At 32.5% G+C, this 144,179-nt stretch overlaps 12 protein-coding genes, 1 non-coding gene and 3 pseudogenes across 22 annotated transcripts in view; 10 read left to right on the top strand and 6 right to left on the bottom strand.

The window, feature by feature from the left end:
* LOC100306130 (uncharacterized) overlaps positions 1 to 5,005 on the top strand; it is a 5,479-nt gene extending 474 nt beyond the window's left edge. Inside the window, exons 1-9 of one of the 4 annotated variants that reach the window (XM_006584422.4) lie at positions 1 to 141; positions 361 to 446; positions 683 to 1,360; positions 1,497 to 1,913; positions 2,020 to 2,084; positions 2,899 to 2,995; positions 3,124 to 3,195; positions 3,382 to 3,468; positions 4,679 to 4,998. The exon at positions 1 to 141 is cut by the window's left edge and continues 295 nt beyond it. In XM_006584422.4, the coding sequence (XP_006584485.1) occupies positions 683 to 1,360; positions 1,497 to 1,913; positions 2,020 to 2,084; positions 2,899 to 2,995; positions 3,124 to 3,195; positions 3,382 to 3,468; positions 4,679 to 4,708 (1,446 nt within the window). In that variant the 5' untranslated portion in view covers positions 1 to 141; positions 361 to 446 and the 3' untranslated portion in view covers positions 4,709 to 4,998. Of the gene's footprint in view, positions 142 to 360; positions 447 to 682; positions 1,361 to 1,496; positions 1,914 to 2,019; positions 2,085 to 2,898; positions 2,996 to 3,123; positions 3,196 to 3,381; positions 3,469 to 4,678 lie in introns of all 4 variants that reach the window. The other 3 variants (NM_001251107.2, XM_014778323.3, XM_006584421.4) reach the window with 3 other exon arrangements.
* Positions 5,006 to 5,560: 555 nt separating this feature from the next.
* Positions 5,561 to 8,940, bottom strand: LOC100783219 (formin-like protein 8). The gene is made up of 2 exons (XM_003530616.5): positions 7,324 to 8,940; positions 5,561 to 7,221 (listed from the first exon to the last, which is right to left on the bottom strand). The coding sequence occupies exons 1-2, from the start codon at positions 8,475 to 8,477 to the stop codon at positions 6,003 to 6,005; spliced, it is 2,373 nt and encodes a 790-aa protein (XP_003530664.1). The 5' UTR covers positions 8,478 to 8,940; the 3' UTR covers positions 5,561 to 6,002.
* A 22,727-nt stretch (positions 8,941 to 31,667) lies between these two features.
* On the bottom strand, positions 31,668 to 33,169 carry LOC100305926 (uncharacterized). The gene is made up of 5 exons (NM_001248113.2): positions 32,917 to 33,169; positions 32,689 to 32,777; positions 32,480 to 32,557; positions 32,303 to 32,373; positions 31,668 to 32,053 (listed from the first exon to the last, which is right to left on the bottom strand). The coding sequence occupies exons 1-5, from the start codon at positions 33,077 to 33,079 to the stop codon at positions 31,783 to 31,785; spliced, it is 672 nt and encodes a 223-aa protein (NP_001235042.2). The 5' UTR covers positions 33,080 to 33,169; the 3' UTR covers positions 31,668 to 31,782.
* A 10,202-nt stretch (positions 33,170 to 43,371) lies between these two features.
* Positions 43,372 to 46,223, top strand: LOC102660726 (protein MAIN-LIKE 1-like). The gene is made up of 5 exons (XM_006586493.1): positions 43,372 to 43,404; positions 44,888 to 45,097; positions 45,143 to 45,259; positions 45,373 to 46,032; positions 46,140 to 46,223. The coding sequence occupies exons 1-5, from the start codon at positions 43,372 to 43,374 to the stop codon at positions 46,221 to 46,223; spliced, it is 1,104 nt and encodes a 367-aa protein (XP_006586556.1).
* Positions 46,224 to 53,364: 7,141 nt separating this feature from the next.
* Positions 53,365 to 53,700, top strand: LOC102660601 (uncharacterized). Its single transcript, XM_006586492.2, has one exon. The coding sequence runs from the start codon at positions 53,365 to 53,367 to the stop codon at positions 53,698 to 53,700; it is 336 nt and encodes a 111-aa protein (XP_006586555.2).
* A 13,739-nt stretch (positions 53,701 to 67,439) lies between these two features.
* Positions 67,440 to 69,353, top strand: LOC100782143 (metalloendoproteinase 2-MMP). The gene has a single exon (XM_003530615.4). The coding sequence runs from the start codon at positions 68,081 to 68,083 to the stop codon at positions 69,191 to 69,193; it is 1,113 nt and encodes a 370-aa protein (XP_003530663.1). The 5' UTR covers positions 67,440 to 68,080; the 3' UTR covers positions 69,194 to 69,353.
* Positions 69,354 to 70,511: 1,158 nt separating this feature from the next.
* On the top strand, positions 70,512 to 72,352 carry LOC102660470 (uncharacterized). Its single transcript, XM_006586491.1, has 2 exons — positions 70,512 to 70,575; positions 71,958 to 72,352. The coding sequence occupies exons 1-2, from the start codon at positions 70,512 to 70,514 to the stop codon at positions 72,350 to 72,352; spliced, it is 459 nt and encodes a 152-aa protein (XP_006586554.1).
* A 241-nt stretch (positions 72,353 to 72,593) lies between these two features.
* On the top strand, positions 72,594 to 73,868 carry LOC100781608 (uncharacterized; annotated as a pseudogene).
* Positions 73,869 to 80,332: 6,464 nt separating this feature from the next.
* Positions 80,333 to 81,555, bottom strand: LOC100781063 (peroxidase 31). The gene has a single exon (XM_003530614.4). It carries the CDS (start codon positions 81,394 to 81,396, stop codon positions 80,404 to 80,406), a length of 993 nt encoding a protein of 330 aa, XP_003530662.1. The 5' UTR covers positions 81,397 to 81,555; the 3' UTR covers positions 80,333 to 80,403.
* A 6,545-nt stretch (positions 81,556 to 88,100) lies between these two features.
* On the top strand, positions 88,101 to 91,738 carry LOC100780711 (IAA-amino acid hydrolase ILR1-like 4). The gene is made up of 5 exons (XM_003531989.5): positions 88,101 to 88,527; positions 89,810 to 89,935; positions 90,027 to 90,341; positions 90,487 to 90,615; positions 91,170 to 91,738. Exons 1-5 carry the CDS (start codon positions 88,147 to 88,149, stop codon positions 91,548 to 91,550), a joined length of 1,332 nt encoding a protein of 443 aa, XP_003532037.1. The 5' UTR covers positions 88,101 to 88,146; the 3' UTR covers positions 91,551 to 91,738.
* Positions 91,739 to 101,588: 9,850 nt separating this feature from the next.
* On the top strand, positions 101,589 to 103,721 carry GASA12 (gibberellin-regulated protein 12). The gene is made up of 4 exons (NM_001248729.2): positions 101,589 to 101,735; positions 101,835 to 101,891; positions 101,996 to 102,035; positions 103,321 to 103,721. The coding sequence occupies exons 1-4, from the start codon at positions 101,667 to 101,669 to the stop codon at positions 103,503 to 103,505; spliced, it is 351 nt and encodes a 116-aa protein (NP_001235658.1). The 5' UTR covers positions 101,589 to 101,666; the 3' UTR covers positions 103,506 to 103,721.
* Positions 103,722 to 106,598: 2,877 nt separating this feature from the next.
* Positions 106,599 to 106,671, top strand: TRNAR-ACG (transfer RNA arginine (anticodon ACG)). The gene has a single exon. It is a non-coding gene; the product is annotated as a tRNA-Arg (tRNA).
* A 237-nt stretch (positions 106,672 to 106,908) lies between these two features.
* Positions 106,909 to 128,165, bottom strand: LOC100780518 (DEAD-box ATP-dependent RNA helicase 22). 5 transcript variants are annotated; one of them, XM_041018515.1, is made up of 9 exons: positions 127,601 to 128,150; positions 126,648 to 126,935; positions 126,451 to 126,564; positions 125,923 to 126,356; positions 118,163 to 118,490; positions 117,167 to 117,319; positions 108,484 to 108,535; positions 108,088 to 108,265; positions 106,909 to 107,638 (listed from the first exon to the last, which is right to left on the bottom strand). In XM_041018515.1, exons 1-8 carry the CDS (start codon positions 127,910 to 127,912, stop codon positions 108,213 to 108,215), a joined length of 1,734 nt encoding a protein of 577 aa, XP_040874449.1. In that variant the 5' UTR covers positions 127,913 to 128,150; the 3' UTR covers positions 106,909 to 107,638; positions 108,088 to 108,212. The 5 variants fall into 5 exon arrangements, with proteins under 5 accessions (XP_040874449.1, XP_003530661.1, XP_006585977.2 ...); XM_006585914.4 differs by lacking the exon at positions 106,909 to 107,638 and adding an exon at positions 114,626 to 114,813 and having other exon boundaries at positions 108,181 to 108,265; positions 114,916 to 117,319; positions 127,601 to 128,165; XM_003530613.5 differs by lacking the exon at positions 106,909 to 107,638 and having other exon boundaries at positions 107,731 to 108,265; positions 127,601 to 128,149.
* A 959-nt stretch (positions 128,166 to 129,124) lies between these two features.
* Positions 129,125 to 130,296, bottom strand: LOC100779996 (autophagy-related protein 16-like; annotated as a pseudogene).
* On the bottom strand, positions 131,866 to 134,431 carry LOC100779454 (pentatricopeptide repeat-containing protein-like; annotated as a pseudogene).
* The window catches only part of LOC100779640 (probable inactive purple acid phosphatase 1), a 6,764-nt gene continuing 6,242 nt past the window's right edge, over positions 143,658 to 144,179 (top strand). The window contains exons 1-2 of one of the 3 annotated variants that reach the window (XM_006585909.4): positions 143,658 to 143,768; positions 144,019 to 144,157. Coding sequence is in view for 1 of the 3 variants with exons in the window: in XM_041018514.1 (XP_040874448.1) it covers positions 144,160 to 144,179 (20 nt within the window). In the remaining 2 variants the exon portion in view is untranslated. The other 2 variants (XM_003531987.5, XM_041018514.1) reach the window with 2 other exon arrangements.

Below are 144,179 nucleotides of genomic sequence, written 5' to 3'. Positions count from 1 at the left end.
TCTATCTATCTACAACCCCTGGACTTTTTATCACTCTTGTTTTCTTGCTTTGTCTTTTGATGATTGGGGGTTATCATTTAGGACTTAGGAGTTTGCACAAAGTACAAAAAGCAGATAAATGATGCCCCTTACTGCGGAAAGGTGAGTGGGGTGGGAACTGAAGTTAAGGAGAGAATCTGAGAATGAGTGCTCTCTCACTCTCACACCACATGCACATGTCCCTCTTATACCTTTACTCATCATTTGCTGCAATTTTTTACAAGTCTTCTTTTTGTCCCATTGTGGCCTTTTTTTACTCCTCTTTCCATTTCCATTGAGATCCACAGAATGATTGTTTTTCCCACTGCTGCTTCTTTCCAGGGCATGCCTGTGTATCTTTGGGGGTTATATAGGGTTTTTGGCTGAGCAGCAATTTGTTGTTGTTGTAATCAATTTTTGAAGAAAAGGTAAACCCATTTGTCCTTTAGGTTGTTTGAGAGTAAAGATTGATTCTTTTTATTGTTATTATTGTTTTTCTTTCAAATCTATCTGATTTATTGTTTCCCCAATTTATGCTTGTTAAAATCCTGTGTTTTGGGTGTTGTTGTGAATTGTCTTTATGTTGGCTCCTTTTATTTATGCACCCAATTTTTTGTTCTTGCCTTTTTATTGTTTTTTCCTTTTGTCTCTGCTGTGTAAGCAGATGGGGAAGACAGCAGCTTCCAATCCTGCTTTGCAAGTGTCTGTTTCATTTGGTAGATTTGAGAATGATTCCTTGTCTTGGGAGAAATGGTCTGCTTTCTCCCCAAATAAGTACTTGGAAGAAGTTGAGAAGTGTGCCACTCCTGGATCAGTTGCTCAGAAGAAAGCTTACTTTGAAGCTCATTACAAGAACATTGCGGCTCGGAAAGCCGAATTGCTGGCACAAGCGAAACAGATGGAGAAAGATTCTCCTAGATCACAACGTCAAAATGGTGAAGATCTGAGTTGTAACACTTGTGGGACTGATGCAGAATGTGATATGTCCTCTACTCAGGGTTCTAGTGAAGGGGTTAAGCAAGAAACCAATTCAATTGGTGAGATTGTTAGGACTGATGTGAGTAATTTAATGGAGGATGTTGCAGTTTCAATAGATTATCAAGGTTCATCAGTTGAGGGAGAGAAAGAGAATGAAGAACTGGAAAGCAGATTAGGTAGTTCCCAGATAGATAAACATGAAGAAGTTGTCTGCGTTGAACAAGGAGGAAGTAAAGAAGAAAGTCCTAACACTGAAGCTGAAGATGTGAAGGAAATTTCACACAATGTGAACAATGAGCCTGCAAAGACTTCAGAAAATGAAGCAAAATATGTGACATTGGATCATCCAAAGGTATCTAAGAAGGTATGCATTAATTCCTGTATTCAATTCAACAAGTTTATGATCATTGGAAAATTTTAGTGGTTAAATCATTAACACCACTTAAAATTTGGTTATTTTGCTTCCCATCATTCTATTTTTCACCATCTACTTTGGACAGGTTACCCCTGTGAACAGAGAAAGCAATGCAACAAAGGCGAAGAAGAAATCGATGCTATCTACTTCTAAGCCTAAGGCATCCCAATTTTCCACCCCTAGAAGTTCAAAGCCTACATCAACTCCCACCAAGACATTGGCATCTGCCTCTTCAACTAAAAGGGGAATTTCTCCATCCATATCTGGGAGGAAAATTAATTCCACTTCAGAGAACAGAAAAGTTCCAAATAAATCTTTGCACATGTCCCTTAGCTTGGCTCCAAGCCAACCTGATCCTGCTTCGCATACTACAATGAGGAAATCTTTGATTATGGAGAAAATGGGGGATAAGGACATAGTCAAACGAGCATTCAAGACTTTCCAGAACAATTTCAATCAGCCAAAAACTTCTGGTGAAAACAAATCTTTGGTAAAAGAAAAGGTATTTGGAAAAGCATGGATAACTGTTTATTGTTGATAAATGGCTATGTGTACCACTAGAAAATGACTTTCATTTGAGAATATTTGCTTATATTTTTCTGGTGCAGGTTCCTTCAAAGGTGACAGAGTCAAGGAATCCAACATCTATAACCTTGAGAAAGGAAGATGGACAGTAAGATTTCGAATCTGCATTATTAATTTGTTTCTTATTTGCATCAATTTCATTTCCTCCGTGTAATTTGGGTACTTTGTTTTTAATTTCTTTCATACTGATAATGAATCTCTACATGATCTTGAATATGGTTGCATGCTTAAAATAATCATCTGATTAGCGACCAATTTTTTGTTGGTTTTCGGTGAGAGAATGTTAATGATGGAAACAGTAAATACATGTGAATAAATGAGGAAGCACGAATAGTTAATCATCATATGAGAAGTTGAACCCACTATGTGAGTGTTGTTGGAACATGTGACCTTCAGGTCACAAGGCAACAATTCCAACCATTATGCCACGGCTCCCCTTCCACCATTCTTCATAGCATAATTTATATTGTTGAAGTAAAATATGTTTTTTTTTTTTTAAAATTTTTCGGTCTAAATGAGGGTCCACAAAGATGGGTCCAGGGGAATCCTGCTAGAGGCCCCACAAGTAAGGGGGTGTGGACTGTGGACTGCATTGCTTAGTTTGAACCTATGCACTCTTCGGACTATTTAAGTAAAACTTTGAGTCTTTGATAATGTAGTAAAAATATGGAACAAATTAAACCTTGGTTGGAGAATTGTTAGTGGGGAAGGGAGAGAATTGGTTTATGTGATTGAGAGAACATGAAAATCATCAACCATACTCATTCAAGAAGGCCATTGATTGTCACCCACCCACCCTCCTTCCTTCCTTATCAGAACATTTACCATAAACTATATTTTGATGAATTTATAAGGAGTTCAATTGCCTGTAAGCTGATGCTGTTGACGTTATTATTAAATAGGTCACCTAAGGTTGACAGTATGGATAGAAGAAGTGTGAATGCTGTTCGAACTGCTTTCGGCCTAAAAGGTGACGTTAAAGCAGAGAAAGGAAAAGAGGTGTGGCTTGACTCTTGCTGCATGTCTATACAATCCAGCACCTGATATCTAGGGTTCTCATAGATTTTGAAACTACTGTTTTATTTTTACTGACCAAAATATGCTTTCTTTCTTTGTATTTTAATCAGTTTCCGAGAAAAATAGATGAAAAATTTAATTCAAAAGAGGTAGAAAGAACGCATCTTCAACTGAAATCAAAGGTACTCTTTCCTTCTCTTGCCATTGCTTAAGTGTGTCTGAATATATTTTATAGTGCATTTAGATATAATTGTTTAAAGATAACCAAATGATAACTCTATAGAATGGGTGTTATCATAAGTTATGAGCTCTTTGATGCTATATAACATACGTAAGCGGCATGTCTTAACATTGTTTTCTTGACACAGGGGGAAAAGATAAAACATATTTCCAAAGCCACACACTTGCCAGCTTTTCACTGGGGTCAGAAAGCATCAAAAAGTCATCCAGAAAAGGTATGCTACTGTGCACTGTAAATTTTCTCATTACCAGGTTAAAAGGTAGGGTGAAGACCAAGTGTAGTGAATTTTTCATATATGAATATTAGTTTGTTAAACTTTATCTGGGAATTTTTTCTTTATGCTTAATACTTCAATTTTATTTGAAGTCAACTTGTGTTCTACAACTTAATAGTCTGGTGATTGTAGGAAAGTAAGGGAGCAACAGTGTAATCTGGCTGTCTTATTTTGCTCTAAAAAGCAAACCTATTTTTCTGCCAAATGAGCATAGTGATCAGTAGTTGGTGGTGGGTCTCACAAGAGATAATGATGAAAGTTCATATGGTCCACGTTCCACATTTTAATATCATTTCAAGGACTACACCTGTAGAATATTAATGTTTTGTTTGGTAATATGTTTTACCTTCTCATCAAGTTGTCTAATAATACCATTATATTTTCTTAAATTCAGTACAGCAAAAATTGTCTTTTCCCCCTAGGTGGGTCAGATACTTAAATTAAACTATGCCATTGTGTGACAAATGGCAAATCTAAAATCTAATGGAGTATCTGGGAGGCATTGGAGTTATTTTCCATTCAGATTAAATTTCCCTTGATATAAGTCATTTAGACTACAGCCTATTTTCCATTCTAAAATCGTATTTATTATGCTCCATTACATGAGCTGCGAAACCTAACATAATATCCATGTTTCTTTGGGGATGTTTTGTGTCGATTCCTCTAGAGCCCCTTGAATTAAATTAATTAGGAGAGTTTCAAAATATCACTACAGTAACTAGAGGATATATCATATCAAATGAAGATATCTTATGAGAGTGAAATGATTAAATATGGACCGTATAACCAAATATGGACGGTCAAAATTTAATGTCATATGATCATTTAAAAAGTCATGTGAGTTTTAGACATTAAATCTTAACACTCCATGAATGGTTATATGGTCTAGATTTAATTCTCTTACTCTTATATAAGATGTTTCCTCTCATAAAATATGCCCTCATTGTAACTATATTAATAATTAATAATTATATTCAAATATACCTACCAGTAAAAATAAGTGAAAAAAAACAGCATAAAGCTTGGCAAAGGAAGCATTTTCTCAATAATTCAAATTGTAGTTCACCAACCATATCGTGTTAAATCTTTTCATACTCTGGAGAAAGTCTCTGCTAAAATAACTGCTATTCTGTCTTGTCTACTTGTGCAGGGGGATGTTAAGATTGAGAAATGGAGGTAGCCTAAAATCAAGAGATGGGATTGAATACATCAGTGGGCGTCTAAGATCTATATGTTCAGAGGAAATGCTTATGGCTACAACTCAAGTCACACTATGATGATATTTTAGTTTAGACTCTAGTCTGCAACAGGGGAAAAATTATCTAGTTATATAAGACTATAGGAGCATATGAACAATGTGAGGAGGAGGAGGAAGGACTAAAGCTTCAGTTATTCATAATAAATTTCTTGTGAGAAATAATATTGTATAACTATAATGTCTAATATGAGAAATGTATGCATTTCTAATAATTAATTGCATCATTTACATTCTATGAGATCTTTGTATTTATTTTGGGTGGGATCAAGGGAGAAACTCTTGGGACCCAAGAGGGGGAACACAAAATGGGGATTACCTACACAAGAAATAACTTTTACACTTCACAATTCTCACATTGGTTCCATCTGAGTTTAGTTTCAGGTGTTTTTGTTTTCTTGATTGTTTTTATGGATAAACTTAAAAGAGAAAATCTACAGCGTGGACTTATGAGTGTGCAGGTGTGTAGGATTGCTGGATGTACTAAAATGCAATTATGAATTAGAATTTATTTTATGAATATATAGGAGATGTGGGTGGTTATTCCAAATTTACTGTTTCATATAGAGGAGTTGTTGACAGCAAATCTGATTTGGTGAGGTTGGTAGCAATCTGATTCAATTTCCTGGTGCAAAAAGTAAAATAACATTGTTTATGACATGATTTTCGTTGGCTCATGAAGTCAACTTTTTGTTTTGCACTAGACTTGTTCTCTTGTGACCTGTGATCTATGTGAAGTCAACTTTGGAATCTTATCTGGAAAAAAATTAAATAAAATCTCGTTTATCGAAAATTACAAATTACATAGAGTATATACAGCAGGAAATGGTAGAAGAATACGACCAAGTTCTAGTTCATGCTAAAGGAATCCAACAATGATATACATCAGATTTGAAATTTACTTAGAACTATTGACACGTACATTTGGACGTTTAATTAATACTGGAAAAATGTTAAAGCCATAAAGATGGTTTCAGCTTTTGAATTGTAAAAGCATAGCCTGCTTGCTTTGCTTCCACAATATTTCTGAACATCCAATGTTTAGGAACACTAGACTTGAGTTGAAGCCCATTCTTTTAACTCTTCAGACTTTGAATGATGAAACAACAAATCTCCAATTCTCAGAAATCTGATTTAAGGGACTTTAGCCCCCTATTCCAATTGCATAAGTTGAATAATTTTTGGAGTTATCTGATGTGATATGTTCCAGTGATGATGACTATCTAAAAAGTGCCTTGGGAGGCTTCCTCTTCTGCATGTCACGTGCAATCTCAATGCAAGTTTGATCAACCATTCCCAGAAAATCCTTCACTATGACAAACAATTGAAGATTGTTTTCTGCAGTCTCTTTTGAAGATCCTCCTTGATAGTACTGTGCTGTTTTCTTGATAAGCTGAAACACACTTGTTTGCTTCTCCCTCACTAATTTCAACTCTTCCTCAGCATTTCCAAGAAAATGATCCATTTCTTTCACAAAATTTCCTCCTTCACCATTTCCACACGAGGAAACAAGTTGTTGAATTTCAACTAACTGGGTTGAGAGGGCTGAGATTGAACCAACTAAGTTGTTATGATCTATTTGTGCTGCTTTCTTAACATTGGATAACTCAGAACTGATCCCTCCTACAATTGGCAATCCTAGTGTTACATATTCCCTTTCTACCAGTTCATTTGAAGCAATGTTGTTCTCATAGTTTCCATTGCTGTTGCTGCTGCTCCTACTGCTGCTACTGCTCAGGCTGCCATTGCGGTTAAGAGCAACCCGTTTTCCCTCCAAACGGACTACCTCTTCAACCACAAAGTGAAGTAATGTCGTTCTTCCGTTGGTGCTCTTGACATCAGAGAGCTTCCTTAGAGAAGCCAAATTGAAAGCTTGAGCATTACCTCTTGCAGTTCCTGCATTCATTCGATTTCCTGCCTTAAGAACTGCTTCAAGAAGCTTCAAAAAGAGTCCTTTGCTTTTAAGCTCGTTACACCCCAGTTCAATGGTCTGCAGAGATTCCTTGATTTCTTGAATCTCCGAGTTATAATTCAACCTGAATAGCATGGCATTCAAGTGCTTGAAAGCCGACGGAACAGCTTTAAGGATGCTAAAGAGGAATGATTCAGCTGCTGCAAGTCTTGCTGGATCTCCTTTGTATTGAAGGATAAGAGATTGCTCTTCTTCTGTTGGGGAAACTCTAGCAAGCTTTTCAAGGGTATCTGCATTGAGGCCCTTACCGTCAGTGAGTGCATCGAGAATTTCGCCTTGTGAGACTGCAAGAGATTTCAAAACAATAGCAATGTTCTGTGATTTTCTAGGGTCAAGAAGGAAATTAGTTTTTGCTGATTGAGCTGAAGCATCCTTGCTAGGAATGGCTGAGTGACTCTTTCCTTTGGGAGATCTTCGGTTGGTCGCAACATAACCGAAGAGAGCTTCCATAAGATCTTGATCAACTCTGAAACATTATATTCAAAAGCTTGGGATGATCAGTAAAATCTAAACTTGAATGATCAAAACATATACATTTATTTTACAAAATTTAACACATGAGGATTACCTGAAAGAGCCGCGATCAACTTTATCCCAAACCATGGAGTGATCAGCATTATTAGTATTCACCTTATCCCAATGCAAAGGCTTCAGTTTCACTTGATCATTGCTAGTTTCCAGCATGCCTTTTCCTGAAGAGTTTCTTTGCTTAATAGCTTGCATTTCAATGGGAGCAGGCGGTGGCTTTGACGATGGCGGAGGAGGAGGAGGTGTTGGATTCCTTCTAGCTGGGATCGGAGGAGGGGGAGGCGACGGCGCAGGAATATTCGTTTTTGGAACCGCTGCAAAAGAAGTAGAGGATGATGGTGTTGATGGTGAAACTGGAGGAGGTGGAGTTGATGGTTGAGTTGGAGAATCTGGTTTCTGAGCACCCTTGATAACAATTCCGACTGATGCAGGAACACTGGAAGAATTAGGAGCAGAAACAGAAGCAGAAGGAGGAGGAGAAGGAAGTGGCGAAAATCTATAAGGCTCATCCTCTTCTGGAGATACATTCAAGTGAGAAGTTGAAGATTTCCCTCTAAGAAGAGGAACCTCTTGGATATACTTTGATTTCTTCACTTGATTTTCATCATGACCATGTTTTTCATCTTCTTTTTCGTTGTTTCTAGAACTCCTCACAACCTCCTTATGCAGAAGATCCTTGTTAGAGTTCTTCCCTTCAAGCTTTCTCCAATAAATCACATCCAAACCATCCTCATCAACAATCAACCCTCTCACATTCCCATCAATTCTCTCAAACAAATTTCCCTGAGGCACAACTCGGGTATCTCCACCACCACCACCACCACCAGCAGTGTTACTTCTTATCTCCTCTCTCCTTCTCCTTCTCTTCCTCAAGCACCTTTGAACCACAAAGAAAATTAAACCACAAACAACTATGGTGCTAGCTGCAGTCGCAGCCACTGCCGTGGCTATGTTACGGTTCGATGAACCGCGGCTAGGCGCTATGTTACCGGTTGGTACTGGTGGTGGTGGTTGTTGTGTTGCTGGAGCTGTGGCTGAAGTTCCATTTGGATAGAAAGTTTCAATGTTTTGAGTAGGAGAATTGGTGCTGGTTTGGCAATGACAGGTTGGTGTTATTGACAAACTGTGCAAAAGTAAAACAAAAACAAGGCTCATAAAAGGCCATGATTGAAGTATCATCGTATTCAAAGCCATGAGGCATGTAGAACAAACGAGGATTCTGAAAACAAATATGCTCTTCTGCTTTTTCTGTTCATTGAAAAGTGTTAACTGCAAGTTTTTTTTTTGTTCTTCTACTTTGTCTTAAGCTACTTGGTTTTGTTTGTTCGCTGACGGTTTCAAAACAGTGGAAGAAGCGGTTAATTCTTGTTGGTTGGCCTTCCCAGAATTGCAGTTGAGGGTTGTTTTTTTTTATTTGTGGAAATTGAAGACAATGTCAGGAGATTTACAATAATTTATGCTGACAGTTTCAACCAACTCATTTTAGGGTTGATTTGGAACTTTCATTTGAAGAGTCGGTGTTGGTGTTGTGAGTCATAATAAATGGGACATGCAATGCAGCTGGGTCGAAAGGGAAAGGTTTTACTCTGTCAAACGTGAAGTGCAACAACAACAACAACTCACACGTATGAAGTGGTGCTATCATTGATTCAATGCGTTTTGTTTTAGCCAAGAATTTGTCGTACAGTCTTCACCATTTTGACTTGGTTGTGATGTGTAGCTTAAGAACTAACAACTCCTATTAAACTATAGACTATGAGGGGGTTTAAAATAAGGAGAATGGGAACCAATTCCATTATAGGGACTTTTTGGAACAAAAAAATGGTTGTGATTTTTTATAGTCCTTGTGGAGCCATGGAGAGTATTTAATGTTGAGAATTGAGTAAAGTGGCTCACCAAATTGGCTTTTAGTTGGGACAATGCAATGGCCTTAACGAAAAGGCATTTTCCTCCCATTTCTTTTTTGCTTTTGATTAAAAGTTTGCCTTGGATTCTGTTCTTTTTCCTTGCTTGGAGGGTCATGAGATGAGGATTGTTATATCGATCCTAATTGCCTGTTGATTTTCAGAACTTTACAAGGTCTCACGCTTTCTTAGTTTGTACTCCAAGTCCAAGGTCAAATTTATCCCCCACGTACTGTTCTGTTTGTTTATTTCATTGTTTGTAATTTTCTTGAATGAAGAAGTAACATTTTGCATTAAAATGTCTTTAACCTAACTAACAAAATGAATATTTAGTAGTCACTCAGTCTTATCATGGTTATATATATTCCTAAAAAAGCTCCAATTACAGCATTCATATATATATATATATATATATATATATATATATATATATATATATATATATATATATATATATATATATCGTTGGAATGAATGAAATTATGTTCGGATTCTCTAAACAAGATATTAAATTAGAGTTTTGTAAATGAAAAAAACTTAATTAGAAAGAATTTTTTTATTATAAGTGGTCAACTGAGTTTTTTAGTAAAAATTCATCATTGACTACGCTGATAATATTTTACATCTATAACATCAAAATCCAAAATAATATATATTATCACTTTCTGATTTATCTCATTTCTTCACTTATTGTATTAAAAAAATTATGTGATGTAAAATTTATTTTGTAAACATTAGAATCTTTCCCTAAGCATCATATATAAGTTAAGTTATGTTTGACAAAACATTTCAATTAATTTTTATTATTTTTTATCGGTAGAAAACATGTTTGACTATTTAGTAAATAAGTTTTTTTAATAGATTCTAACTTGTTACTTATAAAATGTTAACTTTTATTTTCTAAATTTTTATATTTTTTTATTTTTATCTTTAATATATTTATCTAATTTACTTATTATCCTTTTTTAATAAATTATAATTTTTTTATTATTTTATATTTTTCACTTTAACAGTTAATTTTACCACACACTTATAATTTAATAAATTAATTTTTTAAATTTTCACCGCCTTTTCCATTAGTTTTATCAAATATAGTCATTAGGTAAAGAAGATATCAAGAATTCTTCATAAAGACTCCGTAACTTTGGCAACTTCTTAAATATTTTATTTATGTACGGCAATGATCTAAGATTAAACAGTTAAAAATAAAGAATTTTAATCATTTCTCTTTTTATATATCCATTCTCTCTTTCTAGTTTTCTTCCTTTTTAATTACATGGGGAGTACTCTGCTTTTGGAGTGAGAAACATTAGAAATACATATTCTAACATTCTGTTTCATTTATAGAAATTCATGTAAGTCTCATTGATTATATGAATAGTACATTCTTTGTTTGATGAGTTTTATTTTCAAAGTAGTGAATCTTATGTGAACTTCAACAGATAAAAGAGTGTACTAAAAAAAATCAAAGAACGTGCTAACATTATTCCTTTTTGTTACAGTATTAGTCACACATTTCTAACTCTCTTTTCTTTGTTTTTCTATTTTTTTTTCTGAGCACGTCTCAATTCTCAAGTCTGGTGTGAGAAAATCATAAATCGCAAAAATAAACAAAAAAAAAAAAGAAGAGTATCTTACTTTGTCCGTTAAAATGCACGATTCGTTCATATTTTGTAACAAGTTGAGTTATATGGAAGTGAAGAAACATACAAATTCAAACAAGATATACGTGTCTATGTCGCGTAAAATCTGTTGTTAACGGACATCGTCAAATTCAGACTAGCCCTATCATATGTGAATGGAAAACCTCATTGGGTAAAGGAAAAGCCACATCCATTAACCATTATCTATGGCCATAAGCTTTGACTTTGAAAAGGTTTAATTGAAGAAAAAGATAATGCCACTAGAATGTTTGGACATAAAATAATAGGATGATTTTGTCAAAAAGATGATTGGTCATTGGTGTCTGAATTAGAAATTTTATTTTTAAGTGTATTATACACAAATTTTGAAAGGGGTTCGTAGATTTATTTTTCATGGGATCGGAGCTACTCAAAGATTTATGTGTAATATACATATATAATAATTCGATGACTCTAGCTAGCTAGTTCTTTATTTATTTGTGTGCGCTAGTATGGTTCATAATTGAAATGAAGTTGAATTTTTATTCTCACATAAAATTAAAAGGGACAATCAATTGTTACCATAAGATTAATTCCTATCAGTATGGTTAAGAAATTTAGTTATTTATCAACTGTGTTGGATTTTTGTTAATTGTTGGTGACTAAAGAATTAATATATATAGCATGTGATGTGTTTTACAAATAATTATATTATTTAAGGTCTGTTTTTTTACGTGATAAAAAGGCATATATGATTTAGCAATAGGAAGGAAGGGAAATAATGAAAATTTAGATTTTATCTCATTTTTTTTATTCAGGATATTTATATTATTTTACACGTATTCTCTTTTTCTTTTTCTTTTACTTTCTCTCATATCAATCAACTTAAAAACATTATCTTATTTTCCATTTTTTTATTTTCTAAATTAAGCATACCATTAAGCATAGGATTTTATCCTCAATTCTATATGAAAGAATATTTGTTAGGAGAGATTGACCTTTTAAATAAATTTTAATGTTTTGAAAAAGTTGTATCTAACTTTTTATTCAGAAATAGCTAAGGCACCTTTACTTTAAGAAAATATTTTTTTCATTTTTATTTTTTGTTTTAGCTTTAAATAACAAAATTGTTATACTTTGTTTTTAATTTGTTTCTTGTACGTTCTCAAACATCTGTTTTCTCTATTTCATAGACAAATCTTTAAAAACAGATACTGAAAACAATGCCAATTTTGTAATTAGAAGTGAAAATATAAAAAAATGAAAATAGAAGAATACTGCCCCTAAGGTTAAAAAAAATGCACTGACGAAGCTAGACTAATATATATATATATATATATATATATATATATATATATATATATATATATATATATATATATATATATATAGAAACTTAATTTAATGGCCACACTCTTTACTTTTCCAATATAGATCTTATGAAGGCCCCGCAAGGAGTACGACCCCATTGCGTAGTGAAATTATAAGAATAGTAGTTTGTAGGATGGCAGATATATGTATGGAAATTGAAAAGGACAAATATTAGATACATTATTTTGGATAGTATTATTATTATTATTATTTAATTAAAATCGATATGTCGTCGTAATAATCGAATGAAAGTAATTAAGACTTGTAGACTTTAGTGTACTCTCCACAACTTTTGAAGTTTAAAATGACTACGTTTTAAAAGTCAGTCATCTTGTGAGTCTTCGAAGTTTTCTTTTGCTTCATTTTGTTGGGTTTTTTATAACTGAAAGAGTTGATATCTTTGAACTTTGTATTTTTCATTACTGTAGTTAAAATCTAATATTTCTATTTAGAATAAATTTGTAAATCACAAATTATGGGTTTCTGAAATCCAGGAGTTACGAAATTATGTTGCTAACCTAGCTAGCTAGCAAACTCCCCGGAGAGTATCGTGTTAAAAATGATACGTTAGATAGGAACATAAAGATCAACATAATATTTAATTCTATTCTTTATAATCTTTCTCTTTATCACTAAACATGTAGATCAATTAAGCGAGATTATTTTAGTTTAGTTAATCAGAAGTTTCAAATTCAAGTTCCATGATGATTCTACCCAACTTAAATATAATTATTTTTATTAGAAGATACATGTGATTTTTTTTTAAAAAAAAGACAATCTTGGTCTTTAAAATTAGCTTTTACTATCAAGTCCATTCATAATATGATATAAGAATTTATCTAGAGTTACTTGCACACTTTACACTTTTTAGATCTTCCTAGGATAGCTAGAAATATAACTAAAATACTCAAACTTTTGGACAATCCTCCTCTCCTAAGTTAATTTTTGAATCAGACTAAAGTTAGAAATAGAATATTGTGTTGCTTGTGAAATGAGGCACTCAAGGATTTCGGCATCTTCTGGAATCCGTGACTTTTACTATATCAATATCCTCATATCACGCCTTTATTATTGCTTTTACCCTATACATTCACTACCAAAAATTAAAGAATTAGTCACAAAATTTAGCGATGGAAATTATTATAATGTTTTTTCATTAATATTGAGCTACAAAATTTAGTAACATTTTTTTCTTAAATTACATATAAAGTTTTTTGCCACTAATTTTATTTTTTCTTGAAATAATTGTAGTATTTTCTCTTTCTCTATTTTGTTTTTTTCCTTTAAATGATAGAATAAAAGGGCTCTGGATTTACAGAAAGGGGTTGTTCTGTTTAGTATTGCGTATGCTGATGGAAAGCTGAGACTTTTGAGTGTATATATATTGATTGTATTTGGGTGGTTTTATTCTTAGAATTGAGACTTTGACTGCTCTTAAGAATTTAGCTCATCACAGTCTTTTTCTTATATACTAACCCCACTCATTCATGTCTGTGTTTTCCCATTCATAAGAAAAAAAAACCCACTCATTCCCAAATTTGCAATAATTTATTAATGATGTTGAATATTGGTTTTAGAAAAGAAAACGACTGAGATGGAATTTTCTTGTTCCGATTTTAACATTCCAATGCTTTTTCTTAAAAAATAAGCATTCCAATGCCTTTTGATTTTGAGAAGAATTATGAATGCATCCTTTAACTGAATTAAATGAATGGCATCATAAATTTGACAATTATTGAGTAAGACAGAAAGCAACCTATATGTCTTATAGAGAAATAGAGATAGAGTATAGGATAACGCGGTAAACTGTGGTTTATCTTCTCCTTTTCTAATTTGGACTTTGTTGTTGTTGAAGAAAAGTCTTGAATCAACTCAGCCGAAAAATGTCCTCATTATTAGTTTATTTTGTCAATTTTATCGGTGCCCGAGAAAAGTCAACGAAACACGTTGATATTTCTATATGTATGTCCATTGTGTAATTAAGAATTAATGGAAATTCGCCAAATGGCGATGGTTTACAATTTTTGAGTTTCTTACTTTCTAAATAAGTAAAGAGGAAAAATAAAGTTATAAATTCACATAAATTTTTTTTGCACAATTATCAATCATAATTACATATGATAAATTTGTTAACTTTTTAAATAATTATTTTAAAATAATTTAAATGATAATTTGTTATTAGATGATAATGTAAAATTGCTTTTTAGACCATGCATAAACATTAAAGTAAATATAAAGAATAAGTTTACTTAATTTATTTGATATAGGTATTTTATAAAGTTTAGAGCAAATTAAAGAAATCTTTCCTCATATTTGTTCTATTTACACATGCCTTCATTCCTTTTAAGATATCATTGCATTGAATTTTAATTCAGAGAAATTTTTGTCTTATGATACTGCGTTAGGTTGTCTTCTCTTCACAACCAAAGATGGAGTTGTGCATTCCTTGTTTGTCGTCATCACCTTGTCTTTCTCTTCACATTCGTGGTGGTGATTTCTCATCTACATTCATCTTCGCCTATGCGATGGCACTAGGTGTGTTCCCGTTTGTCGCATTTCTCCCCCACCTTGTGTTCTTCTTTGTGGTGGTGCTAGGCACATTCCCATTCATTGTGTGTTTAAAGCTATTATATATGTATTCTTTGAGGTTTTCAAAATGATACACATGTACCCTTGAGGTTTTCAAAATGTTGTGCACATACCCCTAGTCTTTTACAAATAATACATGTATCCTCCTCTGTTTCACAAAAATTATACTCAATACCCCTCTTCCCTCTCACTTGTTGGAATGTAAAAAAATACACAAGAACAGTCAAGCATCATCAAAAACGAAAAACAAAATCAACACCATGAACATTAACCGATGAAAACAAACTAGCATCAGCTTCACTGCACTCAACAACAACAGTGATTCGTAAAGATTCAACAATGGTGTGTCAAAGATAGGGTTTTAAACGAAGGAAAAAGATGAGATTAATTTTAGGATTAAAATTTTAAGAAAAGTTAAGTGTCTGCCACGCGATCTAAAAAATAAATGGAGTTAACATTGTTAATGATGGAGGGGATACAAGTGTAATAGGATTACAAAAGTTGGAGGGTTTTGTGTGTCAAAAAAGAAAAACAGACATGTGTAAATAGTACATACTTTAAAAGGTTGTTGTAATTTACTCTAAAGTTTCATATGATATTTTAAAAAGTCCATTCCAAATATTTGCCCACTCGATTGATCAAACTAGCCATGTACAATGGATGGCTCCACCTAAAGGCTTCTTCAAATGCAATAACGAGGCTGCATTTCAAAAACAATGTGCTACAACTAGTTGGGGTGCTTGTTGTAGAGATGACACAAGGGCTTTTGTCTTAACTCTTACTAAATGGGGGAACCCTGTATGGAGGGTGAAGGCATGGGGTTGTTAAAAGCTATATCACATGGATGTCCTAATAATGCATGAGTCATGTGATTTTTGAATCGAACTGTAAATTGGTTGCGGATAAATTAAAATCAACATTTTTGTCAAGATTATTTTTTTTGAAGTAGGATCAATTATTTTTCAATGTAGAAACTCGTGCAAAAACCAAAGTACAAAGTTTGGTTTATCAAGAGATAAGAAAATGTTGTTGTTCATTCAATTTTGTGATTGTAGCAACAACTCATACTAGGCGGCTCAAAGTTTTTAGTATATTCCCTCTTATACTCATTAATGAAAAAGCCTTGATTCAATTTCTATAAAAAAAGAGGCCAATCTAGCTTGGTCAAAAATCTATTTAAGGATATATTTTATAATAAGACTTATTAAATGAAATTATATATTTTTATAATAAGTATTTAATTTCAAAATATTATAATAAAAATAGGCTTAAATATATATGTTTTGAATTCCTATAAAATACACATGTTTTGATTTTAGTTCTTACAAATATTTTCTTTGTTTTCCATCTCTATAAAATTTAAAATTATTTTTTACTTTCTATAAAATGAAGCAATTTTGGATTTGATCATTGTAAATAATTTGGTCTTAATCCCTTCATAAAATTCAAAATTACTATTTTTTCCCTAAAGTTCATTTTAAAGAAGATAAACAACATTTATTTTAGAGATCTAGAAGAAAAGTTGAGGGTAACATGTGCTAACATTGTATCACAAACACTAGCAAGTATTATTATTGTTGTTGTTGTTGTTCTTGTAGTTGTAGTTGTTGTTGTTGTTGTTCAACTAATCCACAAAACAAACATCAACAACTAAAGAAGAACGGATAATACAAACTTTTCTTTTAAGAAAAACAACAACCAACATATGGATTATATAAAGTAAAAGTATGAGTACCCAAATTTATCACGCATCAGAACAATGATTTCATCAGTAAATCTTGATTTAGTTGATTTGTGCAACAGGACAAGAATTTCATCTAAAGATCGGCCAAATGTTGCATTCAACTTAATCAGACCCTTGCTACTAAATTCTGAAAAGATGAAAAACATTTTTCTCACATCATTGTCGCATTTAACCTTCATACACTCGTATTTAACAAATCCATTACCTACATAAATAGATTGACGCTAAAAAAGGTAAAGTAAAATTTTGTTACCTTCGATGACGTCCATAATTATTTTCCTTACAACATCAAGTGGCATATCCCCACTTATTGTGACAGTTTTAGGACCATTGTGACATTAAAAGAATGCTCCTTTAGATGATGAAATGATCTCACCGTCACAGTACACAACACTATATGCACTTATTGTGACAACTTTCAGTAATATGGTAAATATCAACCAAATGTGTTGAGTTGCATCAAACTCCTACTACTATTTATATTAAATGATTTATTATTTCCTTGTGAGACACGATAACTCACACCAACAAAATAAACGATTTAGATTGTCTCTATATTTAATATAGTTGACATGTGTATCAGAAAAAACTAGTGTTAAGTCAATACATATCATAAAAAGTAGTGTTTAGTCAATAAAAAATATCAATTGTATTTTTTTATTTTTTTCACCCCAAATAGTGCAATGAAATCATAATTTTTTGGTATTAAGAGGGTGCAAAAAAAAAACAACAAAATTTTGATTTCGTTGTTATGTCTTGGGTGGCAAAAAAAATATACAAGGGAATCATGATTTCTTTGTATAGTTGTGAGACCCTAATTTTGTCCGGACAAATTTTTCAAAAAAGACAAAAAAAAGAAAAATAAATAAAAAAAGGAAAGAAAGAATAGAAAAAGAAAAAAAAATGAAAAAAGGAAAGAAAGAAAACAAAAAAAAAAGAAAGTAAAAAAAGAGGAAAGAAAAAGAAAACAGAAAAAGGAAAGAAAGAACAAGAAAAAGAAAAAAAGGAAAGAAAGAAAATAAGGAAAATAAAAAAACGAAAAAAGGAAAGGAAAATCCAAAATAAAACATGAAAAAATAATAAAAAAAAGGGAAAGAATTATAAAGGATGAAAGGAGAAAAACACTATAAAAAGAGGAGGTCTGAGCATCACAATTACACACTCAATTAGATAGAAGAAAATAATCACACAAAAACACATAGAGAACATGCAAAAAATAAGAAGAGACACGAATTTTGAGGAGGCGAAAGAAACTCACTGCATCGCGTCGCTTGACACTGTACTTAGGAAAGGAGGAGGGACCTCCAAGTATCTCTTTATTCCTTTCATCTCATTTCTTTCTTTTTTTTCTCTTTTCTTTTTCATTCATTCACTCTTCGTTCCCTCCTTTCTCCTTTTTCTTTTAGTCTCATGCTTGATTTGTTTCAACTCATTGGTGAATCCTTGGCCCCTGGTAAGACTCTTAGAAATTTGTTTTTGTAAATATTTGTTGTCCATCTTTTAAAAAAAAAAAATTGCTATTAACATTACCTTTTTCACATATACATATTTTTCTTTCATTTTGGGTTTTGATAACTGCTAAATAATTGTATTTTGATAGTAGAAAATTACTCAAATATTGGCCTGAAATTAATTATTTAGCAGTTATTTGTGATTAAAAGTTAGAAAATTAATTAAATTGAATTTTTGGTTGCAGATATAAAAATTGGAGGTGTAACAAGCAAAAAGGGCAGAAAAATTGAAGAAAAGAAGAAAATTTGAAGAAGGCCCAGCCCAATACTTGCGCTCAGCCCGCGTCACGGGCTAAGCGGGCCAGGAAGTACACGCACTAAGCGCGGGTGTCGCGCTAAGCGCGCTTACGAAGGCCCAAAGCCCACTTCAGCAGCTATAAATAGAGAGTCAGTCCAAGGGACATGGACACCACAACAGAACCCCCCTCCTGGGGGTTTCATTTACTCCCTTTCTTTCACCCCCTTCTCTCATTGTAAAGCCCTCATGACTATGAGTGGCTAATCCCCTAACTAGGGCCTGGCAGGCCTAAAAAGCCAATGATGTATGGAACATTTCAAGAGTTATCAATAAAAAGAGGAATCCCCTCCAAGTTCTTTTATTTATTTACCGTTCTTTCTTTTTACATCTTATATCTCGGAACTTACTTTCTGTTAGGGTTTAGTCCACTCGGGAGAGGGTAAAGCCTAATTAGGGGTAAGGAATGAATACTTGAATCTTTTTTAAGGGTTAGGCCACTCGGGAGAGGGTAACGCTTAATAGAACATTAAAAGGAAGAAATTATCGGGTTATCTTTTAGAGGGTTTTCCTTCCAGGTTCTTTTATCTGCTTTTCTTTCTTAATTATTCTGCATCTCAGACTTTATTTTCTGTTAGTCTTTAGGCCTCTCGGGAGAGGGTAAACCTAATTAGGGATAAGGAATGAATGCGTGAATCGGTTTTAAGGGTTAGACCACTCGGGAGAGGGTAACGCTTAATAGAATAATAAAAGAAAGAAATCATTGGGTTAGCATGACTTAATGCCCCAATGCCCATGCTTTAGCAAACATCTAGAATGTAATCTTAATGCATCTCAGTTATTGAGTCTTCGCAAAGGGCATTTGGAAGATAGGTAATTAAGGTAGGGCATTTTTGTTATTCCTTATTTTACTGTTGGATTTTAGGAGTAAGTATTTAGGCTTAGTAGATTTAGATTTTATTTATTTGAATTTTGTAGAAGTAGTTATCTTTATCACAATTTAAATATTTTATCTTCTATTTTGATCTTTCAATCTTTTATCTTTTTATTTTATCTTCTAATTTTATCTTTAAATATCTTATCTTTTCTTTACCTTATCTTCTATCTTTCTTTATCTTTTATTTTAAATTCTTATCTCTTGCTTTTAAATTGGGTTTGCATTAATCTAAGTACAAACAAAGTCCCTGTGAATTCGACACTCAGACTTCCGAGAACTTTACTACTTATGACGATTTGGTACACTTGCAAACGAGTTAACAGGCTTGACCCATTTTTTTCAAAAAAATAATTGTACATAAAATAAATACCCCTAGTCACACCTCCATTTACATGTACACCCAACTCCTTTTGGGCATAACCAAATAAAGTAAAAACTGTTATTTACACTATTTTGTTTCCTGTTTGGCTTTATTGTTCTTTTTATTTATCATTGTTTGGTTAGTTCGTAGTGTATTGTAAATATTCCATCACTTATTTATTTTTCCCATGTTTTAACCCCGCACCCTTAATTACTAAGTTTATTCTCCGTTTCTATTCTATCACTTTCTATTCCCATTAGATTTATTTGTGTGTGTCTCGTTACTTAACGCCACGTTAATCATTCTAAAATTCTATGTTTGTACTCTTTAGTACACGCTTACATTTTGTGCACTCCATGTCGGGTCTCCGACTTGCTTGGCGGTGTTTAAATAAACATGTGGGAAATTTAGTGAATGTCATGTTGGGTTTCCGACTTGCTCGACTCCGCAAAGTTTATCACAAACACGAAATCTTTTTTCACATTCCGTGCACTCCGTGCTAGGTCTCTAACTTACTTGATAGTGTTTCAATAACGTGTGAGTAAAATTTGGTGAAACCCAAGCTCAGTCTCTGACTTACTTGACTTTACAAAGTATACTTGAGGTTCTTCCTTTTCTCAACAAACAAATAATCACTCAATTCTCCCTTTTCTCCACAAAAATTACACATTACTCGAGATCGCTTCAAGGTCTCAATTACTCTCTTCTTACAATTTCTAGGGTTTAAAAACTCTCACAAATTGTAAAGCAGTCACTACAAATATTGCAACGTTAAAATACTTTAAAAAAAAGACTTAATGTCATTTTGGTCCATTATGTTTGGTAGTTATGTTGTTTTGATACATTAATTTTTAAAAGTTTCATTTTAGTCCTTTATGTTTTCGAAATATATCATTTTAGTCTTTTTTTTCTTCAATTTATTGTTAGAAACCTTAGTGTTCTATTAAGTTTTAAATTTTAAAATGGTTTAATGTTACTTTTGGTCCATAATATTTTGCAATTGTTTCACTTTGGTACATTATGTATTAAAAGTTTCATTTTTTATCTTTTATGTTTTCGAAATGTACCATTTTGGTTTTTTTTTTCAAATTTTTGTAAGAAACATTAGTGTTTTAAATTTTAAAATAGTTAAGTTAACATAATAGCAGCTAAAAATGGTCACTATATTTTTTATTTAAAAATTAAAATTCACTAAGCAAATGAAGAAAAGATGGATTTGAAACCACAAATAACAACAACCTTCACTTTCATACTATTATTATTATTATTATTATTATTATTATTCAATTTAATCATTTAATAACGATAATAATTTCATTCACTAATTATTCTCAATCATCATGGGTAAGGACCCTTTCTTCAACCATCGCTTTACCTCTCACTGTCGATCCAAAAAGATTGTTGTCATGCCTCCGCTTTCGTCTCCACCAACACCTCCCTACACGACTAGAATTGTCGCCTCACCTAACGACAACAACTGTCTCGTCGTCACCCCTCTTTGCATTGCTTGTCTTCGTTTGACTCGGTTGTAGATGTCAAATGGGAAATCCTCTACTTGCTTGATCCAACCGTGCGCGACAATGAAGGTCTTGTTCACAAACCTCACAAGGAGCCACATTGTTGCAAACCTCACAAGGATCCAATTGTGCATTAATTGACAAGTTAGGATCATATTTTTTTGTTTTTTGTGGAAGAAAGAATTTTTGCTCCAATCTCTCGTGCTTCTTTTATTTCCAATAGCATAGATGTATGAAAGGTTTTAGTTTTCAAGTAAGGAGTATAAGAATTTTGTGGTTCCATGTGTTGACGTCATTCAGTTTGTGTGGTGTTACATTTTTTTATCTTTTCACATCTGAAAGAGATTAGAGGAGATAATGAAATTTTTTAGTTGTTTATTTTTTATAAAAAAAATAAAGATAATGATGATTTTTAGTTGCCAGTAAAGTTAATTATTTTAAAAAAATTAATATTAATTTTGATCCATTATATTTCATTTTCACACATTAAATTTTAAAAGTTTTATTTCGATTCTTTATATTTTCGAGATGCATCATTTTGATTTTCTTTTCAAAATTTAAAGTTAACATAATAATAACATTTTTGAAAAAAATTAAAAATATGACCAAAAAAATATATTTTAAAAACATAAAAATTCAAAATAATTTTTTTAAAAATTAATATATTAAAATAAAATAATTATGAAACATAATAAATTAAAAATAACATTAAACCTTAAAAAAATTACCTTAAGTTTTGTTGTTTGAGAAATACCTACACTACACTCCTCTGTCGAGCATAGAAGACATTGTCGGGATGAGGAGGTTTCTGGTTGGTCATTCAAACGACGTCGGATCCGACGACACGTAGCAGAAATACTAATTCCGTAAGTAACAAAGGTCTTCCCGAGAAAGAGAGAGAGACGGAGACCATGAGAACCAACTTCGACTTCATGAATTCCAAAGGATTCGGTAACTTTGGTTCCGATAATGAGTCAGTCCGAGCCTGAGGCGCTTCCAAATTCCGAAGTTCATGTTGGGTGGCGACATTGCAGGAGTCGGAAGGTGTTGGAGACAAAGAAGGTGCTTCCAGTTGCAGTGTTATACCACATGCACCATAATAAGCCACTCGTTGTTAGTGTATATTAATAAAGGATTGAATGTGAAATAATTTAATTATTATTGGTTAAGTTTTTATGATTGCTCTCGTGTTGTTTATATAACTGCTAATTACAATTGATTTGCCAAGTTCGACAGCATCACTTATGCACGCAGGGTGTTCGACTATATGCCCCAATCAATTATACTACTCAGGATGTGTTATTCACATTATATATTAATTGATCAACACTAAAGCTTTTTTCTTTTTGTTACTATTTGTCAATTTCATGATGAAGGAGCGTAAAATAAATTTGAAAATTTGCGGCATTTTTTTTTTCAATTTGTGTGGATTTTTAACCCCAAAAATTGTAAGAAAATAACTAATAATTGAATCAATAAGAGAATGATAAATGTGTATGAAAATCTACTAAGCCTAATTCCAATAAAAAAGTAGTATATTTAATTTTACAAGAACGAAAAACAAATTTTCTTTTACAAGAATGAAATTCATACTTTGATGATTTTATCCTGATTTTACATGAACAAAAAATCATATTTTAACCTTGTAAATGTTACTACCTATAATAAACACCTTGTCATATGAAGCGTCAATTATAGCTCGATAGTCAAGAGCAAAACATGATGAGATATTGTCCCTTTTTGCCAACCAAGTGGTCTCCAAAACTCCATAGGGTGAATTGAGTTACTCTGAAAATCGCTTCGCACCCATCCTTTAATCCTCATTAAGCTCAGCCATCACTGGGAACAACAATCCTATTATTTCTAGATGCACCCATAGAGGGATTTCTACGATCACTAGAACAACCCGTTTAGTCGCGACCAGAGGGTAACTTTGCAGTAGACTTTCCTGAAGACATCTTGGATAACAAGAAAACCCAAATGCGAAATAAAAAACAATACTAGGAGGATAGAAAGAAGAGTGATAAAAGTAAAAGTAATGGCGAAAAGTACCTGCAAAAAAGCGAGATTTTCGCACGAGAAATGAAGTTGTGGGAAGATAGAGCACTTCAAGCGACAGAAACACAAGCAACAGAAAATGCGAAAATAAAACCTAAAAATTTAAGACAAAGTAATTTTTAAATGCCTGCAGAGAAGCAGTTATGCAGCTTAAAATTTCAAGAATTTGAACCATTGTGGCTAGGCACACAGTTACCTAAAATGTCACGCTGAAACGTGAACGAGAGAAGTGCAATGGTTGCAACAATAGAAAAGCAATGCGTGGCATAGCAATTGCATCATAAGGCAGATAATTGTAAAGCTCAGATTACTTCTATAAAGTAATATCGACTTGGGACAACTATTTCGAGATTAATCTTTATTCCACTTGTAAAGTTGATATTACTTCTACAAAGAAATATCAACTTCAGGTTAATTGTTTTTGGATAAATCTTTATTCCACTTGTCTAAGTCGGTATTACTTCTATAAAAAAAAAAAACATAGACTCAAAGAGAATTGTTTAGGGTTACTAAACCCATAAAGGTCATTCTAAGACAGAAATCTAAATAAGACTGGACTTAAGGCGTGCAACCCTTAAGATGATAAAATCAACATTGGGACTCGACTAGAAGGATAAGAATCTCAATGCAAATAAAGGGACAATGAAAATCCGACACGTTACAAGAGGGACCCTATTAGTAACTGCTATAAATATAGGAGCCCATAACTGAATATAATCAACTTCACTCATTCAAATACAATCACAATAGATTTTCTTTAATTCTCTCCCTCAATACTACTCTTGATTCTCTCATTACTCCATATTGAATCTCATATCTTTGGTACCTTGTGATCAACACGGTAACAATATTAAATTTCAACGATCCAACCGTCGAATATATTGATATATCATCTCAATTATCATGCATACCAAATTTTAGAAGAATTATAACTGGTTAATTTTACTAGTCAACATTTACTAATAATTTAGAAAAGCATATTATACACTAGTTTGAATTCATTTAATGAAGTATCAAATAGCTTTCAAACTTAATAAAAAAAATTTTTTTGCTTTTGCTTGAGGGAAGAAGATGGTTATCATATTTTTGCTTTTGCTCCTGATTTTATTATGCCTGCGTTAAGAGCTGATACGGCTCAAGTTTATTTTCCTAGAAGCTTCTTCTAGTCCTCTTGTTCTTGATGTATTTCACACACAAAAAAAAAATAGCTTTCAAACTTAATAAGAACTAATAGACTTTATCTACTCACTAATATCTTGTAATTTAAAGTTGGATAGGTTGAAATTTAATATATACCGAGAGTTATTGAGAGAAGAATTTTTTTTATCAATAAATTTTAGTTGTTAGTTATTGCTAGTGAGAGATTTAAACATTGTGTTTTCACTTCACCACTTATTGAGTGAACTTAGAGGATGGACATAACACTTTCTCCCAAGATGAAATTGTCCTTGCTTTTGTGAATCACTTTAGGAATTTGTTTAGTGCTCATGAGCTGACCCAAACTCCTTCCATTTCAATCTGCAACAGGGGTCTTAAGATTCCCACCGATTACTTTGAGGCCTTACTTTGTCCTACTTCTAAGCAAGAGGTTTGGAACGTTATTTTTGTGATGGATAACAATAACGCTCCAAGGCCAGATGGTTTCAATGTTTTATTCTTCAAGAAGGCTTGGAATATCATTGGTGATGATATCTTTGAGGCGGTTAATGAATTCTTTACAACTAGAAAAATTTTAAAGCAGATCAACCATGCTATTATTGCGTTTATTCCTAAGCATGATCAGGCCTCCCAGGTTAACCATTTTAGACCCATATCTTGTTGTAATTTGTTATACAAGATTGTGTCTAAAATTCTAGCCAACCGCATAGCCCCAGTGCTTGAGACTATTATTGGGAAAACTCAAACTGCCTTCATTAAGCATAGAAAGATGATGAACAACATCTTCCTAGTTCAAGAGATTTTGCACAAATATGCACGAAAAAGATCATCTCCAAGATGCCTCCTGAAAATTGACTTGCATAAAGCTTATGATTTCATTTCTTGGGAATTCTTGGATTGGATGGTTAAGTCAATTGGCTTCCCAACCCAGTTCTGTACTTGGATCATGGAATGTGTTTCTTCCACTTCCTTTAGTGTGGCAGTCAATGGATCCATTTATGGCCACTTCAAAGGGCAGCGGGGTCTTAGACAAGGGGATCCTCTCTCCCCTTATCTGTTTGTGCTTTGTTTGGAGTACTTTTCCAGAGATATAAGCAACCTCAAGGATGATGCCAATTTTAAATTTCATCACAACTGTGCAGGTATTCAGCTATCTCATTTGGCTTTTGCAGATGATATTATGCTTCTATCTAGAGGAGATATCCCTTCTGTGTCAACTATGTTTGCCAAGCTTCAACACTTTTGTAGGGTTTCAGGGTTTTCCATCAGCTCTAATAAATATGCCATATACTCAGCCGGTATTAGGCCTCATGAGCTTTCTCATATTCAGCAGCTTACTGGATTTAGCTTGGGTGTTCCCCTTTTATCATCTAGATTAAATGTATGTCACTATGCTCTCTTTCTTTCCAAGATTACTGGCCTGATTCAGGGTTGGAGCAGGAAGTCTTTATCTTATGCAGGTAAGCTAGAGTTTATCAGAGCAGTTATTCAAGGAATTGTGAATTTCTAGATGGAGATTTTTCCTTTGCCTCAATCTGTTTTGGACTGGATCAACGCTTTGTGCCGTAATTTTCTGTGGGGCAAAGTGGATATTGGAAAAAACAAGCCCTTGGTTGCTTGGTCAGTAGTTTGTTCTCCGAAAAAAAAATGGGGTTTAGGCCTTTTTAATCTCAAGGATTGGAACCTTGCGCTTCTTTCCCGTATCCTGTGGGACTTTCATTGTAAGAAAGATTCTCTATGGGTTCGGTGGGTTCACCATTACTATTTCAAAGGGAGCGATGCGTGGAATTACAATACTTCTTCATCAGATTCAGTTTTGATAAAGAAAATCATTCAAATAAGGGACTTTATTATCTCCAAAAAGCTAAGTACAAAAGAGGCCAAAAAGAGGATTCAATCTTGGAGCACCAATGAACAATTGCTTGATGGCAAAGTCTATGAATACATTAGAGGTGTCAAGCCTACTATTAGTTGGTGTTCTGTTATATGAAAACCAGCAACCCCCCTAAGATGTCTTTCATTCTATGGCTTGCTAAAAGGAACCGGTTGCTTACTCTTGACAAAGCTACTTTTTTGAACAAGGGTTCCCTCTGCCTTTTATGTTCAAATTAGACTGAGTCAAATGCTCATTTGTTCTTTTCTTGCAGGAAATCTCTCCAAGTTTAGGCTCACATTCGTGATTTGGCTCCTTTTTGCAAGCGTTTCACTTCTTTGCAGCGCATTACGAACTCTTTAATTAGGGGCAGATGCACATTAGGTGTTCAAGGAAAATTTTGTTGTCTGGCTATAATAATTACAATCTACTGCATCTGGCTGTCTAGGAACAAACTGATTTTTGAAGATTATCAATTTTCTGTAATAGAAGTTATTAGCAAGATTAAGTTTCTTATGTATAGACAAGCGCACCTGTTGCATTTGTTTTAGCATCTTGATATAGGCCTTCTTGTATTAAGGAGGCTTTTGATTTTCTCCGGTTATGGGATATATCCCGTTTATGATTGTATCATTTTGGATTTAATATAATTTCTATTTTTCCAAAAAAAAAAACTATACATGTGAATGCCTGTAGATTTTAAAATATAAGTATGTGCATGTATAAGAATATAAAAAAATATGGCTATAAGATGAGTTAGATAATTGAGAGAGAAGGGAATGAAAAAAAAATTATAGATTTGATCCCCTCTACTAATAAAAAACAACATACTAACAAATTAATATTTATTGATAAAAAATTATTTATTGATCAAGTTTTCTAATGAATATTAATGATTGTCAAATTGGATAAATATCACCTATAACATGGTAAAGAAATATATTACATACTACAGTTTTTTGTAATAATTTTTATGAAGTGTGACTCAACCTGACGTACTTTAGCCATGCAAGTAATAGGTGAATCCAGAATGATTGTGATGAATATTTTGATTAGGCAACTTGATCACGATTACTCCTGTTTTGCATCTTAGCAAACCTATTTAAGGCAACGGGAAATGCTTTTAGAAACGAAAAGGACAAGAGAATCTATACATGATCCATTGGTAAACTTTCGTCTACAATCATGACAAATTGACAACAAATATTAAATGGACCAGATGTCCCATAATAGCGCAATCAAACAAAACATAGCAGATTTTACGTATCATGATTTTGCCAACCATGAGGGACATAATTAAATTTAAAATTTGCAGCAAGACAATTTAAAGGGCACTGTATTATGGGACCGGCCTTCGGATACAACATTGATGGCCAGCAGAAAGGTTGTTATTTCTTCTATTATACCTGGCATTTTGGGTTTCATGGCCCCCAAATAAGAATGCAATCTTCGCTCCTAATTGCATAGGCCCAACCCACGTACTGAAATAGATCATGTTCAGTTCCATATCATTCTTTCATATGCTCCTATTTATTACTGGAAAAGAATCCATTTCATTGCTTTAATTTATGTATATGTTCAAATTAGAGATTACCTAACCTGATAGATGTACTTTAGTTGATAATATAGGCTAAATTTATCAAAAAAAAGATTTGAGTTCGATCTCACAGAATATTATAACCTCAGAAAAAAATAATAAGAAATTTTAAGTATGATTAAATTTCGGATTAAAAATTAGTCTTTTAACTAGATCAAATGATAGAATTTTGTTGAAATACCTTGAATCTCACCCTCAAGTCAAAGTTCATAATTACCGTATTAACCAAAAAAAAAAATTAAAAGTTACCAATTGCAACTAAGTTTTTAATAGGAAAATATTGATTCTGATGTATTTGAAAAAAGTCGTATGCTATCGTCTAATACTGTGTGATGTCATTTAATGAGCTTCACATCTTATATAATATGTCGACACATGCAGCATTAAATTACAACGTGAAATTATTTTGAGGTAATAGCGCGTCAAAATTAAACATGCACTATGCCTTATAAAATTGTGTAAGTTATACTTTACTTTTAAATACACGAAAGTGACGAAACATTGTCAATTTTTTATTTTTTTTTAACAATGATAGTAGTGAGGTTTGAATTTGTGACATCATACATAGATCCTAATGGATTAAAAAAAAACTTTCATAAATCAAAATGTTTGATTTTTTTTCAGTTGGATGCATCATTTAACTTTTTTTAATTCCATTTTATCAGTTATAATTTTGGATGTTCAATTCAGGAATTACGCGAGCCAACATGCAAAAATTTCTCAACCACATTAATTTTAAGATTGAATTAGGATAGCATTATTTGACAGATGTTGAAGGTGTGTGATAAGAATCATATATATGATCACGCCTCAATTTGGTCAAGAGAGCGCACCTGGTAATTATAGGAATCTTGACTATTGTTAATAAGGCTATTAGCTTCGTGAGAATGGAATAGACCGAAAAAGACATAATCTAATGTAGGGCTAGCAGGGAAGAGAGATAAAACCAAAACAAACTCAGCAGTAGACACATCGACAACTGTCCATGCATGCGAGTGTCACACTTAGTTGAGTAACTTCTCTTGAATGTTTCATGAACCAATGTTTTTTTGTTTTGAATAGTTTTGATTTGATGTCAATGTTCTGTGGTAAATCATAGAAAGATAAAAATACAAAATTTGTTTAATGTGTAATTCAGCGAATTATCTTTGAATGCATAATTTGCTAATAAATATGTTTCTCAAAGATGAAAGTACAAAATTTTGTTTCCGAAAGTGTAAAAACTGTGACAAATATATCCAAATGTTAATTTTCATTCGTCACCGTTAATAAAATAACCTACATGACACAGAAGGACAAATTTATCACTGAAATTATTGATAACATGATCATATCTAATTGTCAACATGGGGACATGCATATTTGTCATATAATATTTTTTTTTTACTTTTCGTTTTCCCATTACGTTGACAAATGCGTCCCTGAAAGATATAAAATTTAGTTTCCGAAAGTATAAAAAGTGCGACAAATATATCTAAAGGTTAATAATATATTGTGACTAATTATTATAATTTAAAAAAATTTATAATGATTGCGACAATTTTTTTTAACAAACTCGTAAATTAAATTGAGTTTAAAAGAAAAAAGAATACTCGTTTTATAAACTATAAATAATTTTTTTACACTCTCATGCTTGATGAAAGGTTTAAGTAAAAAAAATGTTTATTATAAAGCATTATAATTAAATTAAATCCATGAATAATTTTTATTAAAAATTACAATTGCAATGACACTTTTAATTTATAAAAAACACTCACCTCCTTTGGAATGATTTTTTTTAAGGTTATGATTTTTTAAATGATCAGTCAATAAAAAATAATTATGTATCATTTAAAAAAAAATTAAAAATCAATAAACTTTTATTATAATTTGTAATTTGATGTCATTGTGTATACTAATAGACATTCATATTTTATTATAAAAAATTTATTAAAAGACAATTAAATAAATAGTGTTTGATTAAACAGAAATAATGATTTTCCTATCGTTTTACAGTAAAAAAATTTTCTGTGTTGATGATATTTATTCAAGAGTTAACAACCAAAGGATTTTTTTTTTGTACTTGAAGAAAAGTAAGAAGAATTTGCCAAAGCAATAAAAATTCGTTTCGATTGGTAATATTTTATGCATGTCTCAACCATTGATAAAGTTTAAAAATTATACAACGGAAACAAACACTTACCGTGTGATATAACTCTCTCAAAAAATTTTTGCAATCATTATAAAATTTTCAAAATTATAATAATTAGTCACAATCTATTATTAACATCCGGATATATTTTTCACACTTTTTTATACTTTGGGGACTAAATTTTGCATGTTCATCTTTCAGGGACATATTTGTCAACGAAGTGGAAAGACGAAAAATAAAAAAAAAATATTACATGAAAAATATGTCTCTATGTTGGCAATTAGAGATAATCACGTTGACAATTATTTTAGTGACAAATTTATCCATCTGTATCACGTAAGCTATTTTATTAACGGTGACGGACGAAAGTTAATAGTCAGATATATTTGTCGCACTTTTTTTATATTTTCGAGAACTAAATTTTATATTTTCATCTTTTAGGAACACATTTGTTAGCAAGTTACACATTCATGGACAAAAGTTACTATTTATCCTTTATTTTATTTAGTATCACTATAATTATGTTCTTAAATTTTCGTGATACTCTAAAGTATTCTCACAAGCTATGAAACTAATCATTAATTGAAACTCAGGTGATTATGTGCTGGAGTGAATTCAAATTCTTATTTGCAAACTCATGTATTATCAATCAGTTACACTTGAGTAATTTTGCATGTGTTTGATAAAGAGATGCCTAAAAGGGGTGAGGGGTTAAAATTTGAGATAGGGAAAACATTAAAATTAAAGAACCAAACGTACAAGAGGGTTTGAGTGTCCCCTACTCACTTTAGGTCACCCTGGTCCAGCACCAATGACCAAATATTCCAATTCCACATGGGAAAAGGTTTGGTGATATAGCATAGTAAACAGTTTAAGGCGGAGAACCCTCCTCCATTGGAGACAACTAGACAAATATTGAAGCCCCAAAGACCCCACTACACTTTCCTACCCTTCTTCGTTACAGAGACACTTCAAAAACATATCCAATTCACATCCCTATTCTTGGGTCATTCTTCATAGAAACAAGATCTTGCACACTTATATTCCATCCCAGTCATGTTATCTGGTATCAAATAATTGACATGATACCCCGTGTACAACTGTTTTTATCTCCTTTATTTTTTATTTTATCATTCTCCAAAATTAATGGAAATAAATTTTATTTATTTATTTACATAGACCGCCTATACAGATATCTTATATCATAAATAATTTTGAAAAGAAATTATCCTCAAATTAGATAAAGTCACTTTGAGTAACAAAGTTCTTCCACGATTTAACTTAATTATAAGTCTATGACTCAAATTTAAAGTTAGAAATTAGAATAATAGACAAGTTGATTTACGAGCTTTATGGTAAAAAAATATATTCTATTGTGAGCATTTTGTGTTACACAAACTTTTTCCTATTCCATCCGTTTCACATAATTTCCAATCCTAAATCCATTGCTCTTGTCCAACCAACATTACTTTATTTCCTTTTTCCCTTTTTACACTTCTTCCCCGTCAATTTTGATTACCAATTCATGCAAACTCTCAAAAGAGCTTAATCTTTTGGCTCAATTTTACTTTTAGCCTTTTGGAAAAAACGAAAAAACAGTAACTTAATCAGTCAATCATTTTCAGTAATAAGTGAACAACATTATTAGCCAATTAACCTTCATATAAACAATTAAAATAACTTAGATAATTAAGAAGAGGGAAGCGCAACAAAAACCGTTACAATTAACGGTTTGCAATTTCAACCCTAAAAGAGTAAAACAACAAATCCAAAGAAGAAGAAAAAAACACTACTATTTATAATTATAAAGATAGACATTGCAGGCTTGCAGCTGTAGTGCCTACAGGAATGAGAAAATTAAGGAAAACAGCAAATTAATTGCTAGAGAATATCAATCAGTGCCGGTCATTTTAAGCCGTCTGATTGGAGAATCAATCACTGAGCTGGGTGACGATGGGAGTGGTGATGAGGAAATGGACGGTGGTGATGATGGCGACACATCAGAGGTGTCTAATAGCTTCCTCTTGTTGATCCCTTCCCTTTCTTCTTGGCTTAATTCACCCCTTATAACCTCCTTTGTTGTCATGAAATCCTTCAAACGCTTCACATCTGATAACTTCACTGGCTTCACTATGAAATCCTCTGCACCCTCCTCCAAACATCTGCAAAATTTCCAAAAATTCCAAATCTTATTATTCACTATTTAAAAAATATAAAAAAAAAACTCATAAAAAAAGATAGACAATTGATAGGATAAGAAACATAATACAATGATATATAAAATTGGTTCGATAATTGAAGAAGGAAAAAGGAAAGAAAAAAAGATTGTAGGTTCAAATCCTCTAAATAATATTTTTAATAAAATTAATAAACTAGCATTCCCGATATAAAAAAAAACACTAAAATGATACCTGTCTATGCGTGGCAAAACATTTTCGGAGGACATAATCACCACAGGAGTTTCCTTGAAACTGGAGGATTCCTGTTTCAATTGTTAACTAACCCTTTTAAAAAAACCTGTTCTGATTTTATGGTAAGATTATTATATAATGTGGAAAAATGAAGGAACATTGTTTTAATTTTCTAACCTTAATTTTCTTGAGTAATTCATAACCGGTCATTCCGGGCATACAATAGTCTGTGATGATTAGATCCACCTTTAAACCCTGTTAGGGAAAAACAACACAGCCCAAATTAAAGCACTATATGGTTTCATTCTGATGAGAAATTTTCATTGTCAGGGAAAATGAAATTTAATTAATTAATTAATTAATTAATTCCCTATGATAATACATACCCCAAAACCATTAGTTTCAGAGGGGATTTTCTGCTCGTCCAATAGTCCAAGCAATTGCAGTGCTCTCAGCCCACTATCCACAGCAGTAACTGCAATTTATTAAAAAAAAGGGTGTTTTTAAAAATCTTCAATCTTCAACAAGCATAAAAAAAATGAAAATTTTAATCAAGTAAACTAAAAGGGTGTTTTTTTTTATAAAAAAAAGAAAAGTTGTTTGAGAGCACTAACCTTTACAAGCTAAGACTTTGAGCAAGTGTTCGATGACTTTGCGATCAACGATACTGTCATCAACGGCTAAAACATGAACCTCTTCGGATTGTTTCTGTTTGATACCGAAACCGTCGATGTTTTCCGGCAACCTCGGCCAAGAAACGACGCTGTTAGAGTCCATTTCTTGCTTCGAGGATAGAAAAAGAGAAGAGAGAGAAAGGGGAGAGAGAGAGAGAGTAAGAAAGACAGAGACAGAGACGAAGGAATCCTCAACGTAACTTGGGTGCTTAGATCTTAAATACAGCTTATTGTAATATAATAATGTAACATGATATGTTCTTCTATCAATCTATCAATTATCATGTCACGTCGTCATTTTTCTTTCACTTTTTTGTGAAACACATTTATGGGAAACTTTGACAAGGGAAATAAAATATTTTCATACTTGTTAGAAAAAGATCATAAAAAGTTTAAATTAACAATTGAAAAATTGAGAGGGAAAAATGTTTACTAAAAGTGTAATATTTGATGTTATAAATCATAAATATGCCTTTATTAAGATTTTAAACGAAGTTATTACTTAATTTTACTTTTCATTTTTCATTTTTTGGGAATGACCGTTTACTTATAGATACCAAAATTGTAAGAATTTTTTTTCTAAATATAAGAGATTTTTATAATAATATAAATTATTGAATTTTATAATAATTACATATTTAAGAATACTTTTTAATCAATTTATGGTAAAACATAATTCATAATGATTAAAAACTTAAAAAAAATATATCGTAATCATCAATATAGTTTTTTTGTTGAAAATAATTAACTATATATATTATGTTTAAAATAAATTAACAATAATTAAAGAAATTAAATTTTTTTTTAAAAAAAATCTTATTTTAAAAAATAATTGAATTATGAATGAAAAATTTTCTATACCATATATCAATTAATATCTTTCTATAATATAAAGTCCCTTTCGCAAAAGCAAATCTCCACTGTCCCTATTTCTTCTTGTTATTAATTTTTTAATGTTCAGACATGGAGCTGAGATTCTGAAATCCACTTCGAACAATGATCTCTCCGTATCACCGAAACTTTTTATAATATTTTTGTGATGAGGAATGATATATGGCGTGTGATTGACGAGATTTTGGTCAATTTTTGGGATGTGCGAAGAGATGACATGTCACACAGTGATTGGTCGGATTGGTTGACCCAAAGTCAATGCTTTGCAAAACCGCGCCGTCAAATCCCGTGCCGGTCCATGCAACTCCTTCGACTGGAATGGAAGCATCATAAACAACCCCTTTTTCCGGCGACACTATTGCTTCTCTGATTTTCTTTCTTTCGCGGACAAGATAATTGGTGACAAAACGAGTGTGTTTTCTTCTTTTGAAAATTTCTTTAAAAGGTGTGATTTAAACAAGTTGTTTATCAGTGTGTTAGGAGTGTGGTTTGATGTGGTTTTTATTTAAAATTAATATGAATCAAATAGGCAACTTAAGTATGTTGTGATTTGATTTGATATTTACAAATTTAACAATTTTGTTAGTAAAGATTAAAAAATGTTTAAAAATTTTGTTATTAATTGAATAAAATTTGAATAATAATTAATTCAAAAATTAACTGAATAAATAAATAATAAAAGATTCAACAATTCAATTTTGAATAAAACTAATTATTTTTAAGTTGAAAAATACTTAATAATAATCATTCAACTTAAATAATAATTCAGCTTTTTTTAAGACTATACTATAAATATATTTATATACAATTATTATATATAGATGTTATAAAATTTGATGATTTCTAGTTATTAGGGTAAAATATGTTTTTAGTTTTCGAACTTTCATGTCAAATAATTTAGTTCCTAACTTTATAAAAAAAATGTATTTTTAGTCCTTTTTATAACTTGAGGTTAAAAAAATACAAAACTTGAGGAGTAATTTAAAGACTAAAATTACTTTTTTTTTATAAATTTTAGGAATTAAATTATACGATAGTCGGAGACTAAAAACAAGATTAATCAAAGTATAAAGAACTAAACACATATTTTATCCTACTTATTATTATATCTTTTATATCTAATGAGTTTGTTCCTTTTTTATGAAATTATTGTTTGTTTGATTACTATTGTACTTGTGACACCAAAAAGTTTTTCAAAATTTGAAACAAAAAAAATTATGAATTATTTCCTTCTTGTATCATTTGGAATAAAAACCAATTTTAGTTTTACTTGTAAAATTAATAAATAATTTATAAAATTCATTGTTTATGAAATATTTATTTATTAGAAGTTGAATATTTAAATAATTAAAATACAAAAAAAAATCTAACTCCCCTTTGATAGTTTTCTGGATCCGTCTATGCTTCTAACCATGAAAATTTAGAAAGTAATATTCAACGACAAAACACTAATTACAACAATAGTTTGTAGGAGTTTTGCTGGGCAGTTTGGGTTGGTTTCCATGTGTTGAATCCTGAACTGAACCAAATCACATAATTTGAGAAATAAAAAGCCAAATCAAACCAATGACCATTGATTTTATGTGGTTTTCAGTTTGTTGGGTCAGTTTTTGGTTTGCGTTCGATTTGGTTTTGTATTTAACACCCCTATTTTTTTGGTGGAAATTTGAACGCCCCTGTTATTTACTCATTTGTTCATTCTTATAAGACTTAATTAAATATTATCTCTTGTTTAATTATTGTTAGAAGGGGCGTATTGGATTAGGATTTTAAAATACTATTTTAGTATAAAAAAGTCTTTTAGATTTTAAAGATTACATAGGAATTTTATGACTTATCATATTTCTCTACAAAAAATTTATGATATTTTGGATTTTAATGGGTTTATATCATAAAAATTTAAAGGATTTGAAATGACTTTATAGATTTATAAGATTTTAAAGGATTCGGTGAATTTTTTAAAAACACATTCAAAATTACACGAGTTAGGGAAAAAAGTAATTAAAAATGATGAAGTTTGGATAAAAAAAAAGTAAAACCAATATAATTTTTTTAATCATTAAATAGCTAAATTGATTATAGCTTTAGGTCCTTTTATATTAACACTTCTTGTAATAACATTTCCTCATTTCTACTTTTGGATTTAAACAATAAATTTAAGATTGTACATTGATTTTTTTTCAATTATTTCATGATAAATCCTATGATATATTTAACTGTGGTGTAATAATAAGCCTATACTAGAAGGGAGTGATAAGGATGAAAATTTTTGCTAAAGGGCTGCTTAGTTATGAGGAGGATAAAATTAAGGGTGATAGTTCCGAAAATATTGCGTCGAACAAGTGATGGATATAACTAGTCTATGGTTAGTATTGATACATAAGACAAATATTAGTTTAATTTAGAAAACAAACAAAAAAAATGTAAAGGGAGAAGTATATTTGATATTTTTTGGTTCCAAAAGAATAAGAGAAACATATATAAGAATAAGAGAAACATATATCACATACACGTCTTGAAGAATATAATTTTTTGACAATTGGTGAGTACTTCTTTCAATTGAGTAGATCTTGTTTTTATGTTGGTTATTGAAGAGAGAAGAGAACGCATGAGAAAAAAAAGTGTAATAATTAATATAAAAAGAATTTACCAAAATCTCTCAAGGATTTTTGTGAGATTATTTGATAGATGTTTTATACTAAAAAGTTAAATAAAATTTATCTTAAAAAATAATTCATCGGAATTTGTATATTTTTAATGTCAAAATACCTTTTAAAGTAATAAAAAAAATTAATTGAATACCGCCAGATTTTATTGTATTCCTTAAAAAAATCTTAAAAGTCTTAATTAAATATCACAAAACTTATTTATATCATTTTAAAATTCCAATTGAATATTACAAGACTTTTTTATTAAAAAATATCTTTTAAAATCCTAATTCAATGCTTCCCTTAGACTAAAATATCCGTAATTAATTACAGTGATAAATAATTAATCAGAAAAGAGATAAGAATTCATACTAGAAAAAGAAGAGAGACAAGAGTAATAATAACAAAAATAGTTTTAGAAAGAAAAAAATTATAAATTTAAAATAATTTTATTATTATCAATTAAATTATTTATTTATTTTTTAATCATGATAAATTAGGTAATTGAATCGTATTTTATAAATAAGAATAAATGCAATCATTTTAAAAAAAAGAATATATGTACATTTTTTTTTTACATAAAGTGAACGTTTGCGTCATAAAGTAAATATAAACAATAATACTATTCTTCTTTTTTTGGCAGGGCAATACTCTTCTTATGAATATTTAACATTGTATATTCAAGACTATTAATTGTTTAAGAAAGGACAACTTCATACTAATTGGTTTTCATGCTTCTAATTAAGTTGCGTACGTGATATTTTTGTTGTGGATAAGTGTAACCAATTTTGTTGTGGTTTTCGTACCTAATATTCAATTGATGGTGCTATCAATTTCAGTTCTAATAATAACATATTATTAAAGTTTCATCATCATACACACACGCGCACACATAGGGGTATATATATATATATAACTCATATAATTGATCCAGTGATATAATATTTCATTGTGTTTTTGTATATAAGAATGATCTATTTATCTAGAGAATACTTATTCGATTCCTTTTGATCTTTTGTATACAAAGTTTTCTTGGACCAACTACACTTACCCATTATGAGCTAGATTAGTCTCTAACCGAATGGGTTGAAAGACACTTCTGATCAAGACAAAAAATTACATATATAGATGATACACACGTTAGATGTAACCATTGAATTGATTCAATTGATAATTTCTAATGGTTAATATTATATTAATTTGTTAATAGAAAATTTTCAAGAAGAAACGTATCATTTGACCTAAGATTATTATAGTACTAACAAGTTATTTATTATATTTTAATTTGAGACATTAGTTGAATGAATATTGAATATAATTAAATACTTGTATAATTAATTATTAATCAATAAGAAGTTCATGAACTCTAGGCAATGAGTTTGAACTTTGCTAAGACCTTGGTCATGACAATTGAATGAAACAAAAAATGAGTTTCTTAAGTGATATGTTAACTTATTAGAGATTAACAAGAATACCATATACTAGAATTAACTTAGAGTTGTAAATTATGAAATTAAAAAAAATATTATATTATTCTTTTATTGATTTTTGAAGGTAAAAAATGTTATTTCATATTATTTGGATGTCAATGAGTGTTGCTAGATGTTACCTTGGTTATTAATTTACTATCAGTGTAGGATTGAATCTATGGGGTCACACTCAAACAAGTGTTTCAATTTTTGCATAATAAAATAATTTATTTGATAATCAAATTAGAGAATTTAATTTAATAAAAAAATATTTTAGTAAAATATTATTATTTTTTGCTAGCACCAATAGTATAATTAATATAAATATAAAGTGTATATTTTCTTAACTAGGAAGTTGTCCATAAAAATAAAAAGAAAATTTTATTGTTACATACCAGGGTCAAAACAAGTGATTAATTAGTATAATTAATTATATGATTATTTGGAAATTATTTTCCCCTTAGATCAAGAAACTTCTTAAAATAAAGAGATATGCAATTATTTTAAATGGCTGAATTGTAATTTTGGTTTCTCTAGTTTTCCAAATCCATGATTTTGGTCTCTTTGATATTTAATTGTAACATTTGGTCCCCCTAGTTTCATAAATTTGCAATTTTGGTCTCCTTGATAGATTATTAACTAATAGTTGGGATTATTAGATAAATTAAATTAATTATAAATTAAATAAAAATTATTAATCATTAAAAAAATTTAATAAAAGACTATTAATCCTAATGTGGTGTTATGTCACTAGAGTCGCGTGCTATAGATAGAAGAAGTATTTGCGAAGAAAAGGAAAAACACAATATTGTGAAAAAATAGGATTAATAGTTTTTAATTCAACTTTTTAAATAACGTAACTAATGATTTTGATTAATTTACAATTAAAATAATAACTCAATTAATCAGAATTATTTATCAATAATCTGTCAGGAGGATCAAAATCACCAATTTATAAGATTAGGGGACCAAATGTTACAATTAAAATCTAATAGAACTAAAATCAAGAATTTGAGAAATTAGGGGGGATCAAAATTATAATTTAACCATTTTAAATCAAATCTCTCTTTTGAAAGTTCAAATTCATATCTGTTTAACACTTTAAATAGAAGTTTCTCCCTAAGAGTAAAGTGTGTCATGCACAAACTAGATTAGATAAGTTTAACAAGAGTATAGTGTTTAAACTTGAAAAATAGAAAGAAAGTTTACTTTTCTTAGATACTAATAAAAAAATTAATAGGAGAGATTGACCTAAATTTTGTTGCTTGAAGAACACAAATTTAAATATAATTCTAAATTTCTCTATTTATTATTATCATAATATATTTTAAATATAAAATAGACTACAACTATTATCTATTAAAAAATATGATCGAACTAAATGAAACAATTATGATGATAATGTTATTTCTCTAAGTATTTATGGTAGCCACACATAATTCAAAAGTATTAATTAAGCTGAAATAACTAGTATTAGTTATCCTCAAACCTATTTTTAAGTTGTGTGATGTAAGTTTATAATTATATAAATTAATTTATAAATTTATATAATTATTAGTTAACATAAAAGTTTTTTAAAAAGTCATATTGAATTTCCATATATTATCTTTTTACTAACTCTTTCATTTATTAAACGAAAAATATATAAGTATCTTTAATAAAATAACAAAGGAATAATAAAAATATAATATTATTTTTTAAAATTATCTATACGAATACGTAAACATTTCTAGCTAGTTTTCTATCTTCAAGTGAAGTTTGTAACGAGAACTCCGAGAGCAGTCTGCAGAGTATCTACATCGCTAATCGTGGGAGCGATAGAATGCACGTTTTGCCTCGTGTGCCGTCCTTTTATTTGTATTCTAGTTACTCATTAGTCATACAGTATTTATTTTGAAATATATATATATATATATATATATATATATATATATATATATATATATATATATATATATATATCAAATATTTTATTTTAAAAAAATTATATATGTATAATGTGTAACAATGAGAGCTAGATTTGTGTGTACAATTCTTTTTACATAAATTTAAATTAAATAAAAGAGTAGTTTTATATGATGAAATTTTTGGAAGACATTAAAACTTAGTATATTTAATCGTGTTAAGAAATATTTAATTTTTCTAACATTAAGAATAATAAGATATCTATAAATCATGATCAAAAAAATGTTATGTTAATTGGTTTATTTAAAAATTAAACATTTATTTTTTCCAATGTTAATGTACAAAATGGTTTGCATTGGAGGAGTCACGGGAGTCTAGGGGCATTGGGAGATGGAGGGACAGAGAGAACGACATGTTTTGGTGAAGGAGGGTTCATGATAATATTATGCACCGTGATGAATCAAATAGTTGTTAATTGTGGTTCATGGTGGACTACTTATAACAGTGGTCAACCTTAGACACAAAACATATTTGGTATGTAGAGTTTTCAAAACAAAGCTTGATCAATTGATAGCAAAAAAAGAGTAGGAAAATATATTGAAAAAGATTAATGTCAGTATGTAGCAACATCTTTATATTATGAAATATATTATTTTCACTTATACTTTAATTTTATTTACTTTGATTAATTTGAAATTTATATTGCAATAACTTATACAACTGAGTTTCAAAAAATGTTGAATCTAGACCCCAAGGTTTTGATTATAACAAACCATTAGTAAAACAAATTATAAGGATGGTTAAAGAAAGCAAAGCAAACAAACATATTTGTTAAGTGTTTTAGTTGAAAATATAAAGAGCAGATCAAAACAAGTATATTGATGAGTTCAAACCAAGTTTAGAAAGGATGTCTCAACATTGTATTAAGAGAGATGTCTCACAAGATTGAATGAAGCTCCCTCTAAATGATGAGTTAGAGCTTCAACTGTAGACCTCAATCTTAGCACGTTTCAATGGACATCAAGAAGGCCTCACTCATAAGAAATATCAGAGCCTACAATGAGAATACAACATTAGAATAATGAACAAAAGTTGGACCAAAATCAAGACCTTGAAGGATTTTGAGAATGAAACATCAGAATGATGTATAGAAGTCGGACTAGAGTCAAGATTTTGTAGGATTCTGAGATTGAAGCATCAAAATGATGGAACAACATCATAATGATGCATGAAGCAACATAATTTCTTTCACATGAATCACAATATGAGTGGACACTCATCAGAAGACTGAAGTTGACAACTATAAAAGATACATGAAACAACATCTTGTCTTTCATATGAATCAGAATGAATGAGGATTCATCACAAGACTAAAGTTAGTATCATTAGAAGATGCATTGAGCTGAAGTTGATACAAGTCTTCCAGAGATTCTGATGTGGAACATCAAAATGATGTTATGAAGAATGTCCAAAAGCCTTTACCAAGACAAATTAAGCAAGACATCTATGACAACTTACATAAGCTATTAATGTTGAAGTAAGTTACTTCAGAATGATTCTTGCTGTAAAGAATAAATCAACAATAAATCAACAATAAATCAACATGAAGTCAAGATATCTACAAGTAAACATTATGAAGTCTTCATTAGAATGAACCTATATCATAATAAGTTCTTCCTTATAGTAACATCAAAATGAATTTCTTATAAACCTTCATAAGTTGCTCAAATTTGAACATAATAATGAATACTTTAAAACAAACAACAAATCTATCAAGTGAAATTGACACTTCTTGAACTTCACTTTATGAAGTTGAAGAGACAAAGGGCACACCTATGACTATTTTCTTTGAGTGTCTTAAGAGACTTGAAGGGAGTTTTAATTCATGTTCAAATTTGAAATCTAAATCTCACACTATAAGTAATTAAGTATTATCAATTCAACCATTAAATTACATGGTGTGATGGTTATGGTTATGTTTGGTAAAGTATTTATGTTCGGTAAATAATTTTTTTTAGTAATTTCTTAATAGCTTTTAGTGTTTTTTGAAATGTTTCTTCAAGTATCATTTTTTAAAGTACTACTTCTTATATTTTTTTTTCATTTTTATTCTTAATATATTTATCAAATTTTTTGGTTATCATTTTTAAATAAATTATGATTTTATGATTTTATTATTTTTTAATCATTTTATACTTTTTTTAACTACTTCAACCACTAATTTTACCGTACACTTATAATTTAATAAGTTAATTTTTCTAGCTTTCAACTAATTTTTTAGTTTCCAGTCAGTTTTACCAAATATAGTCTATATATATAAATTTATATGAATTAGAGATTAATATAAAGTTAATATTTATTAATGATAAAAAAGAACAACTTTAATATAAATAAATAAATTTTATATATTAAAATAATTCAAAAATAAATTCTTAGCCTTTGTTTTCATAGTTGAGACCTAGTCCAATGTTAGATGAGCTGGAAGCAAATATTTACTTTCACATTTTGTCCTTGTAAACGTGCATCACGTACTTAAATAAACATACCCAAATGTTCACTCAAACATAGTTAAGATTGTCTCCACTTTCCCTCATTCGTCGCTTTTCTCATTTTCATTGTACAATCATATTAACTTTTTTCTTTTTATTTTTCACGCGTCCTATATCAATTCTTATCCTGTCTCACGGGAACAATTTAAATGATAGGGACTACAGAGAGAGAAAGCAAATCTGATTCAAATTTCCCATAATATTGCTATATGTAGAATGCGAATCAATTATTAGCGAGTGCAATTTTATTCAAAGATAAGCTATCCACAAGGCGACACGTTATTATAGGAGATATGCTAAGTCCCAAACAAATCTTAGGTAGATGGGACCAAGCCAGGAAATACCAATTCTCAGTTTTAGACCTTCAAGCTTTTTTGAATGCTTTTGACTTTAGCTATGGAAATTTCAAAAGTTTTGAGACTGTGGCATGGTCCAATCAGGGATTATTTTTTCCCATTCCTTTCATATGCATATGATTCCAAGATTGATTTTACGTGTCTAAATCTATAGTCGGATTAGAGTACTACTATGAATCTCCCAATGTCATTCGATTTGAGCGGATAGTCAGTGACCTAGCTATAGATTTTGTTATTCTCACTATTCCGCTTCTCGTTGTAATGGGAGTTGCTAGGTGCACCCAGCACTTAAGGATAAAAGTAAAAAATATCATTGCTTATTTTTTTAAAAGTTTTGCATCCACCCACGAGGCTTTTCTTCTTTTGCGCTTCTTCTTCTTGTTCTACAACCTTCTTCCTTCTTCTGCGACCCTGTGGCCTGTGCACCCAGCAATCCAGCGCTTCTTGGTTTTCTTCTTCCACCCAGCTCCGTTCTGCAGCGTCGTCTTCTCCTCCGCTTCTTGGCCCATTGCTTTGTTCTTCTTCTTCTTCTCCTTCAGCGTGTCGACATTGTCGAGTTATGCACTCTTCTCCCTCGATGTCGTTTGCGTTTCCATTGTGGGGTTTTTGTGTAGTGCTTAGGATAGTTGATCCGCGTATGCATTTGGCTGATCCGCGTTTGCGTTATACTTGAGCACAGTAGTCATAGGGTAGGGATGTAGATGATCCCCTTAGGTTTCAGTTGATCCGCATTTGGTAGGATTCAGGCACGCTTCGCGCGGATTAAGTTGATCCGCAAGCCTAACGCGGATCAACTTGATCCGCAAGCAGCATGCGGATCAACTTGATCCGCAAGCATCAAGTGCAGATCAACTTGATCCGCATGCTTCTTGCGGATCAACTTGATTTGCGTCAAGCTTGCGGATCAAGTTGATCCGCAAGAAGCTTTTTTAAATTTAAGAAGTTTAAATTAGGTTATAATTAATGAAAAATGGTTTTTAATAAGGATTTAGGGTTACTTTTGAAGTTTTTAGCCTGAAGTATGATATTGTATAATGGTTGTTTAAGTTATTGTTTTGAAAATTGGTTTTGAGGTTTTTTGGTTTGTATTGTATAATGTATGAAAATATAATGCTTGTTTAAGATATTTTGTTTGGTGTGAATTTATATTTTGAAGGTTTCATCGGTTTATTACTTTATTTATATCCTGTATGGTAGTGAATATGCAATTGAAAATAGGAACACAAAATATTAGGGTGTAGCTTTGCTTTGAACACAAACTATTAAGTTTTGCTCAAAGTTTCTCCTACTTATGTGTTTCAAGACGTTAAATTTAGTCACTCTTTAGAATCCCAAAAGGATGCTAAAAAAAATTAGAACCCTGTAATCTTTTTTAAGGGCTTTTCATATGGTGCTTCTCATGTGCCTAAAAAGGATTAGAATCCTTAAATTTAGACAAGAATTTGTGATGGTGCTTGTCATATGCCTCAAAGTAGTAAACTAATTAGGTCCAAAACTTCCTGAAATTGTTGTATAATAGATCATTAACCATAAAATAGAGTCATAAACTATGTTAGCAATAAGAGAAATAAATGGTGCCACTCGGATGCCACAAAGGTGAACCTAGCTCATCCATGACATAGCTGAAAAATATGGACAAAAACTATGTCGAGACTGAACCCAACCATTAGGCACATGAGAAAATGAGCAAAGAAATATGTCGAGAGTGACATTTAGGCAAAAACTATATCCAAGTAATTTTCAGAAACACACATTCAACTATATCCAAATAAGTATTGGGCAAATAAAACATTTTGGTCACTCACTCCTTCTTACTAGCCACCATATATTTAGACACTCCTCCAAACCCAACGATTCCATTATCAAGTCTTCTTCAAACTGGTCAATCATTCGAAAGTCCAAACCCAAACACAAAGCACCAAAATTCTCGAACCTTCCCCTTCAATATAAAATCCTTACTTTCAAAACCTCTCCCAAACCAAACCAAATCAAATTTCCAAAACCATACACACACAAACATAAAATTTCTAAATTTCTCCTTGAGAAGGGAAAATGCAAAATACCCTTTGAAATTGTGTGGTAAACATTTGCAGATCGCGGTTAAGATTAGAGGATTAGGCCGTGCCGTAGGTAGGATTGTTGGCAGAGGTCTGGGGAAAAAGGATGGTGATGATTTTGATGGTGCTCCCCAGCGTCGAAGGCCGACCGCATTGGCACTCATGCAACGGGTACCTATCACTGTTGCCAATGATGTGCCTGCAGTACCAGAGGCTGAGCCTGCTATAGCTGGCAATGAGCCGATGGTAGATGTTGACGCACAGGAGACCGGTTCATAGACTAACGCACAGGATACTGGTGCAGAGGATGCTCTAGATGAGGCTGAGGGATTTCCTGGTGGACCTAGGGACCCATCAGTGCTTACGGAGTATGCTGAGCATGTTGCAACTAGCGTATGGTCCGGAGAGGTATTTATAATATTCAATTTAAGTTATCCGTTAAGTATTATTTTTTATTGAGTTTTTGGTTACTTCAAAATATTATTTGAACAAATTGTTTGTTCCTTTATACTTCAATTCAGGAACGTCCTGAGTTGAAGTTATCCTCCCATGGGAGGAAGGTGCATAAATTAGGCAGACATGTTCCTACAATTGAGGAGATGGTTATTGGGACAGGATTAATTCCTTTGATCATGTGTTCAGTAGACACCGGCAATCATGGACTTATATCCTCGTTTGTCAAGAGGTGGCACCGGGAGACGAGTACTTTCCATCTTCCAGTAGGGGAGGTATCCATCACGCTGGACGATGTCGCGTCTTTTCTTCATTTGCCGATCGTTGGCGACTTCCACGCCTTCCAGCCTCTACACATCGATGAGGCGGTGCTAATGTTGGTTGAGTTACTGATGGTCTCACTAGAGGTAGCCATGGCCAAGACACGACATTGTTGTGGACCATACGTACACCTGTCTTGGGTACGAGACATTTATCAATGCAAATGTCAAACCCAACACTGGACAGTTGCAGCTCGTGCTTATCTTCTGCATCCTCTGGGTTGCACTCTTTTTGCTAATAAGAGTACAACCCATGTTCATGTTGTATTCTTAGACGTCCTGCGTGACCTCACTCAGACTAGGAGGTATGCATGGGGAGCTGCTGGCCTCGTCCATATGTACGATCAGCTTAATGATGCCAGTATCAGCACCAGCCAACAGGTTTCTGGTTACATCACGTTGTTACAGGTAATTAACATGTTTTTCATAAGTTAATTACAAAAATGTTTTAATGAGGGTATTTTATCTCAGACGTTCATTTTGAAATTTGTATGATTTTCATGTAACCTCTGTAGTGTTGGATATATGAGCACTTTCCGTTAGTTGCAGAATGCAATGCTGATCCGAACTACGACGAGGTGCCACCACGTACGTGTTAGTGAATTGCCACAAAGAAGACTATGAAGAAGATATCTACGGAGATGTACAGGCAGCGCTTGGATCATCTCAGAATTCTAAATGTCTGCTGGATGCCATATGCGGAGCACCGACCGATCCAAGAGTTTCATCTGATTTCATGTTTCTCAGGACAACTCCGTTGGGGGTCTATTGTTGTCAGATACAGACCGGAGAGGGTTATGCGCTAGTTCGGATACGTCCAATGCATTCCTACACACCCTGTCAATTCATGGGTGTCATTTGATGACGCAGACGATAGGCGGACCCACTACTCAGACCATCTGACGCCAGCAGGTGACACATGTGTTATGCCAGGTCAGTGTGCGCCCGACTACATCGATTGATTCTTCGTGAAATCACAACCATTCATGACTACGCCATAGACATCAGATCCTCCTCGAGATGCATCTGCAATGCAGCCCAGACAAATCCCTCAGGTGCCAGAGTCACGTATCCCTCAGGAGCCAGCACCAACATCGACACATGTGGATTCTAATGCGGACGAGCCCAGGCATGTAGTGGTAAGTGTTACTATTTGGTTACATGTATGTCTTTTACTTGAATTATTTTAATACTAATTTGTGTAATTCGTTTGTTTTCAATTTAATAGGAGGTTTGTCATTCCATCGCAGAGATGTTAGAGCATCACCTTAGCCTAAATGAAGTCAGGCCAGACACATCGACACATGAGGTCATCCAAAAAATGCCTCAGGATTGCCAGGGGTGTCACGGAAGACCGCAATATGCATGTCAGGTCTCGACGTAGGCGGCGCACAGATTAGCCATAGTTTATTGACACCTTTCATATTATTAGTTTTGGACGATGTATTTGACTGAATATTTTGTATATTTTAAGTTATTTTGATTAATAATATTAGTTTATAAATTAGTGTTAATGTTTACATGTTATTTTGCAATTATGTTTAAATTACTTGATCCGAAATTTATTCCAAATTCATCAAAATATTATGAATGGAAGTAAGTAAATTAGAAATGCTATATAATTATTGCCTTAGTAAATTAGAAATGTCATTTAAAATTTAAAACATATCTACATTATTTATTACTAATTAATTACTTTAATGATAATCCGTTTTAATAAAGTTTAAGTTTTAAAAAAATTCAGTCTCTTACGGATGAAGTTGATCCATAAAAGACTTACGGATCAACTTGATCCGTAAGTCTTTTACAGATCAAGATGATCCGCAAAAGGAAAAAATGCAGGGGCACTTATGGGATTATGAAAGGCTGCTGGGTGCACCAGCAATAATGTTGGATGCACCTAGCAACAACCTAAGATTAGTTGGGTGATAAAATGAGAAAGAATAAAACGAAAGTTGAATGATAAAATGAGAAGGAATAAAATAAAATATTGTAAGTTTTATTCTTTCATTAATAAAAAAATTAATAATTAACAACTAATATTTATCAATTAAAAAAATAGTCTACTCCTGGGGACAACAACTAGCTACCCTCCAATGATATTAATGCACCAACTCTTGGAAATATAAAACTAACTTTGTGTTTGGTTGTAAGAAAAGAAAGAGAGATTTTATATATTTACTATATTAAATTTTTGGCTCTCTTGATAATTTTGTCTAGTTCCATCCCTACTTGGAAGAATTTTGATAATCCAGTTTTTAGTGTACTTGATTGTAAGCTGTGGTGAGTTCTCTTACCCTTTATTTGGTTAGGTAAAAATAGAAGTGGGAGGGGGAGAGCATGGAAGAGAAAGAAAGTTTGATATTTTGAATAACTTAGTTGAATGAAAAAGGGAGAAAAGAATTTAAAATTTTGGTTGAGACTTGCGTAAAAATAAATCCTCTCTTAACTGATTGGATTTGTTGAGAGGAAATTGACATTGTGTCTGCTGCTTTGGGACAAAAAGAAGACCTCTTTTATAAATAAATATTTATAATAAAGGTTAAGATAGTATTTTCATAAATTAAACAATTTTATTTTTTTATTTTTTTCAATCAAATAATTTTAATTTAAATCATATTTTTCTTCAATTTTATACTTTTTTTCTTCAACCAAACAACCCTTTTCATTTTAATTCTCACGTATTCTCTTCAATTATACTTTATTTCTCTTATTCAATTAGGGGTGGAGGCGGGTTTAGTATTAGGGGGCCTTGCTCCCCCTAAAATTTTCAATTTATTTTTAAATATGTATATATATATATATATATATATATATATATATATATATATATATATATATATATATATATATATATATTAAATATTTATTTTTATTTAGGGGTTTAATTATGTAAATAATATTATTTAAGTATAACATAAAAGTAATTTAAATATTTTTAACAAAATATTCTATTCTTTTTAGTATTTGTTGTAGAAATAATTGTATCTTTTTTATTGTTGTAGATAATATTTGAGTACCATATATTTTTCTTTCCAATAGTTAATATTATATTATTATTTTAAAAATTATAAATAATTTAAGAATTAAAGATTATATATAATTTGATTGTAATCAAATAACTTTATTAGCATTCTCTTTATATTGATTTCAAAATGAAAGGTTATCATTCATCTTTATCAATGAGTCAAATTTACAAACATTATATAAGAAAGTGTTTAGTTAAATTTTGAAACACATCAATAAATATTCTATCTTTTGTATTATATATCAAATTACTTCAAAGGTCTATTATAAAGTTATAGTCTTTGTCATGACACAATACCTTTCTTCTTCTATTTTGTAACGGTCCGAAAGTAAATTATTTTTCAATGTTATTGACTACTATTGATGTAAAAGATAATTGAGTGAATAATATAGTTTATTTTAATTTAATAGATTTTTAACATAACAAGATTTTTTGTAAAAAAAATAATGTTTAACATATTCATTAGGGTTCTTGGTGGAATGTGAAATTGATGATTGTTATTTGTAATTTTGGGTCTTTTAAAAAATATTTAATTTATCTTCTATGTAAACATATTCTCCATTATATATTCTTAGATGAATTTTAAAAATACATAATTATGTAAACATAGTATAAATTTTGATGTTAGTTAATATATTTGACCTCCCAATTGTTAAATCATGGGTCTGCCCTTGTCTTCAACCAAAATGTTATGTATGATAAGTTAGTTGATTTTTACAATAATTATTTTAAAAGTTATATAACCATGATTTTTTTTATACGTTGATAGCATCACTAATGCAAAATAGCCATACAACAACGATTCTAAATCACTTTTAAAGACGATTTTGAACCGTCTTTGAAGTCAACGTCGTTGAAAGTCAATAGTTTCGACGACGGTTCCATAAATAACCGTCTTAGAAAATGATATCTTTCTAAGACGATTTTATCTAAAAACCATCTTTTCTAAGACGGTGTTAACTAAGAACCGTCTCAGAAGCATACCCTTCTAGAGAATCGTCTTAAAATAATACTCTTTTAAGACAGTTCTTAGAAAAGATATGTCTTAGAATATATAATTTCTAAGATGATTTTTTAAATAACTGTCTTAGAATGTTTTATTTAAAAAAATAGAAAAACATATTTTATTTTCATATGATGATACAAAGTCCCAAATAATAATAATAACAATAATTGAATTATTTAAAGAAATATAACAAACTAAAATTATTTAAAGAAACATGGAGGACCTAGAGAAAAAAATAGCCACCTTGGGTTAAATATGATATCTGATAATATAAAAGCCCCTAATTTCTAGTGACAAGCTAACAACTATTTTCATGATTAACATGTGTTAAATATGATATCTAACACTCCTCAAGTTGGAGGATATATGCCATATAAGCCAAGCTTATTATAAATGTAGTAAACACAAGCCTTTGAAGGACTTAGTGAACATGTCAGCCAACAATAGATTACAAGAGTTAGAGCAAGCTTCACCCTCTTCAAGCATGTAGCTGTGAAGGAATCAGTAAAAATTAATAAACATGTATTTAAACTAATGAAACAAGATTTGAAATACAAAGTAGAAACCACATACAAGTAAAATAAAAAATAAAAACAAAAGGGAGAAGTACAGAGTAAGTTCAAAGAGGAACACTAAAAAATTTCTTATTCTTTTCACAGTCAAATCAAACTCAACAAGTCTCATAGGCTCACAAGACCTTGTTTGCGGTCTCAAACTTAGAGGCTATCATCCTTACCTTTCCCATGGCATACGCATTGTTAATCTAATTCTAAAGCCTCTGCCCTCCACTAGCAGCCATGTACTGCCCCAATATGTACTGAGCAGAAGAAGTCTCCTACAAGATAAAAAAAAGTGATAATACTCATTCACACACATTTTCCAATTCAATTTTCCAAATGTGACCTAACAAAATGCTTAACATGACATAATAATGACAATATCTATTGATCTTAGACAACATAACTTAATAATTAAGAGGAATGAAACAATTTCTAAACCTAGGTCTATATGATCTGTAAATATAACCAACTTAACAAGAAGAGGGGACAAACAAAGGGGATGTCTTTGATGCTGAGGTGAGGGAAGGGATCTGTGGTGCACACATGGACGGGGGCGAGTGGAGAACCTAACACGCCAAGAAGAAACCTCAGATAAGACTTTTTGTTCTTACAAGAGGACGAGGAGGAAGAAGAAGAAACAGAGGGTGCTCTCACGAGTGATCCTTTCATCCATTGGCCCCACCTACCCTCTCCGCACGTGGAGTCATGGTCGTCGTTGTCGGTTCTGTCGAGTCCTTCTTTCAGCGGCGAGAGGGTCTCCGCGGGCCTAAGGCTTCCTGATCTCGCAATGATGAGCTATGCCACGCGGCACATGGTGCTCCCAGCAACTCCCCTTCATGTTATCGCCACCCAACCTGTGCTGATTCCATCTGTGCTCAATGGGCGCCACGTGTCCTGCAAACACCAACACAAACGATGACAAAGAACCCAACTCATAGATTCGATCATTCTTGTTGTACCTGATTTTCTGCCATTGCACCAAATCTATGATCATCACGCCCATGTTGAAGCTGCATGGTGGGGCGGAAGAAGAGGCACGACAGAGAAGTGGATGGCTTTGACGGGTGGAAGGATTGAAGGGAGGGGGAGAGGAGAATGACCTAGAATATCATCAGCCACAACATTTTCACGCGGCGGAATCCTAACCAGAAGAGGTAAAAATAAAAAGTGGTCTTCATTCACAGACGGTCTTTCAAAACCATCATCTTTGAATACTTGATATCAACAACGGTTTTGTGAGAAAACCGTCCTTGGATTATGGTTTCAACCCTACGAAGGCGGTTTTGGTAAAAACTGTCTTTAAAATATTTATTATATTTACAAAAATGCCATTGTTTTGAAAATAAGGACGATTTTCAGAGGACCGACGTTGAACTTGCGATGTTGAATCCGGTTTTTTTAGTGGTGTATATAATTTTCACAATAAGGGTGTACAGAAATTAAAATTTTTTATTTATTACTTCATTTTGAATTATCTATCATAATTTGGAATTTTTTTAACCATTATAATTAGGACATTTGACTCCTCGATGAGACCTCAAGTTATCTCCACAAGATTTGGTCCTTTAAGTTGATTATGTGACTAATTCTGGATCCAAAGTTTAGTCACATTTAAAGCTCATTATCTTTCTCCAAGAGTCTATTCTATGAGATCAAAACCCAGGCCCTCTCATATAAACTCAACATGTATTGTCAACTGAGTTACACTTATTGAATATGTTTTGGAATTTCTAATTTGTTTTAAAATATTTATCATTTTAAAAAAGAAAAAATATTAATTATATTTAAAAACACTTTATTTATATATTTATTGATATTGCATCTATTTATTTATGTATATCTAGATAGATAGATTATTTAAAGTTTAGTATATATTATTTTAAGGATATTTAGACTTTATTTAATGGTTAGGTTGATACAATATAAAGTGTATCAAAACATGACAGAATATTTAGAGGATAGTTGTGAAATCTGGTTCGGCCTAGCCGGTCGGACCGGTTCAATCGGAACCTGGTAGCCTAATCGGGTCTATTCCTCTATTAGATCGGTCATGCAATTAATTCGGGATGACTTGGTCAAACCCGGCCAGTTAGGTAACCGAATCGTGGTTGGACTGGTCCAACCCGATCAATTTTTTTAAAAATAAAAATGGATCACTTCTACAATGCCATTTTGATGTCTCATTATCATCAATTGTTATTTTGGAATATGGATTAACTTTTTTTACTCAAATAATGTTAGTTATATACTTAAATAATGTTAGTTATATACTTAGATATATATATAATTTTGATTTTTTAATATATATTGGATCAAATTAAACCAATTACTGATCCACTGATTGGATCACTAATTCACTAAACTACTACTTTGACTGAATTAATGACTGGACCAGATTTCCCAACTATAATTTAGAGTAATTTATTTCGTGGAAGACATTAAAAGAGAATGACTTGGACACAACCTCATAATAGATATGAGACTTCTACATGAGCAGAAGTAACATGGGGCACATCCTGTTGAAGATATACTTTTGTAACTACATAATATTTTATTTTTCAGTTTTTAAAATAGGATTTAGTAAATAAGTTGGTTTCCTATATTTTAGGAGTAAGTCAGTTTTAATGGATTAGCCTAGTAAATAAGTGGTTCCTATCTTTAAGGAGCAAGTTAGTTTTAATATTTTATTTTGCTAATATCTTGTTATCTGATTAGTTTATCTTTTGCTATTTATTGTATCGCTGCTGAGAACAATTTGAATTAGAATATAATGATTTTATTTCCTCTGCATACGTATTGACTCTCTTTTCTCCTCTGTTTTTTTATAATTTCCTCCACAAAACCAACAATTGGTATCAGAGTCTTATTCTTACGGGACCTGCACCATGGAAGGTGAAGCAAGTTTTTCCCACATAACTCTTCCAATCTTTGATGGAGAGAATTATGATCTTTGGGAAGTGAAAATGCAATCCTACATGGAGTCTTTGGATTTGTGGGATGTTGTTGAAGAGGATTATGAAATATATCCGCTGCCTGAAAATCCCACCATGGCCCAAATTAAAAATCACAAGGAAAGAAAGATGAAGAAGGCAAAGGCGAGGCCATGTTTGTTCACTGGTGTTTCACAAATGATATTCATCAGAATCATGACTCTTAAATCACCCAAAGCAATTTGGGATTATCTGAAAGAGGAATATGCTGGAGATGATAGAATACGAAGCATGCAAGTGCTAAATTTAAGGAGGGAATTTGAGCTTCAAAGGATGAAAGAGTCAGAGACAATCAAAGAATACTCAAACAAATTGTTGGGTATTGCCAACAAGATAAAGTTGTTGGGTATTGCTGATTCGAGAATTGTAGAGAAAATTTTGGTAACAGTGCCCGAGAGATATAAAACATCTATAGCTTCATTGGAGAACACAAAGGATCTGTCGAAAATCACATTGGCAGAAGTGCTACATGCCCTGCAAGCTCAAGAGTAGCGAAGGTTGATGAGGCAAGATCGTGTTGTCGAAGGTGCTTTGCCCGCCAAACATCATGAAGTTGATGAAAGCAAAAAGGGTTTTTTCAAGAAGAATCAACCAGCAAGCAACGAAAATAGTGCAAACAACCAAAACAAAGGTAAGGATAAAAAGAAAAATTATCCACCTTGTCAGCATTGTGGCAAAAAAGGTCATGCATCTTTCAGATGTTGGAGGAGACCAGATGCAAAATGTAACAAGTGCAACCAGATAGGGCATGAAGCGGTGATCTGCCCCAATAAAAATCACCATGATGAGGGAGCTCAGATTGCTAATCAAGACGAGGAGGACCAACTGTTTGTGGTCACATGCTTCTTGAGTAGTGAATCAAGTGAAAGTTGGTTGGTTGATAGTGTTTGTACGAACCACATGACATATGATAAGACTCTATTCAAGGATTTGAAGCCAACTAATGTCTCAAAGGTCAGAATTGAGAATGGTGGCTATATTCCTGTAAAAGGAAAAGGAACTGTTGCAATTTCAACGTGTTCAGGTATCAAATTAATATCAGATGTTCTTTATGTACCTAACATTGACCAAAACTTGCTAAGTGTAGGTCAGTTGATTAAAAAGGGATTTAAAGTGTCATTTGAACATCAACATTGCTTTATCTATGACATTGTTGGCCGGAAAGTTCTAAGGGTTAAAATGAAAAGTAAAAGTTTCTCATTTGATCCAGCAGAGGAGAAACATACAACCTATTTCACTCAAGTCACACACACGGAATTCAAGCACAAGAGACTTTATCATTGCCATCTTGAAAGAATGCTAAACATGAAAAAAAAGGAAATATGCAAAAGAAAATTTGAAGAAGCTTCAAATGGAGGAATGCAAATCTGTTAGCACACCAATGAATCAAAAGGAGAAGTTCAGCAAGGAAGAAGGTGTTGATAACATTGATGAAGGATATTATGGGAGCTTGATTGGATGTCTAATATATCTCACTACAACAAGACCAAACATTCTATTTGCTCAAAAGAACAAAACTGGAATTTTTGTTGAGAATCAAGTAGTCATTGCTATTGCAAACAATCCCGTGTGTCATGGGAAGACTAAACATTTCAACATCAAGGTTTATTATTTGATAAAGATGCAACAAAGTGAAGAAGTGAACTTAATTTACTGCAAGTCTAAAGATCAACTGGCTGACATGTTTACAAAGTCACTACCTATCAACAAACTTGAAGTCAAAGAATTGGAGTTTGCAGTTCCAAAAGCAAGGAGGAGTGTTGAAGATATACTTTTGTAACTGCATAATATTTTATTTTTGAGTTTTTAAAATATGATTTAGTGAATAAGTTGGTTTCCTATATTTTAGAAGTAAGTCAGTTTTAATGGATTAACCTAGTAAATAAGTGGTTCCTATCTTTAAGGAGCAAGTTAGTTTTAATTAATATTCTGTTTTGCTAATATCTTGTTATCTAATTAGTTTATCTTTTGTTATTTATTGTATCGCTGCTAAGAACAATTTGAATTAGAATAGAATGATTCTATTTCCTTCGCATACGTATTGTTTCTCTTTTTCCCTTTATTTTTTTATAATTTCCTCCACAAAACCAACACATCCTATTGTAAGTATAGGAAGCACTTCATATCTAACATTGTATGATATTATCTGAATATATGGACAGAAGTAACATGGGGTACATCCAATTGTAAGTATAGGAAGCACTTTATATCTAACATTGCTTGATATTATCTGAATATCTGGACAATTGATGAGTATAATGGGCTGTCACAACTCACAAGGTAGAAAGAGGCAATGCTTACCTGTCTCAACGACAATCTACCACCGAAAATCTTTTATGATCTGATGCTAGCTGAATGTACCGGACCTAAACTTTTACTATGGTATGCATTGGAAACACATGCATGTAATTAGTTCAAACCTAACTCTGTTCCGTACCATTCAAATCATATATGTAGGGCACCTATGGATGCCTACACAAGACATGTTAGAAAATGAGGTGAAAAAGTATGGTTAAGATAAAGGTAGTTTTTTTTACAAAAGAAGACTCCTGTTTTAATTTTATTTTTATTCGTTGGATTCCATTGAAATATAATAATTTCAACTACAATTCCTCAATATATGTTGGATTACACTGAATTATGTTAGTACATGTTTGGTGTGTAATTTACAAACTTAAGTTTGGATATGTTAGATTACATTGAATTATGTTAGTACATCTTTGGGTTGCAGTTTACACCAAATTTAAGGTTAAGGGTTGCAGTTTACACCAAATTTAAGTTTGCAAATTGAGTTTGAAAAAGATGTTCTAATAGTCGCATTTCAAAAATTGACTTTTAATTTTAAATTAAATTTTAATCTCAAACATATTTTTGAAGAGTAATCAAACATGATTCAAACTCATTTTTCTTTCAAACTCATTTTTACATGAGATTAAACCAAAACATTTTTAATAACCGTGTTTTCCAAACTTTAAACTTTTAGTATTTTCTACAATCACAGCCCATTCATAATTACTAAGTTCAACCTTTATTATTAAGAGGCATATTATCCGAACCAAATAAGTTTTTTAGATTAGATCTGACCTAGAATTGGTGGATGTTCAAATATTCAAAGAATCTTGGACTCTTAAGCTATATTATACAATCAGTGGCTGGCTTTTGTAAAGGGCCTTAATAGAGAAATAAGAGGAATCCACCGTATAGCTGGTACTTTATTTGCTGATAACTCCAGATTTGGCATCTTCTTTTTACAAATTTGATTGTGATTTGTAATATATCTTTTTCATATTTTTGTACTATAGCAATATAATTTGAGCTTTGGATCTTACTTTACCAAACAGGTAATCAAAGCATGCTTACGCGTATGTGAAATAGAATAATTAAGAAAACTAAAAGTTGGGAGCATCCTTCATCTTTTCAAACACAAAAGAGATTAGGCTAGGACTCTGAAAATGGAATTCAAAGATATGCTATAATATTATGGGAATACCAACGTACTGGGATCATAAATATAATTGGGCCACCTAAATGACCTTTTAAAATAAAATTGTTAAAAATATGCTATTTATAAGTTTTTATATGAATTCTTTCGCTATTGAGGAAAAAGGTCAAACCCTTTATTTCCTGGAAGAGATCAAATTAAGCGAAAATTTAAGTTAAGAATATGCATGATGAACTTTAAAAAAATCAAATATATTTACCTATCATTGATCGTTTTGACCTTTTATTTAAACGATGTGAGTCAACTTTCTTTTCTTTAGGTAAGAGACCTGTCGGCTGTCAGAGTCTTTTCTGGTAAACCAATTTTAAAATTAAAAGGTTTAAAATCAAAGAAAAAAAGAATCTGATAATAAAAAGATGACCAGTTTCATATTTAAAAGGAAAAGGTACAATAAAAATTGGTTATATATATGGTTCATTCGGTCCCTAAAATTATTCGTATTTTTATTTTTAATCCTTTTTATATAAAAAAAGTTGTAAGTTTTAATTTTTGAACAATTTTTTTGACAGTTCATTATTATTATAAAAAAATATTGACGGTGATAATCTGAGAAAAGTGTACTCTAAATAATAAGAACAAAAACTTGAATTATATGTATATGTAAGGACTACATGTTTTTTGTTTTTCCTTATAAGAATTAAAACCTTTTTTAATTAAATGAATATCAAAAGGTCACGCGGTGAATACTTGTCCACTTAAATTGAATTCCATATATGTCATATTGGCTTCAATGTAGAAGTTGGTGGGAACAATGTCAGAAAGTTTCAAGATAACTCTCAGCTATCATACATCTTTGAATAAAAATTGAGTTATTAATGCAAAGCGTTGTTCTACTTGTACATGATGTGGGTTGGACAATGACATAGAAATTCACTACACAACTTCCAAATATATATTATTAGAAAACTGGTTAAGGGGGAGTATTCAAAGTGAAACCTCAAAGTAAATTAGGATGACTTAATTATAGTATTTTGTTGGTAGAAATGGTGGCATCTTTGTAACAACTCCTTCATTAGATTTTCCTCGAATAATAATAAATAACTTTGGTGCCTGCCTTGTGCAATAAGTTCAGCAACATCAGCAATGACAAGCTTTTCATAGAATGGGACAGAGTCCTTTCCCTTGAGGCTTAGCCCACACATATATAAGGAACATAAAAAAGGCCACCATTATATTCTCCCTGCAGTACGCTTCATGGTTGAGTATTTATAGGGATCCAATTGCTATTGGTCCTACAAGAATTGCTATTTATCTCTACCAACTTTTAAATTTTATTAAAATGACTATTTTACCCCTCAATTCAAACTCATAACACTCTCTTTTTTGTAAAGTCGAAACAAATACATAACAAAAACGTTAATAGAATTTGCAGTTTAATGATACATATCTATTTTTAAATTCACATTATGATCATAGACCATTTTCTTATCATGTTATCATTTTGTTATTATAGAAGAAAGTATTACTACAAAATTACGAAAAAGAACTTTTTTCTCAGTGGCATTTTAGTCCAAAATATTATTAGTTGACAAGGAGTGTCCCTTGTGTCACGTATGCACTCACCATTAACAAAAATGGAGATCACTTATGATAGGATTAAAATTTTTAGTACATTTACACAATTGTAGAATAACTTATCATTTTCATAGTACAATGATCGAATTGTCAGTGAGTGAAATGTGGAGATGAAATTGATCATTTACTTTAGAAATGATTGAGATTAACTCTTTTTCTTGCTTATCAGTATTAGATCATATGAGTGATAATTAAGTCAAAAACAATTAAGTGAAAAAAGAGAGATGATTAGTTTAAAAAAATATTAAGGTGAATTTTGAGAAAATAATATAAATTATTGATAATTTTAGTTGGAAGGATCTTATTAAAACGAATAAAGGGAGTAAATCATACTCGTTAGTTAAAAAAATTATCCCTTGAATTATCATACAAATTGTTATATGCATATCATTTTTCTTTTTTAATTCATACGAATAAAAGAAACATAACATTTTTTTAGATAAAAAAAAAAAAAAAACAGAGCATAAACGATGTATTTACTGTTTTTGTATGATTTTCCGTGGCAGCAGGGTACTTCAAATTACGGAGTCAGTCGCGGTTGGCCTCCAGCTCCGTTGTTTGACTAAAAAATCACCACACTGCAGCTTTGTAGTCAACGAAGACTTCACCACCACCTCACCCTGCTTCGCCACGTGTCCCTCCGGGCCCCACCTCCAAACTCACATGGGTCAGAAACCGATTAATTTTTTATAAATTTTGTTTCTTTTTACTCTTAATATTATCCATGTAATCATGTAAATGCCAGTTGAATTGGAATTTTGTAATTGTTTCATTGTTGTTGGGGGTGGTGACTAAGGTATGTTCTATTTTAATTGATCATAGCAGCATAATGTGTCTTTGCGCAGGGTGAAGAAATAATAGTGGCAATTGTCTCTTAAGGATGACTCCAATCCACAAAAAGCATTCCTTCCCCTGCATCCACAAATGCGAGCAAAATTAAACTTCACAATATGAAATTAAGTTAGATTTATCAAGATTATCAAACTTGAAAATTCACTTTAGATCCTTGATAATTTCATAAACTCGATTCATGATTCAACTCATAGACTCATAAGAGTCTACTTCATATGAACATAATAATAAAATATCTACAAATAACATTTTAATTAAACATTTCAACAATATAACAAAATAAAATAATAAATCATAAAGTTCAGAATATTTAAATAATCAAATCTAGTAATAATATATCACTTCTAGATAATAACTTATAAAGGTTATAGTAGTGGTAGATCATTCTCATCCAAGATTTGATGTTATTAAGGAACAAAGATTTGATATGATTAAAGATGAGAATTTTGTATTTGAGAATAATACACTAAACGAAGGTATGTTGAATGTTATACAGAAAACAATAAAAAATAACTTGCATTTTGGTCTGATTTTTTTTAACTTGCTAACTTGTTGACTCAGTGGTAAACTTGAGAGTCTACCGAGTTTACTTAGAGTTTATAGAGTTTGTTGAGAGTCTACTAAAAAAAGAATTTACTCAAGAGTCAACTCGCAGAAGACAAGGGGACTGGTAAACTCGTAAGAGTTAACAAGTTAACTCGAGAGTTTGACAATCATGGGATTGACACCGTAGCTGACAACTATTGATGCTCACTTGGTAGAAAACTTTTCCTTATTACTTATTGGTTGACTGTATCATAATTAATAAGTATACAATTGAACCAGTAAACTTTGTTGTGAACAACATGCTGTTTTTCCAGTAGACTATTGTATATTTTATGAGATGGTTTAAGTTTGAACTGGTTGCTTAAAGGTAATTTAAATCTTAAATAGGAAACAGCCTAGCAAAGAATAGTTAGTTTAGTGCTTATGGGTTTAGAAAGCAACTTACCAGTGGAGACACACAGGTAAGATGACAATGGAATGGAAGGACTAAGTGGCCATCAAGGATTTTGGTGATGCAACACTTACTGCTTTGTGGCGATATATGCATGTTTTCTTATACTCTTATTAAAAGGGTTCTTGCTTGCTTGCATGTATTTGTGCAATGAACCTAACAGTGCTTGAGGCTATAACTCTCTACCCTGCCTATGCCCCAGCATTTCTCAAATACAAAGGAGGCACCAAATTAATTTTTTATTTATTTATTAAGATTGTAGATGTAGACTTTGAGTGCAATGGAAGTCTGGTTCTCAATGGTATGTTCTCTGTGCAGGTAAAATCTGACAGTTTTGTGCCAATCAAATGAACCAAAGTGTAGTCTTTCTTTTGGATTTTTTTTTATTAGGAGGAAATTTCTTTAGGATTTGAATTCTCTAAAGTGAGGAGAGTGCACTTTAGAGAATAAAGTGCAATAATAACCATTAATTAGAAAATAAAACAGTTGAGATTGTTATTAATTTTAAGGTTTGTCATATATGTATTTGATTTTATCATAATTCTCAACTGTTGATTTCCTTGATATCTTTTACTTTTGGGAACAACTGTCAAAAGCAGAAATGGACTTATTCTGAGATTTTCTGATTTGCTAATGACTGCAGAGTGTGTTTCTGGCTTTCTGCTGCTTTTCTATAATTTCAATAGATTCAAGATGGAAATTCTGTCTTTTAGTTTTACTTCAGTATTTAATTTTTTATAATGACCGAAGATTGTTATATGAGGACTTCTTCACAAAATGCTTGACTTTGTTTTAATATGTGGAAATTGTTTTTTGGTAAAGTGTGAAATCTATAAAGTTCATTAGCCTTTTAGATTTGACATTTTGAGTCGTAAGTCTTTGAGTGTACATAGGGCATGCTGGTTTGAATAAATTCATTGTAATTGTGTGTTCTTCTTACTGAGAATTGAATCTTCAAAAAGTTCCTAATGGGAAAATTCCACTGAAATATCAGCTCATCAAGTTTAATTACCAGGATAGAAGAACTCACGTAGTATAGTTTGCTGAACTATAATCCGTTTGCCTTTTTTCTTAAGTAATGGGATCTTTCATTTTTATTTACGTACAGGGTTTGTATTTGCATGATATTTTAGTAGAGACTGAGAAGCGTGGGATATCTTTTGATGAACTACTCACCATTCAAGAACAAGATGAATGGGTATACAGTGATGGGAAGTCCACAACTTGTGTTGCCTTTATCCTTTCAAATACAAAGAGGTTGAAGTTTTTGGTTCCATTACTAATTCCATTTCAAGTAACCGAGCTCACTGTAAGTCATGATATCTCAGTAAATGCATGAACCTTCAGCATTAAAATAACCCTTATGTCTTGTTATTATTTTGCAGATTCTTGGTGAATACAAGATGGAACTGCCTGGCTATAACACCTTGGAGCCATATGCCAACATGAATGAGATGATAGGCCTTCTCGATGTTAGATCTGTCTTCCATCGTTTCTACCATTTGGAATTATATTGCCTGTTAAATTTAACTTAAGGCATCAAGTACTTTGGTGTTCTAAAATTGTCTATAAACCATTTGACACGGCATATTGTGTATCTACAGCTTGATGGTCAACAATAAAAAGAATGTGAAAAAAAAACACTGTACAAGATTGATATTTAATCAGCATGAAGGCATGCTAACTGCTTGAATAATAATCGTCATTATATGAGCTACAAAGTTGAGTGGTTTAGCCTATATCTAAAAAAATGTCATAAAAAACACGGTACTTGTAAAATAAGAGAAATAAATTAAGAAAGTAGTGAAAATCATGTCAAGGATGATCACACTAATCCTTTATTTATAATGACCAAATAGGATCTACATTAATTACATAGAATCAATCTAATTTAAGTGATAACTAATCCTTTATTTACAATGACCAAATAGGATCTACATTAATTACATAGAATCAATCTAATCTAAGTGATAATGAATTAATAAATCTCTAATTGCTCTCTAATCATAATTAACAGAATAATATGTAATCTTAAAAATCATCTTGATGGTAAGTTAACTGCTTGAATAATGGTCAATATATGAGCTACTAAGTTCATATGGTGGTGTTGAGAGTGGTTTGGCCTATATCTAAACGACTTTAATTTCATGAAGAACACTAAAACATGACCACAACTAATCATAATGAGATTTGGATTTGCTCAAAACTTGTAATCATGCACTCTATGATCTACTATTCAATGCTTCTTTGAAACTATGGTGGCATACCATGCCAATGCTTCAATACGGTCTCTTGCATTGCTTGTAATGCATGTTCTATCATCTGATTTTATTTTTTTTTTATCAAGATTTTCTCATGTTAGTAAAAAAATGTGATGTATTATTAAAGAGAAAGATGCAATTGAATTATGGGTCTTAATGATCTGTCTTACACAAATAATCTAAAGTTGTCTTTTTTTCTATTTGTTGGAATGAGATCCATTAGATCATAAAAGAATTTTTTTTTTTCAAATTGCATCCGTCCAATTTTGACTGTTTGGTAATAAGGAAATTACTATTGTTTGAGCACGAAAAATTTTACCCAAACATAATAATAAAAGAATTTCGTCCAATGCTAAAAATATGTTTTCCCCGAGATAAAGGATAGATTTGTGAATTGTGATGGACCGATCTAGTTGGAAAACTCGAGGAATGCATGGACAAAATAAATATACATTTTACGGTATTTATTTTTGGCGGTTTAAAAAGAAATATCTAACAAAAAGATGACCTAGCTCATTAAAGTTATTTATTAAGTATTTCTATATTTTTTCATTTACATTTTTGACAGAATTATTTTATTTAAAATGTTTTAATTAACATATATTTTCATGTATATTTAGTTCTCTAATTTTGGTATGAATACATTTTCATATAAAATTTTCTTTCTTGAGTAATTTATAAATTTACTTTTATGATTTAAATGTTAGTTACTTTTACTTAAATTTTAACTTTTTCTATTTGATGTCAATATTTGCTAACTAATTTATATATTGACACGCTTTTTTGTAAAATTGCATACATGTTGTGAAATTGTTGACAAAATGAGCGAGTTGAAAGATGCTAGAGATGGAATTTTATAAAACCAAAAACAATATATGCATTCAGTATTTTTTTTTGGTAGGTAAATATAATTAACTAAATTAAGTATATTAATAGGGAGCACTAACAATGCATATGAATTATTAAAATCTTATTTCTTGTTTGTATTTCTTTCAATATTTTGTTTTTAAAAACAAATAAATATTCTTAATATTATAAAAACACTAGAACTTATCATATAGCTGCACCCATCTCCACCAACCAAGTGAATATTTATCTTACCTGTTGTGAATATTTTTATGAGTATTCATTGGATCTAGATACAATTGTCATTTCTATTTAAAAGTGAGAGAATAAATTATAATATATAACTTTTTTTGCTAGGCAAAAGAATAATATATTATAAATATAGGAGTACCAGAAGCACCTAAGATAAATACAATAGTAAGCTATAGCTACTAACCAAATCAATAAGATGCTTAACATCCCTTGATAGCATAACATCTATGTCCAATCCTTCCCAAGTACCCCAAAATAATTACAAATCACTTGCTTTAACCATCAATTAAACGTAGTAGCAAGTAAATTGTAAATTAACATTCCGTGGGCAATAATGAGGTTATGCATGCCCCCGGTGATACCATCCATTGAGTGAAGGAATAATTAAAGCTTTTGCTTTTCCCACTAAGCCAAGACCATGTTGTGAAGGCTATTCTTTGCATTAAGCTTTGAGCTTCAAATGCTCACCCTTTGAATATGCACTCATTCCTTACAAGCCAAATGTTCCACACAATCGCTACCCACACCACCATCCACCTTTCCTTGTCTTTGTTGTTTTGTAATAAGCAATCATGTTGGCTCATATGTGCTTGGAGTGAGTTTGGTAAGACTGATTCCAACCACCAATACCAAGCTTTCCATACTTCCACCACTCCCTCGCGTGTGAAGAAACAATTATTCACTGTTTCTTCACACCTATTACAAAAAACACACTTGCAATCCTCTTCATCTACAATGCATTTCTTGCCCTAAGATTGTCTTTAGTTGGTAATTTGTTAAGTAGCAACCTCCATACAAAAAAATTAACTTTTGGTTGTACCTCTAAATTCCATACTCTCTCTCCCTCTCTTACATTCTTAATCTATTTTTTTCTCACTTTTGAAAGTACATATACAGATTTTTCATTCAACTAGTAAAAAAAATTCTCTTTCAACTATCTTTATTTATATATTTTATTTCCTTAATTATCTATCTGTCAATATACCATCTTTTATTTTTTCTAAATTAAATTTCAATTATATTTTTTTAAAATATCAATAGTTAAAAACAACTTTGAATTACTATTTAAATTATTTATTATAAATCTAAAATATAATTTATATATTCAAATATATTTATTTATTATAAATTTTAATTCTAATATGATTTATATATTAAAAATTATTTATCATAAATTTTATTTATATAAACCAAATATTTACCTTCTCCTAGTCCTATACATATACTAAAATTTACTTATGTTACTATATATAAAAAATAAATACTAATTCATCAAGAACAATAAAAATAATTAATTTGATTAACTTTAATTAATAATATCATAAATTTAAATTTTATTTCAAAATACTCATTGAATCAAATGAATCAAGTGGTGATTGCATTTAATAACACTATTCATTTTGTAAGAAATCTTTTTCCACTAATGAGTATGATTTATTTCATTAATAGTTTTTATAATAAATAAAGGTATAGAAAGAAATGAATGATTAATACATTTAAAAGTGATGCTATGTTTTTTATATATAGAAAAAAATATTCTTATTTATTTCTTATATATAACAAGGGAGGTATTAGTTATATTAAAATTCATGGGGAAAAGACTTTCTTGCGGTCAATCCTGAGCTTCAACCTCATGCCAGTAGTTCATGTCAATTGCAACGGTCCCAGATGCTGGAATCTGTTAAACAACGTTCCTGTTATGCTTCGTTTCTTTTTTCTCTCTTATTTGAAATTAATTTGTTTAATTTATAAACTTTTTCAGGTAGAGGTTGGACAAAAGGCTAAACTAAAACATAAGTCAACATAAGTTAAATACATCATCATTACGTAGAGAAGAAGATACATTTAATACCATTTATATATTTGACTAACATCATGAAAGTTTAATGAAAAATCTATCACGGTACAGTTTCTTTTTTTCCAACATGTGAATCGAAGATAATTTCATGAGTTTATAATAAATTCCTTTAACTCCACGATATAATTTATATATAATATATATTATGTATTTGCTTATTGAATTTAATTTTTCTGAGGATAAAAATTATTCAAATTGTTCTTGATTTATTACATTGTAATATAATATGAGAGAAATTTGTTGCTAATAATAGTCCTACTCAAATAACACCATTATAATAGTTTTATTAAATCTTTATAGTAATTTTACAAGTAACCTCTATAAAAGATTTATTAATTTATTTTTTTCAGTTAGTTTATTTCGCTACGGCTATAATAGATCAACATTTTTAAAAAAAAAAACATATATTTTATTTTTTTATAGTTGTTTTCATGTTAACCATTATAATAAATATATTTTATTTTTTATAGCTTTTTTCATGTTAACCATTATATAAATTTAACTTATTATTGCTGATAGTTTTTTAACAGTTAAAAAATAATCTGATTTATAACGGTTCATCATAAAATCATATAATAAATCTCCCATATAAAAGTCAAATTTGGCATTATGTCATATTTGAATATTTCATCTGTTATAAAAAAATAATAATAATTGAATATTTCGTCCATCCCCGGCCAGTCTTTTTATTGAGAGGTCTGTTTGTTTAAGTTTATATATATATATATAAATTGACGTGTGATATCCTTAATTATATAACTCAAAATTGATGAACAAGGGCTATGTTTTTCCATAAGGACCTTAGCTACCAAAAAATTGACATTGATCGTCAATCTCCATCATTGCTTTGCAAGTAGTACAATATTGAAAAATGAGAATATTTAAAAACCTATGCTTCCTTTCTTCTTTTGCCTTGCCAATTTTTCTACTTAAATCAATAATGCTTCTAGCATTTATCAATGTTATTTAATATTTATAAAATACAAATAATGAATGTTATTTATTATAATTGAATGATTGGATGAATAAAAACGTAGTAATAATTTTTATACTATAACATTATTAAATTATATATAGTATAAATATATTATGACTTGCATTTATAAAATCTAATGTTTTTTTTCTTAAACTTACTAAAAATATCATAAAAATATTAATTAAGAAATATTAATTATATTATATTTAATGCTTTCAACTATTTTAAAATAAATACAGCACTAAATATTTATTTGTATGTTTGCTATAACTAATATTGTGTGATTTTGCTTTTTAACATAAAATTATTTAGCATTTGTCTTATAAAGTTTTTTTTTACTGAATTATAAAGTTGTTTAAAGTGATATTTTCAATGAGCTGCACTTTTGAACCACTAAACTTCATCCACGTGTCAGAACTCATGACAGTTGCCGCCGCCACCCAACCCAACAGTCTTTGAAACTGTTCAACAACTCTCTCCCTTTCTATTTTTCTTTTTTTTTCGTTTCATATTGTTGAACAACTCTGCATGACTGCCTCTTCTCCCTTCTTTTTTTTTTTCAATATTATTTATCTCTCTTTGATTAAATTAATTTATCTACTACTTCAGATTTATTTTTCTAAGAAAAGGTCGAGGTCTTGAGGACGTAAACTCGAAATGAAAGGCAAGACTAAATCCAAACAAACCCAGATTCATTACTGAATCAAGCAACTGTGAAACTCAATTTTCTGTGTGTAATTGATTAAACTTTTTTTTCTTTTCAACTGCCTAATAATAGCAATAAAGAATTACTAATGATTTACTCTCTTCATTTCTTTTTATTTAACCATTCAATTAAAAGTTCAAGATGATTTTCTCAATTTTACGCTCTTGTATTATCTAATACCAATTCTCAAATACTAAAGAATCAATCCACCACAAAAAAAGAAATACAAAAGTTAATAAACGATAAAAAGGAATAAATCACTTTACCACCCATCTCCAACCGTTTACAACCTCACAGTCACATGCTTTAGATCTTTCAACCTACTGAATGAATTTAGTGGTAAGACATATATATTTGCAAAGAGGTAAACCCACAAACTTAACAGTACATAACTTATGTATATATAAAATATTCTTTTTTCTTGAAAAAAAATTGCGAAACACAAAGCTTTGATGTTTTCCAATTAAAATTCAATAGATTGAGAATAGCTGCGAAATATTTTGGAATATACATGAGAGAAATATATTAATAAGAGAAACAAGTGTAAGTGTAAGAGTACGACAGATTTAAAAAAGTATGATAGGAAGATAAGAAATAATTTAATTAATTATACTAAAATCAAGTATTTTTTTAATCTTTATATTATCTTTTTACTTTAAAAGAGCAACATCATCTGTGATTTTATTTATTTAAAAAAAGACAATAAATACAGAACAAATAAATATTTATGGTTAAATTAAATACTAGTACTATTAATTATTAAATTGTTGCAAAAAAATAAAATAAATGTAAAATTACCTCCGTAATATTCCGTACTGTCTGAACTCTGAAGTTGAACAACCCTCAGGCGCTGACGTTTTCATAGGCACTGATCTTCAAAGTTTTCAAAAGAAGAAGACCCAAAGTTTTCAAAGCAAATCACATCACCATTCACCAAGTACTACCAAATTATTCTCCACATGCATCCCTTAACACTTCTTATATTTCCTTTCCACCCCTCAACTTTTCCAGAGCAAAAAATTCCATTCCTTTTCTCACTAACCAAACATGAATATCAAACCCATCATCATCCTAGCTTTCTTAATTTCCCTCTCTTTAACAAACGTCGTCGTTTCAGCTCGACTCTTTCCCAACGTCTCCTCCTGGCTCAACGCCCACGCCCCTACTGGAGGCGCGTGGGATGCCTTTCTCAACTTTACCGGTTGTCACCGCGGCGACAAGTACGACGGCCTCGCCAATTTAAAATCATACTTTGAACGATTCGGTTACTTCCCTCACGCGCCGCCCTCCTCGAATTTCTCCGATGAATTCGACGACGCGCTCGAATCCGCCATCAAAACTTACCAGAAGAACTTCAACCTGAACGTCACTGGCGTCCTCGACGACGCCACCGTGCAGCAGATCGTGCTGCCTCGGTGCGGCGTCGCCGATATAATCAACGGCACAACCACGATGAACGCCGCCAAGGAGAACGAGACGGCGTCGTTTAGCAAGCCGAAGTTTCACACGGTGGCGCACTTCACTCTTTTTCCTGGCATGCCGCGGTGGCCGGAGGGAACGCAGGAGCTGACGTACGCGTTCTTCCCCGGGAACGGGCTGAGCGACGCCGTGAAAGGCGTGTTCGCCGCCGCGTTCGCGCGCTGGGCTGAGGTGACGTCGCTGAAGTTCCGCGAAACGGCGTCGTACTTCGGCGCCGACATCAGGATCGGGTTCTTCAGCGGCGACCACGGCGACGGGGAGCCGTTCGACGGGAGCTTGGGGACGTTGGCGCACGCGTTCTCGCCGACGAACGGGAGGTTCCACCTGGACGCCGCCGAGGACTGGGTGGTTTCCGGCGATGTGACGCGGTCAGCGCTGCCGACAGCGGTGGATTTAGAATCCGTGGCGGTGCACGAGATTGGGCACTTGCTAGGGTTAGGTCACTCATCGGTAGAAGAAGCGGTTATGTTTCCGACGATTTCTTCTCGGAAGAAGAAGGTGGTGTTGGCAAGGGACGACATCGAAGGGATTCAATTCCTCTATGGTTCCAACCCTAATTTCAATGGCTCCACCGCCACGTCAGCACCGGAGAGGGACGCTAGCGACGGTGGTCGGTGCCTCACTTGTGTGGGGCCCTCGTCCGGCGTTTTCGCTTTGTTGACATTTGCGTTCTTATTTTAGGTTTTTCTATTATTATTTATCGTAGGGGTATGATGCTTTGCACATTTTATTAATTCGTGCCCAATATTTTTTGTTCTTATTGTTGTTTGGTTTTCCATTCACTTTCGTATAGAATTTTTCTTGGTGTATATGATATAATAATAAAATTTCATTATATAAATCCAAGAAGTACTTTTAGGACAAGGCTCAGTAGATTAATGATTAGATGGGCCTACAAGCTCTCTCTGCATGGCCAATTTTTTTAGATTAAATAAAAATGTTGCTCGATTGATGTAAAAAAAAGTTAAATTATTTTTTTCTTTAATTTTTTATTTAGATTTAATATGTTCTTTTAATTTTTTTCTCGATTTAATCTTTTAATTTTTAAAATGATTGAATTTGATTTTTTATTTTTTTTTAAATTTAATTCTCTAATTTTTAAAATGGATTATGAAATATGTATTTTGTAAAACATTTTTTTATCCAATCATTCTGTACCACAAAAGTCCTAACGTATTACTCCTTTTTTTCTTTATTCACAACCATTACTTAAGAGAGCTACTGAACGAAGGAAGCATAGATCAGACCTTACCACGTTCTACTTTTCCAAATTCCCCGAGTACTTTGGGAATTATGAAATATGGAAGATTTTTCAGAGATATGGGAGACCTTCACAGAAAAAACAGGTACAACTTTGTGAGATTCTTGGTCGTGGCATTATTAATAAGAGGTTTTGGCTAAATGATGAAGCTGTGGAAGCAAATAGGTGTCTCCTTTGGGGGTGAGGATGAGCAAACTTTAAACTCATTCATTCGGATGGAAAAGATGGACATAGAAGAGTCAGGGAAGAGCAACAGTGGGGGAAACCTATTAGAGCATCTCCAATGCAGATTTCTTCCCAGGTGCTTAACGGGAAAAAACCGTTTCTTATTGTTTTTTTGCATTGGAACAGATTGACGTGGCAGAGTGCATTTCTTCATGGTCGAGAATCGTTTCTTATATAAGAAACGATACCTAGCAATTAAAAAAATAATTTTCTCAAACATAACAAATATGTAAATAATAAAAAATTGATTTTCTCAGCTTCAACAAGAGGGAAAATAAAACTGTCAAGGGAAGAACATGGAACATATATAGTCGTTGAACAACCACAATAAATCCCAACAATCATAAAATTAGAAGAAAAAAAAGTGATTTAAATCCAGATTCAAGCAAAACAATAAAGGAAAAAAATGGAGAAACCAAACACAATCAAGGTGAAGGCAAACACACCAAGATGGAGAAGAGACCATGGCCGGAGACGCGACATGCAACCGTAATGGAGACGACAGATGCGACCATGGCTGGAGACGAGACCGTTTTTGGAGACCCGACCATGTGCTTCATTGTTGACGCCAACGAAGGTGACAGGAGATGCTACCATGGCCAGAGGTGGTGATGCAAAGTAAAGGTGAGGCCACACGAAGGTGTTACGGTGGTGGCCGGAGGTGTTGACGAATGTGGCCATGGAGGAGAAGAAGAAGATACAGAGAAGGAGAGGAAGAAGATAGAGAGGAGGAGAGGGGGAAGCTTCTGGAGGTGCTGCTGGTGAGAGAAAAAAAAGTTTACCGTGAAAAGAAAAAAAGACGTGCTAGAGAGAGAATAACAATTATCAAGAAAAAAAGTAGGTAACTTTTTAATGAGGTGAGACGATATGGACCGTCCATGTTATTAATGAGGATGAATCTGAACCGTTGAACAATTGAGATAATTAATTAAGAAAGATTTTGACCGTTGGAAATGTTACCGTTGATATGAAAATAATACCGTTGAAGTGCAGAGCTATGGAAATGTTTTCATTTTGCTTATTCAGTATAAATTTATGCACGGTGCAACATATTTTCACCGTTCTTGTACTACTATTTTTTTTTGTTGCTATCAAGTGTCAATTTTTTTATTCTCTCTAAAATGGATCCTAATCAGTATAATTATCAATGTTACTATAATTATTTGCAAAACTAATCACTCTCTACTAGTGAAAATTCTCAAAATCCACCACAATATATTATGTATCGACCACCCCAAAGCAGTGAAAATTTTCAAAATCCACCGCAATATGTTATGTGTCCACCACCACCTCCTACCAGTGAAAATTCTCAAAATCCACCACAGTATATTATGTATCCACCACCCCCACACATGTGGTATATGCATCTTTCATCCAATGTAGAGCCACCTACTAGTGGTAGTTCTCAAAATCCACAAATTTATAGTCAACCATCAACTCCTACCAACTCAAACACGTGTTATAGGCCTTCTTTATCTAATATTGTGCTCCCTAGCAATAAAATTGAATCACCCGTCGGTGTAGACGGTATTCAACTAGATGAAGGAGATGAAAATTCAAGTGGAAAAAAAAGTCATACCGCATTCTAGGTCACGGAAGATGTGATTCTCGTCCGATCATGGTTGAATGTATCAAAGGATTCAATTATAGAAGTCGACCAAACATCAAAGCAATATTGGGAAAGGATAAAAAATGCGTACAACAATGACAATGTGCGTCAAAGCGGACAATTTTGTGAAAGAAGTTGGACTCAATTAAAATCTCGGTGGAACAGGATCCATCCTCCCGTTCAAAAGTTTAATGGGTGCTACAAACAAGCAGATAAACATAGGAGAAATGGAAGTTCAGAGAAGGATGTTTTGGCTGATGCTCATATGATTTACTCACAAGATACAGGTAAAAAATTTGAGGTTGAGCATGCTTGATTGTTGTTGAAAGATCAACCAAAATTTGATGCAGAATTTATGTCAAAGTATTCAAAAAGAACAAAGGTTTCTACTTCTGGAAATTACTCGTCATCTTCTAACCCAGAGACACCCATTGAAGTCAAAGAATATGATACGCTATCGCCAATGTCTCGCCCAATTGGACCAAAAGCAGCAAAAAGGAAAAGCAAAGGAAAAGAATGTCCTAACACTCTCGATTTATCTGGCATAGAATGTGTAATAAAGGACAAAAATATGAACACGTCAAAACTTATTCAATTAAAGGAGGCACAGGAAAAGCGTCTACAAGAACAGGAACGACGTATGGAGTATGAAATCCTCATGAAGGATACTTCCAACATGTCTGAACAACAACGCAAAGACCACGAAAAGTTTTGTGACCATATTAGGAAAAAATTAGGATATTAAATTTTTAGTTCTTACGCTAATGTTGTGTTTGATATTTAATTTTAGCAATGAAGGTATTGTTGTGTCTTAAATTCAGAATTTTATGTTGTAAAACTAGTTGTTATGAAAATAGTTGTTATAAAATTGGTTGTTGCAAACTAGCCGTTATTAATGAAGCTATATAAATGTTCAATGTTTCATTATTTTGACATATTCTCATACAATATTTCTATCTTATTTCAAACACTTTGGTTACCATATAATGGATCCAACCATCGATTTAGATGAAGTTTTAGATCAAATGATAGATGAGGAATTGGAAGATAACAACGATGAAGAAATCATTAGGTTCATACTTGAGAGCCAACAACAACTACATGGCAACACCACTAGCCGTAGCCAAAGAAGAAGAGTGGTACATCGTAATCGTGAAGAAGGTCATCATCGATTGTTCAATGAATATTTTTCAGAAAATCCTGTGTACACAGAGATTCAATTCCGGAGAAGGTTTTGTATGCTAAGACATGTGTTAATCCGAATTGTAAACGCACTCAGCAATCATGATGAATACTTTCAAATGAGGGTCGATGCACTACGTCAAAAAGGCTTATCTCCATTGCAAAAGTGCACAACTGTTATTCGTATATTGGCTTATGGATCACCTGCTGACAGTGTCGATGAATACGTTCGAATTGGTGAAACCACTACAGTGGAATGCTTGGAGCGATTTGTATTAGGCATCTGCACCATATTTGGGAATGAATACTTGAGGAGACCAAATAATGAAGACATCAAACGCCTACTACAAATGGGAGCGGCACGTGGATTTCCAGGTATGTTAGGTTCCATTGATTGTATGCACTGAGAATGGAAAAATTGTTCAGTTGCTTGGAAAGGTTAATTTTGTCGAGGTGACCATCGCAACCCAACAATCATTCTTGAAGCCGTGGCATCAAAAGATTTATGGATTTGGCATGCATTTTTTGGAACCGCCGGTTCAAATAATGGCATTACTGTGTTAAATGGATCTAATGTGTTTGATGAAGTTTTGTCAGGACATGCGCCCGCAATGCAATTCATGGTGAATAGAACCCAATATAATATGGGATACTATTTAGCAGATGACATTTATCCAGACTTTGTCACGTTTGTGAAGACCATCTCAATGCCACAAGGAGAAAAAAGAAAATTATTTGCACAACGACAAGAATCGGTAAGAAAGGATGTAGAACGAGCGTTTGGAGTGCTCCAATCTCGATTCGCAATTATACGTGGTCCGTCACGTTTTTGGGATGCTGGTAAAATGAAGAATATCATCTATGCATGCATCATATTGCATAACATGATTGTTGAGGACGAACGTGACACATATCAAAATAATATTGATTACGATACTGCAGGTAATAACACTTCAACATTTGAAGTATCTTTAGGTGCTCACCCTAGTATTAGATCAACATACCTTCAGAGGAGAGCACAACTTCATGACAAACAAAAACACTCCGAACTTCAAGCAGATTTAGTTGAGCATATTTGAGAATGTTTCGAAAATGAAAATAAGAATTAATTTAATGTAATGTTCTTTGTTTTTCATAATTATGTTTTTTATTTCAATGTCATTGTATTTAAATATCTATTATTATGTAAAAATGTATTTTTTATTGTTACATATTTCCTTTAAATGTTATGTAATTTTTTATTTTTAATTTATATTTAATATTTTTTCATTTATTCACATTTATTATTTGTATACATAAAAACTGAAAAAATGAATTAATTATTTTATTGGAATAATAATTAAATTATAATAAAATAATTTAAATGTTTGGATTTCTTGCGGTTTCTTACGATTTCTTGCATTGGAGTAAAATTTTATATGAGTTTCTTATGAATGACATTACACCGTGGGGACCACAAAATGTGATGCGGGAACCACAAAAAGATGATTAAGAAACCCATATGAGTTTCTTGCATTGGAGATGCTCTTATGAAATTATGAGAAAGTCAAATTCATTGGAAATGATGCATGCACCAAGTTTCAAGCATAATCTAATAGCAACTTTGTGTAAATTTTCTGTCCCAAATTCATTGAAGCATCAAACATTAGAATAAATTGAAAGGGACACTAGAATAATATAAAGAAACCCATTTTAGCAAATCACTAAAAAAGAAGGGGAAAAGGTCTTTGCCGATGTAGGTGTGAATGTTTGAGATTAAGGAAGATAAGAGAGTTTATCCACGTGTTTGGAAGGAGAGGGAACAAAGACGAAGGGTTGAGGAGCGTAAAAATATGTATGAAACGTATTGGAAGGATTTGGTGTGACACCCTCTACCCCTCACATATATATTAATAAAGGAATAAAAATTCAAATATTAATTAAAAGTATTTTTAAAACATTTTTAAATACAAGCTTTTCAAATGGGTAAAAGGCTCACATTCACTTTCTTCTACATGATATTCAAACTTGTTCAAATAAATAATAAAGTCATCTCGACTCAAAGAAAGTCATATAAGTCTCATACAATTAATATAGAACCTATATCCTAATGTCACATCCTATCAGAGCGTGGTGTTCCCGTGTTCTCTAGCATGAGGTTCTTCATAGTCATCCACCTATTCATCTGCTCCCCCGAACACAAAGTTCAAGATCATCACAGGATCCAAACACAAACAGTAAACCGGGAGTGAGTTATCACATTGCTAACTACTAGAGAGAAACAACACAACATATAGTAGCCAAATACAATTTACTTAGCATATCTCACATTATTTCATCACTTTGTCATTCATCAATCACACTTTTCATCCATCAATCACACCTTTCAATCATCAATCATTATACACAGGAATCACACACTTCGATCAAGACATAATAACACATCAATTTCATAATAAACAATTAGCAAGCGTATGCGACAGTTATGCTAAGACTCAAGCCTATATGCAATGTGGTACCATGTCAGTGAAAAACCACCCTGGGACGCTTAGGAGTACATAACAAGACACACCACACAATGGGTTTGTCAGGTCACTCTCACTAAGTAAGATCATAGGGAGACCAGTCAGGGTCACGATGTTTTGCGAGAATGCTCCAACCATATGGGATCAGCATAGGCTTAAAGGAGCACTCAAACCCGGTGACCCCAAGGCCTACACTCCGAAGAGTCCGTCAGGGCCTCTCCCTCCTGATTCAGGTCCAACCCCTAAAATCATTTTAGCACACAGACACTACTAGTGAATTATACAATACCCACGACCTCACACTCGTGTCTTAAACACGTACAACATATTGCGCTACAATTTAACACTGGTTCCTAAATAGGAATCTACACTTTCTCTTTAACACTGGTTCCTAAATAGGAAACCTACACTTTCTCTTTAACACTGCGCATTTACACTTTTCTCAAGATAACATTGGTCGGGTTATTGTACAATTCACAGCTTACAACACAAATAATGTCACATCAAGAGTTAATCACACACTTATTCACAACCAAAACTCATTCATAATTTCACATCTCATAATGTCACAATCCACCATCACATGTTTTCACATATCTCACAATTCAACACCTGTTCTACTTTACACTTTTACTCAATCTCAATAACAATATTATAATCTCAAGGCAACATATCATTCCACAATTCATCACATATTTCATTTATAAGCACTGCTCATGAATTATACAATACCACGACCTCACACTCATGTTTCAAACATGTTTAACACAATTGCGCTACAATTTAACACTGGTTCCTAACTAGGAACCTACACTTTCTCTTTAACACTGCGCATAAACACTGGTCGGGTTATTGTATAATTCATAACTCACGATATAATTAATGTAACATCAAATGTTAACACATCCACTTATTCCCAATCGAATATCATGTCCACACTTTAACATCTCATAACATCACATCAACCATCTCATAACATGCCCAATGATATTCATAAGGTACAACATACACATGTTCATAAAATTTAACCATAATATTCTCAAACTCCAACACTTAATAATTTTTGGAATCATACTATAACACTCTACAATATTATTTACATAAATTATTAATATAAATAACTACCTCTATATATATAAAATAGCATACATCATATTAAATCACAAATTTCAAAGTAAGCTTTCAATGCACAAATTCTAAATAATTATATGAACACTTTGGTCAGTTTCAATTATGATATTAATTTTTTTAATTTATATATAAAAACCTAAACAGCAAGAAAAAGAGAAAATACAAAATCAATATCTCTCTCTAAATTTCTCCTTACTTTATTTTATCAATTCATATTAATTAGAAAAAGTACTCAATTTATAGGGTTCACACTCAACATAATAACATATCAATTTCACAACAATTGGTCTGTCAAACATATATAATTTACTGTAATAATTATAAGAATAAAATGAAATTGCAAAAACACTCAAAAACTCATTCCAATTGATATATCTAAGGATCCCTACACATGTTCTCACTAGTTCCCAATTGTGAATAACTCATCCCTTACCTCTGAGCGGACTCACGTGTCTTCAGCAAGTGATAGCAACATCTCTAGCGGTTCCCTGAAATTCTTTCAATTATTCCTCGATAGAATTCCCAAACGTCAAAGAGACGGAGAAGAGATTGAAACCTCCACTTATTCTGTCTTCATGCGATTCCTTTTTCTCCCTCCACGAATATTATTTCGCAAATCCCAACGGTGAAAGCGTGCGGAATTGAATTTCGAACAACATATCCGAATTTCATGGAAATCCAACGGCTAACGAAATCAGGATCGTAGTTTTACCGAGACAGTTTTTGGGTTTCTGCGGGAAATTAAAATGTTACAATGCGAAGGGTTTTCCTCTAGGCTCAGATATGATTTTGAAATTCCCAACGGTGAGAATGTTCGGAATTGGGTTGCGAACATGATACTCAAATTTCACGACGATCCAACGGTGAACGGGTTCGAGATCGTCGTTTTTCTGAGACTGGTTTGGTGGGCTGCGGGAAAAAGAAAGGGTTTTGAGAGGAGAAGGGGAAAAACGAAAATGAGACTAAAAGAAGGCAGCTGACTTAACATAACTATTTATAGCTAGGGTACTCAGCCTATTATTTGCTCTATATTTATTTATTTATTTTTATTTACGAAAAATTGGGATGTTACATTTGGAGTATAGAGAGTGACAAAAATAGAAAGAGCGCCAATATGAAAAAGATAAGGAAAAGGAAAGAGAAAGTAAAAGGAGAAAGGAGTGAAGAAGATGAGGATTCTAGGAAGAGGTGGCACAAAAGTTTGATAGAAGAGATGATAATTTTCTACCATTAAGGATTGCCTAATCCAAGATTTTTTTTTGTCAATTCAAGATTAGGTAACCCGGAAAGAGTAGTTCGAAACATAATATTTATAATTTGTGGAAAACACTCCGGATAAGGTAATTTGTAACAAAAATTTGAATTTCTATGTCATTTCAAAAACTATGTAAAAATTAACTTGTGGATTACCTAATCCGTAACATCAAGAAGTGGGTCACAAGGTAGTTTAAAGATTTTGTAAAAAAATTAAAGGTTAAATTAATTTTTTAGTCCTTTAATTTATTTTTTAATTCAATTTAGTCTTCTAGTTTTTTTTGGTTCAATTTAGTTCCTCTAATTTTTTAAATTGATTCAATTTGGTCATTCAGTTTAAATTGTAAGAAATCATACTTTGTAATGATTTAAAATCACTTCAAAATCGTCAATAAATAATTTTAAATTGTTACAAAATATACATTTTCCAAAAAAATGAATTTGGTTTTAAAAATTAGAGGATCAAATTAAATCAGTTTTATAAATTAGAGGATCAAATTAAACCAAAAAAAAAATAGAAGACCAAATTAAACCAAAATAATAAATTAGAGGACAACAAAATAATTTAACCTAAATTAAAATTAAAGTAGGTGCAGAATGTATTTCGTGAAGTGCAAAAAGTAATTGCTTGCGGATGTTTTTTGTGTGTTAAAGCCTAGTCCAATCGTGGAATAACTCATCACAAGTCCATCATAGATGGACTAAATCGAAACATTTTATATTTTATAATTTCAAATTCAAAAGATTACATCTTAAAAAAAAAATTGAGTGAACCCGAGAAATTCTATGACCGGGATAGAATTAATTACTAATCTTGGCGTAGTATCTTTCATTCAAGGAATTGATCTCTTTCGAAGTATGTTTCTCTAATATTAAAAAGATAAATTTATTTCTTAGAAGGAATACTTATAACCTTAAACCAAAAAATATTATTATTTTTAAATATTTACGTACCTATATTTTTTAATACCTTTTACGTACCTATATTAATAACATTTAAAATGGATTTTTATTAACATTATGTAAAACAACATTTGTTATGCTAAAATCATTTTTTTACTTAAATAATATTCTAAATGCAAATCAATTTTATTAAATGTTTTTTCAATATAATTCATTTTATAAAATTAAGGGGGTGTATTTGATTAGGATTTTTAAAGACTATTTTAGTATAAAAAAGTCTTGTAGATTTTAAAGATTAAGTAGAAATATTAAGATTTATCATATTTCTTTACATGACTTTTATGATAATTTTAATTTTAATGAATTTATATCATAAGAATTTAAAGAATTTGAAATGACTTTATAGATTTATAAGATTTGAAAAGATTTTGTGAATTTTTAAAAATACATTCAAAATTACAAGAGATAATGAAAAGAAAATAAAAAATGATGAGGTTTGGATAAAAAAAAAGTAAAATTGATATAGTTGTTTTATCTTTTAATAGCTAAATTGATTCTAACTTTATGTATTCATATACTAATCCTTCTTGCTATAACATCTTTTCATTCTCACTTTTAGATTTGAACAATAGATTTAAAATTATATATTGGTTTTCTGATTTTTTTTAATTATTACAATTACTTCATGATAAATTCAATGACATGTGTGTAAATGAGATGCAATAATAAGTATATACTAGAAGGGAATGATGAGAATAGAAATTTTTTAGGAAAGTTACTAAGTTATGTAAATTATGAAATTAAGGATAACAATCATGAAAATATTATGTCAAGCAAGTGGTGAGCATAATCAATATAAGGAAAGCATGGTTAGTCTTAATATATATGAAACATTAATTTAATTTAGAAAACAAATAAAAAAATGTAGAGGGAGAGAGTATTTTTGACATTTTTTATTCCAAAAGAATAGGAGAAACATATATGACAAACATATCTTGAAGAATATTAAAGAGAAAAAAGTATATGTGTGATGAGAGAAAAGAAAATCTAGTAACTAATAGAAAAAAAAAGGGTCTAGCAAAAGTGTGAGGGTTTAGGTGAGATTGTTTGTTGATAAATGTTTTATACTAGAAAGTGTAATGAAATGTATCAAAAACCTTCTTAAAAAATAATTTATCAAAATTTATATATTTTTAAATATTAATTTTTTAAAAAAGTTATAAAAAATCTTAATTGAATACTACTGAATTTTATTATCTTTCTTAAAAATTCTTAAAAGCCTAAATTAAATATTACAAGACTTTTTTATATCATTTACAAATCTTAATTGAATATTATAAGATTTTTTTCATATAAAAAAATCTTTTAAAATCGTTTAAAACACCCTAATTTTTTTGAAAAACAATTTTACAAACTGCAATCTAGACACATTAAATGAAGTCTTTAGTTTTTCCGAGAATTTAATTGAAAGTATTGTGATTAACTAGCTGTTAGATAATCTTATTTTTTTTTTAATCATATGTGATTAAAGATTTGATTTCAGATTTCCGTCTATGAGGAAGCTATGAACTTTATTCTAAATATACTAAAGTTTTTTTTATTTTATGGAGTAAATATATCAAAGTAGATTGAGAAAACTATATAAACTTTATCCACAAGCTACATCACCACGATATATACGTGGCTAAAAGCATACTCCAACGTAGTAAGTAGATTCATTAATTCAGAAAGTCTAGTGCATGTTATTTTCTTCTTACTTTCTCTTCTCCTACAATCTATATCTCTTTCTACATGTTATAGTTGTTCCATCACTCTCCTTGGTTCAATAACTAAGCGTGTTGAAAGAGTCACACCTCGACCGCACCTCTCCTTTTGTACCAGTCTTAACATGCAAAACACTAAGCTTTTCCATGGCACGTGCGAAATCCTGAAAGAACTTATTTTCGTCCTCCGCGTACGTGTCAACGAAGGGCCTCGTTCTGGAATCACCAAACATGGCGCTATCAGTGGCCAACAACCCCATCCCTTTCCGCAAGTTCTTGTAATACATGTTATCAAACTTCGTCGGAGTTATCACATCGTTAAACGCTGACATGGAAGGGTCCTTTGTGTAATTTTCACACAGTTTCTTCAACCCCGCAGCGTATTCAGGGTTATACGCAGGGTCAATGTCGGAACTCTTGTTAAATTTGAAGAGCCTTTGGGAAAATTGGTTGCAGTGGGATAACCCTATGGTGTGTGCACCAACCAGAGCCACCATTTCTTGAACCGAAAAACCTTTGGATGTGAAGATTTTTATGACTTCCGACATTGACATGGTTGGTAAGGGGAATTGGTTTTCGGGGTCTGTGGCTTTGGACTCCAGGGAGTCTTTTCGGCCGAGGCGGAGCTCGAAGGCGGGGCCGCCGGCCGCAATAACGAGGTTGTGTGCGGCCGCTGCGAGGGTGTCGGCGCAGGAGGCAATGCCAGGGCACTCGAGCTCGAGTGCCCCCTTGGCACGTGCCACTGCGTCGAACCCGTCCCCCGAGAGGGGGAGGTTGACGGCTGCGTCACGCTCCGCCTTGTTGAAGGAGTCGGAGGTGACGAGGACGGAGGCGTCGCAGCCGCCAACCATGCAGTCGTGGAAGAAGAGGCGGAGCGTGGCGCCGGCGGTGGTCGGCGTCGAGAGCTGCTTGTCGGTGACGGCTTTTCGGACGATGTCGTAGAATTTGGGACAGGTTTTTTGGTAGTAGTTGGTGGTGAGCTGGGCTTGGATCAAGGGAAAGAAGGATAGGGAGAGGAAGAGGGGGAACATGGTAGGGTTTGTATAAGTCATGATGGTTATGGTTGTTAATTAGGGTTAAGTTTTGGTCTTAAGGTTGGAAAAAATAATAAGAATGCTAATTTTGCATGTACTGGACTTTTTTTTTTTCTTAAGAAAAAAAAAGTTGAAGAACTTATATTGAATAGTTGAAGCTTATGAGGATGGTTTCTGATTTATGAAATGTGGGGGATTTGGTGGAATTTGAAGGGATGGAATTGGAGTAAATGGAGCATTGGTGGGTAAATTGTGGAAGGGAGAATTCAGAGGGAGGTGATGGTTATTTTTAGTGAAACTTGTATGATTGTGCTTTTGGGAGAGTTAGATTTTGAGGTGCAGATTGAATATTGCTAATGAATAACCCTTCGTTATATATAGACTCGGTTATGTTAGTTTATTATTCAATCTAAGAAATGATTGAACAAGTTAGGGGCAGATTGAATATTGCTAATGAATAACCCGCCGTTGATAGTAATTAATAATAAACTAGTTTTATGAATTAGTTTTAAATTAAATTAAATTAAATAATTAATTATAAACATTTTATGAAATCTGCACCAGCATTTAGATAAGAAACCATTGAACAAGTTAGGGGTGCTAATTAGGCTATTGTAGTATAGGATATAAATGCATGCTAATTAATGCATCACTTAATTACCAGTTTGGTCACGGGAGAAATTAGGTCCAAGCCAAAGCATGTGTAAATGGGTTTGGGTTTCAGGGCTCAAATTCAACCAACCCAATTAAATTTGGGCTGGATCGGTATCCGTGAACATTTATTTAAGGGTGTTACTAGGTGTACCCAGCATTTTTTTAAAATACCAAAACTGCCCCTGCATTTTTTTTTGCATTTATGATAGGTGTGCGTGAGAGTGATCTGTAAATCATATAGATCAAGTTGATCCGTAAAATTGATACAGATCAAGTTGATCCGTATGTTGATATTAAGCATACGGATCAAGTTGATCCGTAAGCCTTTTACGGATCAACTTAAAAGGTTTACGGATTTAGGATATTTTTGTCATTTCATCTTAAATGCTAAGTGCACCTAGCAACACCCTTATTTAAAAGTTCAATTCTTTTAATTTAAAATTTCTGCAAAACTATATACAAACTACAAAGAGCATATTTGTTGCAGGTGGTTTCTGTGGTCATTGTCCAAGCATAGTGTGCGGATGCACTAGGGAAACTATATTTAGTAGTGGTGTTCGATATTTTGATGTCATGTACGTGTATATGCCATATTATAGTTTATTTGATTACGTAGAAAGTGAACAAAAATATAAAATGAGACCCACCCACATGCAGGATACATTTCCTCTAGCCCCTGCCACCATAAGGAATTAATTTTATTTTTTTTTAACTTCTCCTTCCCTCCTCAATTGTTTTTACTTTGTTTTTCCCTCTTCAATCCATCCATCCATAATCCAAAACAAACGAAGTGTAAGAGTCACCAAAACTTCGGATAAATTATTTGGTTAAGCAGCATCAAGGAAATAAATTATTTTCGGAGCCACAGCTAGCATTGAATATGGTGCTACTACAATTTACAATACTAATATACTTAAGTATATATGGACTTGCAGAGAGAAAAAAAAAAAAAAAAAAAGGCCAAGCTATACCATATCTTTGTAAAATGGAGAGGTCCAAGTTAAGACGTTGAATTAGTGAACTACTTCAGTAAGCAACAAGGTCAATTAATTATCCACTTACGTTTAAGTCTGCTTCAGTTCTTTCACGAGTAATTAACAACCGCAGCTAAAGAGTACCCAAGACTAATATTATCAAGACTTGTATATAATTTTTTTTTTTTTGGGTACATGGAGTTATATTATTCTTATAATTAACAATTTCATACAATACTATTTTTTTCTCTATCACATTAACTATATCTTATTATACATTTTGTCAAAAAATCATTTTTCATTTATGTATTACTAATGAGTAATGATTTTTTGAGACTCACAATTTTTAAGCATCAATCTAATTGATAATTTCTTTTTTATTATTTTTCTCTTTTTATCAAATCATATCATTTATTATACTTATATTTTTCTATCTTCGAATTCTTTTTTCTTTCTTCAATCACTTTCTCTCTCACCCTCTCTATGAAGTTGTTAACTTTGGTGGTAAAAAAATATTTTTTCATTACTATTAGGGAAACACGTCACGCTCTGGAGTGTTTGGTTGAGTGTCACTCGATCGTGAATATGCATCAGCCTGACGCAACTCCCGTTTAATTCAACGTTGTTTAAGAGATTTAGACGTAAATTTGTTGTCAAACGTGGACACTGAACGTACGTGATTCAACACACTTCTATTAGCAAAGCATATCCACGTGATAAACGCGGGATAGTTGAAAGAGCAATAATCACATCAAGACTGGAGCCCAACACTGCTATGATGCATTATAATCATATAAATTGATGAGACATTAGCGTTTGTATAGTTTCTTTATACAAAACTTTATATATTGAAGAGGGAATTAATAAAAAAAAAGTATGAGATAAAATAATTAATATGATAAAAATATAAAACATGTTATAAAATATATTATAACAATATTGCTTGAATAATATAAGTCTATATAGTGCAAGAAGTTTGAGTAATAATACTCCTAGGTCTCACTTTCTTACAATATTGTTTTCTCTGGTTCTCTTCAATTTTTTTTTATCACATTACATATTATATTTTCTTTTCTTTTCTTTATCTCTCGCCTCCTTTCAGTTCAATCCATCTCAAAATAATATGGACGTTTAACAATTAACATCATCTGAAGTTTATTCTGTCATTTCCTGTGTTTTTGTATTAGGTCTTATGGCATTTTCAACGTTGATAGATCATAGATACATTTGGATATTTTTAAAAAGTACCATTTAACTTGTTTTTGTATATTTTAAAAATGGCCCCTATCATCACAGGTCAATTATTTATTATCTCATAAACATATTTTATATTCACTTTTTTTTTATTTATAAGCATTATTTATTATTAAAAGTTATTTACTGGGTCCCAGTAGCATGTTAATGTTAAGTACCTGGTGCTTACTTAACAAGTCCCAAAGTTTTTTTTTTTTTCTGCAACGCATAGTTCTGTTGGAAACTGTTCTTATTAATAAAAAATAGGGAGAGAAGAATCTCCCCTTCCAGATGACCTTACTATATCATATTATATATATTTTTAGTAAGCAATATCATACTATATATAAAATTTCATTTTCATCTCTTTCTATTCTGATGGGCAGCGCCATCAAGATTAGTCTACTTAGGCAACTGAATATATCTAATTTTATGTGAGAAATTAAGAAACACGTGTTTCTTTTTTCCGTACCAAGCACATGCATAGACGGCATAGTTGGGTCCTGTAAAGTTTCTAGCTCATCTCTCTCTCTCTCTCTCTCTCTCTCTCTCTCTCTCTCTATATATATATATATATATAAAAACTAAAAAGTGGTATAAAAAACTTAATATAAACTTTATTACTCAATTTTTATTATTTAAGTTTTATTTTCATAAATTTTATCATCTAAATATTTAATATTTAATTTTTGTGTAATTTAACACCGTTGACGAAAGATAAATAATTTTAACTTTTGACATGAATTGTAATTATGATTAATATAAAAAATCTAAAATAATAACTTTATAAATTATTTTGTAACTAACATGATTTTATAAAAATAAAAAATTTAAATGATAAAATTTGAGATATATTAAAAGTTAAACCATAAAATTTGTAAAAATAAAACTTTAATATAAATTTTAAAAAATAATAAAAATTTGAAGGTAAAATTTATAATTAAAAAAAACCTAAAAAAATATACAAGAGATACTCGAAGAGTATATACTCAACAAATTCATCAAGTTAACACTAACACATTTCTTTGATGTTAAATAAACACTAACACATTTCGGTGGGCCTCATAAAAAGAAAGAGAGAAAAAATAAAACACTTATATATCCTATGGATCAGGTAGCACAACATGGATGTTTTGTTTTATCTGTAAAAAACAAATATGATAAAAAAACTATAACACTTATATATTTTACTCAACCAATTAAATTATATCTAATATCTTTTATTGAACTCAACAAATTAAATTATATCTAGTGTCTTTTGTTAAACTAGACTTCTCTAGCCTCGCACTCACAATCCTTTGAACTATAACTATAAATATATGAATTACAACGGCAATGCTCTCAGATGAAAGATTCTCGGAGAACAAAAAACAAAACTAGCTTCTAATTAAGTTTGATGGGAGTTAGCAAGATACTTTTTCATATCTACCTTTATTTAAAACAACTAAGTTTGATTTAAGACGAAAGAAAAAATAGTAGAAAATAAAATAATTTTTTAGTTGTTTGATAGAAAAAGAAAGAAAGAAAAATGTTACGAATCCATGAATTAATTAAAGGAATGAAAATTAAATTGATAAGAGAGATAAAAGGCATATTGATATTCATGCGGAAACATATTGAATTGGTCGAAAGCCATCAAAATGACACAATAAAGACTCTTATTTAACATATTATCACAAACTAACTTTCTAACAGATTTACTTAATTTTCTATAATCTCTATTAGAAAATATATATTACTATGGAATCAAGAGCAACACGGCTTCTACTCAGACCAATGAACAAGACAAATCTTTCTCTACTTCTTCTTCTTCTTCTTTTTTTTATCCCAGAAGCATTAATTTCTAGAAGTGTAAAAATATACTAAACTGAATCATTTCTCACCTTATACAATTGATCAGAAAGTATGCCAAGAACAAATATTCAAAATAGCGAATACATGGTTATGCAACCTTATTACGAACAAGAAAAGGAAAATCAAACCAACGTACCCCTCAATGACATTGATCTTCCTCTTGTATAAATATAATTTTAATTTACGCTTCCTATTTATAAATAATTTATTTTTGATTTATAAATCTTTTATTTTCATTTTTTATAAATGTGTGTGTTCTTTATTAATGTGTTTAATCCCTAGCCTAATTAATTAGATGCACTTCACTCTTTCATGAGGTATTATTCTTTCTCTCTCTCTCTCTCTAGCTCTCTTGTTTTCAAACTCTAACTTTATTATCACTTTCTTGTAGATGACATGCGGGAATAATGTTCGAAGGCTCAAATAATATGTTCGAATGCTCCAAACATTGTCCATCAACTCACTTCATTTGTTGCTTCCACAACCATGCCATTATTTTCACTAGTCACATGGGCCACATGTGAAAATTTTAACTTCACTTATTTTTGTTTTCATTTGATCCAACAGAACACCAACTCCTTTCTACTAGTTAGCTCTTTTTCTTTCCTTTATTTCACATTTATGTTACTATAAATCTTCTCCTTGTAGAGATTTATAATAACATAACCGTGAAACAAAAGAGATAAGAAGATTAAGTTAATTTCATAAAAGAAATTGGTGTTGCAATTATACCAAATAAAAATAAAAAAGAATGAGCAATATTTCTCACATTTGGCCCATATAACAAAAAAATGTTGATGTAATTATATTTTGATAGACAAGATGTATCATGTATATAATAACAAATAAATTAAATAAAAAGATAAAAATAAATTTCAAATAAATTAGTGAGAATAAAATTGAGAAAAAACTTATGTTAACTTATTTTTCATAAATTATTTCGTATAACTTATACGAAAATAAGCTACATAAAGTAATTTGTGAAAAATAAGTTGTACCATACAAACTTATGTTAGTTAAAGTAAGTTACAAATTGATCAAATTCAAAAGTCTTACCAAATAAACCTTTTATAAATTGTTTGTATATAAGAGGCATGTACACTAAAAACAAAAATGAGAAGTATAAATATGAATTATATTAGATATTTTTTATTATAATATTATTAATACGGAGTATCTATTAGATTTATTAATAACTAATATTTACCAAAAATCTTTAAGTGATCAATTTTAGTAAAATCTCCCCTTCGATTCACTTTTCTTTTTTTCATAAAATTAGAACTTGAAACATTACTTAAAAAATTGAATCTAATACCGCTGGTAGTGTAATAGATACTTTACCCACATAAGAACAATATTCATTCATATATATATATATATATATATATGAGAAAGGGAATTCTTGGAGAGACAAACAATTTTAAATATTATTCAATTTGGTTAAAAAATCAAATCTTTGAGAAAATCTTAAAGTTCCCCTAGAGAAGAAAAACTCTAATTACTTAATTCTATATGAATTAAACATTTAAGCCCAATTAATGTACCCTTGTACTCCATAACTCCAATCACCAATAGAAATAAGAGTACACGTATAATTGAACATAATTGAACATAATTAATACCACTATAATTATTTTAAGATAAACTTTAATTTAGTCCTCGTGAATTCCAACCAACCCAATTGTTAATTGCTAACCTCAATTTTGAATGAAATCACTAAACTAGTTAGTTGAAAACAGACTAAATTTATTCTTTCCCAACTTAGAAAAAGTTTGGCATAAAAAAAATGCACACATACACTTCAGTAAGGACACGAAATCACTAACACAATCCGATAACCTTTTACCAGAATAAAGCAACAGTATTGAATATTGATGTGCCAACCAATGCTGAGAAGCATGGTCGGTTTTTTCTCTAACGTGGCATATAATAAAATCTACTACTAGTCTAGTCAAGCATCAAACATTTTTCATATATATATATATATATATATATAAATAACAAAACATTTTTTCATTTTTTCACCTTCATTTCATATCTACCACTTAGCCACATGGAGCATCATCACCTAAGACTTATTCTCCTACTCTTGTTCCTGTTCCTACCCAACACCTGCTTCTCTTTCTCATTTCAAACTCCTTCAAGCAATGAATTCTCGAATCAAAGTTCTTCCTCTCTGAAGCAGCAGATTCTGGAGCTAGCTAATAGTCCCAGCACGGTGAAATGGATGAAGAGAATAAGGAGGGAAATCCACGAGCACCCAGAACTTGCATATGAAGAGTTCAGAACAAGTGCTGTCATAAGGCGTGAGCTTGACTTGTTGGGTGTTGAATACAAGTGGCCTGTGGCTGGGACTGGTGTGGTGGCCAAAATTGGTTATGGGTCTCCTCCTTTTGTTGCTCTTAGAGCAGACATGGATGCCTTGCCAATTCAGGTGTGTCACAATTTTACAAACCTAACGGTCTTGTGTTTTTTTGTTTTTTTTACGGCAAATGTTAGTTTGTTAGTTATACTAGAGTTGGGATATTCGAACCCTTTCTCCTTCTTTCTTTCTTCACCCTTTTCCAACCACTCACCCTACTGGCCCAACCTTTTATCTCCCACACGGTCTTGTGTTATGTTACTTTTTTTTGTGAAGGTCTTTGTTCTGTTTCTTACTTGGTTCTTTGTTCCAAGCTAGTGTCTCCTTTGATGCCACAAGGACACATGTGTTGGACATCGTTAGTATGTCTGCATGGTCCTGTTTGTGGGTATGAAGCTCTGGCTGGTTTTGGCTAGTGATTATGTTTTTCTTTTGGTGAAAAAAGGATCCTAAAAAACTAGTTATTTCTTCTGGGTGGAGAGAAATTGTAAAAGAAAGGGAAAATAAGTTTTTATATTTTTTATTTGTCGGGGAATCGATAGTTTGTTAGTTTTGTTAGAAATCTCAGTTGAGAGGATTCGAATCCTCTCCCTCTCCCTCTCCCTCTCCCTCTCCTTCTCCTTTCTCCCTTCATTCTTTCCCAACTACTGGACCAAGCTTATATCTCAAAAAACAATTTATTGTGATGTTTGATTGTGTTTATAATCCTATTAAGTTGGGTATTGGGGTGTGTTTGAATCGGAGGAGTACATGCAGCGGGTTGATTTTACCGTTCTAACATAAAACAGGAAACAGAAAGGCTCATGTACTAATTTTGAAAGGGGTTTTTGGTCATGTAATTGAGAATCGTTTAGTGAAGTGGAAAAAGGAAAGTGTGGCAAGATAATTATTATTGAAGTCTGCTAAGTACAACTTGGAGTACTGTTTTTGTATTGGAAAGATGTAGCCATAATTTGAATTTAAGATCTGTACTGAAATTCTCACCTTACCCCATCAATGCTCTAAAGGGTACGAAACCAGTTAATAATTTCCTTTCACAACTTCTACAGGACTTTTTACTTTTTGATTTTTTTTTTTACCTTTTCTTAAGATCATCCTCTTACTCCTCCCACAGTACTCTTGTTTTGCTCAGATTTCTAATCTTATTTATTTATAATGCAAGCCCATATGAGATTAAATGAGATAAAAGAATTCGATCATTTGATATTTGTATAATCCCATTGCAATACTTTCTACATTTTTACTAAGCAGAGAATGGGGGCATAACATTTTTTTTTTTTATCAATGCTCTAATCTCCGAGGACAAATTTGGCCAGTAACTGATGGTTAGATTGACATATGTTCCTGCCAACAGGAAATGGTTGATTGGGATCATAAGAGCAAAGTAGATGGAAAAATGCATGCTTGTGCACACGATGCACATGTTGCCATGCTACTTGGGGCTGCAAAGATACTGCAAGAAATGAAAGACATGTTACAGGTAAAGTGGAATTGAAAAATTAGCATAAGGAATTTAGGGTATATCATATACTTTTCTTCCTTTGAAAACTTTTTTCCTTCACACATTGCAGACTACTGTTGTTCTAATATTTCAACCAGCTGAGGAAAGAGGCACAGGTGCAAAAGACATGATCCAAGAACAGGTGCTTGAAGATGTTGGTGCTATTCTTGGGTTGCACTTGGGAGCAGAGTATCCGACAGGTGTCGTTGCATCACGGCCAGGAGAATTTTTAGCCGGGTGTGGAAGCTTCGAAGCAAAGATCAAAGGAAAAGGGGGGTTAGCAGGAGTTCCCCAGCATTGTTTTGATCCAGTTTTGGCTGCTTCAACATCAGTGATCAGCTTGCAGAACATTGTTTCAAGGGAGGCTGATCCTTTAGATTCTCAGGTGGAGTCAAATTCTCAAATTCAATAGTAAAAAAAAGAAAACATTGCAAGATGAAACTTTTGGCACATTAATTAGTATGTATGACTGGTTCTGTTTGTGGTTTGTTAGTTCTTCAAAACTTTATACAAATATCTTAATTTGGCAGGTGCTTTCTGTGGCCATGATCAATGCAGGGTCTGCTCATGACATAATCCCTGATTCAGCTACATTTGGAGGTACCTATAGAGCATTCAGTAAAAAGAGCTTCTATGGACTGAGGAAAAGGATAGAAGAGGTAAATGTCTTGTCTGGTTTTGACCAGTCCATATTGTTTTATTGAGCTGTTGAATTGAATATGAACTCATCAAGTGCGTGTGGTTAGATTCACATTTAGTTATTCAAAAGCATGTTAAATTACTGGTTAACATGATTTTAGATGCAAAATTCACAATTTCACATGATTGATTTTACGTTCAAAAGTTGATTTTGGATTCAAAATTGAATCTGAAGTGAAACAACTTTTGGTAGATTTTACATAGGATCAAAAACTTTATATTGAGTTTCCTACTAACTGGTTTGTAGAATAAAAACATCTAAACATAAATCATATTACTTCAAATTCAATCTTAATCAAAATCAATTTTACAAATCCTAACCCAAATACACAATCTTAAAGGGGCCACCTATGCACCTTACTTTCTTCCAAAGCTTTGCTGATTAAAAAAAAAAAAAAAAAACTTTCTTCCTAAGCTTGCCCTCTAGATATGAGCTCACTATGAAGCAAAAATTAAAAATAGAAAGAGATTGCTCTAAGTGGATTTTCATTTGTTTGTAACTTCTTTTGAGCAGGTTATTAAAGGGCAGGCAGAAGTACATAGGTGCTCTGGAGAGGTTGAGTTCTGTGGCAATGAACATCCCACAATCCCTCCAACCACAAATGATGTGAGAATATACCAACTAGCACGGCAAGTGTCTAGCAAGATTGTTGGAGAAGATAACATAGAATTAGCACCCCTCTTCACAGGGAGTGAAGATTTTGCATTTTACTTGGAAAAGGTACCCGGGTCATTTGTTCTTGTGGGCACACGAAACGAGAAGAGTGGATCCATACATCCTGCTCATAGTCCTTACTTTTTCATTGACGAAGATGTGCTTCCCATTGGGGCTGCATTGCATGCAGCATTTGCTCTTTCATACCATTCATATTCAACAAATTCATACCCTTTGTAATACACATCCACCACTTGTAATTCAACAAATTCTTTGGCCTAAGAAGCTGTCAGGGAAGATATTTTTTTAGATGCATATTGAATTTGCTTGACCAAGGTGCTATCACAAATACTCTCCCCCTCGTGCACCCCCCCATAGTATTGTTGGTTTCATTGGATCATTCGATATCAAATCTTTATTGGGGACCATCTGTAGATGTTGAATCTTGTACTGTCATATAGTGCAGAGTTTAATTGCATGGATACTATATGAAAACAAATGCTGAAACGTAATTGGCTGAATTTAAATAATTTTTTTTTAAAAAAACAAAGCCTTTGACAGAAATCATAAAATTAATTCATAGAAATTAAAAACTTTCATTATTAGAATAAATAGTCTATGCATTTTCTTTTGATTATTATATAATTACAGATTATTAATTACAAATTATTATATACGATAAATATGTTGATTTTATAAAAATTATTTTAAAAGTCACACTTACTACGATTTCTCAGAGTTAATAAAAATTAAACTCTTATCATAAATCCAATACAGGTTACTGAGGTTACCTATCTTATACCGTGCCTGTTTACTTCGCAGTGATGTACCTTTGGGTGGTTTGACATGATTTTGATGTCGTATGGTCCCAATAAGTCGCTCCAAACGTGTTAATAGTAACCCTTGTTTCCATCGGTATCAACTGGGGAAACTGTTAAATACGTCACCATAAACCAGATTCCTCAGATTATAAATATCGCAATTAATAATAGCTACCTGATAAAGTTTTGATGGTACGAGAAATGCAAGTGCACAAATTTTTGTTCAAATGCACCCAAACAACAGAGGACATTTGTGCTAACTAATGTCCTTTAGGTATACAACGGGTGAAAGTGTGAAACAATGAAACGAGTTCATAGAAAACAGTAATAGGACGGTGCTAGTGCTTATGCTGGTCCCTTTACCATGCCGGGCATGCTTGATTCATCACAGTACCAAACAATAGATAGGGATCATTTATATATACATACACTCACCATCAGCCTAAATAGGATTTAAGTTTGTTTTTTTTCCTTAATTTAAAAAAAAAAAACTTTTTTCAATCCTTATGATAAAAATCATCACAAATTATACATCAGAATTGCAAAAAATTAACAAGGAGAAACTAAAAGGAGTTTTCTTTCAAAATTGGATGACTAAAAAAAGTAAATTTAAATTTAAGAGACAGTTTATTATAAAATATAAACATATGTTTCATAGAAAATACACATGTAATTTTATTAAAATGGTATATTTTAATATTGCAAAATATGTTCTCTACTAAACAAACATACAAATACAAAATATTGCATATGAATATACTTCTTTTTTAAATGAGATTAAAACTTTGTTAACTTTAACGCTTGGATAACTTAAAATTAAGAATTGAGGACTTTTGGAGAAAAAAAATTGACAAAATTAAATTATTGCAAACGGAACTATTTCTTTTCCTTCTCAGATTTTTTTTTTGCCCCTTTAGTCATGGGTCCAATGTGGTTGCACCTCCAAACAACCACTAATCCCTACACTAACTTTTTAATCATTTGAAAAACATTACATCATGGGTCCTCATATAAGAGAGATTATTGTAAATGTTAAAAAAACAAAAAAGTTTGTGCAATATTATCACATAAAAGTTATTAAAATAAACTTAAATACCTTTTTTATTCCTATAATTTAACATTATTTTCATTTTTTTCCTTACAAAAAAAATTGTTTTAGTCCCTGTAAAATATGTTTATTTTATTTTTCGTCCTTAAAACACTTTAGATAATACTTTGTCACTATTCAAAGCATTATCTAAAGTGTCTTAAAACGAAAAACAAAATAAATATATTTTACAAGGACTAACATGAAAAAAATTATAAAAAAAATTAAAAATATACTAAATTACATTGATGAAAAATATATTTAAGCTTTAAAAAATAAACAACAAACAATTTGTTGTGCATGAATGACTTGAACATTGAACCAAATTTTGAAACATATCAGGTTCATTTTCTTGGCACAACAAAAAATTATAAACAATTTTTTTTTTTTTGCAAATACAGATGGGACTGTACATTGAATTTAATTCATAAATCCTAGGTTATCAAATTCACACTATAACTTGTATATAAAAAAAAACTCATTATAATACTCTGTAGGAAAAAAAAAGACTCACTATAATACAACTAACACACATGTGATCTTTAACAAGTCTAACATTTAGTAAAAATGTTGTTAAAAGTTTTTGGCAATATTTTAAAAATATTGTCAAATATGAATAAATATTATTAATATATTTTCGAGACATTTTATCAAATGTTATGTATAGTTCATATCTTTAAAGGTTTTAGTGACGTTAGCTACACACAACTTTTGATAAATTGACGCGAGAACTTATTAATAACATTTATTCATATTTAACGATATTTTTTTAGGTTTAAATATATTTTTGATCCCTGTAATTTAACATTTTTTCATTTTCGTTCTTACAATTTTTTTTTTCATTTTAGTCCTTAAAAAATGTGTTTGTCTTATTTTTCGTCCTTAAAGTACTTTATATAATGCTTTTTCATTGTTCAAAGTATTTTTTTACTGTTCAAAGCATTATATAAAGCACTTTAAGGATAAAAAATAAAACAAACACATTTTGTAATGATTAAAATGAAGAAAAAAATTACAGGAACAAAAATGAAAAAAAAAACGTCAAATTGTAGTGATCGGGGAGTGAATTGGTATAAAGGGGGAGTGTATATAGTAGCTTCCTTAAAATTATGTTGTGGCCCTACATCCCATACGAAGATGTGACTCATTGCTCAGCCTAATAAGCAACTTACTTGCTCCAAAAAAAAACTCGCTGCTCATGCCTTCTCTCCTCTAGCCTTTCTCTCTGATTGTTTGCATTTGTCTTTGTTCCTCGTGATTTCGTGTATGCTCCCACTCCTTCTCTCATATCTTAGGTACCTTTCTTAACCCCATGCATTCTACCAAATACAATTTGCCTTGGCATTCTGAACTTGATTTTTTTTTAATTGAATCTATAGTTCAATGTAAGCTGATGCTAGGTGCGCCCAACATTATTGCTAGTGCACCCAACATTTTTTAAAAATTCCAGAAATACCCCTTGGTTTATCTTCTTTAAAAAGGTTTGTGCACAGTGGTTGTCGTTGCGAATCATTTTTTTCACACGTTTTAGTCTTCGGTGTGAGTTTTTGTTGCGATAGCTGAGCTTCGGTGAAGGTGAAGGGGCCAGCGTGCAGTGTTGCGGTGGTTGGTTCGACATCGGCGGCAAAAGAGGTAAGCATTGTTGGTGGGTGTGCGGGAGGGGTGGTTCGTGAATGGTACGGATCAAGTTGATCCGTAAGGAAGTTACGGATTAATTTGATGTGTATGTTGATATTATGCTTATACGGATCAAGTTGATCCGTAAGCTTATACGGATTTTGAATTTGTAACATTTACTTAAGTTTAAATTTTTTTTTAGTTATTACCTTAATTGTATTGTCATTTTAAATAATAATTTAATTGTTTATACGTGTTGATTTAGGGTTTTTGTATTTTACTAATCATGAGTCATTGTGACTAACACTAAAAGATTAGGTTGTATTATATGTATAGTGTGGTTACTAATCATGAGTTATTATGTAATGTTTTGTATTATATGTATATTGTGGTTAGGTGTTGTATGTCTATATTGAAATTTATGATTTGTTGTTAAGATGGACGAAGATCAATGGATGTATGACACTATAATGTCTGAAGAAGTTGATATGGATGATCTAAATGAATAAAAATGTAGTGTGAATGAACCACAAGTTGATTGTTCGGATGTGTTCAATACTTCTCAGGTAATAATGTTCATTATTATGAGTGATTTAATAAAATGAATGTTTTGTAGAAAACTAAAATTGTCTGGATTGCACTGTAGGTGTTTGATAGCCGAGACAATATTTTGCAGTGGACTCGATCTGTTGCTCATGAAAACAGATTTGTGGTGGCCATTATAAGGTTTGACACAAACACTAGTAGTAGAGGAAGGACTTCGTTTGTGTTAATTGGTTGTGAAAGGAGTGACGAGTATAGGTGTAGGAAAAAAGAATTTGTTAGAAGAAATACTGAGACTAGAAAATGTGGGTGTCCCTTCAAGTTTCATGGCAAACCAGTGGTTGGAGGATAAGGTTGGATGGTGAAGTTGATGTGTGACATTCATAATCATGAATTGACCAAGTCATTAGTTGGAGATCCATATGCTGGGCGATTGACTAAAGCTGAAAAGACACTTATTGCTGATATGACCAAGTCAATGGTGAAACCAAGTACTTTGTGTATCTTATTTTTTAAGGAGGAGTAACTTTGTGTATATTTCCTATGAGAATTGTTGGGCTTTTCTTTGGGTTTTTTGTCTATAGGATGGTAAAAACAGTTTAGATATGTTGTGTTTTGTAGCTTTTAATTCTCTAAGTTGAGAGGATTCACCAACATGCCAAAGCCAAATATAGCCTTGTCTAGATATAGAAGTGGTTGTATAATACTACTGAAACAAATGGGCACCAGCTTCCAAGCTAGAGCCAAACTGCTAAAATTTTAACTTATCATTAATTTTAATCGTATCTAGTATTAGTATCTTAGTCCCCATGAGAATACTTAAACCTTGTAAGGAACTTTGGATTTCAAGAGGGAGTCATCAACATTTGTTTTTATTTGAAGATTGGTAGGAAAATGGAAGCATTTTTTTACATTAATGCACACCTAAAGAATGAGGGATGCTGATGGGGCCTATGGAAGTTAACTAAAGTATGCGAGCCAAAGAAGAATTGGGTTAAAGCCATAATTGGAAAGGAGAATTCTGTTAGTTCATATCAATAATCTCCTTTTTAACCACATTACAAGATAAATGCAAGGCTAAGACTGTGTACAAACACCAACAGATGTGTTCAAAAAGTGAATCAAATGGAAGATTTCTCAATTAAAAAAGGTTAAGGTAGACTGCAACTTTGGGATAAACCATCAAAACATTCCTTTCCCTAAATTGATTTATTGAGGTTCTCCAGTAAAGTCAAAACTATTACAAACTAAACAAATTTCAAACCAATATCAATATGTTCATGATCAAACAAACCAAACAGTACAACACAAACCAAACAATGCCAATAGTCAAATGTAACATAATCAAATTTCAAAGTAATATCAACATCACAAAATTACAACATCATATGAAACTTATTTCATTATTCATTCATATTCTACTTCAGCCTAAAATCATCAAAACTAACCCTAAACCCTAATAAAAATCATATTTCATCAATTTAAACCTGTTTATCATTTTTTAAATTAAATTGGGTCATACGGATCAACTTGATCCGTAAGCATCTTGCGGATCAACTTGATCCAATGCGGATCAACTAACACCCTAGCGGATCAACTTAATCCCTAGTGGATCTACCTAACTACACCAGCGCAAAAGTAGAAGAAACGAAAATGGCGCTTACCTCGATGGTGGACAGTGGCGCAGGTCCTTACAAGAAGCTCCTCAATGCATGTCACTGCAACTCCGCAATGCCCTGGAACACGGTAGCGCAACAAACACCGCAAACAAAGAAGAACAACAACGCCATAGGGAAAGGGAAGGAAGTGTTGGATGAAGAAGAAGAACAACAACAAAAGCGCAAGAAAGTGAAGCACTGTCTGGGTGCACAAATGCTTTAAAAATTAGCCAGGGATAGTAACATCTTTTTATGTAAAATGCTAGGTGCACCTAGCATCACCCTTCAATGTAGTGATGTTGAGGTGAGATGACAAGATCAAGAAATTTAGGTCCATATCCATTTCAATCCACATGAAACCTGCCCAACCATATGGCCCAGTTGGGTGGAAACTGGTCTACTTTACAAGTATTATGGTTTGTTGCTGTTTGGACTTTCCATACCCGAACTTGCCCACTGATCACCCCTAATAAATAGCTTACCATGGTTATTAAGTTACACTAAAGAATGGGGTATAGGAAGCAAAACCAGAGGTGCAAGAAGAAATTGCCTTAACATGGTCCGTTGCATTCGATTTTTGAGGATAACAAAGGTAAAAAACTGAACCACCCAACTCATGCATACTTTTTTTTTTTTTTTTTAGACGGCTCAACTTGCAAACCGACCCCACCCATCCAATTAATAGATTTTCAACCGGATTTGTTAGGTTTGGATTAGGTATCGGTTTTTTTTTTTCACCCTTACTATTTTTATATTAAAAAAATTCAATACATAATTAGCCACGACAAAAAGCGTGACAAAGTTTCTCACCATTTTATCCATGGTTTGTTAATATGGCTAAATAATAGGAATTTCAAATATTATAATGCACATTCTTAAAAAATAAATATATTACACTGCATCATTTAACGTGACTAAATAATTTTTTATCGGTGATAAAGCATTGTATCACACTTAAAGTATTTTTTTAATCATCTGATTCATTAGAAAAAAAATAGATCTCAACTAAATCAGAGAATTTCAGGAGACATGTAAAGTGAAATCATTTTCAACAACAATCAAACTTGAATAGTAGACAAACGATTTAATGTTAACTTTAACCCATTAATAATTTATATCAAATGATTATATGTCATTTAAATACTTAACCTATTTCTAAAAGTTTTAAAAATCTTTATGATGACTATGGTTACAATTAATGTTGTGACTCCCCCCAAATTCGGGGCATGGCCACCTAGCCATTTGTGAATGGACCGCAAGGATGGTGAATGAGGAAATAGAGCAGTTCTGACACCCGATCTCCAAATAGATTCTTGGCCATTTCAAAGCAGAGAAGTTATGTATCCCCCTTATCTATGGTCTGTATGTAAGGCCATTCGATAATTTGAGTTTTTGTACATATGTCTTTCTGTGGAATCCATGCATCCATGCTCGTTGGTTTTAAAAGGCCATGTGTCTTTCACTAGTAAGGAGAAGCTGCCATACCAAATCTTAATTAGTTTGTACCTGCCTCATGGATTGAATTGAGGGTGGTTTTAAGATATAAAAAAAAAATTAATGTTTTTTTTAGTTATAAGTATATTTGAAAAGTGATTAATAACAATTATGGGAAATTTTCAAAACAGAAAAGTTAAAAGCTTCAGGAAAACATTTCTTTTTTTTTTTTTTAAGAATTTGTATTGTAAGTTACTTAAAAGAACTTAAACAAAGAGGTCCTAAATTGATTTGAGAGAAAAACATCGTCCAATAACTTTATTCTTTTTTTATGTAGTTTGCATTAGTTATGACTTCGTGCAAATGTTTAAGGCTTTACATTCAGTAGAGTCGACTTAATGACTTACTAGTGAGGAATTTAAATAAATCTTAAGTTGAAATCTTATTATCGTTATTAGACAATAAGAATTATTCAAGTCTTTTGTTATTGATTAGATTTTATATTTCATTATCTAATATTAGTTTATTATTTAATTCATTAAATTAGTCTGAACTAATCTAATTTAAAGTAATTTAGATTAAATTTATTTTTTTACAATAAATAACCAAAAAAAATACAATAAACTAATAAAACTTAATTAAAATATATACTATTTAAAGTCATATAACATAGCTATAACATAGCTAAAACTGGTAAACTCATCTCACATAATTTGTACTTGTAAACGAATATTTACTTGTCAGTCCTTTTCATGTTTTGACTCGTTGATGAAAATCTTGTCTAACAAGCTTTGATTATCTATGTTTACTCTAAAACACCTACTTTTACCCAGATGTGTATCTATCCCAATTAACAAATATATATTAGTATAGCATGTGAACTCATAAATAAAAATGTATTTGTGCTCTCATGTTCAGGTAATATACTATACAAATTATATTTTTTTAATTTAATATTTTAAATTATAATTTGTTTATACTATATAAACAAATTGATAAATATAAACAAATTAAAAAATGATTTGTTAATATTTAAGATATTTGTTATTTATTAATTTTTATGTATATTTGGCTTTCAAAATAATTAATAATTTATTAAATGATCTATTTAAAATGTATAATTAAATTAAATTTTAAAAAATTGAATTAAATTTTCCTGATCCATCTTAAACTCGAACTCGCCTCACTTTTCAGGAGGTTGAGGACGGGGAAAAGGAAAACCAACCTCAACCCGCCTTGTTTGCCATGCTTAGTCATCTAAGATGGATTAATTTTGAAAGTAATTATTATAAAATTTATTAATACTTAATTATACGATAATTCTTTATTAAGTGATAATATAAAAAATTATATTATTAATATATTTATTTAAATTCTTGAAATATTTTTTCTGTAAAGTTTTGTAGAAAGATTAAATAGAGTTAATAGAAAATGTTTAGTTTTAGATAAATTAAATATTTGATTAAATTACTCTTTCGATTCATTAATTAATCTCACTCGTTGTCATGAAAATACAATATGACAGAAACAAAAAATAAAAATAATAGGCTAATTAAATTTTTATTCTCTCAACATTTTTAGATTCTATTTTTTAGTCCCACAAAAAAATTTGATAACTTTTAATCCTCTATTAATTTTTCATAACATTTTTAGTACCTTTAAATTTTTTTGTCCATTTTTAGTTCTCGTTTATTTTAATGCTCAAAATTAGTCTCAAATATAAAATAAACGAGATATTAAAAAGGGACAAAAACATTGATGAGTTATAGCAATAAAAATAAATGAGAGACTAAAAATGAATAATTCTTTAGAGAAATAAAAAATGCGGACAAAAAAAAGTAATGGAGAACTAAAACTAGTCACAAAAATTGAGGGACTAAAAATTAAAATCTGAAATATTTGAGGAAGTTAAGACTTAATTAACCCAATGATTATTTTTAAAATAACAAAGACGTAATTACTGTTTTAGCTCCTCAAATTAGAGATCCTATTTTTTTAGTCCCCAAATAGAATTTTTTTAGTACTTTAAATTTAAAAATTACTCTTTAATTTTAATCTTTCTCACGAGTGTGTATTAAACAAAGAATAACAGATTGATAATTTGTGATAATTTTAGTTGCTGGCATTTGGTTTTTAACTCTAAATGTTAACATATGATTTTTTGCTAGGTTTTGAAAAATATATATATTAAAAACTATTCTGCCAGTTTTTGACTGCTGGAAATTATATTTTAAAATTAAAAAAATAAAAATCAAATTTTGGCAACCAAAAATTGACATAAATTGTCGACATATTATTTTTTATTTGACTCACACTCATGAGAGAGACTAAAAAAATAATTTTTAAAATTCACAAACTAAAAAAAAAAATTAAGTGTGGAGGATTGAAAAAAAAAATAGGATCCTTAAATTGAGAGATTAAAATAATAATTAAACAGATAAAAAATAACTTCAAACACATTAAAAAATAATACTCCCACCGTAACATGATAATTACCTGATAAGAAGAAAAAATAAATTTTAAAATAATTATCATTTAAGTTTTTCAACATACTAACATTTTTTTTATACTTATATCCTGGATCATATTAATGATAGACAATAAAATTTATAAATGGATTAATGATGATAATATTAATTTTATAAATTTATTTATTTATTAGTTTTTCTTAGTTTGTATAAAAAAAATGTAGCAAGACAAATATTATGGGACAGATGGAGAAATAATTAGAAAATGGAATGAGTGTTATTTTTCATTTCAAATATGTGGTGTTAACTTTAGCTTGGTAAGGTGTGTTTATTTCAGGAAATAAAATTAATCTGGGATTTCTAAACATTATAGAGGAAAATAGAAGATGAAAAAAATTAATTTCAGTTGCTCTTATCTAGCTAGTAGTATCAGTAGTAGTAGAAAAATTTAAAAAAAGAAAAAAGATTTTTAATGCAGTTAAAATTTATGGAGTTGAATGTGGATGAATTAAATTCAACCTATCTTCATTTTCGATGTACACAATTCATGACATTAATACCAACAAGAAAGGGTGTCATTGTAATTGCCATAAGAGAATCAATATCAATAATACTACTATATATAAAACATGCCACTGCCTTGAAATGGTACTCAACATTTGCATTTCCTCTTCATATACAGTACACACTTCAGCTGGTGGTAGCCTGGTAGATAGTGTGCTTCCAAAATGAAGAACAAAAGGAAGACTTTACTATTGCTGCTGCTCATGGCTGCAACTCTCTTTTGCATGCCAATTGTAAGTACTCCAAAAACATGCATGTTCACTTGCTCTATAGTTAGTTTTAATTAACAAAAGAATTAGATATTCTTTTGAGGCTTTGAGCTTAATTTGCAGGTGTCGTATGCTGTTTCTAATGTCAACATTCAAGACCATCTCACCAATATTTCTGAGGTTGCATGTCGTTTCTTCCAGCCATCTTTATATGTTTTTAACTTTTATTACTTGCTAGTTGCTTGTGTTACAGTGTTTTCACTGGCTTGGCTTTTGTTTTGCAGCTGGTAAAAGGTCCAAATAGAAGGCTTTTGTCATTTGTGGGTATGATTTCTCTTTACTTTTCTCACTTAATTGAGTTTGACATTTTCTTCTTCTTTTCTTTTTTTCTTTTTGAACTATACGCATTTTGTTCTATGGAAGTTTTTTGGTTCTGCATATCAAAGTTAAGTTACACCGGAAATACATAATTTTGCTTTTTTTTAAGAAAAAGAAGTACTTTTTGCAATTTTACAATTTTTAAACTATAAATAACTATTTTTGGTCCTTAAATGTATAAATCAATGACAATTTAGTTTATGACAAAATGAAATTTCCAATTTAGTCCTTTAATGTATAAATAGTGTAACAATTTTTTTCTATATTTAAATTTATGTGATTATTTTGTCATTAAATTGTAATATTCAATGATTAATTTAATATTAAGTTATATTTTTTAAATAAGAGATCAATTTATCATTAAATTATACTCAAGATATAATTATTACACTTTTTACGCATTTAACAACTAAAACAAAAATTTCATTCTAGACTAAAATGTCACTTATTTACATTCAAGAACCACAATGATTATTTATCCTTTTTTAGATCAGAAGGTAGAATCTTATTTTTTATTCTTAATTAATCTTATTTTACAATTTCTTTATGTCCATTTTTTAAAACTAGTATATCATTAAATACATGAGAATATCATAATAATTAAATAAATAATAAGCTAAATTACAGTTTTAATCTTTCTATCATTTTTAATCGGCAGTTTTAGTTTTCCTATTTTTTTTCCTGTGATTTGGGTCTCCTTGTTATAAAAAATCAGCAATTTTGATTTAATCTTTAATCTTGCATACATTCATTTATTTTATTTTTATATTTTAATTAATTAAATTATCTTTTATGTTGTCTCAAGTGAATATTTTAGATCTAGAATTTAATTGGACAAAAAAATAACATGCAAATGCAAATTCAGGATTAAATCAAAATTATGAATTTTCTAAAATAGAAAGATCAAAATCACAAAAGAAAAAAAATTAAAAGAACCAAAATTTTGCTACTAAAAACATGGTAACTTTGCCTAAATAATAATATTCTATTGTATTTTTATGACTTGTTTTAGTTTTTAAAATGCTAATTTTTCCTTTTGACTTAATAATCGTAATTTTATATTAATTTTACTTATATTATATTTGAGTCATCTTTCATAATTTTTTAGGTGTTTCATACTTGGTTTTCATTTTTTATAGATTGAAACATGAAAATAGTGATTTACCTTAAAAGAGGAAGAAAAAGAAATGTTATTATTGTTCTAATAAAGTAATATGTGGTGTTTTGGAAGATTGTGGAGAGAGGTGCAGGGTGAGGTGCAGTTTGCACTCAAGGCCAAAGATTTGCACGAGAGCTTGCGGGACATGCTGTATGAGGTGCAGGTGTGTTCCTCCGGGCACTTACGGGAACAGAGAGATGTGTGGCAAGTGTTACACTCACATGATCACTCATGGCAACAAACCTAAGTGCCCCTAAACCTCTGCATGCATGCATGCATGCATGTCCTTCTCTGTCTACACTTTTAATTATCATGTTTATCTCTACTTAATCAACACTAATTATATTTAAATTCCCGTTTTTTGTTTTGTCTACCTTAATTTCTTAATTAATGCTTTGTGTTTCTCCTAATTTGTAATCATCAGTTGTGTATTGCTGTGACTTAATTTATCTATAATGCATCAGTTGTAGAATAAAAGTCGAGTAAATTACAACTTATAATTTTCCTCCATGTGTCATGTGTATGTGGATAAAAAAAATGAAATAATTCTTTCTACGATACTGTTTTTTTTTTTTTGTTGAATTCTATAATACTATATTTGTGACTTTTAAAGTTAGAGAAAGTATGTTTAGAATACTGATTAAGGAGACGAAGTTTCAAATTCAAATAATATTTTGGTCTTTGAAAATATTTTTAGTCTTTTCTTAGATTTTTATTTATTAAAAATGTTATATATTTTTAGTTTCTTGGTGGTAGATTACATGAAAAAATTCATTTACATTAAAAAATATTTAAATTCTAATATATAAATTATTTAATGAAAATATATGTTATGCTAAAAATATAGAATTATTAAATATTATTTATATAAATAAGAAACTTTAACAAGTGTTTGAGATATTATATGGTTAATAAAATAATTAAAATTGAAAGAAAACATTGATGATATTGGAAAATAATCATTCATAATTTTTCAAAAAAGTTTTTATTTATTTATTTATTACTTTAAAATTTAAATAATATTAATTAAGATTTTTTTGTTATATTTTAATTAAGAGAAAAGAGATAAATTATAATATATAAAATTTCATAATAAAAAATAAGAGAAATCAAATACATGTTGGAAATTTATAAATAATTTCAATACTTATTTATTATTTTTAATTTGTATGTTTTAATTTTAAACGACATATACAAAGAAATAAAATATTAAATGAAATTTTGTTAGTTAGTGTCTTGAGGGTATAATTGATTAAATAAAATCATATACTTTATTAAATGATAATTATATTAAAATATTAATTATTTTTATCTCCTTAATATAAAAATGCTATTTTAAAATAAATCAGTAATATAATCATTTATTAGTTTCTCACTTAAATAGTTAAATAAATTATAATTTACGAAAAAAATATCTATTTTAACTCTTTTAAGAAGAAATTTTTTTTAAACATAATTATTTTGTCATTCTATATTTTTATGTAATTAATAGTTTTCCTAATGAATATTACCTTTAAAAATGAGAAGGAATAAATAATTAAGGAATATACAGTAAGTTGTTTAGGTATATTAATTTAGTGTATTTTTGTTGTTCCTCTTGGATTTTTTATTTGCAAATTCTATGGTTTCAAGGATATTTACTTGACACTGTCGATCTTCTATTTTAAGGATTATTTTCAAAATTTAATAATTTTATGGACTAAGTGGATAATATCATTATAATTTATAAACTAAAATGATGATTTCTTATAACCGAACTGTGATGTGTTAACCAAAATCAGTATCAATTATACATTTAACATACTATACATTAACATATTTGATTTCATTAGTTGATGAGTATGAGGAAAGGACTAACAAATTTTAATTTCTGCAAAAAAAAAAAATTCAATTGAAATTATTATAATTTCAAAATTAAACGTATGATTTACTTAATTTCACATTAATTACCAAAACAAAAGTTCAATTTTAGTCCTGTAAAAAAGTCTAATTTTAATTAAAGAATACTATTTAAAATACTTAAGAAACTATATACACATAAATTGTATACTTTAACTTAATCTCAAAGCCTTCAATGTTTATTTATTTATATAATTTATAACCGAGTCTGAAAATAGCATTTAATGATTTTTGTTTATTTACTATTAAATGAAGGATATATTAATTATGACACCATAGACAGCATCAGAACACCTATTTCCAAGGACATGCATGAGTAATTTCTTAATAAATGCGATGTTTTTTACTATACTCATGTAATATCAAACAACTTTTCATTTCCTATGGATTAAAAAAACACCTTTTCATGTAAATAAAAATTGACATGTTAGAACTGAAGATGGTCCATGGGCATGGCTACTGCTTCTGGACTTTAAAGTCATTAAAAATATTATGCTCTTAATTAGATCAACTTAAAGTGACATATATATGAATTTAGAGTTTAAAAAAGAGTAGTTTACAAGTATTGAAAATATATAAGTAAGAAGTGGTTAGGAGTTGAATGCTTATAAATAAATTTTATAAAAAAATTATAAATTAATTGATAGAAAAGTTAATTAGTAATAAGTTAGTTGATAGCCTTTCCAAAAAAAAAGTTAGTTGTTAAATATAAAATGATACAAAAGGATTTCTAAATTGAGAAAAATGATAAAAATGAAATTTAAGTAAATTTGTGAGGATAAAAATGTAAAAGGAAAAAGCTAATAACTTATATAGGTTATAAATTAGTTGAAGATATTTATAAAAAAAAGTTAGAAAATACTAAATATAATGTATTAAACAAACTTATCTTAGTTAAATAAACTTATAAGCTAATTAAAATAACTTATAATCTTATCAAACACGTACGCTCTTAAAAAAAAAGATGTTATAAAGAGGGAAGAATAATTTGTTAAAAAAGGTCTTACATACAAGAATAAAGGAAGTAAATAAAAACTATTTTTCTTTAAAAGTTCAAAAAAGATGTAATTTTACTTTTCAAATTTGCATATATGTACCTTCGTGGGTCATGAGTATATATATCGTGATATTTCAGCCTTTCATTTTATTTTAGATGGAGGCTATGGTTATACTATTTTGGCCTATATATTCGTTGTTCTCTTAATTAAGTATGTTTGTGAACTTCATGGTCCTATTAATTTAAGCAATGTAGAGAAAAGGAGAAAAAAAATATAAATATGATATAATTTACTGTGATAAGGAAAAGAGATAGAAAGAAATAAGATATGTTTGAATGGTGTTTAAAATAAAGATAAATTTGGGTATGATTACTAGATAAAAAATAAATGAAGACAAGTATATGCCTTGAAATATATATCTATATAAAGTTAAATGTAACTAACTACAAGTAAGACTCCATGGCCCAATGGATAAGGCGCTGGTCTACGGAACCAGAGATTCTGGGTTCGATCCCCAGTGGAGTCGAATTCTTCTTTTGCTCCAATCTTAGTCTCAACACTCTTCCATTGCATCATCTACTCACATTATTTTGCATACTAAAATAATTTTTTAAGTTCTTGATTTGAAAAAATTGGTGAACTTTTTTCACCTTAATATATATAGTTGATTAAAAGGATTACTAAAAAAATTATATTTATATTAAATTGTGTAAAAAAAAATGCATATTAAAATTTTATTTCATATAATTTTTATTTCTTTTTCTTTTTCGTAACCCTCTTTCCTGTCACATTACTTTTTTTCTTTATCTTGTTCTTTCTGTCTTTTTCTTCTTTCAACCCCAAAATATGGTGAACATTTATCGTTTTCCATTTGAACATTACCTCTTTGACTCCCCCGCCTTCCTTTCACAACCACAAATTTACATGGTTTGGATTTCTATGATGCACGTTGCATTTGTTAATATATCTCTTATAAAATTTTATAAATGGTATATTTACCCCCTCAATCTTTAACCTTTTTAAGAAATCCAAACTCCAAATCTTAAAAACATAGAAGATGTGACCATTTCAATTTAAAAGAAGTTTACGAACATACATTCATTTGTTTTTCTTTCGTCTCTTTTTCATTCCATATCTTTTTTTTTTCACATCTATTACTTTATTTCTCTGCCTTCTTTTTTATTTCATCTCTTTTTCTTCCTTCCACCTCAATCAATCTCAAAATGAGGTGGACATTTATTAATTTTCCATTCAAAACACTTTTACTTCTTTTCTTTTTTCCTTCCATCCCAATTTATCAAACATAAGGTGGACATTTATTAATTAATTACCATAAAAAAATCTATTACTTCTTTTGCTTTCATCTATTCATACCCACAAATTTACATGATTTCTATGGCAGACCTCGTATTCATTATTATACCAAAAATTAAAAAAATAATGGTATATTTACCACTCAATCTTCAATTTCTAAGACACCCACACTCCAACTCCTGAAAACCATAGAAGATATGATCACTTCGCTTGTTCCAGAATAATTTAAAGTGAGTCTATTAAAGAACTACCCATCAACAATGTATGTGTATAAACAAATCTGGGTGGTATTTGATAGGTCTTGCTGTTTGGAATTTTAAGCTACAACATGTAATGAGGACAAATATGGAGAGCAATAAAATCTCTCATAATTTACATGAAAAATAAATTGATGGGAACCAAGTTAACCAACTGCCCCTGAAAACGTTTCTAGCAACTTTGCTAGATACAGTAAAAGATGATGGGAAAATGTCATTCCAGAAACTAAGATTGAAAAAGACACTCTTGACTCTACTCATGAAACCAGCCAAAGGGATATCGGCAACAGTTATCTGCATTAATTAACTCTGATATGGAGGATTCCTTCACAGTAATTGCATAATCCTCAAGAAATGGCAAGATCCCTTACATGTGTGTCATTTACGCTGAAGCATGTAGGTGTAACAGATAATACACTTTGAAGCAATCACCATGATGTTGTTCACATTGTCATTGGCGCATGCTGCTTTAGATACTGAGTGTCACCTAGTATTCTCATCCTAGAACGCTCTCTTTAATTGGTGCTGAATCTCTGACTTTGTTAGCACCTGTTATAAATACAAATTAACAATTGGGACAAGTTAAGGTGCTATGAGCTACTCAAACCTCTCTAAGTAGTTTACAATTTTACATAGTTCCAAATGCTGATTCAAACACATTTTATGTTACACACATAAACATCCTCACTGATCATCTGTACATGGAGTATACATATTCACATAGAATGTCTGTTTAAAGCTTTGTAGAACCAAGTATTACAACTTACCCCTCTTCTTGAGCTTGTTGCGGAAGCTTCTTTTCCTGCTAAATGCAGTTTCCTGTGGTAAAATGGCAATTATTACTCCACATATATTGGAATCCATCAATGATTTATAGAGTTTAAATTATGTGTGAAATTATTCAGTCCATAGTTAACTCTATCATCATACATGACCAGCATCAACTATAAAAGCTTAACACCCAATTTTTTTGTTTGCACTGCAAAAATATGATTGTATTAATAATACTTCAGTACTAGATGTACTGAAAAGAGGGCGAGCCCTGGTGCAGCGGTAAAGTTGTGCCTTGGTGACCTGTTGGTCATGGGTTCGAATCCGGAAACAGCCTCTTTGCATATGCAAGGGTAAGGCTGCGTACAATATCCCTCCCCCATACCTTCGCATAGCGAAGAGCCTCTGGGCAATGGGGTACGAAGTTTTTACTAGATGTACTGAAAAGGTAAGTAATTACAAAGGCAGATTCTGCCAAACCCATCTACAAAAGTATATCACATAAGTTAAAAGCCCAAACCTCAAACACCCCTAGGACATTTCTGCCTTCAGCCTAGTAGACCATTGGTTAAAATGGATATGGAAAATTTTCTCCATGCCATTTAACCAAGACCAAGTGTGAAATAAAGCTTCGTCCATGACTTTTTCAGAGCAGAAATTCTGGTTATTAAAAACCATACAGTTTCTATGCTTCCAAATAGTCATGGATAGAGCTACCCATAGGACTTGCCATCTTTTATCCACTGAACTTTTTCCACTCCACAGAGAGAATTGCTTAAAATGATCTCTAGACTCAATGGAGAATGGACCCACTCTATTGACCCAACTCATAATCTCCCACCAAAGATTCCTAGTTTTTATACATGAGTACATGACATGACCAATTGTTTCCTCTTCCTCATCACACAGCGGGCAGTTATAGGAAGGCAGCTCCACATGTCTCCTCCTTAAGTTAACCTTGGTAGGGATTCGGTTCTTGAAAATTCTCCAAGAAAAAGCACTTGCTCTAGGTGGAATTTTGAGATTCCAGATTGTCTTGAAGTCACTATCTTCAGTAACCTGATTGTCACCATCCTTCAAGAAGCTGTATGCTGCCTTTGTGGAGTAGGGTCCACCAGAATCAGGCCCCCAAAGCAGAAGGTCCCTGCTTGAAGGTTGAATTTGAAACTCAACAATGTCTGCCATAAAAGCTGCTCCCATATCAACTTCGTGATCAAAGAGATTTCTCCTCCATTGAAACTTCCACTCCCATCTGTTATCCACTAAAATACCCATTGAATTGATTGAATGGTTCTGCTGAGTACTAACTTTGTACAAGCTTAGGTATTTATCTTTTAGGCTTAAGTCACCCTCCCTCCACTTATCTTTCCAAAACTTGATTCTTAACCCATCACCCACCTTCCATCTCAAATTATTAATGATGCTGTTGCTGTGATGCTGGTGAAAAACAGACCTCAAGTCCTTCCACCATTGAGAGAAATGTGCACTGTCCCTACCAGAACATAGGGTATTCCACCCTCCATATTTGAATAACAAGACTCTAGCCCAAAGCTGATTGTGGTTGTTTGCCAATTCCCATCCCCATTTACCAAGCAAGGCTTCATTGAACTTGGATAGGTCTTTAATCCCTAGCCCTCCTTTGTTCTTGGGAAGACACACAATGTCCTAATTTACCCATGCAATCCTGGCTGCCTCAGAACCCCCTCCCCATAGAAAATTCCTTTGGATAGATACTACCTTATGTACCACTTTTTTGGGAATTTTAAAGAAAGACAATAGGTAAATAGGCAGGGCTGTTAAGACAGAGTTAATAAGGGATATCCTACCCCCCATAGATAAGCATCTCTGCTTCCATTTTGCTAATTTAGATTCAAACTTGCTAATAAGAGGCTGCTAGACATTCCAGCTTTTAGAGGTCGAACCCACTGGAATTCCAAGATAAGAAAAAGGGAAACCCAACAGGCCACAGTTAAGGTAATTAGCTGCTTCCCTGCACCAAGTCACAGATTTACCTAAGCACCCAAATTGGCTTTTAGCATAATTGATCTTGAGCCCTGAAGCCAGCTCAAAAATTCTGAGGATAGACTTCATAACTCTAACATTGGTTGTAGTCGCAGTTCCAAAGAACAAGGTATCATCTGCATATTGCAGTATGTTGATCTCTTCCTTTTGCCTCCCCACTTGATAACTGCTGAAAATGTTTTTAGAGACCGCTGTCCTCATCAAACCAGTAAGGCCCTCAGCTACTATGTCAAATAGGAAAGGTGCAAGGGGGTCTCCCTGCCTTAGTCCCCTCTTAGGCACAAACTCTCCAGTAGGGCTGCCATTGATTAGGATTGATATAGTTGCACTAGACAAGCATCCATAGATCCATTTTCTCCATCTATCACAAAATCACATCCTCATCATCATATAGTTTAGAAATCCCCAAGATACCGAGTCATAAGCTTTTTCAAAATCAACTTTGAATACCATGCAAGGGTTATTTTTGCATTTGGCTTCAGCTATGACTTCATTAGCAATCATCACACCATGGAGAATATGCCTTCCTTTGAGAAAGGCAGTTTGCCTTTCATCAATAATGTGAGGCAAAACAAGAGCCAGCCTATTAGCAAGGACTTTAGATACTATTTTATAAGCACACCCTATAAGAGAGATGGGTCGATAATCATTAATAGATTGTGGGTTAATGGTCTTGGGGATAAGGGCTATGAAGGATGCATTGCTTCCTTTGGGGAATGTGCCATTTATGAAGAATTCATCCATAAACTTGATAAAATCAGGTTTTAGAATTTCCCAAAACTGTTTAATAAAGTTGAAGTTTAACCCATCCGGGCCAGGGCTTTTATCTCCACCACAAGCCTAAACTGCAGACTTAATTTCCCCTTCCGAGAATCTAGTAACAAGGCTTTCCCTCTGCCCTTGACCAAGAGAAGAAAACTGAATCCCATCCAGGGTTGGTCTGCAATGATTCTGTTCTGAGAATCTTTCTTTGAAATACTGAAAAACTGCAATCTTGACATTGCTAGGCTCATGAATCCACCCCCCATCAATGCACAGGCCTTGAAAAGCATTTACCCTCCTTCTATGATTGATGATTCTGTGGAAATAGGATGAATTTCTATCCCCTTCTCTTAGCCACTTCACTCTGGATTTTTGCCTAAGCATGGATTCATAGGCAAGAGCTACACTCCACAGTTGTTCCTGCAAGGATTTCTTGAGCTGTACTTCATCTTGGGTTATTGTTGAGGCATTAATACCTGCCTCCATGTCATTTAGCTGCTTTTTTAGGTCATTTATCTTTCTAACAGTGACTGACCCATTCTGTGAGCTCCATTGTCTTATGCATTGTTTGAGGAACTTTAATTTCTGCTTGAGAACATAACCACCCCAGCCACTAGGGTGATAATTCCCCCACCCCAGCCACTAGGGTGATAATTCCCCCAGCTGTGAACCACCATATTCTGAAAACCTTTGTCCTTCAACCACCAATCCATGACCATGAGGGGTTTGGGCCCCCAATCCATGATTCTAGACCTCAAAAGGATGGGACAATGCTCAGAGAAGTCTCTATCTAACACAAATTGTGTAGTATCTGGCCAATGTGACAACCATTCATCTGAAAGAAGGAACCTATCCAGTTTGCTCATAACTGTTCCATTGGGTCTACACCAGGTGAAGCATCTCCCAACAGACCTAACCTCCTCAACATCCATGTCAGCTATCCACGAATTAAACTCAGAGATGTTAATGGAACTCCCCACAGATTAGGATGAGCTCATTCTCTCTTGTTGGTGTCTTATAGAATTAAAATCACCCAATAAGCACCATGGGCCATCATGGTAAAGAGCTTTAAGGTGTTTAAGCTCTTCCCACTGATCTCTTCTTCCTTGTAAGTCACAGGGGGCATAGACATTGGTGATGTACACCTTCTTATTGTCTTTAGTCCATGTACCTTCCAACAAAATGAATCCTCTGCCTACTACCCTTCTATCCACCATAAAAGCTTCATTATTCCAGATATAAAGAAGTCCTCCTGCTGCATTATTAGAAGGAACAAACTCCCATGATGCATTATCATCCCCCCATAGATATTGGCATAATTTTTTATCAATGGACTCCTTTTTGGTTTCCTGAATACAGAGAATATCGACATTGTGAGCCAAGGTTAACTTCCTAATAGCTGACCTTTTGACCCCACTGCCCAAGCCTCTAGAGTTGAATGACAGAATATTCATGGCTCCATGGACTTCATACCCATCACTCCTGCTGATGTAGAGGTTATTCTACTGTTAATATCTGCAGAGGCATTGTTGTCTTTAGTAGTGGTTATCTCAGCAAATGAAACTCCCAGGTCCCTGATGATCTCTCTATGCAGTGTCTCCTCATTGTCGAAAAAGCCCTTGTTGAAACTACTACTGGATACAGGGCTATGAGCCAAGCAAGTCTTCTCTGGACTCATTTCTTTTGATTTTGGAAAATGAGTGTGGCTTCCAGATTCATCTATGTCCCACTTCCGATATTCAGCCTCAATTTTACCAACTAACATTACAAAATGACTGCTTCTAAGGTGGACGCCCCATTAGAAAAGCTATCAATCTTATTCCCGAAGTCAAAGTGACCTACCTGGCAAGAGTGAAACTCTCTCCTTGACGTATTTATGGTTCCATCACTTTCATAAGTGGTTCACCAAGTAATATTTTTTACAGTCCTTAGATTGATCTAAGGTGTAGAATATTGTTATACACTGCCCACATTTAAAGTGGTTCACCAAGTCTTGATTGTCCTTCCTCTCTGCCCCTTCTGATGACCTTCACCACCTCTGACGGCACTTCCGATGACCGCTTCCACCGTCGTCATTCTCACCAGCAACTTTTCTTTTTCATTTTACAGGTTAGGTTCTCCCTCTTTACACATGCATATTTTCTTTTCTTCCACATTCTTGCATTTCATGTTTTTGGTTCATTCTATCTAATTATTTGAATGCACCGACTATGGTGTTTGCATTTGAATCTTCGATTGCAATTGTTTGCTTGAACTTGTTTGATTTCTGGGTTGGTGCAGAGTGTTTTGGATCTCCCAATTCAATGGCTTTATTAAATTGCGAAGGCAGCGAAGTAGACACTCCGGCTCAGGCTCGACATTGGTTGAAGTGGTTGCCGAAGGTTTAGTATATTGGGTTTTTTCTAGTACAGGAAAGAAGGGTTGCGATGGATGTTGAAATTGAAATTTAGGAACTTGTCAATTTACACGATAAATCAAGTAACTATGGTGAAACAATGGTAAGAGCGACGATGACTTCATTGAACTATTCTATCGGAACCGATGATTGAACAAATTTCTAAAACATAATTAGGGATGGAAATCGGTATAAGCATAGTCCCACAAATTAGGTAATTCCTAAGAAGCGTGAATATTGTTCATAGCAAATATAAAACGATGGGTCTAGAAAGAGCTAGAATAGCAGGAGCATGAGCAGCTTCCTCAAGCAAATGGCACTTCTGCAGAGCCTTCAAACCATGTTTGGTAGCTCCACTCAAGATTTCTTCATGTGACTTGCATGCTTTTGCAATTGCTGCAAAAACAAATCAGAATCTAACCACCAAAAAACTTTTGATTTCCTCAAATTTTAGAAATTAAGAGAAACTGTAAGAAGAAATTACAATTTGGGATCAGGGAAGAAAGAGGAGGATTAGATGGAACAGGATTCTTAAAAACAATAATTTCTTTCAGGCTAATGGTAGAGACTTTCATTTCCTATGCATTGATTCGATTTTTGATACTATCGGAGGGAAAAAAGTAGATTTAAAGAAGAACACGGGTTGGATTATATTAGTAACAAGTAAATTCTCTGTACGTAAAAAGTTCCAAGATTTTGTTGGACAGAATAACAATTGCAAAGTTTGAGATCACCCAGAAAGCATTATCAATTTTAAAAGCCTACTCGGGTATTGAGCGTTTATCAAAGTTTACTTAATAAGAACTTAATTTTTTTTTTTTTTCAATAAAGAATAGTTTGTAACTTCGGAAAAAGAGTCCAATCCTCTAAAATTTAGCAAACAAACACACTCTTAGTTGTCAGGATTTATGCAAAAAGAAAAGAAAAATTAAAACAAAGGTACCGATAAATGACATTACCTGGTTCAGGCAGCAAGTGGCACAAGAAGAACTTTTGCCACTGGGTGATTCTAAATAGACCTACAATTCCACCTTTTCTTTTTCTCACCAGAAATCCTGACAATTGCAGATTCCATTCTCAAAATGATGAAATCGACTTGCATCTCGTACTGTTATCTCCCTTTTTGTTATAAGAGTCATAAATTTTACTGCAGTATGGCAGTCAACACATATACGTAAATTTTTTGTAACTAGAATGGGGTTGCTGGGACTGGTATTAAGAATTCCAAATGCAATGGCTATTTTCTCACTATGATAAAGGAGAATCTGTTCCTTCTCCTCTTCTTCAACATCATGGAGAACAAAACCAGAATCAGCATGATATCCAAGTTTTTTCATCTGCACCAACAATTCCTGTAACTTGTTATTTATGGATACTGATTGTGGATGGGATCGATCCCCACCAATAAATCCATGGATTGCCCCAGAGATCTCAATCCAACTGCAACCTGGGCTTTTCTTGTAACCTTGATGCCTTTGTATGCTTCTAATTTGTGCTGCATCATCCCATCTGCCTACAGAGCTGTAGATGTTAGACATAAGAACAAAATTTCCAGTACCTTCTGGTCCCAGCATATGGATCTTCTTTGACACTTGTTCACCCATTTCAATATTTTTGTGGGTCCTACATGCAGCAAGCAATGCATTCCATACACGGACATCAGGCTGAAATGGCATATTTTGAATAAAGGAGTATGCTTCCTCCAAATTTCCTGCTCGGGCCAGGAGGTCAACCATGCATATATAATGTGCCATCCTTGGTAAGATGTTGAGGTCTTGGCTCATGGTATTAAACCAATATTTCCCTTCCACGACAAGGCCTGAATGACTACATGCAGATAAAACAGCAATAAGGGTCACATCATCCAGCTTCAAGCCTGATTCCTGTAATTCGTGGAACAATGAAAAGGCTTCTATGTATAGCCCATGAATGGCATAACCAATTATCATTGTATTCCACGAAACAATATCCCTCTTCTTCATTCTATCAAAAACTTGCCGACTGATATGAATCTTTCCACACTTTGCATACATGTCAATAATGGCATTACAAATGGATGTATTTTCAGTGAAGCCTCGAATGACTGAGTACCCATGGCAGCATGCCCCATGTTGTAGAGCGGCCAAATGCGAACAAGCTGGAAGCAAACCTATCATGGTTGCTGAATCTGGGTCGGTCCCAGACAACTGCATCTGCCGAAAAATAAGTATAGCTTTCTCTGCATAGCCATTTTGCACACATCCTGAAATGATAGCACTATAAGACACAGTGTCTTTTGTTATCATTTCATCAAGAAACCCAAGTGAGTCATCTATGATCCCACACTTGGCGTACATTGAAATCAGCGAGTTTCCCACCGTTGTGTCTGAACTTATCCCTGATTTAATCATGTAACAATGCAAGTTTTTCCCTTTATTTAGATCAGTGAGCTTTGCACATGCTCGAAGTATGCTTGCAAGAGTGGCTGGCATAGGGCTCAAGCCATGCATATATACCATGTCATCATAAAGGGCCAAAGCATCTCTCATGGAGTCACAAATGACATATCCCCCAATCATAGCACTCCAGCATATCTCATTCTTTTGGTTCACGGTATCGAAGATTTTCCGGGCATAAGATAAGTGATGGCACTTGGCATACATATCCAAAAGCCCAGTTGCAACAACCACATCATGACTGAAGATTTTCCTTATAGAGTAAGCATGAATAGCCTTCCCCTGGTGTAAGGCATTAGCTTGTCCAACTGTGGGTAGAACAGATACAACAGTTGAAGAATTTGGCGTTATTCCCGCTTGCTGCATTTGGACAACTAAGTGTATTGTTTGATTGTGAAGAACATGTAGCGAAAAACCGGCAATGATTGCATTCCACGCGACAAGATCCCTGTGGGTCATGATATCAAACATTGTGTGTGCTTCAAACAAATCCCCACATTTGGCATACATGTCAAGCAAAGCGGTAGAAACATAGACATCAGTTTGCAGGCCAAGTGTGAGGGCATGGCCATGTATTTGTCTCCCAACTTGAATTGCTTGCAGAGCTGAACATGCTTTGAGAACAAAAGGGAAGGTGAAGTTAGTGGGTGTGACACCGAGTTGTAACATGCGGTGGTACAGATGAATAGATTGTAGAAATGGGCCATTCCAAGCATAAGCTCGGATCATCATGTTCCACAAAACAACACTTGGCTTTGGAATTTTTTCAAACACATGGCGAGCATGTTCGACTTGATTACGTGCGACATGGAAACGGGTAAGGTTGTCAAGGATATGGGTGTTGTTGTCGTTACTGATATGTTGATTAATAGTGTTCCTTTGAATTTGAGAGTGAGATGAGGGAAGTTGGTTCTTGGAGTTTCGGAACAAAGCTTCTTTAGGTTTCAAACATCTTTGCATCTTTACCTTCCTGGGAGTGGGAAGGGAAGGATGTTTTCTTCTTTCCTGCCTGTGAGTGTCGAGCGAGTAAGGCCAATAAATATTAAATAATGTTTCAAAATTTACCACAGGTTGATCAAGTTCCCCTGCCCGACGAACAGCATTAACAAGCTCCCTGTTGGATTCAGTGTACATGCTAGTAACAAGTCCAAATTGACCAGCTCTAGCTGTACGACCAACCCTATGCAAAAAGTCTACAGCAGAAGTAGCAAAATCCACCTGAAATACACGGACAACATTGAGCAAACTTGTGAATCAGCAGAGATATACAGCTAAATATGAGATATTTTCCCTAAATAGGAGATACTTTAAAAAAAAATTAATTCTCAAACATATACTATGAAAAGGTAGCAAACTTGTGAGCAAGAGATATTGGTTAGTGTTATTTTAATAAAGCAACTTGATAAGAACCTTGGGAGAACCACACTACAAAAGCTAACAATTGTAATTGGAAAGCTAATGTCTTATAAATGTCACACTTCCAAGGTGGGACTCAAATCCCTATCTTGTACTTGGATCGTAACATCCCACTACACTCCACAGCCAGTCAGCCACAGTGCCCATGTGGGCAGACTGTTTGCTAACCCTTTGACTAATCCCAGTAAACAGAGCAATGAATCACACCAGCGCTGCACCTTTGCAGCTGAGAGAGACATGATGAAAAGCTTTGAAACCAATTGATAAGAACCATACCACAAATGAAAGCCAAACCCAACACTAGAATCCCATACTTCCAATGTGGGAGTCAAGTCCCATACCTTGCAACTTGCAAGTGGATCCTAACACAACTGATGATATATCTTCGCAATTAACTTCCACCCATGGAAATGGTGCAGTATTAATCAGATGAAAAATTTTAGAATTCTCATGTTTATGCGCATTGTCTTTCTAATTTTCACCATATAATGTAATGATTTCATTGACCAACATACCGTAGTTGATATCTAATGAAATCTCTTATTTTGTTTGTTTCGAGACATAGGACAAGCAATGTTTTTGTCATCGCAAAATAGAATAATTGAAGCATGAAGATACTATACAGGAGTAAAGGGTGAACTATACCTGAATAACATGTAAAACATTTGGAATATCAACACCACGAGCAGCAGCATCGGTACATACAAGAACACCACCTTTATCATGAAAATCAACTAAGGTCTGTGCTCGCTCTTCCAATGTGCAATTCTTATGATAACGTGAACATTCAATCCCAGAATGGAGTAATATCTTTGCCACAGCTTCAACAGCCTCAACAGTGTTGGCAAACACCATTGTTCTGTGAATGCCACCAGCATTAACCAAATCTTCAGATCTGAATCTGTGATTCACAGCCTTTATGAGTTCATCCACTTGAGTATCAACCGTAACTTCTATCCATTTTTGCTCCAATCTGAAAATTGAAAGACCACAATAACATTAAAATAAAGAAGGAAAAAACATAAAAGAGCATACTAACTACCAGCATGGCCAGGATTGGTTGGATCCCAAAACAGCACAAGGTCAAAGATGCTGTGTATATAGTTCATAGGTTTTTCAACAAAGAAAAAATGGCAAGAAAACTTGTTCCCTGACAGTAAAGTTTTACAATTCAGAGAAAGAGAGAGAGAGAGGAGATTGAGAAACTGTTTGTTATTCAACCCAACTGAAAACAGTTACAAGAAGAGTTTATATAGTTGACAGTGAAACCGTCAACTAACTGCAGTTGACAAACCAAAAACACCTAACTGTAGTGAGTAAAAATACTTTAGGTACAGTATACATTTATACCCCCCGCCTGGCAAAAGCTCATGAGGGGTTGGAACAATGTCTTTCAATCACTCTGAGCTTGGAACTGTGCAAAAGAAAAGTAGCAGGAGACAAAAGCCTTGGTCAGAATATCTGCCAGTTGATCAAGAGCAGGCACACACACCACATTGATCTGCTTGGTGAGGACCTTTTCTCAGACAAAGAACAGATCCAACTCCATGTGCTTAGTTCTGGAGTGAAGAACAGGATTATGAGCCAAGGAGACAGTACTGGTATTGTCACAAAGAATGACAGGAATGGTGTGAGGAACTTGAAGTTCAGAAAGAAGAGACTGAATCCAAGTGACCTCAGCTGCTATGAGAGCCATGCTCCTATATTCTGACTTTGTACTAGAACAGGCAACCACTGACTTTTTCTTGGACCACCAAGAGATTAAATTAGGTCCAAGAAAAGTAACAGCTCCAGATGTAGACCTCCAATCATCAGGATCAGATGCCCAATATGCATCGCAATAAGCATGAAGAACTTGAAGTTCAGAAAGAAGAGACTGAATCCAAGTGACCTCAGCTGCTATGAGAGCCATGCTCTTATATTCTGCCTTTGTATCAGAACAGGCAACCACTGACTTTTTCTTGGACCACCAAGAGATTAAATTAGGTCCAATTAAAGTAACAGCTCCAGATGTAGACCTCCTATCATCAGGATCAGATGCCCAATATGCATCGCAATAAGCATGAAGAGGAAAGGGTTGCTGCAGGGAAGCAGCTTGGAAATGTAACCCTAAAGAAACTGTACCTGGAGGTACCTCAGAATTCTCTCCACAGCCAGCCAATGTTGGTCAGAGGGCTTAGCCATAAACTGACACTTTATTGACAGAAAAACTAATCTCTGGTCGAGTGATGGTAGCATACTGCAAGGCACCAACAATAGATCTGTAGATCCGTAAAGAGTTGAATCAGAAAAATCCTCAAAACCAAACTTGGTGAGTTTACATCCTCCAAACATAGGAGAAGATATAGGATTGGACTCATCCATGTTGGTCTTGGTCAAGAGATCACGAATATACTTGGACTGAGTTAGAATAAGAGAACCATCTTGCTGCCTCTGAACTTCTATTCCCAAGTAGTCCAATTCACCAAGATCCTTTAGAGAGAAAACAGAATTCATTTGAGAAACCAGAGAATGAATTAACTTGCTGTTATTGCCAGTGATGATAATATCATCCACATAGACTAAAATGTAAACAACTGAGGTGGATCAGAAAACACAAAAAGGGATGGATCACATTTGCTAGAAGAGAATCCAAAACTGAGAAGAGAGGCTTTCAGCTTATCAAACCAGGCCCTGGAAGCTTGCTGTAGGCCATAAATCGCCTTGTGAAGTCTGCAAACTTGTTGCTTGTTGGAAGACACAAAACCAGGGGGTTGAATCATGTAAACCTCTTCCTCAAGAACACCATTGAGGAAGGCATTATTAACATCTAGTTTCTGAAGAGGCCAGTTGTGAGACAGCAAGAGAAAGAATAAGTCTGATCGTGACAGGTTTGATTACAGGGGAAAAGGTCTCCTTATAATCAAACCCCAATTGCTGATGGAAGTCTTTGGCAACAAGCCTGGCTTTGTACTTATTAACAGACCCATCTGGATTTTCCTTGACCCTAAAAACCCATTTGCACCCAATTGTTGTTCTGGAAGCAGGAAGATCAACCAAGGTCCAAGTGTCATTTCTCATGAGTGCATCATACTCAGATTGCATAGCTCAGAGCCAAGAGGGATCAGTTAATGCAGCTTTGGTTGTCTTAGGTTCAAGGTGAGCCAGCAGGAGAGTAGGACTAATTCTGGGATTAGTAATACCAGATTTGGCTCGAGTACACATAGGATGTGCATTATCAGGTCTGTTAGTAGGCTGGAAGGTTGTTTGTGTGGGAATAGAGGGAGAATTTGGCTGAGCAGGTAAGGCTGTATTGGAAACAGATAAAGGCTGGGCATGGGAAATATGTGGTGAAGGAGGTTGCTGATCACTGGAAGAAGCAGAATTCTCAGTGGCAGCAGAAGGTGATGCATTGGTGAGGTGAACAGATACTGCAGAAGGTAAAACAGTGAGGGAAGATGCAGTATCAAGGACTTCAGAAGTTAACAAAGCTGGTTCAGGGAAAAGAGAAGGATAGGCAAAAGCACTTTCATTAAAGGTGACATCTTTAGATATGTATGACCTGCCATCAGCAGCTAGGCACTTGGAACCTTTGTGTGAAGGAGAATAGCCCAAGAATAGCATTCTTGAGATCTGAACTGTAACTTATGTTTGTTATAAGGCCTCAGCAAAGGGAAGCAGGAGCAGCCAAACACCTTGAGAAAGAAATAATCAGCTTGCTTGTTGAACAATTTCTGATATGGAATTTCATTGCCAATAGCAGAGGAGGGCAATCCGTTTATAAGATACACACTTGAGACAAAGGCATGATCCCAGTAATGAAGAGGCAGTTTTGCTTGAGACAAAACAGTGAGACCCAACTCCACAACATGTCTGCGTTTGCATTCCACTATCCCATTTTGGTGATGGGTATGAGGACATATAAGTCTGTACTGAATGCCATAATCAGTTAAGAACTTAGTGAAAGGTCTGAACTCCCTTCCCCAATCAGACTGTACAGCTTTAATAGAGGAGTTAAACTAATTTGAAACCATAGTTTTAAAACCTCTAAAGCATCAGATTTGTTCTTGAGTAAGTACAGCCAAGTGAACCTGGTGTTAGCATCAACAAAGGAAATATAATATCTAAAACCAGAAGGTGATGCACAATGAGCAGGGCCCCACAGATCAGTGTAAACAAGGTCAAAAGGTTTATCATGGACAGTAAGGGAAAAAGAAGCCGGAAGTCGATGTGACTTTCCAAGACAACAGTGATTGCAAAAATCTGTTGGGTATTTATTTAATATTTGGAATATTACAAAGTCTGAGTACAATTTTCATAGTGGCAAGCTGGTGGCACTCAGATGACCAAGCTTAGAGTGCCAAATGGAAAAGGAATTGGAATTACATGTAGCTGTATTTACAATACCATCAACTACAGCAGCTTTATTTGAAGAAAAAGACTGAAAATCAGATTTACTAGTGACAGTATTAACAAGAGGACTTTGTACAACACTGGAGACATACTCAAAAACATTTTGTAGGAAGCTTGTACTTTGGCACAGATGAAAGTAGTTGAGGGAACTGATAGAGACCATCACTTCCCACAAGCCCTTTTAGAAGAACATGTTTAGAATCCTGTGATTTAACAAGACAGAAAGATGAGTGAAACTCAAAGAAGACATTATTGTCTTTACAAAACTGACTGACACTAATGAGATTCTTAGTAATAGAAGGAACAAACAATAGATTACTAAGGACAAGAGAAAATTTAGGATTAAGAGGAGAGGAAAAAGAGGAAACACCTGAAGAATTAATGTTGAGACCTTGAGCATTGCCAATAGTGATCTGATCAGGGCCCTCAAAAGGTGTCACTTGCTGTATATTCTATGACATATTTGTCACATGATGAGAAGCACCAGAATCAGGATACCAACTCTGCCCTTGAGTTGGAGTGTGAGAGGAACTAGCTGGATAAACTTGATTTGTCACATGATGAGAAGCACCAGGATACCAACTCTGCCCTTGAGTTGGAGTGTGAGAGGAACTAGCTGGATAAACTTGAGGATGTTTAGAAGCTAGTTGAGTGGTCTGAGGTGGTTGAATGTACACATATTGAGTCTGTACAGAAGCTACAGTAGTTTGGGAATGAGCAGGCTGAGCATTATGAACTTTCACAGGAGCAAGTTGCACAGCAGCAGAAGTATGTGTAGAAGCAGGAGCAAGATAGGCTGGTGGTGGAAGGGTAGGAACGTAATTTTCCTCCAATCTATGATAACAATACGAACCTCCATGTCCAAACTTATAACAGATCTGACACTGCACATCAGCGAAACAACCACCACCACAGCCTCCACTGCCATGGTTAGGATTCTGGCCACCACGATTATTCTGGCCAGAACCCCAACCACCGCGACCATTGAAAAAATGATTTCCAGCATAATCATTGGATGAGTTATCCTCCGACACGGACTGAGTGGTCAGATTGACTTGACCCTGAGAATTAGGGTTCACAAATTGCACAGAATCAGAAACAACATCACCTTCATGAGACAAACTTCTAGAACAGCCTTGGGAAAGAGTAATGGAACCTAAACTTTGAGTTAGGTTTGCGAGAACATTCAATACGCACCTCGCGCGCAAGCAACAAAGTTTCAACTTCATCAACAAAGAACGGATCAAATCTGTTGGTAATGAGCAAAATTGACAATGCATATACATCAGGGAGTCCATCAAGAATCAGATTAACATGCTCAAAATTGGATACTGGTTCACCAATGGAAGTGAGCACATTGACTAGAGTTTGCACACAGAGAAGATAATCAGAGATGGAGCGATTATCAAGAGAGAGATTTTGAAGCTCATCGCGAACTTGACGAATCTTCGTGCAAGTGAGAGACTGAAAATGTGACAGGATGTGATCCCATAATTGCCAAGACGATCGACAATCAACAATGCAAGGAAGAATTTCACCAGAAATAGTGGATTGCAACCACGCAAGAAGAAACTGATCTTGTTCGTACCAAACACGATATTCACTGGTAACTTTATTTGAATCGCAATCTTCAACCAAAGCATATTTAGGGGGAATTTGAGGATTAATGACGTAGCCTTCAAGATGAAGATTGTGAATTACAGGTTCCACCTGTTGAATCCAAAGAAGATAGTTCTTCAAATGCAACTTATGAGAAATTGATAGCGTGAACGTTTTGGAAGAGTTCGCCAATGACAATGGCAGCGGTAGGGACAAAGGAGGAGTCGATGCGGAAGCCATGAAAAAAGCTTGGTTTCGACCTAAGCTCTGTAAACCATTTTACAGTTTAGAGAGAGAGAGAAGAAGGAGATTGAGAAATTGTTTGTTATTCAACCCAACTGAAAACAGTTACAAGAGTTTATATAGTTGACAGTGAGTAGGGATGGGAATAGGCCAGGCCAGGCCAGGCTTTAAAAGGCCTGAGCCTAGCCTACGATTAATTTTTGAGGCCTAAGCCTGGCCTATAGCCTATCAAAGGCTTTTATTTTTGCTCGGCCTGGCCTTTTTAAAAGCCTAACCGGGCCTGGTAGCCTATTAAAAAGTCTTCTTCACATTAAATCTTTAATATTCCTAGTTGTTTTTACCAAAAAAAAAAAAAATAACACACCTTCTATAATAGGCTAAACACAGAATGTTAATTACCTCTATCAAAAAGCTTGAAGTGAAAAAGATATGATTTTTGTTTGGTTAGGAACGTAATAGGAAAGTTAAAAAAAAAAAAGGAAACTTGATAAAAAAGGATATGATTTTTGTATAGGAACTTAATAGGATATGATAGGATATGATTTTTGTATAGGAACATAATAGGATATGATAGGATATAATTTTTGTTTGGTTAGGAACGTAATAGGAAAGTTAAAAAAAAAAAAAAAACCTGATAGAAAAAAGATATGATTTTTGTATAGGAACGTAATAGGATAAGATAGGATATGATTTTTATTTGCTCAAGAATACAGGAACGTAATAAAAGAAAAAAGAAACCTAATAGGAATAGAAAAAGGAACTGATAACAGAAATAGGAAAACTAATAAAAATAATGAGAAATATGCTAAGCCTGAGCCTAAAAATAATTAATATTATTTTAAAAAATAATATTAATTGTACCCAAAAAATAATATAAGTATATATATATATATATATATATATATATATATATATAGGTTGCCCTATCAGGCTTATAAGACTTTTTAATAAGCCTAAGTCTGGTCTATTTAATTTAATAGGCTTTTAAAAAAGCCTGAGCTTAGCCTTTTAATTAAATAGGCCAGGTCAGGCCAGACTTTATGTAGGTCAGATCGTAGGCCCCTGTAGGCCGGCCTAGCCTATTCCCACCCCTAACAGTGAGAACTCTCAACTATCCAAACTGTCAACTAACTACAGTAAACAAACTAAAAACACCTAACTGTAGTAAGTAAAAATACTTGAGGTACAGTATACACTTATATAAAGCCATATATTATGCCCCACCAAGGAGGATAAATGAATGATTTCATAATCTTCTCTCAAATGCTAATCAGAAGGGCATCCTTACAATTCTGTATCATAGATAAGAAACCAATCCAAACAGAATTTAGAAATGGTGATTGGTGAAAGTAGCCTTTTCGAGGAAATGTTGGTAGGGGTGAGAACCTAAGTTGCACAGTTTGTACTTGCAAGTCTAATCAGAATTGGAGAATTTTCTCCACAAAAAGCCTATTTTAGTCCTAGGGCCTTGCTAGTAGTACATTTTCCTGCAACCCTTTTACAACTAAATTTTTCTATCACTCAAGTGGAGTCACTTTTGATCTTCCTGTCAGACTAGTACTCGTTAGAAATATTGGCCTCCACCTAACAACTTAAACATTTGACGAATTGGTCTTTGGTATGGTATCAATGCATCCATGACCAAGTAATTCGGTCATTATTCATAACAAAATGACATTTCAACCAAAAGTAAAGTAGTAATGTGCCTCATTCATGCTTCAAGCCCAAAAGGCTCTTGCTGACAGAGCCTATGAAAGAATAAAACCACTTGATTTGCTTGTTATACATGCTAAAATATATGAAATAATTCTTCATCGTCTACTTATCTCCAATTGAAGTAAACCTGGACTATGTGTGAAGGGTACACTAAAGATCATACTTCCTAGGCATTCACCTCAACATTCCAATGGACAGTAAACTAGATTTTTGAAAATAGTCTTGTCATTTCTGATTATAGTAATATTTAACTTACATGTTTGTCTATATGCAATTATGCATTTCTTTTGTCATATCTTCAGTTCACAATCAGTGGAATCATTTACACATTTAAGCATTTTCCTATTCTAATTCTTCATAAATACATGTCAAGAGTTCACCACGAGCAGCAGAGTAACAATGAGCAAAATAAAATGAAACATCATTATTGATAATAAGGCAAAAAAAAAATGAACCTCGGATTGTGACAATGAAGATAGTCTCCGCAAACCCACTCAGCATCAGGAAACATATATTTCAATACCCCTCCAGCTGTTTTCTTTCCATTCACTGGAAGTGTAGCAGCAACAAAAACATACTGTTTACTACGCTCATAATTTTTCCTCACTCTCCTCCAGTCTCTTAGTTTAACATTTTCGGCTTCGTTATTAATATCAGCAATATCCTCTTTATCATTGTTATCCTCTTCCAAGATGGCTTCAGTTTCAAGTTTCTCTTCACCTTCAAAAGCATCTTCTGATGACAAGGAAGATTCCTGTTTCATCGGAAACTCTGCAACTGATTTTTTTGATCGAGACAAGAGTTTTTCATCAAAGCGGAGCAAGTTTATCAAGCGGATTACTTTATTCTGGAAGCTCCCACAGAGAAGCAAGTCAGCTTCATCAAACACCTGACAGTAAGAAATATAACACAACGTAATAAGCATCAAAGCTTAATTCACATATCTTTTACACTGGCATAATTATGTAAAATCAGAAATATACCACATATTTAACACCTCGCATAAATTCAACGCGGCGGGTTCTGTCAAGGTCAACATAATTCAGAAGAGCAGCAGGTGTCGTCACAATGACATCAGGTTCCCGAATCGGCCATCCCTGGATCGAAATGATTCTTAGTATTGAAAATTCAAGAAGAGTAGACCATAAATTCCAAACTACAACTATTTCACAATCACTACCTGTTTACCACAAATCGCTGCCGCACTAACTATCGTCTCACTGTCATCTTTACAGAGACTATTAGCCATCCTCACTACCTGCTCACAAAGTTGCACATTTGGACACAGAACAAGCAAAACTTTGTGCAGCGAGGTCACTTCTCGATCCGACACAGCAAGTAGAGAACGCTCCTGGGTGACCCTAAGCTTATCAATCAGAGGAACTAGGTAACTGTATGTCTTACCACTTCCAGTCTCCGCGGCAATAATAACATCCTTCCCTGACAGCACAGACGGTACAGAAGAAGCCTGAACACACATCAATAATGCACAAATCATAAGCCCCAGCACCCCAAAAACATAAAAGGGACAGAACTTAGAATTGTACTTTTCATATTATATTATTCTCCAATCAGAATCACAGTTTTACCTTGTTAACCTAACTGACCATTAATATAAATCTGATTGGATGATAGTATCAAAAGCACTTAAAGAACTACATCTAGAACCTATCCGGATAAACACTTAGGTCAAATGAATTGAGTTTTCCCATTAGCTAAAATCAACTTACACACTTCAGCTTTTGGAGAGGTTAGATTATAAAACTTCTATAAAAAGTTAAGTGCATAAGTTGATTTTAGCTTATAAGAGAGGATAAATTCATTTTAACTTGTTATTTTCTTCTCCTACAAGTGCTTATGTATACGTTTACACAATCAGCCCCTTAACTTTGTCCGATTAAAAAATGAAAACAGAAACCAGTTATCAACAGCCCCTGGTCTAGCTTCCTAATTGCACCCTGTTTTGGATATTCTTTTCTTCTAATTTTTTTGACATCATAAGCATAAACACAACAAGTAGACAAGAACAAATTTTTAACAAAAGGGGTCATTCAATTTCCAAGAAAACCGCAAAGGGGGCATGAATTAACAAAAGGGGCAACGTGGAAACAAACCAAAACGAAAAAAAGGGACCTGAACGAGAGAGGGTCTATTGAGGCCAATGTTAGAGAGTGCTCGAGAAATGGTATCAGAAAGACCGAGTGAACTCCACGAAACGTTTTCTTCTGCAAAGAAAGTGTCTCTGCCATTGGAACCTTGTGATGATGATGATGCAACAGCGCTTACAAAGGTTCTGGTTTGTGCTTGGCGTGGAGTGGTTATAGAGAAGAAGCGAGGTTTGAATAGAGAAGGGAAGGTGGGAGCAAGGCTGAAGTGAGAGAAGAAGTGGTAGCGAATTGGTGGGTTTTGGAGATGGAGCATCAAAGCAGAGCGAGTCACAATCATTGGGATTTTTCTTCTTCTCTGGAATATTATCTGCTTCTTTAAACTGTCTGATTACAAGTGGACAAAACAATCACATAACCAGCAAGGAGAGGATGGGGTTTAGGGTTTTAGGCAGTAAGGAAAGGATGAGATTTTCTTTCTTATTTTTGTTTTTGTAATGCAGAAAGAATAATCTTCACATTTTGTGCTTTTTGATTCATTCTGTAATTTATTTTTGTTTTAAATTAGTTATTTAACTGCTATTTTACTTATCATATTATTTATTTTTTAGATTAAAATGTAATTTTAATCATGTTATTTTTAAAAAATTATACATTTAGTTATTTTTAGGTAATAGTATCCCTCTTTTTTAAAATTAAGAATTTTGGTTTCCCTATCAAATTTAGTTAGTTGACCGTTAAGTTTTTGCATTGACTCTTAAGTTGGTGGTGTGGCACTGCAATTTTATTTTTTAAAATAAAAATTAAGTTGTTTTTAATTATATATTAATGAGTATCTCCGATGGTTGCATAATTCAAGACTTTTCTTCTCAACAACAAGAACAGCAGCAAACATACATTGCTTGATCAAATCTTTTCTTTCACATTCTCGATTTGGATTTACGTACCAAGGAAGGAAAGTTTTCTATTGTTTCAATGTCTACCATCACAAGTACAAATCATAAACAAGAATGATTTATATAAACGTAGGTAGAAAGGGAAAGTTAGGAGGTTTTAACGGGTAAAAGTAATTCTGATAAGTGAAGGGTTGAACTAATTAAATTGAAGGAATTAAAAGAGGTATTTTATTTGCTTTTATTTCATTTTGCTTGTTGAATCGACATTGGAATACCCATTGTAGTAATTTCAACTGCAAACCAAACATAACATGGATGCACTAAATAGACATGATGGTTAGTTTCTGTAATTTACAATTTTGGTCCATAGACATTCAAACAACCATGATTAAATTCTCAGGTGGGTGGGAATGTGGAGGAGAGTTTGGATTCAACATCCACGTAAGTGTAGATTATATTGTTCATCTGCATGCATCTTGCTTTTGTTAGAGTCATATTGTGCAATAATGTTATGCTACATCAAGGTGCAGTGCAGGCAAATTATACAACAGACAAATAGTCTCCACGCTATATATTAGATCCTCTCTTATTTCTCTAATTTCTGGCTTGATTTCCATGTTATGTAACTCTAACTTGGTCACAACAAATTTTGACATACTCGTTAGAAATAAGACAACTTGCAATCGCAGGTAATGGGACCAAGTTACTATTTAATTGGACGTTAATGGCGGCTGCCAGTGACACGTGTCAACAATTTTTGCCAATTCAACTTTAGTATTTTAGTATAACAGAAAAGCTTCATGCCTTCATCACAAATTACTCATGTTTCACTTGAGATTGAGACTAGTTTAAATGAAAACTCTTGCCGTGCAAAAAAAAAAAAATGAAACCTCCTTGAAAAACAATATATACATCGATCCTGATTTGAATGATATATTATGTCTTGTATGAACATAAAACAGATAAAGAAATAAGCCAGCCAATTTGAAAACTGTACAATTGAGCAGTATCACACCCAGCAGCAACATGATTGTCATCTGGGCTGAAACAAGAGCGACTCCAATTAGAAGCCACTCTGTTTCACTTTGGCTTTTAATGTGCCACAAACTTCCAGAGATCGCACATCAAACAAATTGTGCAAATTGTCCCTTCCACTGGTGTCAGTACAACATTTCCATTTCGAGAAAGCGATAGTGATGTGACTGCAAGTGAATGTGCAGCACCATTAAGTAACTTTCCACTGAATGTCCCATAGCCGAAGGTTACCGACCATCAACATGTCCCAAAAATATGGTCTGACTATCCATGCTGAAGGAAAGGAGCATTGCAGTTGCTGGTGAAAAATGATTATGTTTGTGCAGTAACCTTTCACCAAGTCCCAAACTTTTATGGTACAATCATAGGCAGCACTGACAACATGACGACTTGAAATCTCGTTGACATCTACAGCACAAACTTTATCAGTGTGGCCTGTAAGGGTATGACAGACCCAGCCTGAGTTGACATCCCATGCATACAAGTTGTTTGAGCTGCTTGCAGCAATGACAGATTGATTATCGTGGGTGATTGTGAGATCCAATGCTGATCCAAGGCAGCCATGAAGAGTAGAACTTAAGGATCCTGTATTTTCATCCCCACATTTTAACTAACCGATCCTGTCCCCAGAGAAGTACATGCAAATATTGGCGTAACATTGCTGAATCAGGCAAAATGACATTTAAGCATCAGAAGCAGGTAAAGATCAGCAGAACTTAGTTCTAATAATACAGAGAATGTATATCGTATACCAATACCAATGTTATTAAATGGAGGCACCATGGCCGGGCCGCCATAGTGGAATGCGAGGCGGATTTTTTGCCAACCACCATAGGCAATTCGTGATGGTTGTGCCATAGGCTGCAATGATGTGTTTATGTGGTGGAATTTTGGCCTTCTGCCATTGATAACACTGACCAATACTAAATATCTAATTCCAAAAGCTTAAATGGCAAATCAGAAGATATTGTAACTCATTTAGGCATTCAGCATCCTTCATCTTTTCTAACATCCAACGGTCAATCAACATCTTATTTTCAGCTTCAGCTTTATTGGCTTTAGTAGTCATCTGCTCCAGTTGTGCTTTTAAGTTCAGATTTCTCACTGACAACCACTTCTAGAGATTTAATCTTTTCTCCCAAGTCCACCTTTAATTGAGAGCATCCTTCCCTGCAACGATGATTTAACTCAACAATCATTTGCCACAAACTCAAAAAAAAAAAACGAAAGTATGGAAGGCCATTAAAAACATAAGAAGCATTGTGCAACCTCAATTCAGTCAATTCCTTCTGCAGATAAGCCGCTGCATCTTCTTTCTCTTGAACCAATGCTTTTGAAGCTCTGGACTCAGCTACTTCCACAACAAGTTGCTCAGACAGCCAAGATTGAGCTTTGTAGCATTGCTGAAGTTCCACTTGTAGATTCTCGACTTTCTCTTTCCACTCAGAGCCCTTCAAAGACATAAATACATACAACATTAAACTCAACAAAAGCATTCCAATTGTTAAACTGCTAGACTCAGATCATGATCCAACCAACAATATTAATACCCATTCCCCCCAAAAAATATTCAAAAGATGTAAAGGGAAGGGGAAATAGTGCCCATAATCAAAAGCCAATAAAATGCAGAATCGAAGATGGGTAAAATTGTAGACATGAACTATTCTATCAGAACCGATGATTGAACAAATTTCTAAAACATAATTAGGGGTGGAAATCGGTATAAGCATAGTCCCACAAATTAGGTAATTCCTAAGAAGCATGAATATTGTTCATAGCAAATATAAAACGATGGGTCTAGAAAGAGCTAGAATAGCAGGAGCATGAGCAGCTTCCTCAAGCAAATGGCACTTCTGCAGAGCCTTCAAACCATGTTTGGTAGCTCCACTCAAGATTTCTTCATGTGACTTGCATGCTTTTGCCATTGCTGCAAAAAAAATCAGAATCTAACCACCAAAAAACTTTTGATTTCCTCAAATTTTAGAAATTAAGAGAAACTGTAAGAAGAAATTACAATTTGGGATCAGGGAAGAAAGAGGAGGATTAGATGGAACAGGATTCTTAAAAACAATAATTTCTTTCAGGCTAATGGTAGAGACTTTCATTGCATTGATTCGATTTTTGATACTATCGGAGGGAAAAAAGTAGATTTAAAGAAGAACACGGGTTGGATTATATTAGTAACAAGTAAATTCTCTGTACGTAAAATGTTCCGAGATTATTTTTGACAAAATAACAATTGCAAAGTTTGAGATCGCCTAGAAGGCCAGAAAGCATTATCAATTTTAAAAGCCTGCTCGGGTATTGAGCGTTTATCAAAGTTTACCAATAGAGTACCACACAAGGGGCATTTTTCCAAATCTCTACCATCAATAATTTGTTTATGTTGTCCAACCTTCTAAAATTTAGCAAACAAACACACTCTTAGTTGTCAGGATTTATGCAAAAAGAAAAGAAAAATTAAAACAAAGGTACCGATAAATGACATTACCTGGTTCAGGCAGCAAGTGGCACAAGAAGAACTTTTGCCACTGGGTGATTCTAAATAGACCTACAATTCCACCTTTTCTTTTTCTCACCAGTAATCCTGACAATTGCAGATTTCATTCTCAAAATGATGAAATCGACTTGCATCTCGTACTGTTATCTCCCTTTTTGTTATAAGAGTCATAAATTTTACTGCAGTATGACAGTCAACACATATACGTAAATTTTTTGTAACTAGAATGGGGTTGCTGGGACTGGTATTAAGAATTCCAAATGCAATGGCTATTTTCTCACTATGATAAAGGAGAATCTGTTCCTTCTCCTCTTCTTCAACATCATGGAGAACAAAACCAGAATCAGCATGATATCCAAGTTTTTTCATCTGCACCAACAATTCCTGTAACTTGTTATTTATGGATACTGATTGTGGATGGGATCGATCCCCACCAATAAATCCATGGATTGCCCCAGAGATCTCAATCCAACTGCAACCTGGGCTTTTCTTGTAACCTTGATGCCTTTGTATGCTTCTAATTTGTGCTGCATCATCCCATCTACCTACAGAGCTATAGATGTTAGACATAAGAACAAAATTTCCAGTACCTTCTGGTCCCAGCATCTGGATCTTCTTTGACACTTGTTCACCCATTTCAATATTTTTGTGGGTCCTACATGCAGCAAGCAATGCATTCCATACACGGACATCAGGCTGAAATGGCATATTTTGAATAAAGGAGTATGCTTCCTCCAAATTTCCTGCTCGGGCCAGGAGGTCAACCATGCATATATAATGTGCCATCCTTGGTAAGATGTTGAGGTCTTGGCTCATGGTATTAAACCAATATTTCCCTTCCACGACAAGGCCTGAATGACTACATGCAGATAAAACAGCAACAAGGGTCACATCATCCAGCTTCAAGCCTGATTCCTGTAATTCGTGGAACAATGAAAAGGCTTCTATGTATAGCCCATGAATGGCATAACCAATTATCATTGTATTCCACGAAACAATATCCCTCTTCTTCATTCTATCAAAAACTTGCCGACTGATATGAATCTTTCCACACTTTGCATACATGTCAATAATGGCATTACAAATGGATGTATTTGCAGTGAAGCCTCAAACGACTGAGTACCCATGGCAGCATGCCCCATGTTGTAGAGCGGCCAAATGCGAACAAGCTGGAAGCAAACCTATCATGGTTGCTGAATCTGGGTCGGTCCCAGACAACTGCATCTGCCGAAAAATAAGTATAGCTTTCTCTGCATAGCCATTTTGCACACATCCTGAAATGATAGCACTATAAGACACAATGTCTTTTGTTATCATTTCATCAAGAAACCCAAGTGAGTCATCTATGATCCCACACTTGGCGTACATTGAAATCAGTGAGTTTCCCACCGTTGTGTCTGAACTTATCCCTGATTTAATCATGTAACAATGCAAGTTTTTCCCTTTATTTAGATCAGTGAGCTTTGCACATGCTCGAAGTATGCTTGCAAGAGTGGCTGGCATAGGGCTCAAGCCATGCATATATACCATGTCATCATAAAGGGCCAAAGCATCTCTCATGGAGTCACAAATGACATATCCCCCAATCATAGCACTCCAGCATATCTCATTCTTTTGGTTCACGGTATCGAAGATTTTCCGGGCATAAGATAAGTGATGGCACTTGGCATACATATCCAAAAGCCCAGTTGCAACAACCACATCATGACTGAAGATTTTCCTTACAGAGTAAGCATGAATAGCCTTCCCCTGGTGTAAGGCATTAGCTTGTCCAACTGTGGGTAGAACAGATACAACAGTTGAAGAATTTGGCGTTATTCCCGCTTGCTGCATTTGGACAACTAAGTGTATTGTTTGATTGTGAAGAACATGTAGCGAAAAACCGGCAATGATTGCATTCCACGCGACAAGATCCCTGTGGGTCATGATATCAAACATTGTTTGTGCTTCAAACAAATCCCCACATTTGGCATACATGTCAAGCAAAGCGGTAGAAACATAGACATCAGTTTGCAGGCCAAGTGTGAGGGCATGGCCATGTATTTGTCTCCCAACTTGAATTGCTTGCAGAGCTGAACATGCTTTGAGAACAAAAGGGAAGGTGAAGTTAGTGGGTGTGACACCGAGTTGTAACATGCGGTGGTACAGATGAATAGATTGTAGAAATGGGTCATTCCAAGCATAAGCTCGGATCATCATGTTCCACAAAACAACACTTGGCTTTGGAATTTTTTCAAACACATGGCGAGCATGTTCGACTTGATTACGTGCGACATGGAAACGGGTAAGGTTGTCAAGGATATGGGTGTTGTTGTCGTTACTAATATGTTGATTAATAGTGTTCCTTTGAATTTGAGAGTGAGATGAAGGACGTTGGTTCTTGGAGTTTCGGAACAAAGCTTCTTTAGGTTTCAAACATCTTCGCATCTTTACTTTCTGAGACTAAATTTTGAATTTTAATTTTTTAGGGATGAATTTGTTAGTGAATTATACATTCAGGGACGAAAATGGTTATTCACCCTTATTATTATTATTATTATTATGGATAAACAGTTAAATTTGTCCTTGAAAGTGTATTTCATTGACATATTAATTCCTAAAAGATGGAATACTATTTTTTGTCCGTGAATGTGTAAAAATGCCGACAGATTAGTCTTATTTTTGGTTTGATTTGTGAAGTCTAATGTCTTTGCTAGCATGGCAAGTGAGGGCATAAATGTCAAGAGAAAAGATTATCAATTGGGTAGCTAAATCGACAAGACCAATTTGTCATCAAAATGTCGTTGGACTAATTTGCCATTTTTGGAATTTATTCTCTCTTTTCTTCTTCTATACTCTTTCTTTCCTTTTCCTTCTTCTCTTGGACCACCACAGGCCACCGTAAAAAAATATTTCCAATAGTGGTCCAAAAGTTTTGTGCTCAATAATCACACTCTTAGTGCAACAAAACTAATTCCTTTTTTTTCACTCTTTCTCCATCTCCACTATGCCTACTAATTCCCATGGACGCATCCATTGTGCTTAGGGAACCAAAGAAGTGCCATAAAGACATGTGTTACTCCCTCTTCATCGACAGCAAAAGGGTCAACCCGATACTATTCATCACTGTCTACAAGCTCATCGGTAGAACTGAGGCTACCGTCCTCCCCACCAGGTATGTTGTCGAGATCAATCACACCATGTGGCACATCCACGACAACTTGCCCTGTATGGACAACGACAACCTCTGTCGTGAAAAGCCAAACAACCATAGGGTGTTTAGCGAGGACAACCACGTCCTCGTTGGTAACAATATACAGAGTTTGCTGGTAAATTGATGCAGGATGCGAAAGAATAATTTTTTAGGTTTGATTGCCAAAAGGCAATTTCACTATTTTCTTTAACCAATTACGTTTCTCACATGGAACATTGATTCGATTTTGTTTTGTGGTTAATCGAAGGAACTATTAGAAAACATTTATTTTTTTTCTACCTCTTTTTTTTTACTTAAAAACAATCTAGTTTGACTTAGTAGTTGTTTCGCGAAAAAAACTTGTTTGGGAGTAATCTTTTTCGATAATAATCCGCGATGCTAATCAGCAAGTATACTGAGTCGCACAAGTAATATAAAACAGTATGAACCAAGTATCAAATCACAGGGAACTTGTTTCATTTAGAAAATATATGCTCAATGAGCAAACATTTGTATAAAGCAAGTAAATGTTGAGTAAGGTTTTTGTCTAAAAGTCTAATTAACTACATATTAAAATATCTAAAAGTTGAGAAGTGAAACAGTCAAGTGAAAGCGTTAGGTTATTCTACTGAACTTACTTTGATGTTGCTAAATATTTTTCTCTATTTAACGTTGTCTTAGTGTTCTTATGCTGAAAATAAATTACCCAAACCAAGATCCCTCGAGTGAATAGGCCTAACTCTATCTAAACTTCGTCCTTTATCCCTCAACAAACTTAGTCTAAACGAGTCGCATTAAGATTACAACATAATAGAAATTAAATTATTGCACTCCGTCCCAGACATACAGTTCTCTAGCCTGCTCTATCAAGTTCTAAGGCTTTAAAGCACTTTCCAGTACTAAAAATCCTAACTATGCATACAAATGGGTGATCAAGCCACAAGCAAACAGAAATAAGTACAGATAGAAGCAATGAACACATAAAAACAACTTTAAATAGATAGTAAGAGAATATTACATCAAAGGTTCAGCAGAACTCTTCAACAAGAGATTTAGTCTTCCATTACAAGTTAGCAACTTTCAGCACAAAGGATAGATTTTGAGGAAAGATAAAGGCTACAAATGGTTGAGGATGTCTCCTTCAACCTCTAGAACCCTAAAATCACTCCTCTAACCTAAACTCTCTTAAAGGCTAAGGCTCTGTCGTTCTAGCTTCCTCTCTTGCTCTGTTTTTCAACTCCCTTCTTTTTTTATGCCAACTTTAGTGTTCTAAAGGTTCCTTAACGTTTCAGATTCTAAAGGCTCGCTTAGTGAGTTTGGCTCGTTAAGCGCGAGTTAGTGAATTTTGGCTTAGCGAGCTGGGCACGCTGAGCGCCAGAAAGGACAAACGACTCGTTGGGAGAGCTGGTGGCGCGCTGGACGCGTGCATCTAAGATTGATCATCTTCTAGGGTTTCCCAATCTGCTAAGCGAGCTGAGTGCCTCACTTAGCGGATGTCACTTGCTAAGCGTATATGCCTCGCTTAACGAGACACCAGTTGTTAGACCTTCTCTTCTTTTGGTCTGAAACTGAAGTTGATTCACATTAATTCACAAAATTAGGAGTATCTACTGAGTAAAACCAAACTAAACATAAAAATATGTATAATTCTTACAAAAAGAACTATAAATTGGGGGAAAGATGCTAATTTAATGAAATTATTCAATACAAAAGTTAGTCGTATATAACAACTAACAGTAGTGCACCATGACATCTCTGGTTTCTTCTTGCACAACTTTAGCTTTTTACAAAAATTTTAAGGGCAAATAGTTTCCACCACAACGTACTTAACAAGGTTTGCATAGAAAATTGGATGCTTATAGTGGCTATGGAATTAGATGCAATAGTCCTGCAAAAAAGGTTGTTTCACTAGACATAAGCCTCATAAAAAAATATTTCAGGAAAAATAAAAATAAGGAGCAAAAAAGAGGGAAAGGTCGTCGGAAATATCTTTTCACAGTGACCAACGTTGGTCTAAGAGAATGAGAAAGGAAGAAAGATCATAAAGGAAGAAAAGAGGAAATAAATTTAAAAAATAACAAATTAGTTCATCAACATTTTGATGACAAATTGGTCATGTTGGGTCAGCTACCCAATTGACAGATTTTTCTTCTGACATTTAAGTCCTCACTTGCCACGTCAGCAGAGATGTTAGACTTCACGGACCAAACTAATGGTAGGACTAATATGTCAACATTTTTATACATTTAGTGACAAAAAAAAATAGTTTTCTATCTTTAAGTGATTGATTTGTCAACAAAATACACTTTCAAAGACTAGTTTGTGTATTTACCCTATTATTAGTTTAGTGGTAAACTTGTGGCTAAATGGATTTTGAGGGTGCAGGTTCAATCCTTGATGGAGTCACTTATGTTTTTTTTTTGTTAAATTTAAAGCAAAACATATTCACATAAGGTACAATTGGTAGTATCAACACATGTTCCCAAGAAGCAGCAACAACAACAACATATGTTCCAATAACATCACAACAAAAGAAAAGAATCGGTCTGGGTCAATGGGTCATAGGTTTAGACACAAACCCCACCGGTTCACACGAGTCACACCAGCTTTCATCGGGTTTATTACATGAGTGATTTGATAAGAAGTTTGACCTGCCTTGACCTTCGGTTCACGATCGAATCGGTCAGGTCAATCTTGGGGTTTAATTAGCATTGTACACACTCGAAGGTCACTTCAACACCACAACCTTGACCAAGCAACCATAATTTAGAGGGAATATAAATAATTTTAGGGAAGTTGAAGAAATTTTCCAGAAAAACAAAGAAATTTAGAAAACTAATAAGGCTGGAGACATATACTACAGGGAAGGATCTGCATCCGTTTGGGTTAGGCTCAACTTCGATGTCTTGCTCCTCTATGATCATTGAAGTCAAAGTAAATAATTTTAATTTTTGATAGAAAAATTTAATGATTTATATTTTAATATATTTATAATTTATTATTTATGTGTATATGTCATTGGGATTTTTTTATATTGTGTATAACTATTTTTACATTGGTTTATAGGAATAACTAATGTAAAAAATATTACATTTACATAATTTATATTCATAGAAAACATTATGTTTACATCAGTTGTACACATAACTGATGTAAAAAACCATCATCATAAGTTCGGATACAATTAAACCTTGCTCTCGGCAAAAAAAATAACACATAATTTTAGGAGAATGAAATATTTTGCAGGAACAAAATTGAACTTTGCCAATTTCACAAGGATGAATTATTTATTTTAGCCTTTAATTAATAACAATAAATTTATGATAAACATATTTTTTTTTAAAATATCATTATCATTAATGTTCCCCTCTCTCTTCTAAATGTTTAAGTTGTCAATATAGTTTCTCTTTTACTTAACTAGTGTTGAGTCATAAGATGAATCAAAACCCTCAATAATTTTGGTTAGATGCAAATATTTACAAAGTTTAAAAGTTATGTCTTATATGTCATCAAATAATGCATTATATTTGTGTTTGATAGATCGTACGAAAGCAAACAAATGTCAAGTTTTGATAAACATTTAAGATTGAATTAATGTTTGGTGTTTGAGATTCACTTTGCAATGAATGTTTGAATATCTCCTTAGGATTTGTTGAAGTCAAAGGAAGTAAGAGAGCAATCAAAGATTAACATCTCTTTTCTTCTCAAAAGACGTGTTACTTGTTGTACTATGTTGTGAATAAACTTGCTTTGTACAAAAGTGATTTTACCAATGTTGGAATGTGACTCAACGAAGATAAACAAAGTGATGTATCAATATATATGGGTTGTATGTGCATTAATACTTGTATTTAATGTCCATTTGGACCATTTAGAGATAACATATACTTTATGAAAATTGACTATAAATACGAGAAGCTTCAAAGAGCCAAAGTCATGAATTTGCAAGTTGAAATTTGAAATACTTTTCCCATTCTTCTTCAATCTTAGTCTTTGCAAATTCTTAAGTTGAGCTTTCAAAACACCTTATAAATCCTGAAGAAAAATACTAAATGCTTAATTTGAATATCCATCTATAAAACGATAAGGCTAGCTATGTGCAAATAAACATCAGTAGATTTGTCAATATGTTAGAGCCAGAAATGACTAGATAGTCAAAGAATACTTGAATTGTAAAAGATTGAGGATAAACTTTGTTGTATAAGTCAGAAGTGACACTAAACAATACTTGTAACTTTGTAAAAATTAGTAAAAACTTGGTGGGTTGTCAAGAATTGAACGTAATCTTAGTGGTAGAGACAAACCAATATAAATCTCTTTGTGTTTGATTTTGTTGATTGAATTCTAGATACATTTGTTCATGTATTCTTGCAATTCTTAGCCTATCATTTGAATTTTGAGTCTAATTCATGCATGTTATTAATTCAAAACATGTTCTAAATCAATTCCTAGAAGTGGTTTTGTTGTTGAACTATTTTTTATTTTCTGAGTTTTCTATATGATGTCTATGAAAAAATTGAGTTGTGGCTGGATTTGTGAATCAAAATAAGTCTTAAGCTCTCTTGAATTGTGTTATTCAAGACAATTGAGCATAAGAAAACACAAATTGTAACTATCCAAGCCTTAAGTAATATAAACATTACTCTTGATTTCTAGGTTGAAATTCTAGTTGCTGTCAGTTTTGGCACATTGTCTTCTTAACTCCACCATGGCTTGAATACTTTGAGTTTTGAGCTGAAATTTTAACTAGATAAAATAGACATTTAGACGAAAACAATTGAAAAAGAATGAACAAAAAAGAAAAAGAAATGAGCAAGAAAAGGTGATAAAGATTAACGTTAAAATACACGTCCTGAACAATAACAAAAATGTGTATGCTTGATTTGCTTGAAAATTGTTCATTATTTTGAGTTGTATTACAAGCCTATTTGACTCCTTAGAGTTGTTAATCTTTTAGATGTGTTGCTAAATTTACATAACTAGAATTTTGCTTTGAGTCTTGTTTTTAATTTGTCAATCTAATCCAGTGTCATTCTAGGACTTCCTCTGTGTTTCACCTTGACTTGTGGTGTTGTCCTTTTGATTTATTTTTTCTTGAATCTCATTGAATTAATGTCACTTTAAATTTCCTTTTGGTTTCTTGCTTGTCTTTTTTGTGTGTGTATGTTTAAGTGTTGCCTACAATAAGGATTGGAAGAGGAAATTGGTGCGTTGCTTGAAGGAATATTTTTGAGTCTTGGACGTAAACCATCCTAGGAGCACCATTGGATTTGCAGCAACCAAAGCCTCACCAAATTTTGAGTGAAACTCTTGAGAAAACAAGCAAGCATTGAAGACAAATTTGAAGAACTTAATTGCTTTGTTAAATTTGTTGTAATAGAACAATTTAGTTTTGAAGTTTTTCTATTGCCATTCCTTGTATTTGGACATTCTTCGGGGGTGTATTGGGAGTCTTCAAGAGACCACCCAAACTTCTATTTGTGTGTAATAACTTAGTGTACACCGTGTAGACTAAGTAAAGAGCTAGTTGGGACCTCCAAAGGGTCATCTAAGGCTTCACATAGGAAACCGTCTAGCTTGCTTTAAATTTCCTTTACCTTCTATTGTCAAACCGCCTAGATAGCTTGTTTTTTACCAATTAGTTTTTACCTTATTTTTCACACCTCTTTTAGTGTTTATTTTGGCTAGTTTCAACTATAGTTTCTTTTACTTTTTGTTTTCAAACCTCCAACAAGAAAGAATCATAACTTAGGAACCAACATGAATCTTCATTCTTCATCTAGTGTTAATGATAAGAGTTCTACGCCTAAGGACCCCTTGTATAAGATACTATATGGGTTGAGATCCCATAAATTGTGGAAAGAAAAGAAAAAGAAAAAAAAGAGTGGAGGAAATAAGTCAAGACGAAAGAGAGAAAATAAGAGAGGAAGAAAGAAGAAAAATAATGAAAGAAATTAAAAGAGAAAAACATGCTTCCTATAGTAGTCATGACTCTTACAAGAGTTTAAGTGAAGAACTTAGCGACTATTATAGAGGGTGCCATAGGTCACATACTAAACATTACTCCCAAGAGAAAATGATAGAAGGTCTCAAGAGGTTAACATTAGTCTTCCATATTTTCATGGAAAATATAATGTTGAGGCCTATCTAGACTGAGAAATGAAGGTTGAATGACTCTTTGTTTGCCATCATATTAGTGAAGAGAAAAAAGTATCATGGTTACCCATAGCTTTCAAGGATATGTCTTTTATTGGTGGACTTCCCTTATTAGGGAGCGGAAGATTTATGTGGATCCTCTAGTAGAGTATTGGAATAATACTTGAATTGTAAAAACTTGAGGATAAACTTTGTTGCATGAGTTAGAAGTGACACTAATGAATACTTATAACTTTGTAAAAATAGTAAAAATTTGGTGGATTGTCAAGAATTGAACGTAATTTTAATGGTAGAGACAAACCAATATAAATCTTCCTATGTTTGATTTATTTCTCTCAAATGTTCCTTCAGACCAAGAGTTTAAATTTGATTTTATTCTTAAAAATATTTGTCAAAACTTTATTAAGTATCACCTAATTTTATCTGTTTGTGAAAATCTTATTTTCTTATTCCAAATTTTTCACATGATAGTTTTTATTTTATTTTAAAAAAGGCTTGCAAAATATTTTAAATCATAATTTAACCCATATTCTTGTGATATTTTTCTTTATAAATATTAATTATTTCAGCATAAAAATAATTAATATAAAATATGTTATAAATTCGATCTTATAATAAAGATAAACATCACTTTTAATTTGAGTTTTATAAATAGGAATGAAAGTATAGAATATGAATAAAAAAAGTTTTTAAAAATATTTTAAATTATAAAAAATTAAAAATTGATTTAATAACACAATTGCCACATAGCATCCTAACAGGGATGCTTTAATAAAACAATTCTCTTCCTAGTCATATCCAGTACTTCCAAAGTGTGAATCATACTCTAACAGGGACGCTTTAATAAAACAATTCTCTTTTTTGAATCATACTCGGACTCTTTAACTTTTACGTTTTCTTTCCTTATTTAGTCATTATATTTCTCCATGCTTTTATAACATTTTGTTCTGTAATAAAATATGAATATATGTTCTGAAGTTAGCTTGTTTGTTTTACCTTCTCATATAGCATTTGATTTTCCAGGGTAACTTTTGCAAGCGGAAATTAAATTGTGACCGTGCGTTTGTGGTGGTAAAATTATTAATAGAGGACTATGCGTTAATTTTGCAATTACCTTTTTTTTTTTTATAATGTTTCATAACTTCAACGAACTTGGATTCCTTTAATTAAATGAATTCATAACTAACAAAATTTGATATAATTCGTAAATTGTAAATAATTAGATTCTTAACCATATTTATAAGAATTTAATCGCTAGCATTTACTTTGATGACTTTTTTAATATCTTGAAATAATTATTGTCTAATTATTCATTAACAAAATTTGACATAATTAGTAAATAATAAATAATTGGATTTGTTTTACCATATTTACAATAATTTAATTGCCAGCATTTACTTTGATGATTTTTTTTTATATCTTGGAAGAATTGATTTCCAATTATCAATTTAGAAATTCTTTTACTCGAACAAATAACAAACGTAAAGGTACAACTAATCAAAATAGAATAAAAAACATAAAAGGGGTTCTTTGATTTTATTTTTTAATTATTAATTATAAAAATATCACATTATTTTATTTTGTTCCACATTTACAAAAATAATGGTGAACATACGGCTCTACCATCATCATTCAAGTCTACTATCAACATTGATCACATAATGGCCATTATTTAATTTCGTGAGAATTTTCTATTCCACAATCTATATACCGTTACTACTACAGCAGTGATATCAATTGATAGTATGAAATGCATTTTTTATGTGTAATTTTACTCGGGTTAGATAGATGAACAAACTATTATGAGCTATAAATTTTTTTCACAATATCAAAATATTCTCTAAACATTTTTTTAATATGTTTAATTTATTCAAAATTTCATATAAAATTATTAAATGCTACCTTTACCTCAGTTCCTTATTATAAAAACTAAGTAATGATATTATTATTTATTTGTTATAATAAGAACATAAGGTAGTTAAAACGAGATCTATAAAAAATATTTTTTAAATAAATTTTAATAAATATAAAAATATTTTTTATATGTGAAAATTAAAAATAAGTATAAAAAATTTACCATATATCATATATTTTATCTAACTAATATTTAGATCCCTCGATAACATAATAATATATTAAAAATATTATGTTAAGGAACACATTATTAACACTGCCTTTTCTTTTTTCTTTTTGGTGACTAATACTTTATTTTCTATTATTATAGGTAGAAGATTCTTATTAAGTCCACAAGCAAAGTAATTAACGTACCAAAAAGGAAATAATTAGACAAAGCCAAATGATTCCGTTTCCCATTGAAACCGGGGCTACGGAGAATAATCCACTAAGATATTCGAAATTCGATAATTACATAATATAATATGAAACATTGTGAACCCAACTAAGTAACCACATGCTGCCAATGATGATGTTATAACTTGTAAGCTTTCCCTGTTTTACCTTTTTTCTTTTCGTAATAAAAGAAAACTACTTTTCTGTCATCTCATCATGTTCTGTTCTTCTGGCTCCATTTTGCATATCTCCATCTTCATTTGATTTTCAATTTTCTTCATTTGGGTAAGTGGGTATTGGTTTTTATGGCACCCAATTGCTTGTTTTAAATTCACACTACCATTTTAGTGGCTAAAGATTGATCCTTTATGTTTTTCATGTTCTTTTTTCCCTTACAGGTATCTTCTTTTGAAGTAGGCGCTGTAGGACACTAAATGCATGCACTTCTCCCAACAGGGATTCGAACCTTGGTTTACCATATCATAGTAGACTAACCCCTTTTGCTAAACTCAACCATACCTGGCTGTTTTTCATGCTGTATGTTGTTATTGGAATCTCA

Source organism: Glycine max, chromosome 8 (genome assembly GCF_000004515.6).
Source record: "Glycine max cultivar Williams 82 chromosome 8, Glycine_max_v4.0, whole genome shotgun sequence".
Lineage (NCBI taxonomy): Eukaryota > Viridiplantae > Streptophyta > Magnoliopsida > Fabales > Fabaceae > Glycine > Glycine max.
The sequence above is the reverse complement of the archived record's forward strand: the minus strand, read 5'-3'. Positions and strand labels throughout refer to the sequence as shown.

Coding starts and splice junctions, on each gene's coding strand:
- LOC100783219 (XM_003530616.5), bottom strand. CDS start 8,477: ATGGCTTTGAATACGATGATACTTCAATCATGGCCTTTTATGAGCCTT. Junction 7,222..7,323: donor GTTGATCGCGGCTCTTTCAG/GTAATCCTCATG, acceptor ATAATGTTTCAG/AGTTGATCAAGATCTTATGG.
- LOC100305926 (NM_001248113.2), bottom strand. CDS start 33,079: ATGGACTCTAACAGCGTCGTTTCTTGGCCGAGGTTGCCGGAAAACATC. Junction 32,374..32,479: donor AATTACTCAAGAAAATTAAG/GTTAGAAAATTA, acceptor CAATTGAAACAG/GAATCCTCCAGTTTCAAGGA. Junction 32,054..32,302: donor GTTTTGCCACGCATAGACAG/GTATCATTTTAG, acceptor GAAATTTTGCAG/ATGTTTGGAGGAGGGTGCAG.
- LOC102660726 (XM_006586493.1), top strand. CDS start 43,372: ATGTCGTTTGCGTTTCCATTGTGGGGTTTTTGT. Junction 45,260..45,372: donor CTAGCGTATGGTCCGGAGAG/GTATTTATAATA, acceptor ACTTCAATTCAG/GAACGTCCTGAGTTGAAGTT. Junction 46,033..46,139: donor GTTACATCACGTTGTTACAG/GTAATTAACATG, acceptor TAACCTCTGTAG/TGTTGGATATATGAGCACTT.
- LOC102660601 (XM_006586492.2), top strand. CDS start 53,365: ATGACTCTTAAATCACCCAAAGCAATTTGGGATTATCTGAAAGAGGAA.
- LOC100782143 (XM_003530615.4), top strand. CDS start 68,081: ATGAATATCAAACCCATCATCATCCTAGCTTTCTTAATTTCCCTCTCT.
- LOC102660470 (XM_006586491.1), top strand. CDS start 70,512: ATGGCTGGAGACGAGACCGTTTTTGGAGACCCGACCATGTGCTTCATT. Junction 70,576..71,957: donor CATTGTTGACGCCAACGAAG/GTGACAGGAGAT, acceptor AATTTGATGCAG/AATTTATGTCAAAGTATTCA.
- LOC100781063 (XM_003530614.4), bottom strand. CDS start 81,396: ATGACTTATACAAACCCTACCATGTTCCCCCTCTTCCTCTCCCTATCC.
- LOC100780711 (XM_003531989.5), top strand. CDS start 88,147: ATGGAGCATCATCACCTAAGACTTATTCTCCTACTCTTGTTCCTGTTC. Junction 88,528..89,809: donor TGGATGCCTTGCCAATTCAG/GTGTGTCACAAT, acceptor TCCTGCCAACAG/GAAATGGTTGATTGGGATCA. Junction 90,616..91,169: donor TGAGGAAAAGGATAGAAGAG/GTAAATGTCTTG, acceptor TCTTTTGAGCAG/GTTATTAAAGGGCAGGCAGA.
- GASA12 (NM_001248729.2), top strand. CDS start 101,667: ATGAAGAACAAAAGGAAGACTTTACTATTGCTGCTGCTCATGGCTGCA. Junction 101,892..101,995: donor ATCTCACCAATATTTCTGAG/GTTGCATGTCGT, acceptor TTTGTTTTGCAG/CTGGTAAAAGGTCCAAATAG. Junction 102,036..103,320: donor AAGGCTTTTGTCATTTGTGG/GTATGATTTCTC, acceptor GTGTTTTGGAAG/ATTGTGGAGAGAGGTGCAGG.
- LOC100780518 (XM_014779329.3), bottom strand. CDS start 127,912: ATGATTGTGACTCGCTCTGCTTTGATGCTCCATCTCCAAAACCCACCA. Junction 126,936..127,600: donor ATAGACCCTCTCTCGTTCAG/GTCCCTTTTTTT, acceptor ATGTGTGTTCAG/GCTTCTTCTGTACCGTCTGT. Junction 117,320..118,162: donor ATGTTTTACATGTTATTCAG/GTATAGTTCACC, acceptor CGTGTATTTCAG/GTGGATTTTGCTACTTCTGC.